Source organism: Scatophagus argus, chromosome 11, assembly GCF_020382885.2.
Source record: "Scatophagus argus isolate fScaArg1 chromosome 11, fScaArg1.pri, whole genome shotgun sequence".
Classification (NCBI taxonomy): domain Eukaryota; kingdom Metazoa; phylum Chordata; class Actinopteri; family Scatophagidae; genus Scatophagus; species Scatophagus argus.
The window spans coordinates 22,862,426-22,998,243 of NC_058503.1; the positions used below are offsets into that span (position 1 = coordinate 22,862,426).

At 45.9% G+C, this 135,818-nt stretch overlaps 12 protein-coding genes and 2 long non-coding RNA genes across 41 annotated transcripts in view; 8 read left to right on the top strand and 6 right to left on the bottom strand.

Annotated features, from left to right (window-relative positions):
• Positions 1-6,827: 6,827 nt before the first annotated feature.
• On the bottom strand, positions 6,828-12,220 carry LOC124067333 (CD276 antigen homolog). Of its 4 annotated transcripts, none has more exons than XM_046404616.1 (5): positions 11,493-12,220; positions 10,416-10,793; positions 8,985-9,284; positions 7,353-8,506; positions 6,828-7,111 (listed from the first exon to the last, which is right to left on the bottom strand). In XM_046404616.1, the coding sequence occupies exons 1-4, from the start codon at positions 11,518-11,520 to the stop codon at positions 8,418-8,420; spliced, it is 795 nt and encodes a 264-aa protein (XP_046260572.1). In that variant the 5' UTR covers positions 11,521-12,220; the 3' UTR covers positions 6,828-7,111; positions 7,353-8,417. The 4 variants fall into 4 exon arrangements, with proteins under 4 accessions (XP_046260572.1, XP_046260571.1, XP_046260569.1 ...); XM_046404615.1 differs by having other exon boundaries at positions 11,487-12,220; XM_046404613.1 differs by having other exon boundaries at positions 11,014-12,219.
• Positions 12,221-13,350: 1,130 nt separating this feature from the next.
• LOC124067347 (T-lymphocyte activation antigen CD80-like) lies at positions 13,351-16,720 on the bottom strand. 5 transcript variants are annotated; one of them, XM_046404638.1, is made up of 6 exons: positions 16,576-16,620; positions 16,368-16,430; positions 15,601-15,957; positions 15,127-15,408; positions 14,806-14,923; positions 13,351-14,450 (listed from the first exon to the last, which is right to left on the bottom strand). In XM_046404638.1, exons 3-6 carry the CDS (start codon positions 15,896-15,898, stop codon positions 14,441-14,443), a joined length of 708 nt encoding a protein of 235 aa, XP_046260594.1. In that variant the 5' UTR covers positions 15,899-15,957; positions 16,368-16,430; positions 16,576-16,620; the 3' UTR covers positions 13,351-14,440. The 5 variants fall into 5 exon arrangements, 4 of the variants coding, with proteins under 4 accessions (XP_046260594.1, XP_046260591.1, XP_046260593.1 ...); XR_006844742.1 differs by lacking the exon at positions 16,368-16,430 and having other exon boundaries at positions 14,628-14,923; positions 16,576-16,720; XM_046404635.1 differs by lacking the exon at positions 16,368-16,430 and having other exon boundaries at positions 16,576-16,720.
• A 677-nt stretch (positions 16,721-17,397) lies between these two features.
• LOC124067348 (T-lymphocyte activation antigen CD80-like) lies at positions 17,398-22,698 on the bottom strand. 2 transcript variants are annotated; one of them, XM_046404641.1, is made up of 6 exons: positions 22,678-22,698; positions 22,456-22,507; positions 21,476-21,832; positions 21,002-21,283; positions 20,690-20,798; positions 17,398-20,334 (listed from the first exon to the last, which is right to left on the bottom strand). In XM_046404641.1, exons 1-6 carry the CDS (start codon positions 22,681-22,683, stop codon positions 20,325-20,327), a joined length of 816 nt encoding a protein of 271 aa, XP_046260597.1. In that variant the 5' UTR covers positions 22,684-22,698; the 3' UTR covers positions 17,398-20,324. The 2 variants fall into 2 exon arrangements, with proteins under 2 accessions (XP_046260597.1, XP_046260598.1); XM_046404642.1 differs by lacking the exons at positions 22,456-22,507; positions 22,678-22,698 and adding an exon at positions 22,248-22,430.
• An 18,390-nt stretch (positions 22,699-41,088) lies between these two features.
• Positions 41,089-61,242, top strand: LOC124067655. 6 transcript variants are annotated; one of them, XM_046405204.1, is made up of 10 exons: positions 41,089-41,174; positions 41,287-41,429; positions 55,584-55,670; positions 55,837-55,960; positions 56,923-56,949; positions 57,854-58,011; positions 58,274-58,431; positions 58,541-58,700; positions 58,881-59,008; positions 59,378-61,242. In XM_046405204.1, exons 3-10 carry the CDS (start codon positions 55,610-55,612, stop codon positions 60,176-60,178), a joined length of 1,617 nt encoding a protein of 538 aa, XP_046261160.1. In that variant the 5' UTR covers positions 41,089-41,174; positions 41,287-41,429; positions 55,584-55,609; the 3' UTR covers positions 60,179-61,242. The 6 variants fall into 6 exon arrangements, with proteins under 6 accessions (XP_046261160.1, XP_046261159.1, XP_046261158.1 ...); XM_046405203.1 differs by lacking the exon at positions 41,089-41,174 and having other exon boundaries at positions 41,259-41,429; XM_046405202.1 differs by lacking the exons at positions 41,089-41,174; positions 41,287-41,429 and adding an exon at positions 54,996-55,101.
• LOC124066819 (uncharacterized protein C21orf62-like) lies at positions 43,494-53,768 on the top strand. Its single transcript, XM_046403590.1, has 2 exons — positions 43,494-43,652; positions 46,726-53,768. Exons 1-2 carry the CDS (start codon positions 43,494-43,496, stop codon positions 47,512-47,514), a joined length of 948 nt encoding a protein of 315 aa, XP_046259546.1. The 3' UTR covers positions 47,515-53,768.
• Positions 61,243-61,364: 122 nt separating the features above from the next.
• LOC124067656 (interferon lambda receptor 1-like) lies at positions 61,365-70,430 on the top strand. Of its 2 annotated transcripts, none has more exons than XM_046405208.1 (8): positions 61,365-61,517; positions 61,960-62,081; positions 62,826-62,955; positions 63,175-63,350; positions 63,825-63,973; positions 64,659-64,809; positions 65,040-65,155; positions 68,503-70,430. In XM_046405208.1, exons 2-8 carry the CDS (start codon positions 62,033-62,035, stop codon positions 69,193-69,195), a joined length of 1,464 nt encoding a protein of 487 aa, XP_046261164.1. In that variant the 5' UTR covers positions 61,365-61,517; positions 61,960-62,032; the 3' UTR covers positions 69,196-70,430. The 2 variants fall into 2 exon arrangements, with proteins under 2 accessions (XP_046261164.1, XP_046261165.1); XM_046405209.1 differs by lacking the exon at positions 61,365-61,517 and adding an exon at positions 61,558-61,734.
• Positions 70,431-70,557: 127 nt separating this feature from the next.
• On the top strand, positions 70,558-77,515 carry LOC124067657 (interferon alpha/beta receptor 2-like). 7 transcript variants are annotated; one of them, XM_046405211.1, is made up of 7 exons: positions 70,558-70,850; positions 71,124-71,256; positions 72,196-72,371; positions 73,127-73,278; positions 75,663-75,873; positions 76,136-76,257; positions 76,799-77,515. In XM_046405211.1, the coding sequence occupies exons 1-7, from the start codon at positions 70,739-70,741 to the stop codon at positions 76,964-76,966; spliced, it is 1,074 nt and encodes a 357-aa protein (XP_046261167.1). In that variant the 5' UTR covers positions 70,558-70,738; the 3' UTR covers positions 76,967-77,515. The 7 variants fall into 7 exon arrangements, with proteins under 7 accessions (XP_046261167.1, XP_046261168.1, XP_046261170.1 ...); XM_046405212.1 differs by having other exon boundaries at positions 70,558-70,847; XM_046405214.1 differs by having other exon boundaries at positions 70,558-70,826.
• Positions 75,000-76,871, bottom strand: LOC124067659. Its single transcript, XR_006844789.1, has 2 exons — positions 76,775-76,871; positions 75,000-76,372 (listed from the first exon to the last, which is right to left on the bottom strand). It is a non-coding gene; the product is annotated as an uncharacterized LOC124067659 (long non-coding RNA).
• A 994-nt stretch (positions 77,516-78,509) lies between the features above and the next one.
• Positions 78,510-84,311, top strand: crfb4 (cytokine receptor family member b4). Its single transcript, XM_046405217.1, has 7 exons — positions 78,510-78,797; positions 79,255-79,378; positions 80,663-80,835; positions 81,652-81,806; positions 82,487-82,634; positions 83,150-83,295; positions 83,438-84,311. The coding sequence occupies exons 1-7, from the start codon at positions 78,740-78,742 to the stop codon at positions 83,621-83,623; spliced, it is 990 nt and encodes a 329-aa protein (XP_046261173.1). The 5' UTR covers positions 78,510-78,739; the 3' UTR covers positions 83,624-84,311.
• Positions 84,312-85,498: 1,187 nt separating this feature from the next.
• Positions 85,499-95,936, top strand: il10rb (interleukin 10 receptor, beta). The gene is made up of 8 exons (XM_046404199.1): positions 85,499-85,707; positions 90,299-90,428; positions 90,815-90,999; positions 91,510-91,670; positions 92,952-93,105; positions 93,262-93,419; positions 93,728-93,873; positions 94,005-95,936. The coding sequence occupies exons 1-8, from the start codon at positions 85,635-85,637 to the stop codon at positions 94,240-94,242; spliced, it is 1,245 nt and encodes a 414-aa protein (XP_046260155.1). The 5' UTR covers positions 85,499-85,634; the 3' UTR covers positions 94,243-95,936.
• Positions 95,937-98,452: 2,516 nt separating this feature from the next.
• LOC124066979 lies at positions 98,453-103,485 on the top strand. Of its 3 annotated transcripts, none has more exons than XM_046403921.1 (7): positions 98,453-98,646; positions 99,502-99,613; positions 99,778-99,947; positions 100,791-100,936; positions 101,500-101,644; positions 101,792-101,940; positions 102,378-103,485. In XM_046403921.1, exons 1-7 carry the CDS (start codon positions 98,607-98,609, stop codon positions 102,465-102,467), a joined length of 852 nt encoding a protein of 283 aa, XP_046259877.1. In that variant the 5' UTR covers positions 98,453-98,606; the 3' UTR covers positions 102,468-103,485. The 3 variants fall into 3 exon arrangements, with proteins under 3 accessions (XP_046259877.1, XP_046259880.1, XP_046259878.1); XM_046403924.1 differs by having other exon boundaries at positions 101,795-101,940; XM_046403922.1 differs by having other exon boundaries at positions 101,503-101,644.
• Positions 99,169-110,604, bottom strand: LOC124066980 (transmembrane protein 50B). Of its 4 annotated transcripts, XM_046403929.1 has the most exons (8): positions 110,461-110,604; positions 108,985-109,201; positions 108,005-108,117; positions 107,423-107,490; positions 107,229-107,321; positions 106,643-106,700; positions 105,051-105,123; positions 99,169-99,722 (listed from the first exon to the last, which is right to left on the bottom strand). In XM_046403929.1, the coding sequence occupies exons 2-7, from the start codon at positions 109,081-109,083 to the stop codon at positions 105,078-105,080; spliced, it is 477 nt and encodes a 158-aa protein (XP_046259885.1). In that variant the 5' UTR covers positions 109,084-109,201; positions 110,461-110,604; the 3' UTR covers positions 99,169-99,722; positions 105,051-105,077. The 4 variants fall into 4 exon arrangements, with proteins under 4 accessions (XP_046259885.1, XP_046259881.1, XP_046259882.1 ...); XM_046403925.1 differs by lacking the exon at positions 99,169-99,722 and having other exon boundaries at positions 103,765-105,123; XM_046403926.1 differs by lacking the exon at positions 99,169-99,722 and having other exon boundaries at positions 103,765-105,123; positions 110,425-110,570.
• A 125-nt stretch (positions 110,605-110,729) lies between these two features.
• On the top strand, positions 110,730-113,077 carry LOC124066981. Of its 3 annotated transcripts, none has more exons than XR_006844678.1 (4): positions 110,730-110,744; positions 111,239-111,481; positions 112,287-112,379; positions 112,605-113,077. It is a non-coding gene; the product is annotated as an uncharacterized LOC124066981 (long non-coding RNA). The 3 variants fall into 3 exon arrangements; XR_006844677.1 differs by lacking the exon at positions 110,730-110,744 and adding an exon at positions 110,901-110,915; XR_006844676.1 differs by lacking the exon at positions 110,730-110,744 and having other exon boundaries at positions 111,234-111,481.
• A 21,816-nt stretch (positions 113,078-134,893) lies between these two features.
• The window catches only part of LOC124066968 (ribosomal RNA processing protein 1 homolog B-like), a 9,321-nt gene continuing 8,396 nt past the window's right edge, over positions 134,894-135,818 (bottom strand). Inside the window, exons 15-16 of the mRNA XM_046403898.1 lie at positions 135,742-135,808; positions 134,894-135,267 (exon numbers count right to left, since the gene is read on the bottom strand). Coding sequence (XP_046259854.1) covers positions 135,050-135,267; positions 135,742-135,808 — 285 coding nt within the window. The 3' untranslated portion in view covers positions 134,894-135,049. The remainder of the gene's footprint in view (positions 135,268-135,741; positions 135,809-135,818) is intronic.

Below are 135,818 nucleotides of genomic sequence, written 5' to 3' on the forward strand. Positions count from 1 at the left end.
TATGGATCTTTTTCAGCATGCAAATTGAATTTCACTCAACCTTGTAGCCTCGAGAGCAGCTTGAGCAGCTTCTAAAACAAATGTACTTTAAGTACCAAAAGTAAAGGTACTTCTTCTGCAGAATGACATATTTCAGAATAAAATACATTATGTTGTTGTATTATAATTATTGATGCTTTCATGTGTTCATCACTTGCTGAAGCTGGTGAAGGTGGGGTAACTACCTCACATAGTTTTATCCTAAATGATAATATTACATCAGTTATCAGCTGATTATATTTTGTGCCAATAAATTTGCAAAGGTGCAGTAAAAAGTACAACACTGTCTCTGAACTGTTTAGAGTAGCCAAAAACCCAAGTGATATTTAATAGCATGAGTGATTAATTAGGAAAATAATCAGCAGATTAACCTCTGATTAAAATACCTGTCAGCTGCAGCCCCTCCCTCCTCCGTCTGCCTGTCTGTCTGTATTTGAGTGTGAGACAGCTCCCTCAGCTCTCACAGCTCCGTGTAGAGATACTCTCTCACCTCCTCAGCCTCGGCACACAAACCCCTCGAGCGGCGAGCGACGGTTTTGTTTGTCCCGAGCCGAGACTAAAGACTTCCCCGCCGAAGGAGTTTTTCCCTCCCTCTCGCTTTGTTAGGCTCGAGGTGAGAGTTCATCTGCAAAAGAAAGAGGGTCAGATGCATCGATTTGGCCTTGTGACACAGGCCCGGGTGAGGAGAGGGGGTGGGGGTCTGCGAAACGGGGGAGGCAGGGTCAGCTTTTTAGCTGGAGAATGACCTCTTTAGTCACTGTTGCAGTTTCAGACTGACTCTGGTGGTGTTTACTCGAGCGGTGGGGGCTGAGGGTATCGGCTTACCCGAGAGCTCGACTGGGAGCTAAGCAGGCTTCCTATTCAGCCACACTGTCAGTCAGTATCTTCCTCCATTCACACAGAGGTCACCGGCCTGATCCCAGTGCTGGTCCTGTGGACCCGGTCTCTCGCCCGGGTTTGTTAATGTGCCAACCTGGCTGTCCCGGGATCCCTTTGAGTCCTTTAAGAGAGCGAGTAGTTTAAAGGATCGTTCTGTGTCATTAGTCTTATTTGGGTATTTAAGGATTGTAGCTGTTTGTGCACAAAAAGACGCCTGAAGGACAAACTCTGAATATAAAAAACATGTAGTGTTAAAAATGTGAAGCAGTTTCTGTGTTTCTTATGGTTGATTTCATCAGGAAACAAGCGAGCAAACAAAGATGTCGCAGGCCTCTCGATGGGCCCAGCCAGGTGCATCATGGTCCTGTACCTGCCTCTGTACCTGTGCAGATTATAAACACAGGATACTCATACTAAGACAAGCTAATACTAAACAACTCCCACAGTTTGTTTGGGTCCGGCCTAAATGAAGACATTAAATATAAATTTTTGTTTGTTTGTTTTGTGCCTTACACATTTGAGTCAATAATAATAAGATTATGCTGATTTTCTGTGTTTGGTTTCTGGTGTTTTTGAGCCTTCAGTGGTTGTCCCAGGTGTGAGGACGCACCGCTGAGTGAACGTCTGAGAGCGTCTGGTTGGTTGTTATCTTCCATGTTTTCATCATCCTCATCTTTAAAGCTTTACTTTACAGGTCAGAGTCATCTGAATAAAATACACATAAAACATGTAAACATGTATCCTAAAATACCATATCAGTCACAAGAACCAAAACAGAACTTCACTACATTTTACTGATAGTTCTTGTAGTACTTGTATGTAATTTTCTTGTACTGGAGTATATTTACATTGTGGTACCGTTGACTTAAGTAAACTCACTGCTGTATGTGTGTGTGCATGTTGTTGTTCCACATATGGTGACACACACACACACACACAGCTGGCTGCGCTCTGATGTGGAACACATACGTTTTGCATTTAATCTGATTGCTGAGTGTGTGTCAGTGCGACCACGAATCAAAGACTGAGGCTTAGACTGGGACATAAAGGGTGACCCTGGCACTGTGAAACACAACCTGACAGGACAACTGGGAGCGTGTATTAGCACAGTGTGTGTGTGTGTGTGTGTGTGTGTGCGAGCTGGACTCCTTCCCCTGAGCTTCTGCTCACTGCAGGACGCCGCTCTTCATACGGCGGCCTTATCTGAGCTACAGTCCCACACAAACAACACGCCTGGCGACTGAACTGCTCATAACTTCAGAGCCGCTTCAAGCCGAGTGGGAAAGTCCGAGCTCAGGACTTCTCATCAGCTCCCCCACACAAACACCAGCAAACCTGCATGATGAAGGCGGTGGGAGGGATCACCTGGTGAAGGCTGCCCCCCAGTGGACAAATGAGTTTCACTGTCAAACGTTACGTCTCATTCAGAATGAAACGCTTCTGAACAACAAGTTCCACTGAAAAATCAAATGCAAACTTCATATGGACTTTTTGTATTTTTAGTTTTGACTTCATATATTTTTCAATTTTTTAACCTTCTCTTTGCCCCCTCAAACTCCTCATCTCAAAAAGAAACTGAAAACTGGTGACACTGAAAAAATACCGACGGCGTAAAAAAGCACAGAAATGAAAAAAACTCCCAGAAGATTGTCAGTGAAAAACCCATCAAAATACAAAATAAAATTAAATAGTTTTTAATTACCTTTAACTTTTAATTAACTTTAACTTTTTCTAATACAAGTCCTTCAGTGCAAACATTTCCTTTATTTAAATCAGCTTTTGTTTTCAACGCCAAAATTTAATTTCAGGCCCCAACTGTGACCCTTTTAAAATGAAGAAAACCTGTGAGTATAAAATAAAATAAAAGACAGCATCAATATCAAAACTTCATCCTACATATTAACAACAAAAACATTAGAAAACAGGAAAGAGTAAAAAGTGAAAATGTAATGAAGAGCACAGCAGTACAACCTGCTCTGACAAACACAATCCTCAGTGCATTTGATTTGCTGTGAGGTTGGATTCTTCTGGAAGATTGTTGGTTTCCTGATGCAAATGAGCTCAGACTGATTTTCACGTGTCAAACTAAAGGTTAAATACCTTACTGAGCATCTTAAGTAAACACAAATTTTCTTCTTCTGTCTTGTTCTATCCTAAACTCAGCGGCAGGCGAATCATCTCATATTTCACTGAAGAAAATGTCAAAGAAAAAGGTTTGTTTTGTGGTATTTCTTTAGCCTCGGAGCTTTCTGAGACTCCTGTCATGCTTGTCTGTTTGGTTGTTTGTTCATAACATTTTGATGCAAGTCGCCAACTTCTTCAGCTGTTTAGGAGAATGTTGCACCTTGTAGTTTTATGGCTTTTGTTGTTATTTAACTCTAAAGAAGCCGAATCAAACCAAGTGGCCAAGAAAACTAAAGGATGAATAAAAGAATGAATGAAATTTAAGGTGAAGAAGCTGCACAGAACAAACAATTTGAAGCTCTCAGTTTTGATCTGAAATATCATCTGCGTTAACAGATTCTGCAACAAAGCAAACTATGGTGTGATTAAACACCTTTCAGAAAGACAAACGGGTGAACGAGCCTGAAAACCACAACCCGCAACGTCATCACGAAGCATCATGAAAGCAGCTCGTGTCATGTGTCCCAGATGATGACGGCTGGCGGGAATCACCCAACGCAGACTGTTTTCAGAGGAAGGCGCTCAGTTCCCCAACACTCTGAGAGGCCTTTCAAAGCCCTGCAGTGTCTCTCTGAAAGCCAGTCAGTATCAAGGGAAAAAAATCAGGGCTCATTTCCTGACAAGGGACGGTAGACAACTTCCTCAAATGTTTTCAGTAATTTTCTGTTGTATGCTGACACAAATAGAGGAACAGAAACTTCTTCTGAAGGTCTGCAGGAACTAACACTGAACATAATGACGTCAATGTCTTTCTGCTTCGTTCCACGGTCTCCTGTGATATCAGTCGGGCTCCACGTTCATGTCAGACGACAAGATTCCTGACAACACACGCGCCTGATGATGCAGTCGCTGTACGTGTTTGAGTTTCAGGAAATTAAAGCATGAGGCCTTGGTTTTTGGCAAGACACTCAGCAGACATTCATCACTGAGGTCTTTACACATCATGGAAGCAGAAAACCCTCTGTGGTGGAGGGGATTTCTGCAACACCTCGACCACGTCACTGGATTTCACCGTCTGCCCGTCAAACAGCATCCTCGCGCTCTGCAGAACAAGAGGGCTTTTGTTTTGTCCTCCCGACCGTTTGGAGGCAGCTCCAGGCTCAGTTTGTGGACCAACAGGAGCACAGCTGCTGGCCCCCTGATCAAAGCAGGCCGAGGCCTGAGCACTGTCAGACCCAGGGTTCAGCAGCACCATTCTGTTTGGGATTATCACACCTGTGGTTCAGGGATTAATCCCAGCAGAGACATGGGAACCAGGGACAAGGGGGCTCCAAAGGTCCTCTGTTGGAAGGGAGGAGGAGTTTGCCCCCATGAGCCCAAGGTTCAAGTGTGGGCAAATGGGTTGGAAAGGTAGGAAGCGGGTCCTGAGGGGGCTCTCTTCTCTTCTGCCCAGTCATAGCTGCTGTTATGTGACGTTTCTGCAGCTGAACTCACACAGATTGTGTGTTCGGGCAAAAAGGATGTCGCTGTGGTTTAGCAGAAACTAGATGGGGGTCTCTGCTGCAGCCTGACGGCGCAGTTTACACACTGCCTACAACAGCAGGAGGTTTACCACGAGGGCAAACCGAAAACCAAAACACACTTTCTTGTGTCTGCCTAAAATCCACATTTTTAGTTAGGCTCATGCTTCTCAGGTGGCCAGATCACATATTCACCCATCATCATTACCAAGACGTTGTCCTGGTCCGTCTTACTGCTGTACCTCGCTAGGACAGCAACATTAACTTTGGCGAGTCGTGATGAGACAGCTGCTGTCTCAATAAATAAAAATGTTACTGACTGACCAGGAAGGCCTTTAATAATTCTTCATTTGCAGTGTGTGTGTGAGACCCTCACAGTGTCAGATATCTGTGCTAAATCTGCTTTCTTTCTCTTACTGACCATGCAGAAAATCCCCTCCTTGTTTGTGCAGCTAATTCGAAAGGTATTTTCCCCAGTCGGTTCCTCCTCAGCCAGTTTGTCTAACAGCTTATTGTCTCCAGCCTGCCTTACTTTTAAAAAGCTCAACAGTTTGTCCTTCACTATTCTTTGAGACTTGTTGTTCTCCTGTAAATAATATGGCAGACACCAATGTGAACATACATAGGAAAATTCACATTCCAATCTGTGTTTTAATAATTTTGTGAAAATATTTTTTAAATCATAGTACGGATGCTAAAGAGGAACCACCTCAGCTGGAATATCAAAATGCACACTTGAGAACTCTGCAGAGTTCAGAAATGCTTTAGTGCAGCATGTTTTACAGCACAGTCTGAATCATAGCTTGTAACAGCAGTTTGTTGTATCAGAAATAAAAACTAAAACCAACAGAAGTTAACCAACATCGCACATAAGCCATAACAAAAAACAAACAAACAAAAAAAGCATTTCTTCAACTAACTACACTGAACTAAAACAATGAAAAAAAACTATAAAAAAATAAAATAAATAAGAATCAAAGGTTATATTGGTTATATTAAGTATTTATATTTATTTACAATAAGTTTTAAAACTCAGTCAAGTTGTGTGTTTTGCTGGCAAGTAGCAATCGGAAGCTAAAGTAGCAGTGAGCTCATTGCTGGTGTGAAATGTGACAGATGAGCTGTTCCTGTTACTGTAGCTTTTTCCTTCATTATCTATTGTCAAAACAATACAACACAGTACTGGTTTCAGTTTAATGTGATTCAAGCTTAATGTGCTGAATAGTGTTAGGCTCCCATGGGTTCCCATGTTGGACCCTACTGTTACTAATGTTGCTATGATAATCACCATAGCACCTTCGATATGCCTAATTGTCATTATCATTACCTACAGTTCCAATACTTCTGGTATTGTTACTGCTGCTATGCATCTCTGTTTGTGTGCTCCTTCTCTCATGCTCCACCCTCCTCTATGTCTCTCTCTCTGTCTCTCTCTCTCAACCCAACCGGTCAAGGCAGATGGCCGCCCATCTAAACCCGGGGTCTGCTCCTTGGTTTGTGCCTTTAAAAGGCAGTTTTTCCTCTCCATTGTCACTAAGTGCTTGCTCAAGGGGGAATTTTGGGTTCTCTGTATTACAATATTTGATTAAAGAGTTTGGTGTAGACCTGCTCTAACTGGAAAGCGTCATGAGATAACTTTTGTTGAGAATTGGCGCTATATAAGTAAACTGAACTGAACTGAGCATCTTTGGAAGAGAAATCTCTATTGCAACACCTTGAAATGCAGCTTATGAAAAGCAGGTCCTGTTTTTAGTTGGAGGAGAGTTTCTGCCTCAAGTGGAGGAGCTTAAGTATCTCGGGGTCTTGTTCACGAGTGAGGGAAGATGGAAGTGTGAGTTTGACAGGCAGATCGGTGCAGCGACAGCAGCAATGTGGTCGTTGTATCATCCGTCATGGTGAAGAGAGAGCTGAGCCATGAGGTGAAGGTCTCAATTTACCAGTCAATCTACGTTCCTACCCTCACCTATGGTCATGAACTTTGGGTCATGCCCGAAAGAACGAGATCTCGGATACAAGCAGCTGAAATGAGCTTTCTTCGCAGGGTGGCGGGGCGCTCCCTTAGGGATAGGGTGAGGAGCTCTGTCACCCGGGAAGAGCTTGGAGTAGAGCCACTGCTCCTCCACATCGAGAGGAGTCAGTAGAGGTGGCTCGGGCATCTGTTTCGGATGGCCCCCTGAACCGCTTCCTGGGGAGGTGTTCCATGCCTCCCCCCCGAGGAAGACCCAGGACACGCTGGAGGGACTGTGTCACTCGCTTGGCCTGGGAACGCCTTGGAGTCCACCCAGAAGAGCTGGAGGAAGGGGGGGAGAGGGTAGTCTGGGTATCCCTGCTCAAACTGCTGCCCCCGCGACCCAGTTCGGGATGAAGCGGAAGAAGATGGATGGATGGATGGTCCTGTATTTAATTTGGTGTCAGTGCTTGTGTCCACGTGAAGTACCTGCCTCTGGTCTCCTCAAGGGGCGGGATAGCGGCGAATCTCTCGTGGCACAAAAACAGGAAATGACTTCAAGTGCGCCATCCAGAAACATCTCTGTACCTTCCTTGTGTACCTGGAATCACATAAGCAACACTCAGTTGAATTTCATTGTTTAACAAGAAAATTAATTGTCCAAAAAGAGATGCAGTGAAACAATGAACTTGGCTTTGAATTTAATGTAAGATAATGTAAATGAATCCTTTACTGGTCTCACAGTGGGGAAATTTACATTGTCACAGCAGCACAACAATAGCAAATAAAGATACAGATAAATAGAATAAAAAAGTAAATAGGAGAATATTTACACTGCTCACTTTATTAACACTGCTGACAGCAGAGCTGGTTGTACAGTCTCACAGCAGAAGATGTTCTCCAGCAGAGAGGACAGCTTGGCTCTCAGCCCTCTCTCTCCCACCACCTGCACTGCATCAAGGTGATGGTGGTGGTCCTGAGGACCGAGCTGGCCTTCTTGATGATTTTGTTCAGTCTCTTCCTGTCTGCAGTTGAGACGCTGTTGCCCCAGCAGACCAGTCCATAAAACAGGGTCAATGCCAACACAGAGTGGATAAAGGTCCTGAGTGGTGCCCCCTGCACTCCTCAGTAGGTACAGTCTGCTCTGGCCCTTCAGTGCATACTTCAGTGATGACTGAAGTATGCAATGTAGAGGGTGAAAAGGAACAGAGCCAGGAGCATGTCAGACACATAACTCTGTGCCCTCACCTAGTGTGGGTGGTTGGTAAGGTAGTCCAGCAGCCATAATGTAAAGTGCTGGTCCACCCCCCGAGTGCTCCAGCTTGTCCCTGAGCAGCACAGGCTGTACGGTGTTGAAAGCACTGGAGAAGTTTCAAAGAACATGATCCTCACAGTCCTCCCAAGCTTGTCCAGGTGAGAGAGGGGCCCTGTGCAGGACGAAGGTGACTACGTCATCCATCCTAATGCCAGGCTGACAGGTGAACTAGAGTGGGTGCATTGATGGGCTCACCAGATGGAGGAGGTGAGTGAGGACCAGCATCTCCAGTGTCTTCATGAGGTGAGATGTCAATGCCACTGGCCTGTAGATGCTGAGGTACTTGGCCAGTTAGTATTCTTATGGCCTGAGATGGTTTTTAGGCCGTCAGTTTCTTGTCAGCTTCTGGGACACACCGGGACTCTCCTGAGGACAGCCCCCTGCCTCATAATAATTATAATCTAATATAATTATAATAATTATAATCCAAGATAATTATTATAAATTACTCAAGCACTTTATCTCCATTATGTCCTATGTAAAGAAAAAGTATTGATATAAATATTATAGGCCAATATGAGCCAACCAATGTATCTGTCATATCCCAACTATGTATTTTAGCACCTAAAAACCTCATATGTCCAGTGACGTGTCACAAGGAAAATGTGACGTACACAAAGACCAGCAGAGCGATGTTCATCAGACCTCCAGCCCAGAAAGGGAAGCTCCTCTCTGCTGCTCCTGTGGGAAAGGAGGCACGAATAGTTTAACAGTTTGCTGTGTTGATTTATCCAGACATCTGAACTTCCTACTTCTGATTTTATGCCTCAGCACAAATTGTTGTTTATTAGGCAACAAAAACACTTTGGTTAAGTTTAGGAAAAGTCTTAATCAGCTATGACACAGTGATGAAATGTAATGTAGAGGATTCACTTTGGTTAAGATAAAGGAAAGTCATACTGTTGCTTTTCTGTTCATAAATAATTAATTTGAGAAATACTGACAGCATTTAATCTTTGGGACTTCTGTGCATGAACACAAATTTTCCATATTTAACTCGTGTTGACTGTCAGGAAATAAAATGGCAGTTTGTGTTGATTAAATTTTGTTTTCTAGAGTAAGAAGAAAGAGAAAGTACTGTAAAAAACAGGAAATAATTACATAATGAGTACTGAGCAAACACATACAAGACTCTGGGTCACTTCTTCTATCAACTGACCATTGTTTAAAGTGTAGCGGACCGCCGAAGTCTCATTCAGGGTGGGGTTGTGGACGAAGCAGGTCACAGCTTGATCCTGACCTTTAGTGACGTTCATAGTGCTTCTGCAGCTGTAGAGATGATCCTGATGGTTTTGCACTGCTGTAGTGTGAACGTCCTTCACGTCTACAGAGCGCTGGAAGTCGCTGGCGAGGTGCTGGAGTTTCCATGTCACCAAAGGCTCAGGAAAACCTCCTTGTGCTGTACAGACTGCTGCCTCTCTTTCTTCATTTAGAGCCACACTGACATTCCTGTAAGGAACTGCCAATAAGAGAGTGAAGTCAAGGACATTTTGAGATATACCATTTGCTTCTGTGCTGAGACTTAGATGAGAAGATTGATAACACTCGTGTCTGTCTTCTAGATATGAAGCTACAGCTAGCTTAGCTGAAAGACTGAACCCAGAGGAAGTCAGCTTAGCTTAGCTTTGTCCAAAGCTAACAAATTCTGCCTAACAGAGCCTCTAAAGCTCTAATTAACATTTTATCTTTCAAACAACAAACATAACTATGGTAGGTAACTATGGTAACCAAGTTAAAAGAATGAATTAAAGTCTTAATTAATGATTTCTGGTAAGCATATTTTGTTATTTGCGTTATCTCCTCAGGAAGGTCGTTTAAAAGTCGAAGGGCTCTGACAGCAAAAACCTGGTCAGCTTTAGTCTTTAACCTCGACTTTGGAACGACCAGGAGGGCCACACCCGAGGATCTCAGGCTGTGGGCTGGCTCATAGGGGGTCAGCAACTCTGCTATACAGCTTGGAGCCAGACCCAGGTGTGCTTTGAAAGGGATCAGTAAAATCTTAAAATCAATTCTAAAACACACTGTTGGCCAGAGAGTTGCAGTAGTTTAACCTGGAGAAAATGAAGGTATGGATCACCTTTTCGAGGTCAGACTGAGTGGGCTTAGCCTTGAGTTCATATGCAGTTGGATGAAGCAGGATTGGACAATTCTTTGGACTTGGGGGTCAAAGCTGAGGTTTGAGTCAAGTAAAACACAGAGGTTTGTTTTTGACTGATAGACAGAGGACCGAGGTTGATTGGTGTCTGGAGATGTGGGGGCCTAAACAGCAAGATAAAGAATTTCCCCTCAGGGACAAATAAAGGAATTCTGATTCTTATTCTGAATTTTCTTTTGAATTGATAATGAGTTTGAGTTAATAATGATGCATAGGATATAGACAAAAGTATTGGGGCACATCTCTTTATTATTGAATTCAGGTGTGATATGGGGTTGTTATAACTGCAAAGCTGTCTATGTATTCAGAATGTGATGTCATTAAAGTCCCTGCTGGTGTAAATGATCAGATGTCTCAATACTTTTGTCTATAAACTGTAGCTCATCTCATCTCTCACATTATGCATGTTCAGAAAAGTGAAATCTTCATCCTTACCTCCAACATGTAAAGTAATTTCACAGATTTGTTCGTGGTCATGTATGTATCTTCTCGGTGTTCCGGTATGAAACACCGCCGCGAAAACCTTGAAAACCCTCTGGTCGTCTCGCAGTGTTGGGTTTTTTAACAGCACAGACATGTTTCCTGTTGTCATGTCCTGTCGGAAGGCGGTGACCCGATCTCCATAAAGCTGATCCACGTGCTCCGGCATCTCCTTTCCTTCATTAAAAGAATACAAAACGAGCTGTCTGTCGTCTTGCCAGTAAAAGCGTAGATTCTTCAAGCCAATGGGAGTCCGGCTCATGAGAGTGCAGTTTAGTAATGTTGATTGTCCCACAGAAGTGTTGACATTTTGCACCAATATTGCATCAGCCACTAAACACAACAGAAAACACAGAAGATATTCTCACTGTCTCTCGTCCCACATCATAACCTTCGTGATTCATGCTCATTCAAGATTCGAGCTCCAGCTGTAAAGGTTTTACATATGCCATATAACAACAAGACTACAGCGAATGTCATGTACACACACACACTCAGTGGCTGGAAAAACTGTGTGCTAAAGTGCCATATGAAAAAAAAACAGAAAACATACCTAATAGGTGAGAGTACACCACGAGCATGAAGAACATGGCTGCAAAAACGGAATGTCTGGCTAAAGGCATCGGAGCGGACAAAGCACGTGTGCCAGCTACAAGCTAATGAAGCTCAGAGAAGTGAAAACATCCGACTTCTGTGTCCTCGTCTGACTCGGACAGCACGCAGATTAATTATAAAACTCTAGCGCCAAAGTTTAACTACTGATATTCCATGACTGTCGCTGTATCTGGTTCAAATCCAAAGGGTCAAAGAAGCAGAAGTACAGTTGCGAACAGACATCAACGCACTAAGACGTCACGTAAAGGCGTCACGTAAAGGCGTCACGTGAAGGAGTCACGTAAAGGCGTATCTCAAACAGGATGTGGATGCTGTAAAACAAAAAGCTATTGTTCAACAATATAAAGTGAGTTTTGTTATCGATAGATCAGGCAAAGCAAAGTGTTCCAAAAGCCAAGCGGCAATACTCACACGTACCCACAGATCCACAATATCCAAAAGTCATCCGAAAAACAAAACGAAAACCAAAGAGGCACTGCAGCGTCGCCGTTTAGTGTGCTTTTGATATCTAGAAATGGGCGGTCGGCTTCCCTCTGAACGCACATCCTCTTTGGTGACTTTGCACACGGCTGTCTCACAGCTGCTCATCTCGTGTTTAGTGTGTGTGTGTGTGTGTGTGTTTCTGCCCTGCCTTTATTATCACATTAGTCTGCTCGATTAGCTCTCAGCACATCCTGTAGTGCTTTCTTACTTCTGCTTTTCTTCTGACATTAGCTGCACCTCATAACAAGGAAAGAAGAATCCTTGATGCTGTCTGTTGCTGAGCTTAGATACGTTGCTAAAATATGTTGTTCTCTGCCGCATGTGAGAACTTGATTGAAACCACAGCCTTCGTGTCAATCTGCACGTCACATGTGACTCATATTTATGTGGCAGCTGTGTATAACAGCAGTGGGAAAGTGATGTGGGGAGATGATGGGAAAATTATTATTATTATTTATTATAAGGCAGTTCCTTTTCTGCATAGATGTCTTGCTTCACACAATGGGGAAATGGAATCAACTTGTGTTGTTGCGCATATGTTAGTTAGACCACAGTGTTATAAGAGGTGAAACACTAAAAGCACACAGGAAATGACATAATCTCCTTTTGTTACTTCCCGTATAGAAATCAAATCTCTTACTGTATGTCACAGTTAAAAGAAAAACTGTTAAGTAAAAATAAAAGTAACAGTAAAATTCTGTTGTGAGACACTATGTAGACAAAAATATCCAGACATTCCTCTCTATGGGCCTGTTTCTCAGGGTTTGGGCTCGGCCCCTGACCTCCAGTGAAGGGAAATCTTAATGCTTCAGCACACCAAGACATTTTGGACAATGCTATGCTTCCAACTTTGTGGCAACAGTTTGTTGAAGGCCCTTTTCTATTCCAGCATGACTGTGCCCCAGTGCACAAAGCAAAGCTCCATAAAGACATGGTTGGATGAGTTTGGTGTGGAAGAACTTGACTGGCCCACACAGAGCCCTGACCTCAACCCCATCCAACACCTTTGGGATGAACTGGAACGGAGATTGTGAGCCAGGCCTTTTGGTCCAACATCAGTGTGTGACCTCACAAATGCTCTACTGCATGAATGGGCACAAATTCCCACAGAAACACTCCAACATGTTGTGGAAAGCCTTCACAGAAGAGTGGAAGCTGTTAGAGCTGCAAAGTGTCTGTGTGTTTACAATGAGACGTCATTAAAGTCCCTGCTGGTGTGATGGTCAGGTGGCCCAATACTTTTGTCTATATAGTGTACTTCATTTCTCAGAAAATGTGCAGCCTCCTCAACAGCACTGGACTCCTCGTCGCAGTCCAACTGAGAAAGCTCATTTATGTACAGAGCATGACGGCCAGCTTTCAGGAACATATTTCCTAACAGCAGTTTTCTTCTGCAGCTCTTAACTGTCACTGGTTTCTCTATGGCCACAGGCATTGTGCACATCAACCGTCTCAGTCTGACGTGCTAAGACATGCTTGTCAGAAACACTTACTACCTGTTGCTCATTTACACATGTAGCATTGCAGCCACAGTATCAAGACACCACATGATGCCAGAATACCAGAGTCAAAGTAGAAACGCATGTCAACCCAAACACTCGAACTAAACTGAAACACTGGGTGACCTTATCAAATCAAAGTGAAATTACAGACTGACAACCCGACAAAGAAATCATTTCCAATGCAAAAACTGAAAGCCACACCAGCTTAAACAAATTAGAATTTGATTGTTTGGACGAGCCCTCAGTTTATCTTGAAGGGTCGTGGCAAATAAAGAAAGGGACACCAAAAATGTGCTCAAAATAGAAGATTTTTTTTATTAAAAATAATTTTAAAGATGTATGAGACATAGACGTCACAAAGGACAAAAAAATGCAAACATGCAGGGCTCAGTGCCAAGGACTCTCAGAAGATATCAGACCACATGCAATAACATCGTTCTTCTCTTAACTCTCTTGGCTGAGGTATGCTTGTTCGTCAAGTCAAGTTAAATTCATTTCTGTAGCACCTTGACAACAACATGGAGAGTTTTACAAACAGTAAAGTCGGTCGAGGGTGCAGATCCGATGTGGTGGGGCAGTTTGTTCCACAGACTGCAGCCTGCGACTGAGGGCCAGAGGACCTGAGTGAGCTTGGTCGAGTGTTACGGTTTAAAAGGTCAGATATGTAAGAGGGAGCCAACCTGTGAATAGCTTTAAAAACAAATGATCTCTAAAGCTGACAGGGTGTCAGTGGAGGGAGGCATGCACAGGACCAAACATGCTCACACTTACTGGGAACCAGATAAAAACCTCACAGCGGCTTCACAGCTTCAAATGATAAAAGGGTTTCATTTAGCTAAGGCTCACAGTGAGGACGAAGCTTCCCTCTCAACACGGGATTCGTCTGTTAGTTCTCTCCTCTTAGCTTCACTCTTGTCTTATAAATCTATGTGTTGTGGGGAGCTTTCATTCACAAAAATGCTACCAAAGCATAAAAAGTGAATGTTTCACCACAGAGCTTCAAGTGCTGCTGTCAGAAACCATATAACAGCGATGTTAATGATCCAGCTGCTAGTGATGTGTCGTTAGAGAGAGAAGAGCTGCACAGGCACAGAATTACACAGGAAAAGGTTTAGCATGAAGCTAGATGCTAACAATGTCTTTCTAAAGCAAAGTGGTCCTGTGACAGTCATTGAGCTATGACCCCAAATTCTCTTTCAATGCCTGTTCGCACCACTAAAGAACAAATCTGTTTGACTGAGTGGCTCTTACATGAGGCCCAATGTGTTGATGAGACACAGAGTTCATCATCCGGCTGGCCTGCTTTTTGCTGAGTCTCTCTGTCTTAGATTTGTGGCTAGAGAGACATTCTCCTGATTTTCCTGGTTCTCCATCATCTGATCATTCTGTTCTGTTAAAAAAAGAAAAGAAAAAATCACTTTAGTGCTCACCTGCTACAAAGCCCCAAAAATGTCAAATTTATGCCATCAGTATAATTATTTGATTAATTAAGAGCTGCATGAATGAATCAGATTCTAATTTCTCATTTTATGCTCTCCATTTTATTCTAGATGGTCCAGTTCTCGACCCGGAATTAACAGAAACCACTTCAGTGATGAGGACCGTTCGACATATCATTTGGAGGGGATGATGTAGAGGCTTTACATGGAACCTTTCATGCAGAAGCTGACATGCTGTGTTGAATTTTCTCTCAGGTAAATATGACCCACCACAGAAAAGAAAAATAGAAATTTGAATTCACTTACTTACAACACTTTGTCCTGCAGGAGCACAATAACACAAACACAGAGACACAGACAATGACAAGAAATACAGTCCCTCCAATCCCTGCAGCTATGTGATGATGCCTCTGGTTGTCCTCCTCTGTAAAACAGAAAAATCAAGACAGCAACGAATTATCTGAGACTGTTTTTAACAATTCCAACACTAAAAACTAATTATGCTCCAAACAATGTTTATATTAAGAAAAGGTCCGACTCTGTGGTTTATGAGCATAAATACCTGCAAAACTAAACGGCTGCATGCTAACACACTGATCTTAGCTCAGTCTGATCTGATGCACTCACCATCACTGATTTCTTTCTTAATCATCTGATTGGAGTGAAGGGTGTCGATGTGGCAGGTAACATCTTGTAAGTCCTTCACACTGACGGAGCTTCTGACCGAGTAGGTCCTCTCTGTGGGATCCTGCTGCAGGATCGGCTCAGCGGCATGCAGGCCTTGCTCTGCAGCGCCGGATTTGTTTCGACCTGTCCATGACACTCGAGGCGCAGGGTATCCTCCATGTGCTGTGCAAGTTGCTCTGTTTGCAGTGTTGTTAACTGTCACCTTCAGGTCTTGGTAGGGCGCTGTGACATAAAGAATAACCGTGCCTTTTCACATGTGCGTCTTCTTAGTCCAGGACTAAGGATGGAGCTGGCCTTCATAACTTAACCCCCTTTTCACACACGTTGTTAGCTTAGGGCTAAACTAAGCCCAGAGCCCTTCTGATATGAGAGGTTTTTTACTTTGGTTTGTTATTGATAAGAAGCTGTACTTACCTGAAACTTGTAGTGTGGATTTGCAGCATTTTTCACAAAGACTGATTTTCTTATGCCGATAACTAGCAGAAACCCAGAATGTCTTCTTGTCATCTCCAACATCAACTTGTTCAAGTGTTATTGAAATATTTCCAGAACTAAACTCAGAGCTGGGGACTTGGCATCTGTTCTTATATTCATTGGCTGCTGGCTTTGTTTGCCCGTCGACCCAGTGGTACAACACTTTACTTGTCCTGTGTTCCTGCCAGTAAAACCACGAGATGCGTACCGGATTAACTGGTAGGGAACAGGAGAACATGACAGACCCTCCAAGAGTGGCATTGAGAAGCTGCACTGAGGTGAGACCCAGGATGGGGGCTGGAAAGGAAAACAATCCCATGTTAGTCAGGAAGATGGTCCTCACTGAAATGACCACATGGTGGTGCCAAAGTACAGCGTTTTCCTTTTGGTGATGTGAGCAGCACAAGCGACTTCATGAAGCGACTTCATGAAAACTCTCCTCGACTCTCATCTTTGAAAGAGAAACTGTCCTGGACTCTGGTGGATTCTGTTATTTCTTGTGATATTCTATTGAAAAGTTTGCCATGAAGTTTGTTTGTCTGTCAGCTTTTTTGTTTTTATGACAGCTTTGTTTCACCACAACGATTTTCACTTTGCTTTTCACTCAGAATCATGTCTTTTACCTTATTCTATTTTATAGTAGAATAAAATAGAATAAGGTAAAACAAAATAAAATAAGATCATTAAAATAAAAACTTCACAATTACCTCATCAAACAAATGAGCCACGGAGTGAATGAAGATGCGAGTTCAGAATTATGAGAGGAAGTGCTGTGAACATGCCGGTAATTTCAAAACGACAGAGACGTTACTATGTTAATCATTTCCCATTTGAAGCAGCAAAAGCAGAAATCAAAACTGTACGGCGATATTTCCTATGTGCACATAAGCTGTTTAGAAATCAGTTGGCACTAACCTTGTAAGTAGATGCCCCACACAAGCAGCCTTATGTCTTGCATGTCTTGTCTCTGTGTGGGAAACAAACACAGACCAAGCTGACTGAAGCTCCTCCCTTTACTGTGATGTCTCCTGCACGAACAACTTGGAAAAGACATGTTGACATGTGTTGTTTCCTTCTGCAAACTGTCAGACAAGTGGTTTGCAGAAGGAAAAGTGGAAGTAAGCCTTTTCAAGACCTTCATATGTGCCAATTCTCACAGCAGAAGAACCTGACACAGCACACATTTTGGCCGTCAGCTGTGGGGTTTTGTAGAGCTGATGTGACCACAGTATGGGGAGACTTTTGTGCATAATATCAGCTCAAACATGCACCTTTGGGAACATTTCATCAGACCCACTGAGCTAAAGCTAGTCAAGTCAACTTTGATTTATATTGTGCCAAATCGCAGCTCAGCTGAGTCTCAACATGAAATTCTCTTCGTGACATCAGTCCAGCACTTGATATTGTGGTCACATAAAGCTGCTTTATCTGTAAAGGAGCCACAGCAGGAACACTGGTTAGATTTCATCATCCAGGTGCACTCTGGTATTTAAAGAAACAGCACTGCATAACCAGTGACTGCATCAAAAAGACGATGCTTACGTGAGTTACAGAATAAAACAGGACGCAGTTGACAAGAGAACACGAGCAGACAAGGAAGTGGTCATGTGGTTAGAATGAAGAGGAAAGATTAGGAGCTGATTATGATGATTGTGGTTTTTACTTATTCCAACTAAGTCTGTAACTCATGAGGATACTTCAGTGACAGCAACAAGGAGTGATTCATCCCGTTCACACATAAGTTGCCAATATCATGTCACTTTATTTTGAAAAATCATATCAGACTCTTACACACTGCTCACTATATTAAAACCATGGAACATATACATATATGTGCTATGTATTCTCCTGTGACCTTACGCTAATGTAAAAATTATTCTTCTACACATCATGTTGCCTTCTCGAGCTGAACATTCAAAAGGAACCTTCAGAAAAGGCTCAGCTTCATTGTGAGGACCCTGACTTTGAAGACAAACCTTGTTATTTAACAGACATGTTACATGTAAAGTAAGACCCTCTCAACAAACACTATGCAGTGCTGTTGATGTGTATTTGTTCTGTATGAACACATAGTTTGCAGTTGTTGTGTGATGAGGGAATGATTTACAGTATGAAAGATTTGTGCTGCTCTGTTTTGCTGTTTTGTCATATGCTGTGAGCGACGTTATCGCTTAACGCTGCAGTTTTTCAGGTGATCCTGTTGTCTTCTGTAGTGTTTACTTAGCGTAAGAAGCAGGAGGATATCGTGACTCCAGTGAAGAGCCTGAGAAACATGGCTGATTTGTTTCTGAAAGTCACCTCTCAGTGTTAATATGAGAGTGTATGTAAGGACACACGGCATTTCAAGAGTCCCGTTAACATCATGACTACATTTAACTTCTGCTGTTTTCTTAAATCCCAATAATTCATCCTCAGTCTTACTGTGTGGAAATGAGATGACAAACTAAATCTTGTCACATGCCAGCGCAGGAAGGCGTCTCAGATACGACTGCAGTGCAGCAGGTCTGTTTCTGCACTAGTTATTCAGTAAATACAGGTAGACAAAGTAGAGGACAACAGGAGAAACATGAGCAAACCGTCGTGAGGGATGTCTGGTCCAAAGTGAAAATGTGCAGTATATATAGAAAAGACTGAGCTGAGACAAATGAGAATACTGTTCTATGCCCCCATACTTTCTGAAATGTGAGAGTTTGATCAGCTGCCTAACCACAACACAATGTTTATTACAGCATCTCAAATTAATGTTGTCATACGTGAACCACAACAGCAACAACAGAAGAATGCATCCACAAGCACTTACAAATGAGCTGTGATATATTCAGACTAGACTATTTAAATGAAGTTAATTCCACTGTGTCACTTCAGTGAGCAGGCCGGCTGCAGTCCCATCAGAACCCCCATGCAATATCTTTTAGTTTATCTGTATACCATCTACTATCCATGCTGAATCTTTTCTTACAACCAGGGTCACATTTTTAGTTTAATCTCATCGTGTTTTATTCACCCTTAACTGATTTTGGTGGTGGGACAAAAGTTGTGGTGAGATTTACTGGAAATGTAACACTGTTTCACTTTTGATTTGCAGCTGCAAGTTTTTTAATGCTGAAAACAAGTCACATACTGCATGTCCACAATGTCTTCTTTCTTCTTTCTGGAACTGATGAAATCAGTGGTTTGCTTATCTCACACCGATCAGCCCATACTGACAACAGATGTATACCTTTGGATATGTGTGTGTATGTGTGTGTGTGCGTGTGTGAAAGGGAAGTCGTGGCCACAAACATTTGTGGAGCAGAAAAATAGTGCGATTATTGTAAACCTGCCTTTTACAAGAATGTGCTGAAGGTTAAAACGGCAGTCAGAGGAAACAGCAGTGAGGCTACGGTATGAATTTCCTGCCCATACATCCATATGACCCAATCAGGAGCAGCGCTCGGCTGTTAATCATGATCAAATAACTAATTAAAAACCAAACCTTCCAGATAAAAATAAAGTCCTGAACCTCAGTGTGATAGGAATGACCTAAAATATCAGAAACCATTTTTGGGAAAAGTTTACTTGATTAAACATTCATTTTGAGTTTTTGGTTTGGCCCATGTCCCATCAGCTAACGTGGAGGGGGTCGTGACGTAGACGTCACAAAGGACAAAAAAATGCAAACATGCATGGCTCAGTGCCAAGGACTCTCAGAAGATATCAGACCACATGCAATAACATCGTTCCTCTCTTAACTCTCTTGGCTGAGGTATGCTTGTTCGTCAAGTCAAGTTAAATTCATTTCTGTAGCACCTTGACAACAACATGGAGAGTTTTACAAACAGTAAAGTCGGTCGAGGGTGCAGATCCGATGTGGTGGGGCAGTTTGTTCCACAGACTGCAGCCTGCGACTGAGGGCCAGAGGACCTGAGTGAGCTTGGTCGAGTGTTACGGTTTAAAAGGTCAGATATGTAAGAGGGAGCCAACCTGTGAATAGCTTTAAAAACAAATGATCTCTAAAGCTGACAGGGTGTCAGTGGAGGGAGGCATGCACAGGACCAAACATGCTCACACTTACTGGGAACCAGATAAAAACCTCACAGCGGCTTCACAGCTTCAAATGATAAAAGGGTTTCATTTAGCTAAGGCTCACAGTGAGGACGAAGCTTCCCTCTCAACACGGGATTCGTCTGTTAGTTCTCTCCTCTTAGCTTCACTCTTGTCTTATAAATCTATGTGTTGTGGGGAGCTTTCATTCACAAAAATGCTACCAAAGCATAAAAAAGTGAATGTTTCACCACAGAGCTTCAAGTGCTGCTGTCAGAAACCATATAACAGCGATGTTAATGATCCAGCTGCTAGTGATGTGTCGTTAGAGAGAGAAGAGCTGCACAGGCACAGAATTACACAGGAAAAGGTTTAGCATGAAGCTAGATGCTAACAATGTCTTTCTAAAGCAAAGTGGTCCTGTGACAGTCATTGAGCTATGACCCCAAATTCTCTTTCAATGCCTGTTCGCACCACTAAAGAACAAATCTGTTTGACTGAGTGGCTCTTACATGAGGCCCAATGTGTTGATGAGACACAGAGTTCATCATCCGGCTGGCCTGCTTTTTGCTGAGTCTCTCTGTCTTAGATTTGTGGCTAGAGAGACATTCTCCTGATTTTCCTGGTTCTCCATCATCTGATCATTCTGTTCTGTTAAAAAAAGAAAAGAAAAAATCCCTTTAGTGCTCACCTGCTACAAAGCCCCAAAAATGTCAAATTTATGCCATCAGTATAATTATTTGATTAATTAAGAGCTACATGAATGAATCAGATTCTAATTTCTCATTTTATGCTCTCCATTTTATTCTAGATGGTCCAGTTCTCGACCCGGAATTAACAGAAACCACTTCAGTGATGAGGACCGTTCGACATATCATTTGGAGGGGATGATGTAGAGGCTTTACATGGAACCTTTCATGCAGAAGCTGACATGCTGTGTTGAATTTTCTATCAGGTAAATATGACCCACCACAGAAAAGAAAAATAGAAATTTGAATTCACTTACTTACAACACTTTGTCCTGCAGGAGCACAATAACACAAACACAAACACAAAGACAATGACAAGATATACAGTCGCCAATAATATATAATGATGCCTCTGGTTGTCCTCCTCTGTAAAACAGAAAAATCAAGACAGCAACGAATTATCTGAGACTGTTTTTAACAATTCCAACACTAAAAACTAATTATGCTCCAAACAATGTTTATATTAAGAAAAGGTCCAACTCTGTGGTTTATGAGCATAAATACCTGCAAAACTAAACGGCTGCATGCTAACACACTGATCTTAGCTCAGTCTGATCTGATGCACTCACCATCACTGATTTCTTTCTTAATCATCTGATTGGAGTGAAGGGTGTCGATGTGGCAGGTAACATCTTGTAAGTCCTTCACACTGACGGAGCTTCTGACCGAGTAGGTCCTCTCTGTGGGATCCTGCTGCAGGATCGGCTCAGCGGCATGCAGGCCTTGCTCTGCAGCGCCGGATTTGTTTCGACCTGTCCATGACACTCGAGGCGCAGGGTATCCTCCATGTGCTGTGCAAGTTGCTCTGTTTGCAGTGTTGTTAACTGTCACCTTCAGGTCTTGGTAGGGCGCTGTGACATAAAGAATAACCGTGCCTTTTCACATGTGCGTCTTCTTAGTCCAGGACTAAGGATGGAGCTGGCCTTCATAACTTAACCCCCTTTTCACACACGTTGTTAGCTTAGGGCTAAACTAAGCCCAGAGCCCTTCTGATATGAGAGGTTTTTTACTTTGGTTTGTTATTGATAAGAAGCTGTACTTACCTGAAACTTGTAGTGTGGATTTGCAGCATTTTTCACAAAGACTGATTTTCTTATGCCGATAACTAGCAGAAACCCAGAATGTCTTCTTGTCATCTCCAACATCAACTTGTTCAAGTGTTATTGAAATATTTCCAGAACTAAACTCAGAGCTGGGGACTTGGCATCTGTTCTTATATTCATTGGCTGCTGGCTTTGTTTGCCCGTCGACCCAGTGGTACAACACTTTACTTGTCCCGTCTTCCTGCCAGTAAAACCACGAGATGCGTACCGGATTAACTGGTAGGGAACAGGAGAACATGACAGACCCTCCAAGAGTGGCATTGAGAAGCTGCACTGAGGTGAGACCCAGGATGGGGGCTGGAAAGGAAAACAATCCCATGTTAGTCAAAAAGATGGTCCTCACTGAAATGACCACATGGTGGTGCCAAAGTACAGCGTTTTCCTTTTGGTGATGTGAGCAGCACAAGCGAAGCGACTTCATGAAGCGACTTCATGAAAACTCTCCTCGACTCTCATCTTTGAAAGAGAAACTGTCCTGAACTCTGGTGGATTCTGTTATTTCTTGTGATATTCTATTGAAAAGTTTGCCATGAAGTTTGCTTGTCTGTCAGCTTTTTTGTTTTTATGACAGCTTTGTTTCACCACAATGATTTTCACTTTGCTTTTCACTCAGAATCATGTCTTTTACCTTATTCTATTTTATAGTAGAATAAAATAGAATAAGGTAAAACAAAATAAAATAAGATCATTAAAATAAAAACTTCACAATTACCTCATCAAACAAATGAGCCACGGAGTGAATGAAAATGCGAGTTCAGAATTATGAGAGGAAGTGCTGTGAACATGCCGGTAATTTCAAAACGACAGAGACGTTACTATGTTAATCATTTCCCATTTGAAGCAGCAAAAGCAGAAATCAAAACTGCACGGCGATATTTCCTATGTGCACATAAGCTGTTTAGAAATCAGTTGGCACTAACCTTGTAAGTAGATGCCCCACACAAGCAGCCTTATGTCTTGCATGTCTTGTCTCTGTGTGGGAAACAAACACAGACCAAGCTGACTGAAGCTCCTCCCTTTACTGTGATCGTCTCCTGCACGAACAACTTGGAAAAGACTTCTTGACACGTGTTGTTTCCACAATGCAAACTGTCAGACAAGTGGTTTGCAGAAGGAAAAGTGGAAGTAAGCCTTTTCAAGACCTTCATATGTGCCAATTTCCATCAGTTCTCACAGCAGAAGAACCTGACGCAGCACACATTTTGGCCGTCAGCTGTGGGGTTTTGTAGAGCTGATGTGACCACAGTATGGGGAGACTTTTGTGCATAATATCAGCTCAAACATGCACCTTTGGGAACATTTCATCAGACCCACTGAGCTAAAGCTAGTCAAGTCAACTTTGATTTATATTGTGCCAAATCGCAGCTCAGCTGAGTCTCAACATGAAAATCTCTTCGTGACATCAGTCCAGCACTTGATATTGTGGTCACATAAAGCTGCTTTATCTGTAAAGGAGCCACAGCAGGAACACTGGTTAGATTTCATCATCCAGGTGCACTCTGGTATTTAAAGAAACAGCACTGCATAACCAGTGACTGCATCAAAAAGACGATGCTTACGTGAGTTGCAGAATAAAACAGGACGCAGTTGACAAGAGAACACGAGCAGACAAGGAAGTGGTCATGTGGTTAGAATGAAGAGGAAAGATTAGGAGCTGATTATGATGATTGTGGTTTTTACTTATTCCAACTAAGTCTGTAACTCATGAGGATACTTCAGTGACAGCAACAAGGAGTGATTCATCCCATTCACACATAAGTTGCCAGTATCATGTCACTTTATTTTGAAAAATCATATCAGACTCTTACACACTGCTCACTATATTAAAACCATGGAACATATACATATATGTGCTATGTATTCTCCTGTGACCTTACGCTAATGTAAAAATTATTCTTCTACACATCATGTTGCTTTCTCGAGCTGAACATTCAAAAGGAACCTTCAGAAAAGGCTCAGCTTCATTGTGAGGACCCTGACTTTGAAGACAAACCTTGTTATTTAACAGACATGTTACATGTAAAGTAAGACCCTCTCAACAAACACTATGCAGTGCTGTTGATGTGTATTTGTTCTGTATGAACACATAGTTTGCAGTTGTTGTGTGATGAGGGAATGATTTACAGTATGAAAGATTTGTGCTGCTCTGTTTTGCTGTTTTGTCATATGCTGTGAGCGACGTTATCGCTTAACGCTGCAGTTTTTCAGGTGATCCTGTTGTCTTCTGTAGTGTTTACTTAGCGTAAGAAGCAGGAGGATATCGTGACTCCAGTGAAGAGCCTGAGAAACATGGCTGATTTGTTTCTGAAAGTCACCTCTCAGTTTTAATATGAGAGTGTATGTAAGGACACACGGCATTTCAAGAGTCCCGTTAACATCATGACTACATTTAACTTCTGCTGTTTTCTTAAATCCCAATAATTCATCCTCAGTCTTACTGTGTGGAAATGAGATGACAAACTAAATCTTGTCACATGCCAGCGCAGGAAGGCGTCTCAGATACGACTGCAGTGCAGCAGGTCTGTTTCTGCACTAGTTATTCAGTAAATACAGGTAGACAAAGTAGAGGACAACAGGAGAAACATGAGCAAACCGTCGTGAGGGATGTCTGGTCCAAAGTGAAAATGTGCAGTATATATAGAAAAGACTGAGCTGAGACAAATGAGAATACTGTTCTATGCCCCCATACTTTCTGAAATGTGAGAGTTTGATCAGCTGCCTAACCACAACACAATGTTTATTACAGCATCTCAAATTAATGTTGTCATACGTGAACCACAACAGCAACAACAGAAGAATGCATCCACAAGCACTTACAAATGAGCTGTGATATATTCAGACTAGACTATTTAAATGAAGTTAATTCCACTGTGTCACTTCAGTGAGCAGGCTGGCTGCAGTCCCATCAGAACCCCCATGCAATATCTTTTAGTTTATCTGTATACCATCTACTATCCATGCTGAATCTTTTCTTACAACCAGGGTCACATTTTTAGTTTAATCTCATCGTGTTTTATTCACCCTTAACTGATTTTGGTGGTGGGACAAAAGTTGTGGTGAGATTTACTGGAAATGTAACACTGTTTCACTTTTGATTTGCAGCTGCAAGTTTTTTAATGCTGAAAACAAGTCACATACTGCATGTCCACAATGTCTTCTTTCTTCTTTCTGGAACTGATGAAATCAGTGGTTTGCTTATCTCACACCGATCAGCCCATACTGACAACAGATGTATACCTCTGGATATGTGTGTGTATGTGTGTGTGTGTGCGTGTGTGAAAGGGAAGTCGTGGCCACAAACATTTGTGAGCAGAAAAATAGTGCGATTATTGTAAACCTGCCTTTTACAAGAATGTGCTGAAGGTTAAAACGGCAGTCAGAGGAAACAGCAGTGAGGCTACGGTATGAATTTCCTGCCCATACATCCATATGACCCAATCAGGAGCAGCGCTCGGCTGTTAATCATGATCAAATAACTAATTAAAAACCAAACCTTCCAGATAAAAATAAAGTCTTGAACCTCAGTGTGATAGGAATGACCTAAAATGTCAGAAACCATTTTTGGGAAAAGTTTACTTGATTAAACATGCATTTTGAGTTTTTGGTTTGGCCCATGTCCCATCAGCTAACGTGGAGGGGGCAGAGAAAAAAAAGTGTTTGGCACTGCTTAGTTACAGTTGCTAAGCTGCTATTGGTCAATCATTGTTTTGGGGTGGGAATTCCTGATTGGTCCTTTTTTTTTCTTTCCTACAAAGTGGGTTCTCATTCTATAGGCAAGACATGACATCATCAAAGGATCAAAGGTAAATTCCTTTGATGCACACTTGATCTCTTCATTATAAATAGGACGTAAATTCTGTTCAGTTCAGTTCCGAGTTTTCAGAACACGTTTGCACGTTCGCAGCACAATCACAGCGAATACAAAGCAACAAACAACCGATAGAATGAGTTTTTCAAACGGAGAAGAGAAGATGAATCAGGCCCTTCCACTGACCACAAAGGAGGCTCTTTGCCCACTTGTCCAGATGTTCCTGGACAAGATAACGACAGCACAGTGGATCAAACTGGAATCAGGTTCAGCTGGCAGGGGTATAAAAAACATCATCACAGACATGTGCGTGGATATCATTGATATTGTATCCAGAAACATCGTTAAGGCACTGCAACAAATCCAAGAAGTGTCAGAGGGGAGCGACTTGACACAAAGTCCTCCCAAATCAAGCAAAAGCTCCGATGGATCCCAGAGGAGCATCACCGTAACCGAGCAGCAGGTCCTCGAGTGTCTGGGCGACACCATTTCACAGACTTTGGGTGAGGCGATGGGTGTCACAGAGGACATCTGTTGCCAGAGCTCAGATGAAGTGACACAGCTGGTGGCCAAAGAAGTAGCCGAGCGGGTAAACTCCCAGCTGTCCAACAGCAGCGAAGGCAGCAGCGAGGGAAGCGAGTCGTCCTCCCAGACCTCCACACACAGACTTCAGACCATCGTCAAACACGTGCTGAAGATCATGAGACGCTTTATGGCTAAGGTGACGTGCGGGGGCATCTGTGAAGTGATTCATAGTGAATCTGCATCACAAAATACGGAGGATGTTATTACTCCTCTGGGTGGAGCAGAGAGAGCTTCTTCAAGGGAAAGCATAATCTCTGCTGTTACAGAAACCATCCAGAACATCCTGGAGGAACAGGCGAGTGATCTGAGTGTCATTAACAAAGATGACATCTCAGAAGTCGAATACAAGCAGCTCGTGTCCAGCACCTCCCAGGATACAAGCGAGGCGGCGTCTGAGATTATAAAGGACATAATGGCAATGCTCGAGTCAGAGAGAGAGTCTGAACCAGAGACCAAAACATCCTGCTGGAGAAAGGTGGGAAATAAAATAAAGGTCCTGTTCACTCTTAGATATGCCAAGGAGTCCATTGCTGGACTCATGGTCAACCTGAAGAGGGATTTTAACTGCTGCACAGCTGAAGAATCAACGTCATTGCAGCACATACTTGACGTGGGGGCAGAGCTGGTGCAAGACATGATGCCATCAGTGGAAGAGGAGGAGACAATAAAGGAGAAAGCAGACACCTCCAACAGCCAGAACGAAATCAGTGATCGGCTGGTTGCTATGGTGTACCACCACCTCCGACCAAGACGGCACAAGATGAAGTTTCTTGATGAGATTCGGGTAGAAGTGGACATGTTTATGAAGCTAATGTGGAACTGGATCAACCAGAAGACACGAGAGCAAGAGGCAAAGAGGAGGACAACTCTGAGGATAATCAGGAAACATGTGGCAGATCTTCCAGCAATTACAGAGGGACCCTCAGAAAAGGAAAATGACACAATAACATCTGTGGTCAAACAAACACCAACTTCTACCGCTATCGAAGCTGTCGGTGTTGAAGAAGCTCCTTCTGTCACTGACGTACCAGCTGTCGGTGTTGAAGAAGCTCCTTCTGTCACTGACGTACCAGCTGTCGATATTAAAGAAGCCGCTTCTGTCACTGATGAACCAATTATCATTGATGAAGCTGATGAAGAGCGGGAAAAACTGTGCCATATGATGGTGACAGGGCTGGTTATCCAGATTCTAAAGGATGACTGGATTCATGTGTCTGTAGATGAAACCAACAAAATCATCAGGACACTCAAAGAGATGCTCTTGGCAGAGGTCGCAGGCTCTGACATTACTGTCAAGACAAGTGGCCGTCACATCGTAAAGGTTGCCAAGGCAGTGAAGAAAGACTTGAAAAAGAAGATGGGTGACACAGGCACGCTCCGACTGAACCTGCTGATAGAGAATGAAGATCTTTTCAAAGACATAACCGAGGGACTGAAAAAACATCTGAGACCAAAGAACAAGAGCGGCATTAAAAAGTTCTTGAAGTGCTTTAATTTCACCATGGCTCTGCCATGGATCCTGCTATTGTAAGTCAAAATCGGCCAGACCTTTTTCACAGCAGACATTTTGAAAATTTTCTTCCACTTGGGTGAGTCATTTGCAGGGTGCTGGTATTGTGCATGCTGGCTCCTGCTATGATGAGTTAAAATGTCTGCTGTGAGAAACGTCTATTGAGAGCAGAGGTCCCGCCTCATGTCCAACTGAACACTCTGTGTTGCCAGCCTCATGGGGCTGGTAGCACCGACTGTTCAACATGGACACGATGCAGGACTTCAGGTTTCAGAGGAGCACAGATGCCTCAGAACGCTGTGGCCTCGCAGCATGGAGGTGGCGGATCAATTCCAGGCCTTCACCTTCTTGCTGTGATGAGCACGCATGTGCTCACTGTGTTCCTCTGTGGGGTTTTCTCCGAGTGCTTCGGTTTCTTCCCATCTCTTTAAATTAGGAGAAAAAAAATCAAAGTGAAGCTGCGTCAGATAAGATGGAGGATTTGATTACTCTTCTGGAAGGAGCAGAAGGCATTTCTTCCAAGGAAAGCTTGATCTCTACAGTTATAGCAATCACAGAGGGACCCCCAGGAAAGGAAAATGACACAATAACATGTTTGCAAGGGCGTAGGTTTGGTCTCAGCTCTGGTAGGGACACCCTGACATAAACCCTCTTCCTGAGGAAGAGCACACGGCTATGAAATATTAACAACAAAAGAAGAGAAACGGAAACAAAGACTGGCTGTGAAACTTTACGAACGAAAAATGCTCCCAAGGGAGGAATAAAGGTAATAAATCTAAGAACAAAAAATCACTCCAACTGGAGGAAAAGCTGATCTATAAATACAAAAAACTCTACAACAATAAATCACTCTATGAAGAGGAAAAAACTATGACTAAATCTAACTAGAACTAAACTGAACTATAAATGAATTCATATTTTTGTTATATAAAAATAATAAATATTGGTCAGGATCATTTTGTCCTCCCAAAGTATTGGTTGTGACATGTCCCTATGGTCCATATGCAAACCTACGCCCTCGCATCTTTGGTCAAAGAAACACGATCTTGAAAGAAAAGAAGATTGGCGACACAGGGACGGTCCGACTGAACCTGCTGATAAAAAATGAAGATCTTTTCAAAGACATAACTGAGGGACTGACAAAACACCTGAGACCAAAGAGGAAAAGCAGCATTAAAAGGTTTTTCAGATTTTTTTCTGATAATCACGGTTCAAGGGTGGCACAGTGGTGCGATTGTTAGCGCTGTTGCCTCATAGCAAGTGGGTTCGAATCCCGGTCTGGGCCCTTCTATGTGGAGTTTGCATGTTCTCCCTGTGACTACGTGGGTTTACACCGGGTACTCCGGCTTCCTCCCACAATCTCAAAAACATGCACATTAGGTTAATTGGCTCCTCCACATTGCCCCTAGGTGTGAGTGTGTGCGTGAGCCGTTGTTTGTCCACGTCCAACTGAACACTCTGTGTTGCCAGCCTCATGGGGCTGGTAGCACCGACTGTTCAACATGGACACGATGCAGGACTTCAGGTTTCAGAGGAGCACAGATGCCTCAGAACGCTGTGGCCTCGCAGCATGGAGGTGGCGGATCAATTCCAGGCCTTCACCTTCTTGCTGTGATGAGCACGCATGTGCTCACTGTGTTCCTCTGTGGGGTTTTCTCCGAGTGCTTCGGTTTCTTCCCACTCTTTAAATTAGGAGAAAACAAATCCTAATTCAAATCATGTCCAAAGAAAAAAAAAAACTAAATTCAACAACATATTTTATGATATATATAAAACAAATGTTTTATATATATGTAATTTAGATATATTTTATATATAAAATATATTAAAATGACATTTCTGTTTTAAAATCTGTGGTCTGATTTTCTGCATAGATGTGCATGTAAATCACACTTAGGATGGCTGAAAGATCGGCTTATTCTAGCTGGGATCATCATGATGAGATGTCCTAAATGAACAAATGCTTCATGATGGTGGTCAGTGCTGTGTTGTGTGTCAATATAAAGTTTCAGGAATGAAGTGTTCACGGTATGTTGGCAGCATCAGCAGCAGTAAACTCACACTGTTCGCTCCTTCTGTCCAAGCTCCTGAAGCTCAGAATTCTGACTTCAGAGTTGCTGCATCCCAAACTGAACGTTCTGCCCTGCACACCCAACATGAGCGCTGTCGTTCAACATCCTTTTGTGTGAATAAAGAGGTACAGGTCCAGAGGTACTGCTTAGCACGTACCACATCATTTCCTGAGAGCCTCTTTGCTGGTTGGAGATGTGTCATCTTGGTAGCCAGTGCCAATAATATACTAACTTAATAAATATATGACACCTAAGAAAGTAGAACTGCAGCTGCCCATTAGATGTTTATCTAAGAGGCGTAAACTTGAAAATAGAAATCTCACACAAACACTCTTGATGGGGATTTTCATACACTTTTTTGTGGATTTACCTGTGTGCAACAACTGCACTTGAGGAATCAGGTGGTGTATGATGTAGTCTGATGGAGAAGAGTTTGTACTGCTGATCTTGCACGTCTAGTTGGTGTCTGTTGAGTTTCTCAGAGTTATCCCTCGTGTCGTCCTCTGTGGCGCTCGTTCGTCGTTGCGATGTCCGTTCTCGCGTCGTCCTTTCTCGCGTCGTTCGTCCTCACATCGTTCAGGTTGACAGCTGAATTCCTCTGTTGGCTAAGGGACCTTCCTGCAGTGGCTGGCGTGGACCCACGTTGCTCTCCCAGCGATTTCTGTGGCAGTGTGCGTTGCCAGGAGTATCTGGAATGGCCCTCGCCAGTGTCTGGAGTGCCAATGCTTCCTCCTTAGATCCTTTACCACCGCCCAGTCACCAGGTTGAAATTCATGGAGTGATCTTGAAGGAAGAGCTGATTTCACCTGCTTCTCTCATCTTCACAAGTTGTTCTGGCCTGTCAGCAGGAGTCCATTCCCCTCCGACAAGCCTCACCCTTTTTCAATCTGACTTCTCTGCCGGGGTGGATGAGGTATTTCTGTGACAATCACGTATCCAATGTCCACGTTGGCCGCAGAGGAAACAGACGTCACTCGGAGCTTTGTGGGATCTGGAATGTCTTTCCCAGTTACTGTATTGACCGCGTCCTTTTTTTCTGTGTTCGTGATCTGATTGGTTTTGTTCTCGGACTGTGTTATACATGGTTATTGCTGCCATGTGAAGCTCCTTTTGTGTTGTCTCTTCTCTTGTCTTCTTTTTGGAAAGGAGTTGGTCATAGGCGTGTATGGCATGTCTTCAAAGTTCAGACAGCCGCGCACCATTCCATCCAATGCAGGAACCTTTGACAGCTGAGGCAATGTCCAGTTTTAGTCCACTTAAAAAGCAATTGCAGAGATGAATTTCCCACACGTCTGGAGTGTTGCCTCGTGAGGTACTTGAAGTCCACTGTAGGCGTTGAATATTTCTGTCAGGCGAGTGAGGTATTCGTCAGGATTTTCATCATCCTTTTGTCTGCAAGCGGTGATTTTCTCCATGTTAATTTTTGCAGGGAAAGCTTCACTGAGGGTATTGCAGAGATGACGGACAGCATCTCTATAATGAGCATTAGACTCATCCTCCCAAGTGATGTGTCTGCAACGGAGGTCAGCCTCTGGGAATTTTCCAGCTATTTTGCCAGTCTGTGGGCTTCATTTTGGCGATCAGGAGTCTTTTCAGTTCATTCATGGTGGGTTTAAATTCTCGGCAGAATGTGAGGAATTGCTCAGCAAACATTTTACCTGATGTTGTGGGGTTGGGTAGATGTTGTGAGGCTGCTGTGATGTCAGCATAAGTCCATGGGCGGAAGACCAAAGTTGCATCTTCTGGTCCAGACACTTCAACCATGGGCATGTTGAAGGCTTCATTTTGATTGGGGTGATGCAATGCAGTCTATGTGCAATTGGTGAAGATGGGGTGTTTGCAGAGGTTTGGGTTTGGAAAGGAGCTCCAGGAAAAGCCTCCTCTGAGTTTTCCTGTTTTGAGCTGATGGAGTCTGCTATTCTCCTTTCGTTGGACATTGTGGGGTTGTATGGTGGAGGGACTGGACTTTTTTTTTAAACTGAAGGATCCCCCTATTGGAAATCCAAACTCAGCTGTCCAGACATTCAAATATTTTAGACTTTTATCCCCGTATTTCTTTCTCATAGTATCCACAACTGGTCCCTCCGGAGATCCAACCTCAACGGAACTTTACTCCCCATTCCAAATGTGGAGCTCGTGCACGACCATTCAATACAGATGTCTCTGTAAGGACCACTTTGTTTTCGCTACAAGTGATAAAAAGCTGGTCACTTCGTTTAAGCTACAAATGACGAAAAACTGGTCATTTCGTTTTCGCTACAAGTGAGGAAAAGCTGGTCACTTCGTTTAAGCTACAAATGACGAAAAGCTGGTCATTTCGTTTTAAGCTGCAAGTGAGGAAAAGCAAAAGCTGGTCACTTCGTTTAAGCTACAAATGACGAAAAGCTGGTCATTTCGTTTTAAGCTACAAATGACAAAAAGCAGGTCACTTCGTTTTCGCTACAAATGAAAAAAAGCAGGTCATTTCGTTTTCGCTACAGATAACGAAAAGCTGGTCTTTTTGTTTAAGCTACAAGTGACAAAAAGCAGGTCACTTCGTTTGGGTTACAAGTGACGAAAAGCTGGTCATTTCGTTTTCGCTACAAATAACAAAAAAGCAGGTCACTTCGTTTAAGCTACAAATGAGGAAAAGCTGGTCATTTCGTTTTCGCTACAAATGACAAAAAGCAGGTCACTTCGTGTTAAGATACAAGGGATGAAAAGCTGATCAATTGTGGATAAAATAAGAAATTAAATTAAAATGAAATTTTGCCCAATTAAAACAAAACCCAATACTCTTTTGCTTTTGTTAATGTCAATATTTCAGTGCTCACCAGATGGATTACTCTGGATTGTGTTCATGGAATTCCAGCGGCAATGATCCAGGGCGTTCGCGGTCAGTCCTCCCTTCTCAGCACAGAATTTGAGGTTGGAGGCTGGAAAGCTTTTTCTTACCGTCCCAGACGACTGCTCGAGGAATCCCACTTCTGACATCAAATTGTTGTGGAAATTTTCTCCTGCTGGTGAAGAATGAAATAGAGACTTCTGCCGGCCGACAAGATTTTTATTCCTTTGCAAAGGAAGGTCAATCGTCAGGCAGAGTTACAGTCAGAGTGAGGAAAGACCCCAACCATGGGGAGAACTACATTTTTATAGATAGAGACACACACCCCAGCATATGTTTCACACCTCTTTGTTCTGTTCCCACTATTGTCTGCTTCACCCCAGGATGTTCCTGCCGAGTTGTGTACTCTGTTAAAAAGGTTTGGACTTTAAAGACAGAGGTGAGAGTTCCCGTCTCACTCTAGGATTGGTTGGTTGGTTTTCCTCCTGGCGACCAACCTCCTCGCAGCCGGTGCTTCCCAACATTTCGTTTGGTAGTTCAGATTTCTCTGGCGCGAACATATTCTACCGTCAGGTCCAACGCTGAACTGCGCGTGTGCGCGTCTTTCTTGTTTCTGGGCGTGTTCATTTGTCACGTGCGGAGGAGACGCATCACGTACAAACCAATAGGATGTCCGAATGGCATATGCTATTACTTCTTAGCGGATTGTGTCTGTCTGGATGGTGCTACGGCTTGGGGGCTTTTTTAAAAGGCGAGAATTCCGAAATAGGCCTAAATGAAAGGAAACACGGCTAACGAGACTGTTTTCAAAATGTGATTACCATTTCCGCACTATAAGGCGCACCTTCAATGAATGGCCTATTTTAAAACTGTTTTAATATATAAGGCGCACCGCATTATAAGGCGCATAGGATAGAAGCTAGAGCAGTGGCTCGGGTTGCATTTTGCATCCACTAGATGGAGCTGCGCTAAAGGGAATGTCAACAAAACAGTCAGATAAGTCAGTCAAACTTTATTAATAGAATACAAACCAGCGTTCTGACAACTTCGTTCACTCCCAAAATGAATAAACAGCTGTGGTATTTTTCCCGAGGTAATGTCAGCGACGTAGTATTTTCGCGACACAGTTTATCTTTTAACAACAACAAGGTATAACAGGTAGTGCAACATTTTTATCACGTAGTGGACGGGAACTTTACCTCGATTCAATAAACACGTAAAAGAAACAGTCCGATACCGTTACGGTAACTCAAACGAAAGTGCAATAACAATATAGTAACTCTCGATATAGTGCAAAGTAATAACAATATAACAACCCCGTTCACTCCCAAAATGAATAAACAGCTGTGTTATTTTTCCCGAGGTAATGTCAGCGACGAAGTATTTTCGCAACACAGTTTATCTTTTAACAACAGCAAGGTATAACAGGTAGTGCAACATTTTTATCACGTAGTGGACGGGAACTTTTCCTCGATTCAGTAAACACGTAAAAGAGTCTGATACCGTTACGGTAACTCAGACGTAAGTGCAATAACAATATAGTAACTCTCGAAATAGTGCAAAGCAATAACCATTTAACAATAACTCAACGTTGCTCAAACGTTAATGTCCATATTCACAATATGACCAACCTTGTTCAGTTGTGAACACACAAAAGAAACACGTAAAGCTCACTTTATCGGTTCATTCCTCATCCACGAATCCCTCGAATTCTTCTTCTTCAGTGTCCGAATTGAACAGCTGGGCGAATACGGCATCCAACATGCCCGGCTCCGTCTCGTCAACGTCGTCATTATCCCAGTCAGCGTCGCTGCCGTTGTCTGGTAGTTCAGCGACGATTCCAGCCTTCCTGAAAGCTCGGACCACAGTTGAGACTGATATGTCAGCCCAGGCATTTACGATCCACTGGCAGATAGTGGAGTATGCCGTTCGGCGCTGTCTCCCTGTCTTAGTGAACGTGTGTTCGCCTTCCGTCTAGCTTTAAATGCCCTGTTGACACCAATATCTAGCGGTTGGAGTTCTTTTGTCAATCCACCCGGAATGACGGCAAGCACTGAATTAGTGTGCTTCACTTGTTTTTTGACTCCATCGGTGATATGGGAGCGCATGGAGTCGCAGATCAATAGGGACGGGGCTGTGTGAAAAAAGCCACCCGGTCTCTTGACGTAAATTTCTCTCAGCCACTCACTCATCTCTTCTTCGTCCATCCATCCCTTTGAGTTAGCCTTGATAACGACGTTGGCTGGAAAGTTTTCTTTTGACAAGGTCTTCCTCTTGAAAATAATCATGGGTGGTAGTTTCTGGCCATTAGCCTGGCAAGCGAGAACTACAGTGAAGGACGACTTCTCATTCCCTGTGGTGCGAACATTCACCGTACGTGCTCCCGTTTTATCCACAGTGCGCTTAAATCTGTTACTTCGGCCACGCCCCCTGACTACGGTAGCCACGATTGACCAATATTGATCCATAGATAAGGCGCATCGGATTATAAGGCGCACTGTCGGCTTTTGAGAAAATTTAAGGCTTTTAGGTGCGCCTTATAGTGCGGAAAATACGGTAATTAAAAACCAAACCTTCCAGATAAAAATAAAGTCTTGAACCTCAGTGTGATAGGAATGACCTAAAATGTCAGAAACCATTTTTGGGAAAAGTTTACTTGATTAAACATGCATTTTGAGTTTTTGGTTTGGCCCATGTCCCATCAGCTAATGGGGGGGGGGGGGGCGGAGAAAAAAAAGTGTTTGGCACTGCTTAGTTACTGTTGCTAAGCTGCTATTGGTCAATCATTGTTTTGGGGTGGGAATTCCTGATTGGTCCTTTTTTTTTCTTTCCTACAAAGTGGGTTCTCATTCTATAGGCAAGACATGACATCATCAAAGGATCAAAGGTAAATTCCTTTGATGCACACTTGATCTCTTCATTATAAATAGGACGTAAATTCTGTTCAGTTCAGTTCCGAGTTTTCAGAACACGTTTGCACGTTCGCAGCACAATCACAGCAAATACAAAGCAACAAACAACCCATAGAATGAGTTTTTCAAACGGAGAAGAGAAGATGAATCAGGCCCTTCCACTGACCACAAAGGAGGCTCTTTGCCCGCTTGTCCAGATGTTCCTGGACAAGATAACGACAGCACAGTGGATCAAACTGGAATCAGGTTCAGCTGGCAGGGGTATAAAAAACATCATCACAGACATGTGCGTGGATATCATTGATATTGTATCCAGAAACATCGTTAAGGCACTGCAACAAATCCAAGAAGTGTCAGAGGGGAGCGACTTGACACAAAGTCCTCCCAAATCAAGCAAAAGCTCCGATGGATCCCAGAGGAGCATCACCGTAACCGAGGAGCAGGTCCTCGAGTGTCTGGGCGACACCATTTCACAGACTTTGGGTGAGGCGATGGGTGTCACAGAGGACATCTGTTGCCAGAGCTCAGATGAAGTGACACAGCTGGTGGCCAAAGAAGTAGCCGAGCGGGTAAACTCCCAGCTGTCCAACAGCAGCGAAGGCAGCAGCGAGGGAAGCGAGTCGTCCTCCCAGACCTCCACACACAGACTTCAGACCATCGTCAAACACGTGCTGAAGATCATGAGACGCTTTATGGCTAAGGTGACGTGCGGGGGCATCTGTGAAGTGATTCATAGTGAATCTGCATCACAAAATACGGAGGATGTTATTACTCCTCTGGGTGGAGCAGAGAGAGCTTCTTCAAGGGAAAGCATAATCTCTGCTGTTACAGAAACCATCCAGAACATCCTGGAGGAACAGGCGAGTGATCTGAGTGTCATTAACAAAGATGACATCTCAGAAGTCGAATACAAGCAGCTCGTGTCCAGCACCTCCCAGGATACAAGCGAGGCGGCGTCTGAGATTATAAAGGACATAATGGCAATGCTGGAGTCAGAGAGAGAGTCTGAACCAGAGACCAAAACATCCTGCTGGAGAAAGGTGGGAAATAAAATAAAGGTCCTGTTCACTCTTAGATATGCCAAGGAGTCCATTGCTGGACTCATGGTCAACCTGAAGAGGGATTTTAACTGCTGCACAGCTGAAGAATCAACGTCATTGCAGCACATACTTGACGTGGGGGCAGAGCTGGTGCAAGACATGATGCCATCAGTGGAAGAGGAGGAGACAATAAAGGAGAAAGCAGACACCTCTAACAGCCAGAACGAAATCAGTGATCGGCTGGTTGCTATGGTGTACCACCACCTCCGACCAAGACGGCACAAGATGAAGTTTCTTGATGGGATTCGGGTAGAAGTGGACATGTTTATGAAGCTAATGTGGAACTGGATCAACCAGAAGACACGAGAGCAAGAGGCAAAGAGGAGGACAACTCTGAGGATAATCAGGAAACAGGTGGCAGATCTTCCAGCAATTACAGAGGGACCCTCAGAAAAGGAAAATGACACAATAACATCTGTGGTCAAACAAACACCAACTTCTACCGCTATCGAAGCTGTCGGTGTTGAAGAAGCTCCTTCTGTCACTGATGTACCAGCTGTCGGTGTTGAAGACGCTCCTTCTGTCACTGACGTACCAGCTGTCGGTGTTGAAGAAGCTCCTTCTGTCACTGACGTACCAGCTGTCGGTGTTGAAGAAGCTCCTTCTGTCACTGACGTACCAGCTGTCGATATTAAAGAAGCCGCTTCTGTCACTGATGAACCAATTATCATTGATGAAGCTGATGAAGAGCGGGAAAAACTGTGCCATATGATGGTGACAGGGCTGGTTATCCAGATTCTAAAGGATGACTGGATTCATGTGTCTGTAGATGAAACCAACAAAATCATCAGGACACTCAAAGAGATGCTCTTGGCAGAGGTCGCAGGCTCTGACATTACTGTCAAGACAAGTGGCCGTCACATCGTAAAGGTTGCCAAGGCAGTGAAGAAAGACTTGAAAAAGAAGATGGGTGACACAGGCACGCTCCGACTGAACCTGCTGATAGAGAATGAAGATCTTTTCAAAGACATAACCGAGGGACTGAAAAAACATCTGAGACCAAAGAACAAGAGCGGCATTAAAAAGTTCTTGAAGTGCTTTAATTTCACCATGGCTCTGCCATGGATCCTGCTATTGTAAGTCAAAATCGGCCAGACCTTTTTCACAGCAGACATTTTGAAAATTTTCTTCCACTTGGGTGAGTCATTTGCAGGGTGCTGGTATTGTGCATGCTGGCTCCTGCTATGATGAGTTAAAATGTCTGCTGTGAGAAACGTCTATTGAGAGCAGAGGTCCCGCCTCATGTCCAACTGAACACTCTGTGTTGCCAGCCTCATGGGGCTGGTAGCACCGACTGTTCAACATGGACACGATGCAGGACTTCAGGTTTCAGAGGAGCACAGATGCCTCAGAACGCTGTGGCCTCGCAGCATGGAGGTGGCGGATCAATTCCAGGCCTTCACCTTCTTGCTGTGATGAGCACGCATGTGCTCACTGTGTTCCTCTGTGGGGTTTTCTCCGAGTGCTTCGGTTTCTTCCCATCTCTTTAAATTAGGAGAAAAAAAATCAAAGTGAAGCTGCGTCAGATAAGATGGAGGATTTGATTACTCTTCTGGAAGGAGCAGAAGGCATTTCTTCCAAGGAAAGCTTGATCTCTACAGTTATAGCAATCACAGAGGGACCCCCAGGAAAGGAAAATGACACAATAACATGTTTGCAAGGGCGTAGGTTTGGTCTCAGCTCTGGTAGGGACACCCTGACATAAACCCTCTTCCTGAGGAAGAGCACACGGCTATGAAATATTAACAACAAAAGAAGAGAAACGGAAACAAAGACTGGCTGTGAAACTTTACGAACGAAAAATGCTCCCAAGGGAGGAATAAAGGTAATAAATCTAAGAACAAAAAATCACTCCAACTGGAGGAAAAGCTGATCTATAAATACAAAAAACTCTACAACAATAAATCACTCTATGAAGAGGAAAAAACTATGACTAAATCTAACTAGAACTAAACTGAACTATAAATGAATTCATATTTTTGTTATATAAAAATAATAAATATTGGTCAGGATCATTTTGTCCTCCCAAAGTATTGGTTGTGACATGTCCCTATGGTCCATATGCAAACCTACGCCCTCGCATCTTTGGTCAAAGAAACACGATCTTGAAAGAAAAGAAGATTGGCGACACAGGGACGGTCCGACTGAACCTGCTGATAAAAAATGAAGATCTTTTCAAAGACATAACTGAGGGACTGACAAAACACCTGAGACCAAAGAGGAAAAGCAGCATTAAAAGGTTTTTCAGATTTTTTTCTGATAATCACGGTTCAAGGGTGGCACAGTGGTGCGATTGTTAGCGCTGTTGCCTCATAGCAAGTGGGTTCGAATCCCGGTCTGGGCCCTTCTATGTGGAGTTTGCATGTTCTCCCTGTGACTACGTGGGTTTACACCGGGTACTCCGGCTTCCTCCCACAATCTCAAAAACATGCACATTAGGTTAATTGGCTCCTCCACATTGCCCCTAGGTGTGAGTGTGTGCGTGAGCCGTTGTTTGTCCACGTCCAACTGAACACTCTGTGTTGCCAGCCTCATGGGGCTGGTAGCACCGACTGTTCAACATGGACACGATGCAGGACTTCAGGTTTCAGAGGAGCACAGATGCCTCAGAACGCTGTGGCCTCGCAGCATGGAGGTGGCGGATCAATTCCAGGCCTTCACCTTCTTGCTGTGATGAGCACGCATGTGCTCACTGTGTTCCTCTGTGGGGTTTTCTCCGAGTGCTTCGGTTTCTTCCCACTCTTTAAATTAGGAGAAAACAAATCCTAATTCAAATCATGTCCAAAGAAAAAAAAAAACTAAATTCAACAACATATTTTATGATATATATAAAACAAATGTTTTATATATATGTAATTTAGATATATTTTATATATAAAATATATTAAAATGACATTTCTGTTTTAAAATCTGTGGTCTGATTTTCTGCATAGATGTGCATGTAAATCACACTTAGGATGGCTGAAAGATCGGCTTATTCTAGCTGGGATCATCATGATGAGATGTCCTAAATGAACAAATGCTTCATGATGGTGGTCAGTGCTGTGTTGTGTGTCAATATAAAGTTTCAGGAATGAAGTGTTCACGGTATGTTGGCAGCATCAGCAGCAGTAAACTCACACTGTTCGCTCCTTCTGTCCAAGCTCCTGAAGCTCAGAATTCTGACTTCAGAGTTGCTGCATCCCAAACTGAACGTTCTGCCCTGCACACCCAACATGAGCGCTGTCGTTCAACATCCTTTTGTGTGAATAAAGAGGTACAGGTCCAGAGGTACTGCTTAGCACGTACCACATCATTTCCTGAGAGCCTCTTTGCTGGTTGGAGATGTGTCATCTTGGTAGCCAGTGCCAATAATATACTAACTTAATAAATATATGACACCTAAGAAAGTAGAACTGCAGCTGCCCATTAGATGTTTATCTAAGAGGCGTAAACTTGAAAATAGAAATCTCACACAAACACTCTTGATGGGGATTTTCATACACTTTTTTGTGGATTTACCTGTGTGCAACAACTGCACTTGAGTATTTTATTCTCGTTCCATCTTTTACTTTTTTTTCCACTTCATATATCAGACAGTTGGGGGCTGGGGATCACTGCAGCCAGTCACCGTGAGGTGATCCAGATGTTTTGGCTTCAGTTCTGGGCGGCTCTCATGTCATCCATCTTTATACAGCGAATAGGTGAACTGTACAGACTGATACTAGCCTACGTGTGGGTGCACAAAGATTGACAGAAGAGGAAACGTTTGACTTTTTTTATTCTTTAGATAGCGTTCGATAGGAATATTGACACCATTCTTATGTCTGTATGCTAAATATGAAGTTATCACCAGTGGATGGCTAGCTTAGGCTAGCAGTGTGGAAACTGAGGATACAGCTAGCTTAAGTAGCTGAAACTAACCCACCAGCCTTCATAAAGATCACACAATGTTAAGTTATGTTTGATTGTTTAATTCAAACCAAGTGTACAAACGACAGGTTGTACTTTACAGGAATTTATCTCTTATGTGTCCTCGTTTTCCATATCTAGTGTCTATTTGTAAGCTGTTAGCCTCATGCTAACTCCAGCTTGCTAAAGCAATCACTCTAGGAGAACTTCCTTTGTATTCATGCCTTGTTAGCATTATGCTAAGCACTCAGTAGCTTCTCATCAACAGGTTAGCAGGTAGTCTAATAGAAAGACACAACATCTATTAGAAATAAATATGGAAACAACAGAACGGACAACAGAACCGTTTTATGTGGTGACTGGATATGGAAGGAGGAACCTCACAGTGAAACATTTACATACATAACATTGACTTTTCTCTGTCATATTATTATCTTGTTCTTTACAAGACAAAATTACAAAATTTGTTTCCTGTGAGCTGATTTAATAGTCTATAGTCTCACAAACAGTTAAGCAAATCACCATAAACCACTTGCCAATCGTAAAACCAGGCAATTGTTTGGACCCCGAAGCCTTTGCTAAATTATAATGCATAAGCTGGATTTGATCAGATTTTTTTCCTTCTTTTGCTCTGCTCCCAAACATATAGTGAAACTTTCATTTGGTTTAAGATGAGACGATGATCAGGCCTGGTGTGGCATTTTAAGTTGTGTAATATAATTGTTGGCCACAAGATGGCAGCATGCAAGCATGCACAATCTTTGTATGTGCTGCCTTGGTGAAATAGAGGCGGGGCCCAAAGTAGAGGAGAAGGGGGACTGAGGAGCGAGAGAAACGGGGAAAATAGATGAGAAGAAAGCAGATGAAATGGACAGAGTGTTTGGGCCAGTCAGGCTGTCACATCTGAAGAGAAGTGTACCTGTCCAGTGTCCAGAAAGTGAGACCTCTCTTTGTTGTCCTCTCCCTTTTCCTCCCTCTCCCTGTCTCTCTCTCTCTCTCCCCCCCTTCCACCCATCCTCACAGTCTGTCCCTCCCTCTCCTGTTGTCAGACAGACGGATGAGGTCTTCCAGTCATCCTGGAGACACATGTGGAAGCTGCTGCCGCTGCTCTCGCCTCATGAGGAAGCTGAAGCCATCGTCCTGGAGCCACATGGCGGCAACATGCCACCTTAACCAGCACTGAGCTGTCCAGGTGAGTATGCTACACTCACATGTGCTGCCGCATGGTGGGCTGGTTTCATCACTCGCTTTTCTGCTGCATGTACACAACACATGTGTGCTGCTTAAGTCCTTGCACACATGCTGTCAATGAAGATGTTTGTGCTTTGGCCCCACACTGACATTAACTACCAAGGGCAGCTAAACATTTGGTGTGGGAAGTTCTGTTTCATGTTCTGTTTCTGTAATTAGAATCATATGGAGGCAGAAAACCTGCAGACAGCTGAGTTGTGATGTAATCTGTCAGCCAACGCTGTTAGTCCAAAGTGTGCTTTAAAGGAACAGTTCACCCAGAAATCAAAATTCAGTCAACATCATCTCGTCACGCACATGCCGATGGAAAGTCGGGCCAACTTTCTGGGTCCACGAAACATTTCTGGCGCGGCATTGCAGCATTCTGCTGAACAAATGAAGAATCTGGAGACTTGTTTTTAAACATCTGAAAATAAGCATAAAAGGTCTCCACACAGCTCGCCCAGCGTAATCTAAGTCTTCAGAAGCCTCGACATCCAAAATAGATTAGAAAAGATGTTATTTCACCCTTTTTGAGCTGAAGTCTTCACTGGAGCTGCTAAAAGGGTTATGTAATGTAGTGTAACATGATGGTCCTCCTAAGTTTGACTGGGATCAGAACAACAGTTTCATTTCTGTGATGTGCAGCAGGTTTTTAAGGACTGACGTCATCCTGCTGGCATCACGTTGGAAAACTCTTACGTTTGTCGTTCTGTGTGTTACAGACAGAAGAGAAAAGAAAAGAAAACTCGTCCAAGTGTACGTCTCACTGCACGCGCATTTCAGATGTATTTTGATCAAACAGCAATCTAATCTAAAGTGACATAACCTAAACTAAACTGCGTTCTCACTCAGAAAGACAGATGCAAGATGCTGTCAGAGTCCTGCGTTTCATAGAAATACTGCAGCGTCTCATACCCAAGAGAAAGCTTTGCTCTCGTTCTGTCCAGAGGGGTCTGGAGACCCTGGAGTTTTGTTTCACAGCCTGCTAACTTGATCTACTGTACAGCAGTCAATAAACGCAAGAAAAATGCATCCGGCAGCTGCCACCGTATAGAAAGACTTGTTTACAAGTACATTATTACACAGCACTGAAAGCCGCTCACTGTATGAGCTTTTCGCACTTCCTGTGAGTTCAGTCACAGACTTAACATGCAGATAGTAAAACATCCTGCTGTAGGTTTAACTGTTTAGAAACACTGAACTATGATAGGACCATGTTAGCAAATGTGTGTGTGTCCATTATTCCTCTGTGCCATAGAGCTCACTCACTCACCAATTGTGTATTGATCCGCCACTGAAAATAGTCCTTTACTGACCTCTGCTTTAAATTTCAATTTTGAGTTTAAACTCAATGTAAAATTCCAGCTTGTAACCCACGGTAAAACTGCACACTGTTGTGTGTTAACGGGGAGTTTCAGATATGCTCTGTGTGTGTGTGTGTGTGTGTGTGTGTGTGTGTGTGTGTGTGTGTGCGTACTGTATTTGTGGGCTTTGGAGTGAGCCAGGCTAACTGTTTCCTAAGCTAAGCTAACTGCTGTAGTCAACCGGACACGAGGGTGGTGTTGATCCTCTCGTCTCACTCTTGGGAAGAGAGCACTGAAAGTGTATCACCCAAGTTATTGCCCAGAACAAATAGAACAACACCCACACTATCCTTTTAGTTAAGTTTAAATTAAATTTTAATTTTCACCGTAGACTTCTCACACAGCATACTGAAGCAAGCTCGTCTGTGTGGTGGTGTGGGCAGAGATGGGTGACATCAGGCGGGAGAGAGGGGGACTGAAGTGAGAGAGGAAGGGAGGATCAGGGTGGGTGTCTGTGGTGGAGCATGATGTCAGAGGAATGCATGAGCCTCTCCTTCTAACAAGCTGCAGCCTGACTTCTCTTCCTTCATGCGTCCCTCGCTTTCACAATCGCAGTGAAGATCAGAGGGTTTGTGGGCACGTTTCGTTCTCCACAGAAGTGCATGACGGGAGGGTGAAATCAAAATCAATAACACCACGCTCACGTGAAGCGTCGAGGAATGTGTTTTCAGCGGCTCGGCCTTCCCTCCCAGCATCCGGTCCTGCAGCTGGAGCTGCTCGTTGCAGGGATTACGGAGGTGGAGACGGAGGAAAGGAAAGCAAAAGAGAGGGGGAGGCAGGGGGAAAGAAAGGCCTTGACGGACGAATGGAAAGAGAGAGTGAGTGAGTGAATGACATAATGTGTGGGAGAGCCAGACGCTGGGAACAGCTGGAAACACGATGACTAATATTATTGGTGAGGTCAGACGGTGGAGGATGGAGAAGACGGGCTGTTTGTACGGAGGGCAGCAGCTTCTGTAAACCAACCACGCTGAAGTTTATTTATAGCAGCGCAGTCACGAGGCCAGAAGTTCCACTTTGATGCCCAACTGTATTTTAACTACTCGCTTTTCTCTCCTCTGAGTTACCTTTAAGCCTGTTAAAATCATATCTGTCCGCACTGTCTGCCTGCGTCCTGCGTCAGCATGTTCGACTTCCGCTGCGCTCAAGCCGTAAGCGAGATTTAAAAGGCTTAAAGTGAAATACAGTCCACCTCAGGTGTGTTTAAGCTCACATGTCGCGTGAGTGGAATTACAGAAGTTTTTAAATAAATTTTGGCATCCGGTAAAAATAAAATGCAATGGAAATAGAGAAAAGTAAGAACAGACCTGAACATCAGGTGTGTGGAGCAGGGGGGGGGGGGGGGGGGGGGGCAGGAGAGGGGGGAGAGGAGAGACAGGAGAGGGGAGAGAGGAGAGACAGGAGAGGAGGGGGGGGGAGACAGGAGGGAGGGGAGAACAGAGACAGGAGAGGGGAGAGGAGAGACTGGGGGGGAGACAGGAGACAGGAGAGGGGAGAGAGGAGAGACAGGAGAGGGGGGGAGAGGAGAGAGTGGGGGGGGACAGGAGAGGGGAGAGAGGAGAGACAGGAGAGTGGGAGAGAGAGGGGGGGGGGGGGGGACAGGAGACAGGAGAGGGGAGAGAGGAGAGACAGGAGAGGGGGGGAGAGGAGAGAGTGGGGGGGGACAGGAGAGGGGAGAGAGGAGAGACAGGAGAGTGGGAGAGAGAGGGGGGGGGGGCAGGAGGGAGGGTTCTGGATCCAGCAGCGGTACCAGGCCTCAGGGCTGACGAGTCGTGTCATTTTACCACTTACCTGCTGATCAGCTGCTGAGAGGAAAACTGGTAGTGACATCAGGCTAAATGCGTCTTAATGTTCCAGAATTCGTTTTCATACTGTGTGTGTGATGTTGGAGGAAAATGGCCGCCGTGTGGATGTGGTGTATGAATGTGAAATAATTCTCGTTTTGGATGTGTGGCTAAAATTTGGCCCATGACAGACACTTGTCTGTTCTTGTATGTATCTCCCTTTTTAAATTTATGAGTTTCTTTCCTGACAACCTTAAAGAAAATACTGAAATACGCCAACATTTATTAAAGTTAAAAAAAACCCCAACAACACATGTTGACTTGGAAAACACACACATTCTTACTGCACTTATTCATCCTGAGCTTAACACACCCACACACACCTACCGAAAACATTCAGACGCCACGCTGTCTCACTGGCGAATCACTGAAAACCTGACACATTTGGAACTCGTGACAGAACGTCTGCACTTATTTTACAAAGTTAGAGTGCAGGGGGAAACCGTCTGGAAACTATAGGTTTGTTTTTCATGGTTATTCTACACACTTGATGTTTATCTGCTTTTTTAACATCACGTTCTGGGAAAAGTAATTGGAATAAAGTCAGGGAACATTTCTATAAATAATGTCCCATGTGACCAGTAACCAGGCTGCAGAGAAAGGGGAAGTGTTTCCTGGAGAAAACACAGCGCAGAGCCTCCTCCAGCTGAGTTAAGTGTGCAGCCGTCGTGCAAACCTGGATGATTTTCGTGTATGATCCCAGTTCACAGTGCAGTTCACAGTGAGGAGGTGGTCCAGGACGGTGATGCACGGTTAACTGTTAAATCACACTTAAAGTCAGTGTGAATGTGTTTTGTGACGTCTCCTTTCCATACTGTGGAAAGTGTTTTAAAGGCGTTCATACAGTGTGAACGTGCACTCAGGGCTTTCACAGGCTTGATTTTTATTTTTATTAACATTAAATACATTTGTCAAGGAACTAAAATCTATTAAAATGTAAGATATATGAACACCAAGCAGTAAGCTTTGCACTCTACACATCAGACTGTTGTGTTGAACGTGTCTGTGAAAAATGGTACCAAATTCTTTCCACATCATCTTTAAGACAATCGGTCCGACTTCGTCCCACCTGAAAGATGGAAAGTCCCGCCCTCTTTCAGAGGAAGAGAAGAAGAGTGGGGAAAAGTTGACTCTGGAAGTCGAGACTGCTTATTCAGTCCACTTTTTCTGCCACTCCAGAATGAGAAAATAAAGAGGCCAGTGTTTCATTATTCCTGAGCGTTTAATGTGGCGCAGGAGCATTTCTAAGCAGCCGTACGCCATCCGCCGCAGCCCGAGGCCTGGAAGAACCTCTGCCCAGTAAAACTGGAGAGCTCGAAATGAGTGGCTCAATTATGAGAGTGTGTGTGTGTGTGTGTGTGTGTGAGAGAGAGAGAGAGAGAGAGAGAGAGAGAGAGCCAGACCTTGGCTGGAAATAAAGAGCTGAATTGAACTGGCTGCCGGTCTTAAGCTGGCCTGCACATGTTGGTGCAGGTTACTGGAGGGCACAGAGCGAGAAAGAGGCTTTGTGCACTTTGTGCTTTTAGGGAAGCAAAGTGCTGGAGTGAGTCATCGACGGGTGTGATGCTGCTGACTTTGTGTCCAAATTCTCTGCACTGCTGTGACTTTTAGCACCGTCTGAATAGCAGACAGCAAACTTGAATAACAGACACAGTTCTGATCACCAGCTCTGCAGAAACACCACAGAGACTTTCCTGACGTGAAGTCTGATGTATGATGAGATGAGTGAGGACACAAACATACATCAGTGTTCCCAAAGAAGTCCCACTCACTTTGTCTCACGTCACCGTCAGCCACTTCAGTTTAATGTGAAGTATGCTAATCTTAACAAGGCTGCAGTTTATGTTGCTGTGGGTGCAGGTCCAGCCGCAGAAGCTAACAGCTGTTTTATTCTTTTTGGCAGAACAATCAACTAATTTTAAATCAATAAAAGCATGTTAAAAAAAACAATATTTCATTTCCTGCATCACCCTGTTGTTCTCTCCTGATGACCTGCTCGCTGCACGTCATCTCTCATGCTAACTTCACGCCTTCTGTATGTTTACAGCCTCATCCATCGCTCTACGCTCCACCTGGTGAAGATGTAGTCTGTTTGATCTCCCTGGAGATGACTCCAAACACAGTCTCCTCTGCCTCGTTGCCATGGTCACTGTGGTTGATGCTCTTTCTCACCCCCGTCACCCAGACAGGGAGCTCAGCACGCGCATCTGAAACATCTGTGGCGGCCAACACCACGCTGTTGTTTGACAGCGGCCACAACCTGCGGAACTGCAGCTGCTCCACGCCCATCCAGGACTGTAACGAGGCTCTGGCCAACTCGTTGTGCAGATGCCACACTGTTTTGCGCTCCTCTGTGCCCCCTGCTGGGCTCAGGGAGCCTGGACGACTCGCCGTGTGGGTGAAGGAGCTCTGGGTCTTGGAGGAGCTGCTGAACAGAAGCATGGTTGGCCATTTGCGGTTGTCTTTTTGTGGAATAAGACCAATGAACAGTGAGTACCTGGCTCTGCTAGGCCTGCGGACCCTCAGGATCCACAGCGCGGCACCAGAAGCTCCCTACCGCAACCAGGAAATTACGGTCTCCCCCACAGCGGGGGCTGCGGCGGAGATGCAGGCCTTGTCCTTTGACTTGTCCTCCCCCTCCTTCCACGTGACCTTTGTGGATGTCGCCCTGCTGAGCGGGCTCTCTGCCCTGAAGGCGTACACGGTGGTGGGACCACCTGCCCACACCCTGTCCCAGCACTTCCCTCACTTGGCTTTGTCGTCTGCAGCTCCTGGTGACCGCAGTGAGCAGGCTGCACAGCCTCTGAAGAACCTGCTAATCACATTTGTCTACTGACTTGTCACTGAAGGCGGCGCTCGGGTCTACAGTGACAATGATGTGATTATACACAACACAGCTGGATGTTTGGTCTCTTTTGTTGCGAAGGAAAAGTTGCACATCTGACAGTTTCTCTGTGGAGTACGTTAAAGTTTTTCTAATGCTGGCTGCTGTAGCCGTCAGTCTGTCCTACATGTGGCTTTGGACAGCGTCTCCAGAGAGGCTGTCACCCTGATGTCTTCGCTTCAAGGAGATTATTGACTTCGTGTCCTTCCCTGAGAGGAAGTGCGTAAAACTTTGTGCACCGCAGACAGACACAAGCTTTGGCACATTTTGGGTATCAGCATAATGCTGATTTGCTAACCAGAGAGCCGTAAAGACCCTGATCCAGCTGATCCGCTCCACTTCGCGGCGATGCCGGGCCTGATTTTCTGCTGCACGCACAGTTCATGCAGCACCGTGATCACACAGTGTGTTTATGTGTAAATATTATCCCATAGCCTCGTCATGGCTGCAGCACAGGTGATTTAATATGACACTCTTTTTTAAAAAGGTGGAAAGTAGGAACTGGTTCCTTCATAATCACTTAAATCTTTTACTAAAGCTTCATAGGTTTATAGGACTGTCACAAATTAATTCAACCACAGCACTTATCAGTGATGCCCATCCATCAGTGTTCAGAAATCCTTCAGTACAGTGACTCTACTAGAAATGCATTATATGGACAAAAATATTTGGACATCTTTATTAATGAATCCAGGTGTGGTGTGGGGCTGCTCCTCAGGGTTTGGGCTCGGCCCCTGACTCCCAGTGAAGGGACATCTTAATGCTTCAGCATACCAAGACATTTTGGACAATGCTATGCTTCCATGTAATGGTCAGGTGCCCCAATACTTTTGTCCATATAGTGTATATAGGCCCCATTGTAGTCTCTGAAGTTTATATCATGGCTTCCTTTCTTTAATCTTCCTGAAAACCTCATCCTGAAGCAATGCCAATGAGCCACAAATCCTCACATGTAGCTCTTCCTGTCTCAGGTTACGTTCACTCCGCAGGCAGAAGTCACCCGAGTCTGATGCTCATATGTGACTTGTGGCAGTGAGCAGCAGAAATCACCTGGAATCTGATCTTCTTGGTTCTAATGTTGGCCACTCGTATACGTGTTAAAACTGATCCGATTCCTGCTGATGTGACGGCTACGTGACTGCGCCCACACTGAGCGTGCTCACATCGCTGTTACGTCATCGCTCATCACCTGTCACCAGCGGTGGACGAAGCCAAACAGCGGCGAGGGCCCCGGAGATGGACGAGGATAAAGTAGGCAGCCAAACGAGGTCACACAGTTGAATTTCCTCCACTCGTTTCTGGCTGCTCAGCTGCTCGGAGCCCTCAGCCTTGTTGTTGAGGCAGCAGCTTTTCACAAAGTCACAAGTCAAACCCAGGATAATCAGACACTCGGCTTCTCAGAGGCTTTAATGTCGGCTTTGCTAGTTTCCTGCTCTGTTTTAAGTGATTGCTCATAGACTCTTAAATGTGTGTTGAGGGTGAACAGGTCATTAATGTTTGGATTTTTCACTTTTTCCCACATTCCAGTTGGAATTTTGAATAACAAGCCCTCACAGATGAGATAGAAGCTATAAATAAGAACCTTTAGCTGGTGCTTAAAGAGCTACTTAAAGCATCAGTAAATAAACTCCCTAAAACTGGTTCCTAATTACAAAGTGGTGTCCCAGTGTCCCTGACTATTGCTGGAAAAGGATTTACAAGCAAACAGAAAATGGGATGGTGTGTTGACATGACTCATCATTCAAGCTAATGTTGGCACATCTGATTAGAGCTAGTCTGGATTAGAGCTAATGCCTTGGACACATAACTCCCAAAGTCAGTCGTCTGCAGATGTGCCCACAAGCACCACCCTCTGTGTGCCTTTAAGACACTGCAGGTAGCTGGAGGCCACAGAGGCCACATTCGATCCTGTCGCTGTGTGTCCACATCTGGCGTCGAAAACTCCCCGGCGTGATCAGATGACATCCAGCGACTGAACGTGCGATGAGTTGAGCCGTAGCCGTGACCGTCCAGACAGGCTGTGGGCTGATCCGCTGGAACAACATCCTGCTCCCAAAGACGGACGAGATGTTCCAGATCCCAGCTGCGAAGTGGGAGTCGAGTCCAGGTGCTGTCTGACACATCGGGGGAACGGGATACCATGGACAGAAGGGAGGAGGCCTCTGACTGGTCTGTGGCTGCAGTTGCTTCTTTATATTAAAACGTGGAATAAATGAGTGAAGAGACATGACAAATGCAGACGCTGGCACACAAGAAACGAGGACTCGCCAAATGGTTTGATGAGTCTGAAAATGCTGGACCAAAGTCCAGTAATTTGTCACCCATGGTAGCTTGGAACAGACATGACCATAAGTGCAGATCAGATGCCTGAGACTGTTCAGCACAGGAAGCACTTAAATAACCTGGGGTCTAATGGTGGCAGCCTTGGGAAAGTGGCTCACTGGGCCTTGAGGATTTTAGTTTGGTTTTGTTTCTCTGCACTTTGTTTTGCTAACGTGAGTTTTTTATGGTTGTGGTGATTTTCACAGGGCTGGATCATGAACTGGGAACAGCAACACCCACCACATGGCAGTTATTTTGTGGTCATTTGATTAAAGGTGCAGTATGTAGAATTTGGGGGACAGAAAAGGCTTCTTGCCATGTTTCTACAGTAGCCCTGATTGGACAAACCAAACAAAGGTTCCAGAGACGAGGAGGAGGATTCGATTGGTTAACCTAACCACTAGATGCCACACATTGAACCTTTGATATTTCAGTTGCTGTTATGCTTGCATGGTGATTGCTGCACAGAAATGTTCATTTGCTTCATTCGGAGTTGGAAAAACTGGATCGGAGCACATCCGGCTCGACTGGGGTCCCCCAAACGGTTGATCCAGCCCTGGGTTAGTGTCTGAAAAGACGTCTGCTCACTTTAAAACCAGGCCATGTTTGGTGAACATGTGAGTTTACATAATCTGCTCCCCCAACAGCATTTTTGAAGTACAAGTACAACATGTGGCAGGTCTCGTCGAACTTGTAGGAATCCAGTACAGTCTGAGTCAATGAAGTCCTGTGGGGGAAGGAGAAAGCAAATAGGACGAATTCCTGCCTCAGGGATCAATAGAGCATCATAATAAAAACAAGATGTACTGTGGCAGCTGGCGGGAAACAATCCAGAGAATCCAGGGTGCACCACAGCTGGATGATGCGATTGTGTCTTTGAGTGTTGCGCTGCTTTGTCGAGGATATTCAAATAGCGAAAGCCTTCTGCCGTCAGTATTTGAAGGCAAAAAGGACAGAAGAATGTATAAGAAAGCAGAGCGGTGGAGGACGAGGACACAGTAGGCTCACTGTTATGAAGGCTGCAGTCTGCTGCTGCGTTTTTCCAGCTGGCCTCATTGAGTGCAGATGGCCTAATAAAACAAGTTGTTTTGAAACAGGTTAAAATGGGCGCCCGATGAACAAGAGTCCCAGGGCGAGGATCCTCTCTGACCAGCCAACAAATCTCACTGTGTTTGGACCAAAACGCTGTGACGCCTTGAACGAGTTGGACAGTTGTGAGCCCACTCGAAGCCAAGTTGGCCAGGCTCCGTGAGGGACGAGAGGGAAGCGAAAGCGAAATGTTCTCAGAACCGCGACGACACTCGGTCGCTATACAGCTGTTTGTCAGGAGTCGGCCCCAATCTTCAACTTCCTGGATGGTTTGTGTTCTCGTTTCTGGGTGCCGTTCGCAGTCACGTTAAGCAAGTGAGGGGGGAGTTGGAGGACAGTTTGATGACGTTTTTGTTAAAAAGCTGCAGCAGCTCTTCTTCTCTCTCTGGCTCCAGCTCTCATCCTGAGAGAGACTTTTGTTGAAGCTGCTCTCACAAACACAAACCGCAGCCAACACTTCTGTTCCGTGTGTGTGTGTGTGTGAGGACATGGGTGTGTCGTGTGTGTGTGGATGCATTCGCCTCCCTTTGACCGTCTCCTTGGCGACAGGAGGTACGATTGTTGTGTGTACTTCACTTCTGCTCTGATTGCGTGCGAGCAAACGGTTGATTTACTGTCTTGTATCTCTGAATGGACGCAGAGCGCGGCCCCACACTGTACCTCCTGTCAGGTCCGAGTGTGTGGACAACATCTGCAGCCATCTGTAGGCTTTGAGGAACAGGCCTTCATCAGTAGCACAGTGAAGGGACTTTGCTCCGTCTTCAGCTCCTCTTTGGTTTGGTTTGGACTCTTTCTGCCCTGAGACTGTCGGGCAGGGCTGCATCTGGCACTGAAAGCACTTTTCTTTCTTCTTTCTGTCTGTAACACACGGCGTCTTTGCCCAGAAAACACTCACGCCCCTTTAGAGGCTCTTTGTTTGTTGAATGGAAACACATTTCGTTATGCAACCAGGCCTCGTGTAATTTGTGAGTGCCATCTGGTTTAGAGAGCACAGCCTGAGCAGGCAGAGTTAATGCGCTGTGTTTAGATTAAAGGGTTTGTGCTGAAATCTTCTTTCTCGGCGCCTTCCTCACACCTTCTGGTTGCCTTTAAGCCAGCGCTCAGGGCCCGGCACAGGAACGGATGCGGGAGCTCATTCGCCCGAATCGCTGGTGGAAAGTTACCGAGCCTTTTGTGCAGCCAGAAGCACTTTCCTCTCGTCAGTCCCGTCTGGCGAAACGGGGTGATCACACACCTCCGCAGGTCGCCTTTTAATGGTTGTCATCACGCAGTCCTGAAAACGTCTGGAACTTTGCACCACAAAATGGGTGAAAATGAGCTCACTGGGTGTTTGGGGTTTGACGTCACCCTCTGCCTCCCCTCTTCTCCCCTCCTGATCCTCATCACAGCACCTTAAGCATTTGCACCAGAGAGTGTAATTATTCCTGTTATGATTGTGCGTGGCCCTCGGCGAGCTGCGTCTTCACAGCGTTCGACTTGTGTGGCGACTGATGGGTGAATCGTGTGCTGTCGAAGGAACAGATTGTGTATTTGGCGGGTTTGATTTGTATATAATTTGGCTTATTTAAGCAGATTCCTGGAGTTCATTTGTTTATCGTGCGGAGACGACGTGGACCGATTCTTTTGTCCACAGACTTTGTTCCTCTGTGTAGTCTGAGATAATAAAAGAGTTTTCAAAGCAAGTGATCATATTGTGTTTTAGGTTCTTGTTTCTTTCCTCAGTTTGTCTCCACGGTTGCTGCTGCTTGTCCCGTTCAAACAGCATCTTCAGTGTCGTTAGAAACCATAAAACCAGTTTGTTAAGACCTGTGCCTTGTTTTTGCACTCCTGTCCTAAACGGGAAAATGTCGTCTGTATTTTATGGACTGGTTTCTCAGTAACATATAGCCAAAGTCAGGATCTGCCTAACCAAAGTGCTCGTGTTGCCTAAACCTGCCCACAGACAGGAACCAAATCCTGGATTCTGGTGCGACAGTCCTGGACTTTGTATGCCCGACATCCGCCCGCACCACCTCCCTGTGACTCCGGCGTGGCATGTAAACGTCAGCCTAACCACCAGGAGAAAAGCTGGCGCTGAACGTTTCTGCAAAGCAGAGATTATGATGAGACTTTCCCCAGAGCGTAAGGTCCGGTCGGGTTTAGGCAATGAAAGCACTTGGTGATGGGTAGGAAAAGATCACGTTCTGCTTTAAAAGACCTCGTTTTGTTGCTCCAAACCCGTTTGGAAACTCTCCTAGCATCTTGTTGAAAATGTCTTTGGGAGTTTTTGATGGTCCGTGATACCGCGTCGTCTTGCTTCAGGAGCGTGACAGGACGAGAAACGTGACCAGCCGGACCGTTGGCCGAGATTTTAATGTTCCAGTAAAGCACCGTGTAAAAACCAATATCCTGCCCAATAAGTACTTCAAGTACACTTTGCTGGTAATACTTTCAACACGGCATCATCTGTTTCCCATTAGTCTTTGCTGTAGTTGCTTTACACCGCAGGAAGTGTTGCCATTGAGATCTGTGGTCATGAGACACGAGTTGACTGACTGACTGTAGGAGCAACACTTCAGAAGGATGTGAGTTCGTCTTTAATGCTGTTGGCTAAACCTGTCAAAATAACATTTATCAGAAACAACGTGCAGTAAACTCATAGTCATTAGTGAAGAAAGTTCTGTGTATTTATCATCCTGTGAGTAGGATGACATCAACAAGAGCAGCAATGCTCCTTTAAGAGTCGGAGGCTCCATCAGGATTTTATTGCAGCTGTAATAAATGCATAATTTGAATATTAAAAGAGGCACACGTGATTAGATCTGTTTATTTTGAAGGTGTTCAGTGAGTTTAACAGCAGTGTTGCAGTACTGCTGTGGTCCCTGAGGACCAGATCAAGTGTTTAGTTCCAGGGAATTGATTTTCTCACAAACAGCTAACATTATGTGACCACAGGAGAGGCTTTTACGTTTAGCTTTTCTTTCATCGCCCTCTGGTGGCCACTGAGCAAATGACAACGGAACGTATATATATACACACACACACACACACACACAGTGTAGGCTTTTATGCCCAACGGGGGCATTACATAGACTGACTTTCATTTCCTGCAGACTTACTCAAAACAAAACCATACTTGCCTAACCCCAACCCCAACCCTTGTGAATTTCCCCACTGTGGGGCAATAAAGGAAATCTTATCTTATCTTAACCCTGACCTCAAACTCAACCTAACCCGGGTCAGCTTGACTCATATTTTATTATCCAAAAGAAGTCTGAAAATAATAATTAAAAAATATCCCAATAAGCATTGTTGATATTTAATTACTAACTTCATTACTATCTATTCTAAGTGCACTCACACAGGAAGTTAAGTGACTGCCTTCAAAATAATAGCTGCAGGGAAAGCAGGTGAGGGGCGAATATTTCTGAATATTATTGTGCACAATAGATTTTTCGCTTACATTTTTCTGCTTTGACAAACATCAATTTGAAGAAAATCGTTATGAGACGCCCGAGCTGATGGACTTTAGCCAAACCAATACATTCATTTTTAACGAAAGAGAAGAGTCTTTTCTCAAAGGTTACGCTGTGTTATTATGATTGACTAAACAAATCCCGTCCTGTGTGAAGAAGCTCCACATTCACCAGCTGCAAAAGGAAACACTCTGATAGAACATTACGTATAATCCAGTTGTAAATAGGTCTGCAGTGGGCCACTCTGCACAATCAGTACTTTTATCTATTTATTTTGATGCTTATATTTTTTGTGTTTTGGTGAATTTCCCCACTGTGGGAGACAATAAAGGAAATCTTATCTTATCTTTTAAAATCTTACCTTACCCAAGTATAATTTTGTGAGTAGCCTTTTTTACTCTGCAGTATTGCTACCTCTCTCAGGAAAGGATAAGAGTACTTCTTCAACCACTGACTATACAGTTAGATGTAAGTGAAATATTTCAATGAAGTACGTTGAATTCGTAAGCAAGTACAGCACTTGCGTAAATGTACTCAGTTACAGTCCATGGCTGGACGTTTATTTTGAAAGTGACACCGGAAGCACAGTGTCTGTGACGTTGGAGCAGACGGACTTTGTGTTGGCTCCGGAGGGCAAACGACTGAGACTGCGAGCTGCTGAACGAATGTGTCGGTAAGTCTGTAGGTCCGTCGGTTGTCGTGTGTCAGTTAAAGCGTCTAAGAGCGCTCTTATGTCGTCAGTGTCACTCGTGTAATGTAAGCTGACTGACATGCAACTACAGACGGCTGGGTTATCACTGACATGAGCGACAAGCAGACCGCGCGGACAGAAAAACGCTGACAGTTGTGTTTCGGGTCAGTTGTGTAAGCTAACGTCGGAGTAAACGAGTGAAGTTCTTCATTACTCCGTCAGAGTATCTTAACACGGTGAACAGTCAGTCCGGGACTGGCACGGGTTCGCGTACTAATGCTCACACGAGTCTGATTTAATTAATCCAGACTCATATGTGAGCTCGAACAGAAGGTGTTTTTTGGGCTTTAAAACCTGGCATTTCGTGAGCCCTGAACGTATCACAGTGTTGTTGTATACACATCAGACAGAGCTGGTTGATCTGTGAAGGTGACTCACTCCGGACGCTTTACGTGCGCTTTCAGGCGGTGACGATGCGGCGCGACCGAGGATGAGGACCACGCGCGGCCTGCTGCCTCCTGCGCTCTGTGTGATGCTGCTGCTCGACTCTGGTGAGTATCCTGAGGTCCCGCAGACGAGGTCAGGGTCTGCAGGCGGTTTGTTGGTGACACCTGTCCTCAGTACGCCCTAATAAGACCGTCAGAGGTGCCAGGTGTGTCTGTGTACTTTGTGCTTGTCCAGCTCAGACCTCATCTCGTGTCTGTGAACGTCACACAGTGCTCACTCTTCTTCCCGCTCCGGTCAACGTTCACGTCGACTCCGTCAACTTCCACCACGTCCTGCGTTGGGATCCGGGGCCCGGCACCCCGAGGGGGACGCAGTACCAGGTGTACAAAGTCAGGTGAGTTTCCCTGTGTGTCCTCCTCCTCCTGTCCCCCGCAGCCTGCGGACATCTCCGCCACCTGCACACAGGTGTGTGGAGGAGCGCGAGCCTCAGCGTGAAAAAACGTTTCGTTAATCGATAACTAAATGACGCATGAACGACTACAAGTTTGTTCATTTATTCAGAAATAAATAGACTAACTCACAAAGGATTAATATTTTTTAAAATATAATTCCTCTTTTTATTTGCTGTTAAAATAAAAAAAAAAAATCACAATTATTATAAATTATTATTTGAAATTACATTCAAGCTAATAATTTAGTAATTTACTCTATTTAGAAAATAACTTATAAACAAAAGTATTACTGTCTATTTTTATTGCATAATTAGCTATTAAATAAAGAAATTCTTTATTGATATTTCAGTGGTGCCTTTGGGTCTCTGTAGTTCCCCCTGTCAGTCTTCCCCAGGAAAATTAACACTATTCTTATGATTATGATTATTATTTTTCTTTGCATTTTAAGAGCTAAAAGTTTATGCAGTTCACTGAAGTTATATTTATTTAGTTTTGTTTTTTTGAGAGTCCTGATGTTAACCTTCATTTTCCTGCTTTGTATTTCTTTACGTTATCACAGCTTGTTCTCTGGCAGATCAGCTCTGAGACGTCACTCGTTTGACGTGTTTGGAAACTTCTGGATTTAGTCTGAAATTGTGGTCTTTAGGTTTTGTCGAGTTTGTTAGTTTGCAGGAGGGTTAGATGTTTGAAAAGGAAATAAGTGACGGAAAGTCGGGCCGAGCGACACTTCAGTTTGGCTCGTTACTCTTGAAGTATGAGCAGTGGAAAATTGTTCTTTTTCTGGATTTCCTGCTTCATTTTTCAGAGTAAAAGACCGCCTGGTATTTAATTTCCCTTTTCTTTTTTTTTTTCCTGTGCCTTCACGTGTCCTCCGACTCGGGCTGCCGACGCCCGGACAACACAGAAGAAGTCGTCTGTTCACATCAATGAGGTGAGCGATGGATGAGCAGGAGTTTCTGCACGTTAACAGGAAGTGTTCACCTGTATGCGCACCTGAGGGCTCACGTGGAGCGAGCAAAGGCGGGTGGTTTGTTAGGCCACAGCTCGAGTGCGGTTTGCCGTGCTCGGTTCCCTTTGCCCCCTTCACGTCGTCTTCCTCCGAAACGATTTAAACCACCCTCGGGGGAGGGGCGAATGGTGGCACAATAACAGGAAACGAGAGTAAAGCGAGATGAGGAACAAAGTTCCCCAGCTGGACGCTGTGGTTCCTGACCAGCACCTGAAGCACCGAGGCTGTCGGCCCGCCCGCAGCCCGTGAAGCACGCGCTGGCTTCCTGCTCATCCCGCCACGCGCTGATGATCGACCAGCTGCCTTTTCAGCTCTGTGAATCACAGGGGCCTCTTTTCCTGTTAGAAGCTCTTATGTTTTCACACATCGATCAGAAAAGTCTCCGCTGTTGGCTTCAGCGCTCGTGCTGCTGCGGCGAGGACGGCGAGACTCGAGGCTCTCCTGCTGCCTGCACGTCCAGAGCTCAGCATTTCATTTGATCCCACCGAATGTAAACAGGAAGTGTGGACGGGGCTCACGTTTGATGTGAACTTCACAGAGTCGCGGTCTGTGTGGCAGGTTTTTAGATATCCTCTCATACGGATCGGGAGGCGTGTTGGTAGCGTCAGCGGGGGACCTTTTCCTGTCCCTGACGCCGGGGCCGGTTCACGGCGGAGTTGGTTCCCAGCCGGCTGTGTGTGTGTGTGTGTTTTACTTTAGGTGGTGTTGCTGTTGGTAATTAAGCTGTAATCAGCGCTCTCAGGTGGATCAGGTTTGATCCTCCTGTCGTCCTGAGAGCACCGCAAGCAGGAAACAAAATGTTTGAGGTCAGTTTGTCTTTGTGCAGGCGGACAGACAGACACAGATGGAAATCAGACTTAACGACGACGTCAGTCCAGCTGAAGCTTAAAAGTCCCAGAATGATGGTCATCCTGGCTGTCCAGGCGTCCTACAATCAAACCCTGTCCAACGACTCCAGAATCCAGTTCACTCCTTACGAACACAGTAGGTGAACACGAGGGTCCTGTGAGCTGAGTGCGTGTTGCCTTAGTAACGAGCGGCGTGCTGTGTGGATGGGACATTCATCAACAGTTTCTTTCTGTTCACGTTCTCAGTTCCCGAAAAGGTCTGAAGGTCTGTTTCGTGTCTTTGTGTTTAGCTAGTTAGCGGGTGCTAACAAGACAGACGGCCTGCCACCCTTTTTAGACGGCGACGTTTTGCCTGAAGCAGAAATTTCAACAGATTGTGTTGTTTTTTTGTGCCACAGCCAAAATCGGTCCTCCAGAACTGTCGCTGGCCGGATGCGGGACCTGCCTCCGAATCAACGTGTCGCTGCCGCAGCCTGACAGGGGCTCAGGGGTCGATGATATCCACATGTTCTACCGTCCCACGTACAGAGTGTCTGTGAGGAAACACGAAGGGCAGGTAAAGGAAAAGGTTGTGTTTTCACCTGCGGCGCCCACCTCCTCCTCAGAGGTGCTGGCCTGATGCCATACCTGTCGTCTGTGTTCATTTCTACCTGTTGGACCCGCAGGAGTTCACCTACAACACCGAGAACAAGAGTTTCACCATAACCAACCTGGAGCGCGGGACTGAGTACTGCATCAAGGTGCACACGATGATTCGTCTGAACGCCAACACCGAACCATCGGACTGGAAGTGCGACTTCACAAGCGCAGCGCCCGTGAACACAGGTGAGCTCACCTGTCGGAGTCAGTATGGGGATGGTGTTCATGATTATCAGGAAGACGCTGAAATGAGATTTGAAGATCACAGGCTCAGTATTTGAATGTGACCACTGACCAGATGAGGAACTAACACGTCCAGTGTGTGTGTGTGTGTGTGTGTGTGTGTGTGTTTCGGTGTGTCCTCAGGTCCTGTGGTCATTGCAGTTGCTGTTGTGCAGATTTTTGTTATCGGGTGTCTGGTGGCTTCCATGTTTGTGCTCTGCTACACGGGACTCATCTGTAAACTGAAGGCAACTCTACCCACAGCACTAATGGTAAGAAACTTCTCTGTTCTGTCTGTCTGCCTGCCTGTCTGTCTGTCTGCCTGTCTATCTGTCTGTCAATCATGTGACATTACGTGTTCTGCCTGTAGTGCTTCCTTGTAAAATAAATCAAAACAAGGAAGTGACTGAATGTGATTCCCGCTCTGTGTTCACGGACCTCACTCACTCCCTCACTTCCTCCCTCCTTCACTCCCTCACTCCTTCCCTCACTCCCTCACTTCCTCCCTTCCTCACTCACTCATCCTCCCTCAGTCCTCAGCATCGTTTGATTTGTGCATGTGGATGAGACACAGAAATGTGTCTTTGTGTCTTTGTGGCGTCGCCCAGCTGTTCTCTGACTCAGCCTTTTCTGCTGTGCAGGCGGTGCTGAGCCACCGAGGCTGCAGCCTGTCCCTGGAGAGGACGACGCCTGACCACATCTCCGTTAGCCCAGGGAGAGGGCCGAGGCACGGCAGCACCACGACGCTGCGACCTGCCAGCAGGGGCTCCAGCTCGGAGGAGGAGGATGAGGAGGAGGATGAAGAGGAGGGAGGGCTAAAACTCTACATGGACAGAGCCACAGACCTTTCCTCAGGTCAAACTTCAAGTGGGGACGTGGACAGAACGCCAGCGGCCGCGTCACACGGGGCTGGGAGTTTGACAGTGAAGGCGGAGCTACCAGAGGCCGACGTCGCACATCAGGGGTTTGACGAAGAGGCGGCCAAAGATGAAGGAGCAGAGGTTTCTTTCATCCCTGAGGAGGCTCACAGTGCCCAGGGATGTGCCACAGGTGAGGAGGAAGAGGAGGAAGAGGAGGCGTGCGACAGCTCAGGCAACGTCAATCTGCTCTCGGTCACCCTCGGAGCGCTGGCTGTAAGTGAGGAAGAGGAGCAGGACACCAGAGCCTTTCTGACAGACTTCTCAAAGCCGCCTGACCTGCAGCCTCTGCTGCCCACAGACTCGCCGAGTTCGAGCCACACGGACTCACAAACCGAGTCAGACGATCAGACTGCTGCTGCACTGCTGCCGCCTGAGGACTCGACCAGGACGGGATCTGAAGACTCTTTGTCTGTCTGCCTGAAAGCCTGCGATGGTGAGACGCAGCCGGGAGACGAGGAGGAGGAGGAGGAGGAGGAGGAGGAGGAGGAGGAGAAATTCTCCGGTTACATGCGACACACATGATGTGCTGCTCTGATGTCTGCTACTGTTTGGTAAATTCATTTCTTCCTGGCAGGTCGATGTCTTTTCGTTTAAAGACAGATGAGCGGGCAGATGATGAACTTCCACTGCACCTCCTGCACTTTGACCGTTTCCGAAGCAGCTAAATGGAATTCAGCCTTCATGTTATTTGTTGTCAAAGCTCACCTTAAGACTTGACACGACACAACACGACCACCAGGACCCCGACGAGTCCTGCTGGCGCCACGTTTCTGAGTACGTCTTCCCAGAAACGTTGGATTGTCTTTCTTGGTTAGTGTGTGATGTTGATGCACACCTGTGGAAACAGGTGTCACTACTCACCGATGGAGAAAATTATATTGTAAAGTTGCGGTTTGTTTGTGCTGCTTTGGGACAAAACTGTAAAATATGAGGATTTATTTTTGTATAATAACTACAAAATATACAAATTAGTTTTCGTATTTAGTAAACACTGTCTAGGCAATTACGACATATCAAAATGTTATCAAAATACTAAGTCGCCATTTTTTACATAAGTTGTTTTTGTATTGTGACATGGTGCAAACGGGCTTCCGTACTTTACTGAACAGTGAGGTTGTCAGTAATAACAGAAAAATGAATTGGAGCTGCTCCGCCTCGCGCTCCTTTACTGCCACTCGGTCACGTGATTTCCTATCAACAGACCTCCTGAGGTGCTGCCTTCACAGACTGCCCGACAAATTCCTGTTTCTGCTGCCGATGTGAAAGCCCCTAACATTCCGCTACATTCCGTTTTGGTAGCGTTTTATATGTGTTACCCGAAATCTAAAAACATGACTTTCAAGTGTCAAACACGGGTCAGTCTCACCGGGAGCTGACAGCTGGAGAATGCATGCTATTCATTAGGATATATTTTTATTTGTTATTGAGAGAGTTTTAACTTGTATGCACACAACACTTCTATATATATATTTTTTTTTACATTTTTGTCGAATCTGTAATACTGTATTATCTCTATTCGGCTTTGTTGTTCTTGATTTTACCTTTTCGTCTTCCGTGTATGCTAATAAAGTTTATTCAGACTCTGATTTTGTATTGTGTGTTTCATCTGTTGGATATTTAGAAGTTAGGGTTTTTAGTTTTGTTTTGTTTCGTTTGATCTGCAGTCCGGTATTGTTTGTCATTTCAAAGCATCCAGTCAAAGTGCCCGCGGCCACATCGCTCTGTCAGTTTGGGAGTGCGTTTTAACTGGAGTTCCGTGAAGGCAACAGCAGGAGTTCGTAAGACGAGTCCACACTGTGAGACTGTCGGTCTGTGGACGTCTCCAGCGGAAGGACTAACGTGGAAACTCTTCTCCGGACAGGTATCCTTTATTTTTCATCTCGTAGCTTCTGACTTCTAGAAGCTTCGACTCGCTAGTCCGACTAGTTTCACGCTGACAACATCAATGCTAATATCCGTTAGCTCGGTTAGCTCGCGTTTGGATTTACGGCGTCCCGAGAGACCAGTACTGTTTATTTGTGGGCAGACGATGCTAAGAGAGCGTTACCTGTCTGTACAGGTTCACGGCACTTTGACTCGTACTTTCTGTCTGATTACAGCGGCGTTAAACTGTTTGTTGTGATGTTTCCAAGCTAACTAAACCGGCACACAAAGCGAAGGAAGCCCGATTTGTTCTCGCTTTGTACTCGCTTAGCGGTCTCGTACAGCTTTCACACACTCCAGGTTATCAGTCATTTGTTGTAATAAGAAAGTGTGATGCCCAGTTTTGAGCGGTGGACGTGCTACATGTGGCTCCTTCATAGGGAAAGTGAAAGCAGAGTCTGGAGAGGTGTGGTGCCGGGGACTTCAGGGTCTCATGGACGTGTTGTGGACGTCATGACGGCTCTCATCTGGACGCTCGTGTGGCTGCTTCAGGTCCTGCCAGGTGAGTGCACAGCCAAGGTGAGCTCTAAAGCGGATACGCGAGGTGTTTGGCTCGAGGCCCAACTTAAGTGAACGATCGTGTCTCTCTCATTTGCTCTCTATTAACTGTAGTTACAAAAAGAACCGCTGAAGTCCAAAAGCAGAACCAGCCGTGTTTTTCTTTATTCCCACAAGTCTTGGCGCCTACATTACCCAAAATGCAAGTGGACTCCAGCTGTTCAGTGTTCAGGTGGAGGTTTGGGTTTGCTATGCTGGCAGCATCTGGTGCAACCTGAAGCTGAGAAATCCACTCCACACCCCAGGATTGTTTGTTTGCATTTTAAAACCTGGAGTCTTTGTGTCCGATGTATTGTATTGGACGTATGTTTACGCCAAATTTTGTTCTTTGACGAGGTCTGCTTGCATCATGATAATCTTATATTATCAGTGCGTCTCAGGGGCTCGAAACGGCCTCAAAGTGAGAATAGTGTTATTTATTGCAGTTATTCCAGGGGCTGTATATTATCTAACAAAACTAACCACATGTAAGAAGGAGAAATGCTCCTGCTGAAGGTTAATATTGAGTCAAATAACTCGAGGTGAGCAGTTAAAAATCAGAATCAGAATCAGAATTCCTTTATTTATCCCTGAAGGGAAATTCTTGTTCTGACAGACATTGCACATGCAGTATTCCCGACCAAGAAACAGGTCTGACTGACGTGCTGATCAAATTGAAATCTTCATGTCCTGTTTGTTTGGATTCCAGCTGTGAGTCAACTCCCCAAGCCTGTCAACTTGTCCCTGTTCTCAAGAAATTTCCATCACATGCTGACGTGGGCACCTGGTCCAGGATCACCCACGGGAGTCTACTACCGTGTCGAGGTCGCCGAGTCGAGGTGGGTTTCATCTGTGTGTGTGTGACGACACGTTGAAGTGAAACAAAAGTTTACTGCACACGTCATACACCACGCAGGCACGATGAAGCGGATCAACCGAACGCCACAGATCCACATCAGATCGGTTTCTGTTCGGGGTCAGGTGTAACGCTACGACAGATTCTGCTCCACTTCCTGCACATGTTTTGTTGAATATTGTTTTCCTCCTCTCTGCCCCAGCCAGGATAAGTTTGCGGCAGTCACCGGCTGCGAGCGTGTTCGGCACCCCCTGGTTTGCAACCTGACGCAGGCCTTCTCCGACAAGATGGCTTCCTACTTTACCCAGGTTACAGCACAGCTGGACACACAGACGTCACCATCAGCCAGCTGCCCCTCATTCGAACCCAGCAGAGACAGTAAGTGGCTCTGACCTGAAGCCAGAAGATAATGGAGACCTTTAGGGACGGCTGCTCCTCAGAGCCTCTTCTTCCTCTGCTCCCTCTTCTCCTGGGTTGTACTTCAGTTTATTCTCTTACTTCTGCAAAATGCACCAGTAGTTCCACTCAGACCTGCTGAGGTGTTGGTTCTGCTGCCTCTCTGGACTGCTGGTTTAAGGGCCAAGCGGCAGAGACAGCAGCACGCGATCTGGCGTGTAAGCCCCCTCAAGCCTCTGTGGCGGCAACAGGCCTGTGTATTACATTAACACACCTCAGCACGTTGTGATGCTGGAAGCGAAGGAGATGCCACCCTTTAGTCTCATTTTAGAAAACTTAACCATATGCATAGAGAAGTTTGATTGTGCCCCCAAAAAATCAAAGCGAGCCATAACAACAATGTAAGTTACTATTTTAAAAGAAATCAAGTACATTTTCTGTCTTGCCGCCTCCCAGCTGAACTGGACCTGCCGCTGCTGACCATGACGCCCTGTGGCAAACATTTGTGTGTGGACCTTCAGCCTCCCATGGAGCACCTGAGGAACTTCTATGAGATTATTGAGTACAAGCTCAGGATCAAGTACGGCGATGTGGAAAGAGAGCAGGTACTGTACTGTACTGGACCCAGAATCCCCATGATGCATACAGAGGCTCATCCAGCTGTGATTTGAACTTGGGTTGTTCCGAGCAACTGACCCCCCTGACCTCTAAACAGGAAGTTTAAACCGGTCGACTGGTCTAAAATGAAGGGAAAAAATCTGAGGAAACACAATTTAATGTTTAATTTAATGATCAATACTGTGTTTAACATACGAGCCACATTCTTCAATGACATCTTAGACACAGCGGTTAACCAGCGTTGTTTACACGTTAACGTTCTTAAGAATCCATACCTTTTGTGCACAAATCTCCATACAGCCAAACATTTCACCTGCACAACGACACAGCGTTAGCCTAGCTTAGCATCACCAAACCTTTTGTCCTTTCTCCTCCACCCAGCCAGACCTGTCCCCCCCAGTGAAGGTTGCTACCTGTACTGTAGGTGAGCTAGAGTTCAAAGGTGACCCCTGCTGGACAGTGTGGTGTCCTACACACACAGAGCTCTACAAATAAACATTAACGGAACAGTAAGAATTAGTTTGATAACCGACTGCACGTCCTGAGTGTTTGGAGCAGGTGTGAAATGATGTGTTGCACCTGTTGCATAAATTAGCCGCGTGGAGACGAACCTTCTGTGTTTGCTGGCTTGTGCTAATTAAGCTACTGTCTGTCTGTGTGGCTTTCTTTAAGAGCACCAAGTCCCTGACAAGGCTGGTTTTCCAGGATCTGAGCCCCGGCAGGCGGTACTGTGTCTCAGTCTGCTTCTCAGACAGTGTGCTGATCAGGAAGTCCAACTACAGCCAACCTGTGTGTGCCTTCACCCTGGGCGGCTATAACAAAGGTACACGTCGCTCTGCTGCTGTTTCTTCCACTCTGAGGATCAATGAGTCGAAAAACCATTTGTCTGTCTGTCTGTCTGTCGTCTGTCTGTCCAAACACCCAGCTGGTGATTGTTCAAAATGTGTTTATTTATTTATTTATTTCCCTGTCATCCGTGTGGTGCGACCAGTAAAAATGTTTCGCCACATTGGAGCTGAGAGTGAATAATGTGAGCGGCTGTCCTCTCTGCAGACGCTCTCATCTCGGCCCTGCTGTCTGTGCTGGTGATGTTCGTCTTGGTCGTCGTGGCCCTGCTGGTCGCTGCTGGTTACGTCTGCCTGACAGGGAGACAGCCGCCCTGGGTCCTGGTATGTTGTACTTTCATTGAACTGTAGCGCTCAGAGCAGGAGGTGATAGCAGCAGCTCTTGGAAGGTGACTCGGGCCGACCCCTCGAATTGTTTAATTCACTTTTTGGTTTGTTTTAATTGTCTCTTTACGGAAAATGAGATAGTCAGCAGTCGTTATGGGAACGTGACACAGGTCTCGCAGTGATCCGTGTCACTGCACTCGTCGCAGAGTTAAAAAGAAAACCGAGGGCGAATTCGACAGCGACGAATCCAGGAACGCTTGGACCGATCGAACATATCGACAGCTCCGATCGTGATCTGAGCAACACGTGGGACATTAAGTCACATTCATTCTGATTCCGTCTATCGATTATCGATTATGTCTCCTTCGTTGCAACAGTGACGTTGTTTGATAAAGTGCCGTTCAAACTCCCTCTCCGCTCAACAGTCCGTTTCCTTGCGTTTCTTTATTTTGCTTGGCTGAAGACTTTTCAGTCTTTTGCCTGCGCTCGCATCAAACCTGAGCTGAACACGTGGGCGGACGAAGTGAGTTTGTGAAGCCGAGTCGTTACAGAAATGTGATGTGGAAGCGTGAAGCCTGACTTCATCACCGTGAAGGAGGCGACTGTTAAAACTTCCAGTTTGTGACTTTCTAGCCAGACGACTGAACGATTCTGCTAGAAGAACAAACGCTCAGAGCTTTTAATGTGTTTCTGCACATGTCTGGAGATGATCTTTATGAAAACAGAGCCAGCAGACTCGTGTCCAGTTCTGTAGGAACAAGATCTGAGTCTCAGCCGCCTGGGAAAACATGAAATATTCCTCCACAGTCACTAAGAATTTCTGTGGTTTTACGTGTCATCTCACATCACGTGGTATTTGACACTTTGAAGAGTCATCTGTGGTGTGACGTGTTGTGGCAAAATGACTGATGAATGAATGACAAAGAATGAGAATTAAAATCAGATCTGTGCTGTTGTTGTTATTCAGAGCAGATCCACTTCTCTGGTGGCTTAATATGTACAATAAAACAGTTTTATGTGTGGTTTGCAGACGAGCTGCTCACACTTCACTTTTTCTGAGTAAAGAAACAGGAAAGAACAACAGGCGGAAACACACACACACACACACACACATGAGTGCAGCTCTTAATGGCTGTGGTTGATCTGCGGTGGAAGAAGAAAAGAGGCAAACGCAGGCAGCTGCCGGGCGACAGGCTCAGCACAAACGCCTTTCAGAATTCACCGACTACAATTCAGAGTTTGAGAGACTGGAGTGAAATGTTGAAGCAGTATTAGCCAGAACGTGTGCTGTGCTGTCATCCATCGGCACATCGTGGACTGGAAAACAGTCACTCCTGAATGTAAGGAAACCGCGTAGGCCGAGCCTTATGAGTCAGCGGCAGACTCGAGCTAAAGCTAAAGCTTTCTAGAGATGGTGGGATTCCCCACAGCGAGTAAACGCCTCACACACAAACACTAAGCAGCTCTGTCAGCTCAGGCTGCTGAAAACACTCGTTCGACTGTTGGTTTGGGGGTCAGGTCGGCTGTTGTGCTTGATTAGCTTATGTTTTTGCTTGTTGGCTCCCACAGCAGGTCGAGTGAACGTTAAAAAACAAAACCCAACCTGCACGTCTCTCCTCCAGAGTGTGTGGAGTCCAAAAGTCGAAATGAATCGAGAAGAGAAAGAAGTGAGCGTTTCCAAAGCTCACAACTTGTTTTTGTGTCAGGAAATATTCAGCTTCAGGGAGACACTCGGTCCTGTGTTAACAGCTCTATTCATGAGAGGCAGCTGAGTTCACAACACGCGACATCAGCTCATTTGATCCCATGATTCACGTCCTATAAAAACACTGGAGAGCTTCTGCAAGGTAACACCAGGTTTACCAGGTTTACCAGGTGTACCAGGTGTACCAGGTGTACCAGGTGTACGGAACTCGACAGCACGTCTTCGTGGTTCCAAATATTTGCGGAGGAACCCAGAAAGATTTGGAAATGTACTCTATTACTGGAAATCTGAGAAGCGTTTAAAGATGATTTCGGAGACTGATGACGATCAATAACAATAATCCCAACTGCTTTTAAAAGAATCTGAATGACTGAACGTGTGAGGGACAGAAAGGGGAAGGCTGACATTTCTGAAAATGAGCCGTGTTCAGTTTATTGCTGTTCCACGTGTGGGCGTCGGTTACAGTTAAACTTTTATTATTAGTGGTGTTTGTCTCACGCGAGGGGGATTTGAACACTTCTTTTTCTGCAAAAAGATGTGGTTTCGTGTTCAGTTATTAATTGTCTCCAGCGAGACGCAGCGGGGCTTTCCCCTCGAGCAGGACTCGTATGTGGCCGATAAATGAAATGTTAAATAGGGAGGGCACTTGAGGCTTATGGTTGCTCACCAACTGTTTGTTTTCCGAACCGAGCGCTTCCTTTCATGTGATTCAGCAGCATTTCCACTGCTGGCAAACGTGCTGTTGCTTTGCACGCTGAAGGCACGCGGCTTCGTGTATCGAAGCCCGACGAGTCGAGGTCGGCCTGTGAGCGATGAGCATCCAGTCGGCCGAAGTGCCTTTGACTGGTGCCTGCGATCGTGGGCCCGGCTGAGCTTCCTGTAGTGGATCCAGACTACACCTGATCCAAAGCACTGCAAACATTAGCGCTGAAAGGGCGGGTTGAGCCCTCGATTAGTGAATTAACCCACACGTTGAGGGTCAGGGTTAAGTAATATCTGAAATAAGAACACAAACATTTGTAGTTTCTACCTTTTTGTAAAGCAGCTGTTTCGTACAAGCACAATGGAGGCAAATTACAGTGGAGCTTGTGATGGAAATTTGTCTTCGACAGATTAATCCTCAGAGACGCGACCATAAACACATCTGATTGATCATACAGCATAATGATAAGAATTCCGTGTCTAAAATTCATCAGATCTTCGTTTTAGATTTTCTTATTTGTGCACTTATCCCAGACGTTTCCTGTAGTGTTCAGACTCTGAGAAATCTGTGGTTTTATTCAGGTAGTGCGTTTCATTTCCTGTTGCTGTACCTTCCACAGAGTTTCAGGTTCCAGCTTCACGAATATGAGAATCTGAGAACGTGTCACTCTGCGCTCTGGGAGGCTGCTGTGCGTCATTATTTTATATTTTATGGATTTTTATCAAGTGAGGATAGTTAGCTTGTTAGATGCAGTTCTGAAGCTGGTGTCCGTAAAATCCATGAGTTAGACTGAAATCACATTGTGCTTAAACACCTTCGCACTACGAAACTAAAAAGTCTTGCGTTTCCTGTCAGAGTCTAGAGAACATCCTCTCACTAACATTCACTGAGTGTTTTTGTGCTGATTTTTAACAACATCTTCCTCATCTCTCTCAGACGTCCATCTTTCATGCAGACAGCGCTCTGGTCCTTGTCCCTCAGAGCACGTCCTTCACCTCCCTCCTCTATGTTGAATCAACACTGCCCTCTACAGGCGAGAACGGGAGCAACCAGAAGCCGTCAGACGAGAGCGATGCCGAGAGTGAGAGCAGCGAGAGTGAAGGTGACTATCAGCTGCGCCTGGCCGCTGACCTCCTCTCTTCCTGCTCTCCGTCTTTGTTGCCTTTGTCGGCTCCTGTGCCTCTCGAGCCGGAGCCCGACACGAACTCAGATCCAACATCAGACTCGGTCGGCCCTCATCCTGTCGCCGAGACCCGATCCGGTGGTGCACTGAGCGACGTTAGGAACACACAACCACATCCTCCTGCTGGCGGTTTGCCCGATAAAAAGGAGGAGGAGGAGGAGTTGAGTAAGGAGGAGAAGGTGGGAGACAGAGGCAGCCAGGGTGTGGACCTCCTCACGTTAACCTTTGGCAGGGAGGAGGAGGAGGTGGAGGAGGAGGAGGTGGTGGTGGAAGAGAAATCACAGGTTGAGCCCTCAGCTCCAGCAGGCGCTGCTCCAGTCCTGTCCTCACAAACGTGGGACATGGAGGAAGCTGCTTCGGAAACAGTTTCCTGTTCTGAGGACGAGGACGAGGACTCTGGATATATCGGCCGTCCATGCACACGAGATCTGAAGAACTTGTTATAGAAGTCTTTTTGATGATTTAATGATGTGTTGAAATCCAGACGGACTCACAGTACAGTTTTAGGTCATGAAGTTTGTTCTTCCAGCTAAAGTCGTAGCTTTAGGAGTGTGGAAGCGCATCATAGTGTGATAAAACAACCTTTCTGTGGTTCGTTATAATGAGAAACCTGCAGTCACACTGAGAAGGTCTCTCTTCCTCACCACTCACACGATGCCTTTGTTCTGGTCATGTTGCTCTCCAGCTTTCCAGCTTTCCTCGCAATGTATTTTGCACAAACAAAAAGACATTTCCGGTCTCCTGCGTGCTTCGTCGTCCTCCGGTCAGGTTGATCCCACCGTGACTGCACCAAGATGAAGTTTGAGTTTGCTCCTGTCCACAGAGGAACACAAACGCACCACAAACACACCACAGACTGATGTGGACACGAGCCGTCCTGCGGACTTTTAGGGCATTGTGGCAATGTGGTTGGAGATTGTTGTCTGATTTGACATCACGTGGAGCGACAGATGCAGCGACATTAAAGCAACTGAATATGTACTGAATATCACTGATGTGAAAGGAAAAATACTATTTTGCACAAACTGTCCTCACGATGAGTACTGTACTGTACTGTACTGTTTTTACTGTCCTTGATTTATTAATCAGCAGCTTTTTGATGTTGTGCTGGACTTTGTCAGTTCAGTCCAGAATCTGAACTCCGTGAAAGTATTTTTATTTGCAGCTAGGGGTGGGGGGACAAAAAACTGATACTTGAGGTTTTAGTCTCGATGTTCTCTGGTCACATCGCGGCCCTCGGGTGGACTCCTGAGGTGCCTCGAGGTTCCTCCTCCAGTCACAGACCTCGTTGTAAAAGCTGTTCTGTGTTTGTTTCTGCAATTTTTCACTTTCTCACATGAGTGTGAGAAATGTCATGTAAAACACAAGTTTGGGTGATCTAACATCATGTATGATTCAGCAGCTGAGAGCCTGAGGATCCTGTCAGACATGTGACTGAGTGGGTGGAGCTTTCACAGAGCCGTGTCTTTATGTTCCCATGTGCGCCATTGACATGTCACTCAGCCAAGCCCCAAACACCAAAGCAACACGTGTGTTATGACAGGCTGCACACAACTTTATTTCAACAGTACAATTCAATTCCGTGTTTGTGACATTTTTGTATTTTCAAATTCACTGCATTCACATTCCTGTAAGTCAGTATTCAGCCATTTCACAACCAATAAAGTTACATGTTTCGTCATGGTTAGCCTTTTGCCTCCTCACAGAAACACAAACTCCTCAGACAAAAGTTAGCCAAGACAGAAACATCAACGCAGTCACAGCAGCTGAAACTCACTCAGAGGAGAAATGAGACAAAGCGTGACGACTCCAGTCCGTCCACTGCTTCAGCTCTCGCAGCTCAGTGCAGGATTTGCAGGGTAAAATGCATAGGGAGGGACTTCTGGGGAAACAGAAACTCTGAACATAATAAGAGATGTGTCCCAGCCCCCAGCTCCCTCCCATCCCTGTCTATATGTTGTGTGCTCAAACCCAACAACAAGCCTCCTCATGAGACGTGAGACTGCGAGCCACAGCACAGTCCATGGAGGGAAGATGGGCTTGTGGACGGTGCTTGTCCTGCTGACTGCACAGCTGGGTAATGCTCCCATGGACGGAGGTGGTGAATATGAGACCTATTGTTCAGCTTTATGAGTGTTTGTGTGTGTTTTTAATCAGCTCTCTGTCTCTTGGTTTGGACACGTTTGGACTGAGAGATTTGTGGCAGAGTGTGTGTGTGTGTGTGTGTGTGTGCGCATGCTGAGCTCAGCAGTTCTGTTCCGCTTGGCTGCACAGGAAACGTTTCTGTGTGTTTGTAGATTTTGGCTCTTCAATGTGATGCAGAGATGTAAGAATGTGAGAGTTAAATGTCCTCATTCTGTCCTGTCCTCTGCAGTGGTGTCTGTTTCCCTCCCCGCACCCACCAACGTCTCCATCACTTCCTTCAACATGGAGCACACACTCAGCTTCCTGCCGGGCCCCGAGACCCCGTCCAGCGCCCGCTTTGCTGTCGAGATCCTCCAGTTCAGGTATTCAGTCGAGGGCTCGAGCAGAGAGGACAGGCGAAGGGTCGGACTCACGACTTCCTGTCTGCTCTTTAGACCTACTGGGCCAGCAGAGAGCAGGGTTTGAATTTTGGGAGATGATTGCCAGGAAATTTCTCAGAGGGAACGAAGTGATTTCTTCAGGTTGTTGCTTTTGTCCAACCAACAGTCCAAAACCCAAAGACGCTTTAAGCTTGACCCGCCGCAGTTTGGTGACACTCCAAAGGCCTTTGCTTGAGCTGGCTTTCATTTCATTTAGACGAGTTACCACAGGAGGTCATCCTGCGCCTGATTTGACGGACACACCTCAGCCTCACACTCCATCATGGGGGGGCTGAGCTTTGTAGAGCTTTGTAATCGTTGGTGCTAATATGGTGACATGTGAGCGCTAAGTTGACCAGCAGGTGAAACTCTAATGAAAACGGCAGGCAGCGGGTCAGAGACCACATACCTGTCCATCTGCAGGGACGAGGGCTACCGTAGCAACGCACCAGCTGCAGGCACACCTGGATAGGAAGTCTTAGCTGCCGTCACATCACGTGTTTTCAAATCCGACCCAAAGAGAAGCGGGCAGGCCTGGCCATCCTAACTCAGGAAATCCATTGGGATGGTTCTTTGACAGCAACACTTCTGTCCTAAGATAACGGTCCTGATCCTAACACTGTGTACTCGTAGTAAAAGTACGCAGTTCACATCCTGTTTGTTCAGCAGGTCATTTGTGTTTCATTTTTGTTTCACCTCTCTGCGCCGAGCACTTTCCTTTTTGAGTAACTGAAACAATTCGTAACACGTGTGAGTTCCTTGCATCAGGATGACGCGAGCACTCAGTTGCCTTCTTACTCAGCTGTAATGGGATGTAATCTGTGATGCGGAAACCAGCCTGTCCCCTCCCCCCCTCACTCTGTGTTTTCTGTCTCTTTGGAGGAGGAACTCGTGGCAGCAGGTGGCTGGTTGTTTGGAGCTGACGGCCGGACAGACGTGCAGTCTCACCCAAGCGTTTAATGAAACGTTTGATGAGTACGAGGCCCGCGTCCAGGCCTTCACACCCAACCAGACGTCCAAATGGACCGCGTCCAAGCGGTTCCAACCTCTGGCAGACAGTGAGAGACCCACGACACACTCAGTCATACTCACTTCTCAGCGCTCTTCACACGGGCTTTAACTCATTAACTCAGGCTACAGTAATCCTGCTTAAACAAGTAAACATTAGATTTAAATATTCTGAAATAAAAGTGAAACCAGTGGTAATCAGCTTTCATGCGACTGTGTGTTGAGGATCCTCCCAGCATGCACTGGGGCTTGACAAGATCCACTGATGCTGTTTCTCCAAAAATTATGACAGTGACTGTAGGCCAATGTGAGGAGATTTAAAGGGGCAGTTCACCCCAAAAGAAAACCCTTGTCTAACCTGTAGAGCACTTTATCCATCCAGATAGTTTTATCAGCTGTAGAGACGTCTGCCTCCTCCTGAACATAATGAACCACATGACACTTCACTTGTGGCGCTCAAAGTGACAAAATACATGTGAGAAACCCCAGAAATCATGACCAGGTTTCTCCAGATCATCCACAGGGCTTGTTGTGAGCGGTTTCATGCAGGAACTATTTTATTTCTGTGCCGTCATGCAGAAGTAGAAACGAGAAGATAAATAACTAAGCTGGCTAACGTTACAGCTCAGCAGAGGGGGACATCATTAATGTTGGCGTCCCGCCCTGTCACGAGCACGAGCCTCACGTCCATCCGTAGATTCACGTTTCCTTCTGCGCTGTGAGACGACGTAATGCTCAGCATCTCCACAGTGATGATTCCTCCTGTGATGAGCCTCCTCTGAATCGGGTTTTTGTCTCCCTGCAGCTGTGTTGGGACCTCCTGATCTGAGCGTGTCCGGCTGTGGGAACTGTTTGCTCCTGAAGTTCAAAGCTCCTACAACAAAGGGACTCCAGCAGCTGAGGGACCACCATGTAGACCTGGTCATCCAAGTGAAAAGGACCAGGGATGGTGTACAGGTATGTGCCGTCACACTCACTCATCAGGTGTTGTCTGGGATGTGATCACTCCAAACAGGCTGTTGTAGTGCAGTACGAAACCAGAATCACCACCTCGCTTTGTGCGCCTCCTCACAGCAGTCAGGTGAGTCAGGCCACTCGTGTCCTACCTGTGGTGACTGACAGAGAGCTTCAGCGCCTGAGGCTCAGTATCGTCCAGTCAGCACAGTTTCAAGGCGGACACCCGAGTTAGAGTCACCAGTTCAATATGTGACCACAATCTGCCCCTCGGTTCCTGAGTTCTGCTGCTGAGTGATGGACAGACAACATTATGATGTCACAGCGAAGCTGACCTTTAACCTTTCGGACAGCGGCGTCATGGGTTGAAAGTGTCACGGTGACCTTTGACCTCCAAATTCTGACAAGTTGATCTTTGAATCCAACTGGACGTTTGTGCCTTTGCATGTTTTTGCATGCAGAGATTTTTCTGAGATGCTGTCGCCACAGGAAGTGAGCGTTTTATCTTGAGGTGGTATCAGTCTGCTCACAGAGAGTCAAGAGTTTCTCATGTGTCTTTGTTACTGAAAGGTGTGCAATGGGAGCTTTGTAACAGAACAGCCAGCTGATTTCCCGCTCTCCCTGTGCCCTCGAGACAAATCCCCCGAATCTTAACTGACACGCTGGATATTTTAGTTTTATTTTTCGATTCATTTAGATCAGACCTGGGCATCCCGGTCCGGCCGCGGTATGTCAGTCATTAACGCAAATGAACAAGTATTTATGCTGTGCATGCAATACAACTGTGTTGCTTTTATTTTGAAAAGCCTGGCGGTTTCATTATTTTCGTGTGGACGCACGTATCTGTGTCTGTCGGCAGCCCAGCCCTGATTTAGATCCATGGTTTAAAGGCACAGTTTGTAGTTTCTGGATAAAAATCCGTACTTTGTGATGTGGTGAAGCAGCGCGGGATCATGGGAGTCGTCTTCGTTGTTGCTGACGTGTGACCTTAGTGCACAGTCCAACAAACAAACAACATAAACTCACAAAATGTCGAGAAAGGAGATGTTTTTACACCGATTTTCCTTAAAAATAATAAATAAATAAGACCTGCACCCGAATGTTTGTAGATTGTAAGTAAGCTTGGCTGCTGTGGTTTGAAGCAGGGCTGGTGTTGTGTTTGGTCTGGTGTAATCAGAAAGGTCGTTGACGGAGATTCAGAGCTATTTGTTCTGTTTGATCCCCGTTTATCGCCCCAGCATCGCTTCCTCTTAAGGTAACACTTTGCACGTTTCCTTCAGTACGTTTTATTGTGGATTGCGTGTGTTTAGATGATATGAAACTCAGAGCAGTGCGGAATACCGAGAAATCGAGACAGCAAAGCCGCAGAGCAGCTTTGTGTCATGACAGGCCAGTCGGTTTTATCTCTGCCTCACTCAGCCGCCGGGTTCCCTCAGATGGCTGATGTTTTTCAGAGTTGTGCGGCTTAACCCACGTCTTCCTCTCGTACATTCATGTTCAAGGAAAACACCTGACATAATGAGAAGAAATTAATCTTCACATCTGAAATTTCAATCTCCCCCACCCCACATTTCTGCATGCAGTTACAGTGTATGAAGGCGATAAGAGCTGATCAGACCAGAGAGGGCAGAAAACGACACTATCTGAATGAACTTCCTGTTCACCCTGAAGCTTCAAAACACGAACAAAAAAATCTCCACAATAAAGCAGTTCTAAGTGCGACATTCAGGAAACACTGGGAGCCTTTTTATTTTCTTCATCTAGCAGGTTTACGGAGAAGATTCAGTGGAGAGCGTTTGACACGTCAGAGATTCGGCCTGTTTCCTGCCGTATGAAGCAAACACCTGGTGTTTGGCAGCTGTTTCTTGGAAAAAAAAAAAAAGCAACTACAGAACTCTGACACAGGAAGTGAAACGCATCAGCTTCACTTCAGTAACTGCAACAATAACTTCTGTGGAATCACGAGAGACTGTGAGTTACGGCGAGCAGGGACAGCTGAACAAAGAAATACACAAGCACCGCCTACAGAAACCACCACTTTAAGGCAAATCTGGGTGTAAAAAGAGGATGATAGAAACAAGGGGAAGCCACGGCTGCCTGCCGCAGTGATGGAGAGATTAAACTGTTAGGTTTGTGCAGGCTGGCTAACGAGGAGCACGAGAGGTGGGACCCAAATGCAGACGCCAGGGGCAGAGCTGCCAATGATTTAATGAGCTGGGGATTGTGTCGCCTACTCTCACAAACAAACGTTATTTTAAACAATGCACAGAATCAGTGGAGATCAGTGGAAAGAATGACTGGGGTAACGATTTGCTGCAGCACCACATCCTGCTTCACGGGTCACGTGTTCCTGGCCTTTAGCAGCTGATTTGTCTATTGTGTTGCAGTTCACGCTGAGTCAGCCTTACAAAGAGGAGGTCACGATCACGTACCTGCAGCCAGGTGTGGAGTACTGTGTGAGCGTCTCCCTGAAAACACTGTTCAACTTCAAGTCTGTGACCGGCGAAGCTCACTGCGCCTTCACCAGCCCTCCTCAGCCCACAGACTCACGTACGTCACACCTGTTGCACTCTGACACCGCAAACCAAACACTCACAGGTGATCCACACGTGCAGTCTGTCTGTCTGTCTCTCCTCTTTTCTACAATCAGCTTGAGTCTATTCATTCTGAGGACAAAGCAGAGCCATTAACGCACTCACATTCATTAACTCTGATGTAGTGTAATAACACAGAAAGCGAGCAGTGGAAACGTCCAGGAGATCAGCTTTGTTCAGTTTATATCAGGGGACTTCAGAAGTTTATATTCCAAACAGGAAAAGTGTAGGAATCTGATTGGTGTTTCTGTCTTCCTGTTTCACAGTGTATGTGGTCTACAGCCTGCTGGCTGTGTTCAGCGTGCTGGGCTGTCTCCTCGGCGGACTGGTCGTCTACAGCACTCGGCCGAGCTTCAGATTAGTGCGACCGTGGCTGTCCAGAAGACGCGTAAGAGATCCAGCTGCGTGTGCTGGGACATCCAGAATCAATGGTTCATGTTCACCTTTGCACTTGTAGTCCTTTGTTATTCAGATGCTGATCGGCTTGTTTAATTAGTTGGTTTCTGAAATAAATGGTGAGATCACATTTTGATTATCAGAAACCAGATGAGGGTATCAAGGTATTGATCAAGTGATTAATAGATTAATCTTAAGCAGAATATTTATCAGAAAGAAAAAGTTTTAATAATACATTTAAGTTTTGGACACAGCCGTGCTTTGAGCTAAATGCTAACATGCTCACAGTGCTGATGTTTAGCGGACTAGGATTTGAATATTTCCTCTAGCAGTGGCTGATGGGAATGAAGTTGTCATCCTGTGGCTAATTTCAATACATCCAAATGTGGATTAATCCTCCACTGGGAATATTCAGCAGTAATCACTCCTACATAATTTCATTCAATTTAAATGGACTGAATGGGACTTCCAAGTGTGTGTACATGTTATCAGCAGCTCGAGGGCCTCACTGTCTTCGTATGTCCTGTCTCCAGTCGTACTTGTTCCTCGGAGGCCAGAGTCCTGAAAGAGCACCGCCTGAACGCTCGGGTCAGATCTCAACCACGCAGCTCCATGAAGGGGACTCAGCTGAGTGTCTTCTGCCTGCTCACAGACCTGCTGAAGCGCTGAGCATCAGTTCTGACGAGGGACAGGATGGATAGGCAGTGAAACCACATGTTGGAGAAGGACGCGATGGAGGCTGGCGGACCAGACTTTGCTGACGGCTTTGAAAAGAAGTGGAGTTGTGGGTAATGTCAGTGGTTTAGTTTCAGGGTGAGATGATTCTGAAAATAGGAATAATTCTGTTTATGTCAATATTTCTAACTTTCTCTGACTTTCTAGATTAGTTTGAGGTGGTTGAATTTGTTGTATATGTTAAACTCAGAGTGAAAGTCTTATAGCAATAACTGTAAAACTTTTGTATAGTTGGTGCATTATTACATTAATACTGTTTATTTTGTTTTTGTAAAGCGTCCATCCTTTTACGAAATGATACTGTCTATAACTACTGTTGTTGCTATCCACATGTATGTGCTAAATTTAAACACTGGAAAGTTTTTCAACAACTATTATTGTCGTTACAGTCCTTTCATGATAATTTTCCAGGAAACAAACTTGTTAGTTCATCTTCTCTTATTAACATCTACTTTGGATCAACCCATTGTTATTGTAAATTCATAAATGATAGATAAACCTCCTTTTCCTCTTTGGGTTCTGTCAGTACGCAGATCTTTTATTTAAAGTACTAAAAATAGTCTGGGACAAGTAACAGTCCTGCACTGAAAATGTAAAATGCAGTAAAATGTTCACTGTGATTGTTAATAACAACTAAATATTACCTAAGGTGCCCCTCTGACTGGGCTGATAGCCAATCATAGTTTAGTATAGTAGAGTGCTACTTGGGGCAGACCTCAGATCAGTTCCTGGAGACGTCCCTGGTATTTCAGATGGCTTTTAGTGCTTGTTAGTTAGCTTGAAGTATATCGCTTTTACTTACCATGAAAAGGAAAAATGCTATCATCCTACGACAGAAGCTATTCTTAAACTCACCTGTGTGTCCGACACTATCTCAGACCATCCTGTATATGTGTTCAGAGTGCGCATGAGACTGGCTGTATCCTCGACAACTGCCATCTCATTTTGTCACTAGCTAGCCTGCTATAATGGATAAGAAAAGATGGGCTTTGAATTTTAACTTTGAAGGGTTAAACGTATAATTTAAAGGAAATTTAAAGCTGGCAAGCTAACATCAGTATTAACTTAGAACTTCAGTTGGCAAACAAGAGCTTCTACAACCAGCTAACAGTGATGTTAGCTTCTTCAGCAGGCTTACAACAGTGTTAGCTTCTCCAACAGGCTAACACCATTAGCTTAGACTTTCAATTGTAGCAAGTGTTAATGCTGTTCCCCTCCTTTATTATCGTTGTCCCACAGACCAAAAAAAAGGCCGTGCTGCCAATTTTGGTGGTTAATTTGAATTTAATACAGGGCTCATGCCATCTTAAATGAAGTTTCCTAACTTAGGAAATTCTTCAGTTAGGCTAATTCTGTAATAGCGACATTTTTCACCTTCACGTGAGACAGGATTTTTTGACTTTGGTCCCTGGTGGCCTTTTTGTTGGGTTTTCGGCCCCTGCCCTCGCAGCGCACGAGTCCGCCACTGTCCGCACGTTCGCGCACTTAATACTCGCCACCACGACACAGTCTGTTCAGGCGACGACTGAACGCGAGTGGTGGTTTTATACGTGTGCGTATCACAGGTTGATTCCTTGAAGCACCAGACGTTTCTGTGTAGGAACAGGTTTCGTTACCGCGGACTTCCCCGCCCCGTCTTACTGACGGCTACCAGGAAACACAGCGTTGAAAAGTGAAAGACCTGCGCGCGCACACACCCCGTTCAGCTGGACTACGATACACACGGCTTTTCGGATAAGATGTCGCCTGTTGTTTGTGCCTTTATCCTCACCTTTTCTTCACTGTGTGGACCCACAGGTAACATCTGTTTTTATCCTCGTTAAAGTCTGAACTGAGAGTGTCCAGGGTGTGTGCCAGGGACCCGTCTGGTCCTCAGGAGGAACTGGCTCACCTTTCAGAACAGCCGCGACAGCCACAAACTCTAAAGTATTAGCGTGTTTCGGTCTAACAGTATTTCTCCCTACATCGGGAGGAGTTTACTGAAGGATACTTTTGCCATCTGTCAGTTTGATTTACGTTCAGTGAACCTGAAAGTTTCTTTGCGGGCCAGATGATCATTTGGTGGACCGGATCGACTGTTATTATAGCTCGTAAAATCTGACACCCTGACGATAAGAACAGCGCCTGGCGTTAATATGTAACAGATAACACTGGGGTCAGATTTGACGTTGCTTTTACATTTACTGTCCTCTTCAGTCCTGACTTTGCCTGTGATGACTTTGTGTCCCGTTTTGTTTGGGTCCGGACTGAGCAGTGGTATCGGGAGTCCTCAGCCCCCCCAGAAATGTCACCCTGACCTCCCACAACCTGGACCTGGTGCTGAGGTGGGATCCACCCGAAGGCGCAGCCGCAAACGTGGTCTACACTGCTCAATACAAGTGAGTGAACGCTGATCTGAGCACAGTAAACCGTGTCCGGGGCCACTCAGAGCCGGTCCACGGGGCTGGTTTCATTAGGAGAAAGGACAGATGCAGTTCGGCATGTGTAGCTTCTCATTTTGTGATCTGACGTGTGCTTAGCGTGGTGTGGCGGGCTGCTGTGGGTTTAACAGCCAGATGTTATCAGGGGCGTCATTTAACTAACCGCCAAACCTGCCAGACGGGCGTGCAGTCACTGCAGAGCTGAGCTGCAACGCTGTGAGACAACAACAGCACGAGCGTGGGGCCTGTCAAACACAAGGACCTCCTCTTCTGGGAAAGAGACTGGCTCGTGTTAATGAGTGGACACACACACACATCACACACACATCACACACACTGTTCACAAAACCGGAGAACAATGAGCTCAGTGTTCCTCTTCATCCTTTAGTACATGGTCATATAGATTGAAGAAGTACCACAGCGTAGAAATACTCTCTTAGAAGTAAAGCACATGCATATAAATTTTTACTTACTATCACTCGGTTTCTTGTTTTAAGCTGATGTAGGCCAGTATTGTATTACTGCTTTCCACTTATTGATGCATCCGTGTGTTTAAACAGTGAAGCAGGTGAACACCTTCAGTTTATCTGCTGCTGAATTTCCCCTCATAGATCAATAAAGTTTGATCACATTATTAAACTGACAAGTTAACTAAAATAAATGTAGTGGAGTAGCGTACCTCTGGATACCACTGAGGTACACTGCTTGAGTAAGTGTACTACCGGTAGGTTACTTTCCACCACTGTGTTCCATCACCACTGACTGAATGTAAATTTGTGTACTACTGTGTTTAAGTACAATTTTGAGGTATTTTGTAATTTCCCAGCCTGGGATCAATAAAGTATATCTGCCTATCTATCTACCTTTTACTACAATAAGTGTAGTTACTTGTTACTTTGCATCAGAGACAAAGTAAAACACTTTTAAATTCACTCATTTTAAATTAAAAAACACTGTGTCTGATAATTGGAAAAATGCGGAGGATCAGCCAAGCAGTACAGTACTGCTAGTACTACTGTTCAGTATATATAATTTACTTTTCCTTGTGCTATTAATATGTAAGTACATTTCTTAGGACTTTTGCTGAAGTACTGTTTGAGTGATTTTCATGTTTACTAAAGTAATACTTTAACTTAAGTATGACTTGTGGGGACTTTTTGCTCCGCTGGTCACCACGAGCACACCTGGAACTGAAGCCTGTGCGGTCACACCTGTAATGGCAGTGCTGTGTTTTATGTGCAGGTCGATATTGCTCCACAGAGACGGCTGTGTGAACACCTCCGCACTTGAATGTGACTTCACCGACAACGCCACCTTCAGTGAGTACGGGAAGTACTGGGGCGTTGTGCGGGCGCAGCTGGGCGCTGAGAGCTCCGCCTGGGTGGAGAGCAATCCTCTCCGCTTGGACACCGATAGTGAGTAGAAGCTCTGTGTGTTTTAATGCCTTTTTGCTGGAAAACACTGCACACGTGAACAGCACAGCCATGTTTGTCTGTCTCGAATGGAGTTTTGGCATTTAAATTAGTGCATCACTAAACTGATTCTGACAGGCTGAATCGTCATTAGCTTTGGTTTTCCTTTATCAAAGCTCAGGGTTGTTTGGGTTCGGTCTCACTGCACTGATTTCAGCAGGGAGATTCTGTCGAACCCTCTGGACGTTACCAGCTCATCGCCCAACAGCAGACAGACATGTTTAGAGTCCAGCTGGTGAACGTGGTGGAGAGTTTAGCAGCTGTAGAGACAGATGTTTCCCTCAGGGGGTGGTGGAGACCAAAGACGGAGCTAAAAGGAGAGGGAACGTTGTACGAACATGTTAGCCGTAACAACTTTTGACTGCAACAATTAGTAGGCTAAAGAAATGATAATAATAAAAATAATTTAAAAAACACAGATAAATGCTGCTTTAAAGGAACAGTTTGCCAAAAATGAAAAGTCAGTTATTATCTGCTCAGCCACATGCCAACACAAAACATTTCTGGAGTTTCACAGCCAGAGAGCTTTGCATCATTGGCCAAAACAACTCAACAACTGAGCTGAAATTTTCACTGCGGCCGCTAAAGAAAAATAAACATGGAAGTGGTTGGAGGTCTCACAGAGGTGGTTTGAATAACCGATAAACCCGTTACATATCACTACATCATTGTCAAATCAAGTCAAACACAGCTTAGCGTGTGGAGGTTCTTAGCTTTGTTAGCTCCCTCATCACGTTTTCCCACTCTCCTCTTCCTCAGCCATCATCGGTTCACCGAATGTCACACTCATCTCCAGTGGGGATTCTATTGAAGTCAGCATTAAAGATCCAGTGTTCAGGTTCTCAGCACTCAGGAATGTTTACAGCTCCCCCACCTACAAGATCACCTACTGGAAGGAAGGCCAGAAGGAAAAGGTGGGACAGACTGGTTGTTTGTAGATGACACATGTTGACTTGGACTGAAAATGGTCAAGTAGCCAAAGTTCATTAATGTCTTGAAATTAATTAATTTGTTTGTTAAGCTAGAAATAAACAGACCAACTTACAAAGGACTTTTATATTCTTACGGGGGAAAAAAAGGGGAATTATAAAAAGAAGTTCTGAGCACAAATGTTGATTGCCGGTAGCTTTCTGGCAGATAGTAAAATAATCCTGAACCACCAGGCTCAGGATTAGTGGAGAGTCCGCCAAACCAACTGAGCCACAGCCAACACAAACTATTTGTCATCAGTTAAAAAGTGTTAACAAATTTATCAAATCCAGTTTTTATCATACAGATAACTATTAATTAGTAGAAGGCTTTCATACCATTTCTGTGACTCAGTAACTGTAAATATCTTCCCCACAGAGCAGCAGTTTTTATTGCCGTGACGCTGTGCCAGTATTGTCCTCGTTTCAGCTTTTGTTTTCAGCCCTTACTGTGATTTAATTTTGACCAGATGGATTTTCAGACATTTGAAATCAGACGTTTACATCAGTGTTGTGGTGGGGGATGAGATTTCAGCAGCTTATCTGTGACCGTTTCCCTCTCGTTTCTCTGCGGCGTCCTGTAGCTGCTGCAGGCCACACCCCTCATCACGTCTCTCTTCCCGTAGGCCAGAAACATCAGCGACATAGAGCAAAACCGCCTGAAGCTGCCTGAGCTGAACGTCTGGACCAATTACTGCGTCCAAGTCCAAATCAACACGAGGAACCCCAAACCCAGCTTGCCCAGCAGAATTGTCTGCGAGAGCACCACCATAAGTAAGCCACTCCTTTGTCTTCATTTGTAGCAGTGACGCTTTCACCACCATCTGAAAGAATTACATCTGCAAGGAGACATTTGAATCTGCGAATTAAATCAACCATATTCTTATAATTCCAACAAAAAATGGACGTGAACACACACTTATCAGTGTGCTCAGACCAAACACTGTGGTGCAGAGTTGTTGCACGAATGCACGAACATTTGCAGTATACACACAGTCAAGACTTTTGTGAGAAGAACTGCTGGATGGATTTCCATTAAGTGAGGTCCAGACATTCATGTTCCCCCTCCTCTACCTTTCTGCACAACACCACAGTGAGGCTGGAACTAATGAGGCTGAGGCTGACGTTGTTTAAAAGCTTGTCTGACAGACTGTTGCTGTTTCTCTGGCTGGTGTTGGGTTTTGCAGTGACTGATTCAGGTCTAAATGCTCCAGGAAGAGTCAACAGACTGCAGTAAACTGGCAACGTTCTGATGAACTTCTGCTGTTTTTGTCCTGCTCGCTGTGCAGAGGAAGAGGCTCCGTGGGTGGCGGCGGTGGTGGCGTTCGTTGTCATGGCTGCGGCCGTGGCTCTGGTGGTGGTTGCTGTGGTGTATCATAAAAGTATATCCAACTTCCTCTGCCCTAAAGACGCTCTGCCTTCGCATTTTAAAGAGGTGTGTGTTTGTAATTGATAATTCACCTTCAGGACCTGTCAAGTCAAACAGCAACATGTGATGTGTCAACTTCTTTTTGATGCTTAGCCAGGTGCTAATGTGACTCAAACCTCAATCAGTTTGCCTCCTTCCTGCCCTTCAGGACCTGCTGGAGCGACCCAACTCGTCCATGTACATAGCCATGTGGAACTCGCACCCGCCTAAGGAGATCTACCATCTGGTGAGCATCGTGGCATACAACAATACCGTGGAGGAAGGGCGCCCTCTGGAGGCAGCAGCAGGGAGCAGCTGCAGTACACAGCAGGACGTCACAGTGGGGACGAAGTAGGGGAGAGGAGGAAGAGCACAGAATGAGGAAGAGCCCATCTGCGGGCTGTGGGGACTCTGGGAAACGGTGAAGCAATCAGTTCTCACTTAGCTTCAGAGCTGTAGAGCAGCGCATCCTGCAGCACTCCCATGTTGCTCCACCGAGCAGGTGTGGCTGTGAAGTGGTCTACAGCAGGGCCACAGAGACGTGTAGGTACACGACTCATACCTCATCCAAGTTGTTTGTGTGCTGAACCGTCCTACTGTTGCTTGCAGCTTTACCACATATTGTACACAACTGGAGGGCCGTGACAGAGCTGCCCTGTCACGGCCCTCACACCCCCACTGCCCGCAGTGAAGTATTTATACTGCCATGGTGCTACAAGGTTTACTTTGTATGATTCCGGATGCACAGTCTGCCATCGAATGCACACTTTTTGTGAGGCATACAGAGTTTTGATTGCCTCGCTGTGGAAACATGAAGGGGTTTTTTTCTGATGAAATGAACTTCAGTTGTGACAGTTCAGAGAAGCTCGGCGTGAAAGCGTGTTTGTCACAGGGCTGAGCAGGCAAACCAGACAGTGTCAGGATCTCGACACGTGTCTGTCTGCCTTTGGTTTGATTCTACATGTATGTGTTGTATATTTATTGTATATATTAACTTGAAGTGTTTACATTAAGATTCTTAAAATTTAAAGAAGACAAACTAAGACTACAAGAGGTTTGTGTTCATTTTACCTTCACAAGAAATAAAGTCCACCTGACCCATAAACACTTACCATTAAAGCTGAACAGATAGTGTTGGTGGTAACTCAGAACGTGATTACTGTAATTGTATGATTCACTGCTGCGGGACTTTTTCCAATCACACACTCTAGTTAGCGTCTTCCAAAGCCTGTGTTGTCTCGGTGTTAGGAGAGCGTCTGCGTGGTCTCTGGAGGACCCGACACGGAAGGACTCGTCAGCATCAGCTGTGCTTATTCCCATTTCCTTCAGCACCGAGAGGCCGAGCAGGTGCTCATACACAGGTGTATACAGACCTGCAGGTATGTGTGCACAAGTGTGTGCTGCACAGCTGCATATATATAGTAAGTATACTGTATATGACGCATGTATGTAGTAGAACATGTGTTGTTACCTCCTTATGTTAATGGGCGCCCACATTAGGGAACATTTTACTCGTGTACATATACTCTGTATATAAATACACAATTATCGATGATAATCAAAAACAATCACACCAAAACAATCTTAATTAACCGTCATCACGTCGCCTGTAAACCAGCAGCTCCGTCACGGTGATCAGTTCAGCAATAAGACCGGAACAGTGATTATTGTGCTTTCAAATTAAAAGCGCTCCTGCTCGTGGCCTTTACATAAGGAAATGCGATCTGTCAGTGGTTGATGTCACGTGGTTTGGCGTTAAAACACTACAGCAGTTAATCATACTTGATAAAGTGTGTTAACTGTGCTTTGCGTGTTGGATCGTTATCACTTTAAATTTTAACAAACGATTTAACCATTCTCCTCCTGCATTCAGAAGTAGTTTAAATGAATAAACCGTGTACACCCTCGTTTTATTATGTAATTTAATATATAAACACACAATGAATTGTTAACTATTTCACCTTTTAGAGGCATATAAAGGCCAAGACGACAGGTCAGATCATGTGGCACTGTTTCTATAAGGGGAACTGAGATAAAAAGAGTGACGGGATTCGCTGCATTTTGCTGCTTATATGATATTTTAATTTATGTGATAACGGTGACGTGATAAAACTCTGTCTTTGATTTGCGCTTATACAATCACATGAGCTCATCTCAAGTTCAACACTTGAGTCCTCTGTGGCTTTTTGGTTTGACTTGGACATTATTTTGAAAGTTCAACCGGAACTCCACATACACTTTCCACTCGCACTTGCAGTGGTTGTCTCGCGGCGCTGCCTCGGCGGAGCAAAGCGGAGAGTCGAGCGGAGGTCGCCCGTGCTGAGCAGAGACGATGAACTTCTGAAGTGCCACCATTAACCCGAAATATGTCAGCATCAGCCATGACGACCACCGCTTTTCGCGCGGGCCTTCTCTTCTGCTGCCTCCATAACGTCGTCGGTAAGTTTTGTCCGCTAGCCGTTAGCTTGCTAACGTTCGGCGTGTGTTGTTGGACTGGCGGGTAATGTTAGCGATTGTTATCCGTTTTTGACATGATGTGAGTTTGTCTTAAGGGTGTACCAGCTGTATGTACATCCAGCTGAAGTATTGGCCCAATGTTACATCTCCCCGACACCGCCCCGCGTTACGTTTGTGGCGTATTAACGTGATGTCTTTAATTGATGAAGTCAAGCACCGGACGCGTTTGTTACTGTAAGCTAGCTGTTGTAACTGCTACATGTCAGCCCACCTCATGTTTCCACTCCAAAAAACCCCACCGGTGTTTTGACGATCGGTTTTAGTCTCGTACAAGAGGACAGCCAGCGGAGCGAATCATTTACGGAAATCAGCCGCACTGTGAAAATACTCCGCTCCAAGTCCTGCGTTCAAAAGGTCACTACCCAGTGATAGCGCACCGAAAGCAAAAGTACTCCTGGGACAGTGAAGTGTTGTCCTGTCATTGTGTTTCTGTTTTATCAGATGTGTTGGGATTGATGTTCCTGCTGTACCAAAGTGTCATTTTAATTTGATGTTCGAGCTCCTTTCTGTGCTGTTGGCTTCTGTCATCCACACTCGGTAAGGTCATCGTGTCTTTGTAGCCAGACGTGGTTTTCGTGTGATGATTCATTTTCCAGCCGATCCCAGAGGCCTCTTAAAGACTTAGTTCATGTGAGGAGGGAGGAGAAGTTTCTCAACACGTCAAGGAACTCATGCATTTCACAGCACAGGAAAAAAACGTGAAACGTAACTAAAATCTCCATACAAATGTGGTGGAGTGAAAGCTCCTGACCTCTCACATGTTGTGGACTGCAAGTATAAAGTTGTACCAAATACTCAAATGAAGTACAAGTGCTTAGAATTTCGACTGAAGTACACAATCAACTACATTCCACAATTTGTTGTGATCTTGTTGTGGTTTTATCAGAAGTACACCTACCAGTCCACACATGGTTATAATTATTAGTGGTTAGATTTACTAACAGACCAAAGAAGAAGTAGCTGCTGATAACAAGTCTGACACACGCACACACACACACACACACACACACACACAAAAACACACAAAACATTCCGGGGCAAAACTCCCCTCGGAGAAACAGAAAGTACTCGCTGTGTGCTGTGAGTCTGCACTTCCTGTTGGATTACATGGATTTCAGAGTTTCAACATTTGGGATTAGTTCAGGCGATATGAGCGTTGAGCAGCACAGTTCACCACATCACCGTCTCTTCGACACAAGCGTGCAGAGGAAGTGTGTACACCCAAGACTGCCAAGTAAACAGTTTCAGTGTGCAGCCGAGCTCTTCCTGACCTTGGAGTGAAATAATCTGTGTTTGTGTTTAAAGAGGATCTGTTGAGGTTCGGCGGAAGGGAGTCATCCTCACTTTGTGACTTTCTTCCTCCTCTTCTCCTGATTAAAAATCGGACTGTTTTGAATAAAGGCAGACAGAACACCTTGCTGGTCACAGAATACAGCATGTGAGCTGTTTAAAGGATGTTGAGTTTAAGTTACTGTGCTGGTCTGATGATAAGGCGAAATGTCCATCTGGTCGTTCACATTTGGCATCAGATGCACCACCCTGAAACGGGCGTGTACAGAGAGTGTTGCGTTATGAGATGTTTATAGTCACGTTGTTGCTAGGCTAACCCGAGTCTAGTTGCAGTTTAGGCAGCCATAAACTAGCCTGCAGGAGTTTCTGAAGGCTGAAAGCAAAACGAGTCTGAAGTATCACCTGACGTCTTAAAGAAGCTCCGTTGCCAGCTATTTTGATAATTCATCAATCACTTTAGTCATTTTTCAAGCAAAAATGTCAAACATTTGCTGGTTTGTCAGTTTCTTTAATGCAGATATGTTATAAATATGTATATAACTGTAGGAACAAAACAGTCTTTGTGATGAGCTATACTAATGTGGAATTTATGTTCTGCTTTCAAGGTTTTACTTCATGTTTCACTTTTAAGACAGAAGAGGCTTTAAGGACGAGGCCTCTGGAAGTGTTTGTCTGGTAACCGGTCTGATAGAAAGGGTCCAGACTGGTTGCTGTTTGACGTCTGTCCTGCTGGACTGAGACACAAGCCATCCGACAGAGCTGTTAAAGTCACGCGCATCAGATTCATCGTTTCGCTTTTCCATTTGACTGGGTTTGTGTCTCGCTGTGTGAATCATTGAAGTAGTTTCACTCGTGCTGTGCCACCCCTGGAGAGCCTGAGCCGTCGCTCGGTGCTGTGGACCTTGTACCTGCGGGGGCGGGTTGCTCTCTCAGCCACCGCTGTGTTTAACGTCTGTGATTTTTGATTTAAACATTGTTGCTTTGCCATAGTTTTTTCATTCATAAAGATCAACAGATGGTAGATTCTTCTTCCCAAACAAATCAACAGAGCATCTGAAAAGGAAAATAAGGCCAACACGTGAGAGTTACCTGCCGTGCCGGTCAGCTGGTTGTTTTCAGGTATGCGGGATGAATGCCGGAGGTGCGGCTGAGGTGTGGAATGACGTGTGTGATGGAAATTTGCTCTGTGGATAAAAGCAAGTGGTTTGAGTTTCACAGAAAAGAGGAATTACACAAGAAAAGGAGTGAGAAACACTGATTCAGTCCACAGGCAGCCCAACAAACAACAGACACACAACCATGCACAACCCCACACAGGAAGCACCGGGCAGAGCCGCCATCCTGCCTTTAGCTACCTGCGTTTGTCCCCCAAACGTTTCCTGTTTTGGTTCAGTCACGCGGGAGGTCGAAACAGCTTTCATCTCTTTCGCACAGTTTTCCCCTTTTCTTTCTGAGCCCGCAGGTGTTGCCGAGTGCTGCTCCGTCCACAGGTGTTTTCACCCCTGAAGGCCAAAACGAGTTCAGTGATTCTCTGTTTCTTTGGTTTGTTCCTCTTTAAGGCTGCCACAGATTTAGCCTGGACTTTCCAGAGTCCCGTCAGACATTACACAAAACAGAATGATGAAAGCACTTGTTTTGTTCTCCTTTCGGTGTTATTAATATTGGTGACACTCGTGAGCTCTTCTCTGTTTCATCTGTTTCTGAGTCTTAAGGGATTCATGTCAACGTATTGTTTCCAAATGTTTCTCTAAAAACAAACAAACAAACAAAGCCAGCAGCTCACGATTATTAACTCAGCAGTTATATTTATATTGTAAGTCACTGCTGTAACACTTTAAAGGAACAGTTCACCCCAAAATAAAATTTCGGTGATTATCTCGTCAGCCTCACACTGATGAGAAATCGGATGAAGCATAACATTTCTGCAGCTATTCTGACATTGTATTGTGTGTCCCAGGTGTGTTGTTCCTCTGTGGGCTCTGGTGTTGTTTGTTTTGGCTGAATCCTGCGTGCTCCCATCCTGTTGCCAGAAATACTTCATGGACTGGAGCACGAGATCGACATTAACCTGCTGCTGAAAACAGTCCCCAAAAGCTGCACAATTTCCTCTGGTCTCAGTAACTGTTGCTAAATAGAATAGAATAGAATAGAAAGCTTTTATTGTCATTGTACAGGTACAACGGGATTTCCGCTTTCCCATAAACTGCAGCGAGCAGCTGTTTGGGAAAAGGAAAGCTAATGCGTTATCAGCACAAGAACTGCAACATTTTGACAGTTGTTTTTGTCATGTTATAATAACCGATAGACGCCATCATCTCGCTCTGTGTGAGAACATGCAGAGCGAGTCTGAACGTAGCTCAGCTTCATGGCTGAGACACCAATAGACTGTTAACTCAAAACATTTACTCTTAAACACAAACGGCAAGTCCACTTTAAGAAAAAAATAATATTTATTAAACAAACCGGATCAAGACGGGTGCAGAAAAGGTAAAGTATAGCTCACAAACAGTGAGCACAGCGTAACTGTGCGTTAGGCTAAAGAAAATAAAACAACTGCAAGGTGATATTAGGTGACACGTCATGTTTGTAGTCAAGCTGTGATATGCAAACTTTACATTCCACTTGTGTCTCTGACTGACTGTAAATGAAACACTCAAAATTAAAGAAATATTCTTCAAACCAGCAGACCGAGGCCTTCTACTGCGTTCTTCAGTCTGTCTGTCTCTAGTGGGTTGGACTGATCCAGTATAGTGAAAACAAGGGGGGTGAAACCTGTGAAACCAGGGTGCTCTGAAAACACCCGCGTTAGCACTTGGTACTTTCCTCCTGATGAAATTAACATGGCAAAAAATCGACCAATCAGATTTTTGGTCTAGCCAGAACATAGCGACCAATAAATGGACGAGTCCACTGGGAGATTACAGCCCTCCAGTATTTGGAGCTGATGCACATTTGTGTCCAAATTTAGAATAAGTACAATTTACTCACCCCTTCCAATCCACCACATATTGTATTTTTATAGTCCATAACATAAATGCTATTATATTCTGCTATTATTAGAAACATTTAAAGAATAAGACAAAGAACACTGACACTTTATCCTCACTTCCAGTGATGAATAGCACATGAATCAGTCAAGCCAGTGATTGTTTGTAGCCGTCTGATATCCATTTTTTGGTATTGGTTGATGAAATGCTGCCACGTCGTCATGTGTCTGTTTCAGCGGGAGAACAGCTGGCCACACCCCACAACGTTACCATGGTGACGCTGAACACCAATTACACGCTGAGCTGGGACTGGGACGAGGGCGCCGCAGAGAGTCATGCTGTCACCTTCACCACCCAATACGTGCCGTAAGTCTCACGAACACGCCCATCACACGCGTCGGAGCGTCTGGCGCGGTTTGTCAGGAGGGACGAGCCGACTAGAGGAAGCAGCTCGAAAAGGTGATGATTCGAGCCAGAAGTTGACTTGAAGCCAGACGTTCCTGCACTTGGAGAGCTGAGAGGAACAACATGAAGTGCTGGCAAACTGGAATATAAAAGTTTAAAACTCATGTGTTGTCTTCCTCTTGAACAACATTTCAGTCTGAAAAGGCGCCAGAAACGCTGATTTAAATCGTCCCGTGAATGTTTAAATCAAGAAGGTCTCACTCCAGACTTCCAGGACCTTCTTTTTCGTCAACATGTTCTGTGGTCGTTCTGTGGTGTGCTTGACATGTTTTTCCTCTTTCCATCAGGAGGTTCAAGCTGAAGTTCAAGAGTGTGAACTGGAATGTGGTGTGCAACAACGCTTCACCCAGGTCATGTGACCTGACGCACGTCAACCTGCACTTCAAGGGCATCTATGTGCTTCGTGTCCGAGCAAACCTGAAGAACACACACTCCAACTGGGTGCAGAAGGAGTTCTGCCCTGATAAAGATGGTGAGAGGGAGGGATGAGACGTGGAGGGAGGGCAGACGTTCAGGCCGAAACTGAAAGATGACAGGTTGTGATCTGTGGAGGTCCGTCTGAACGTGGTGGCGGTGGCGGCGGACAGGATGAGGCAGCCGTGCGCCGCACACAGGGACATTTCTGAGCTGAGCTGTTGTCTGTCAGCGTTTCACACATTCACCGTCAGAGACCGACGCTCTGTTTGACGAGCTCGTGTGATGGCATGTGGCAAACGTTCACGGTCGACAGCTTGGCTGAAAAATGTCTCCTGTTGTTGTGCTCTTTGAACACAGCGATTCTCTCTCAGCGTATCAGACGAGCTGCCTTTGATCCCACACTGTGAGGAAACTTGTTTCTCTTCAGGGCTCTGGGGCACAAAGCTGTTCACTTCGGTTTCAGCCCCACTTGCCCTGAATGCGGACCCAGATAATTTAGTTGGTTGAACACATGGTGTCACGTGGAGCTCCAAATCAAGCCTCCGTCTCTCTGTTCTCCTGCCAGCTGACGTGGGTCCTCCGAGCAGAGTGGACCTGGCTCCTGCCGGAGGCCTCCTGGACGTCATCATCAAAGACCCCCTGTCCTCCACCAACACGTCCATGAAGGAGCTGATTCAAGATCTGTACTACCAGATCGTCTACTGGGAAGACTCTCCAGACGCACAGGTGGGGAACTCTGACCGACGGCGGCTCCCTCATCCATCCTCCTCTTTGTGTTTGTATTAGAAGCCGTGTTCACGCTTCACTTTTATCCTCTTTGGTCCTGGAAGACACCTGGTGAGGCTGCAGCAGAGCGCCTGCCTGCTCTCTCTGATGCTGTTGTGTTGGTTTGTTGGTTTTGGCGTTTCCTGTCTGTGTTAGGAGGAGGCTGAATGTCACGCGAGAAAGAGAACCTGATTTCCTGCCAGCTGTGTTTGTGTAGAAGCGTGAAACAGGAGTGTCTTCATGTTAGATGAGGAAGATGCAGGTTGCAACAGAACATCCTGAAATAAACCACAGCTGACGCGATCGTCACATGATTTGGACGAAGGCCACAATACGTACAGTTAAAAAATCAAAACGAAAAAACAAACGTGTGCTTCAAAAGTGCGTGTGCACATTTAACGGATTTAACAGAAATTACGTTTGCTCAGTTTTTTTTTTTCTATCAGTCTGCTGAGTATTTTGTAAGCTGATGAGATTCACTTCCAAATGAAATTCCACGACAGACTGATGAAAAAGCTCTCAAAGGGCACCACTAAACGACCAGCTGGTCATCGGCGCTGCTGCCGGCGCTGCAGCCGGCGCTACACTGTTCTTTACTGTGCATGTAAGAAGAGCTGCTGATGTGCAGAAGCCAATGGCAGAGCTTAATGAACGACTGCTTGATATGTTTGTTTAATTTGACTGACAGAATGAATCTTCTCCCACCAGCGAGCCTAAATGTGAACGACTGCATGTTTTATAAGCATCATTTCACTGGAAATGAAAATGAAACTTTGCTGCTTGTTCTGAAGTCTCTGTAGGGAGCACGTGACATAATGTGATGTGGGCTCACAGTGACAGATATTTGATTCCCAAACACACGACCTGTGAGCCAACGTCGGGTCTCGGCGGCGTCTGACTGGAGACGTTAGTGCGTTCAAACACCAGATAGGGTTTTACTGCCCTCGCGAAGAGGCACCGGAGGGATTTAGAAGAATAGATTTTCAAATAAAGTTTTTCCTGTAAATGTAGAAACAGGAAATCTAATCGCTGACATTTTATTGTCTTCAAAATGCTGTGGTTCATCAGACCATCAGTCATAACACTGAGGGAGTGCAGACTGATTGTGGTCACCACAAAGTGACTCTAATGGACTTCAGTGTGTGTCGGGACACCCCAGCTGGGCCCGTACTCTTACACCGTGTCAGTATGTTGTTTGGGGGTAGAGACATACAGAATGTGAAGCTCTCATTTGCCTTTCAGGCCTCAGGAATTCAGACGCTGAGCAGCCAAGCCAACGTGGTGACGCTGCCGAACCTGAAGGCCTGGACCATGTACTGTGTGAGAGTCCAGTCTGGCACCACCTTCTACAACAAGAGCAGCAGCTTCACCTCACCGCAGTGCAGGCAGACCGAAGGTAGGACAGCTTACACTGACACAGAGACGCCTGACGCGATCAGGATCCCCTCCCAGCTGCTGAAGACTGGGATCTCTGCAGCTCTAACCACTCGGTCTCCATGCTGGGGGTGTGTGTGTATAACAGGCGTGTGTGTGTCTCTGTTTGTTCTCACAGGTGTGACTCCCTGGTGGCTCATCTTCTTGTGCTTCCTGGGTTCTCTGGGGATCTGCTTCATCATCATGCTGGTCGCGATCTGTGGCTTCTATAGCATCTACAAGATGGTGAAGGCAGTGTTCTTCCCTCGCACTCAGCTGCCCCCACACTTTCAGGAGGTGCGAAGCCACAGTTTGCCTTATCTCTGAGCGCAGACAGACAGACAGACGAGCTCGCTTTGGTGCTCGGGAGTCCTGCCAAAATTCCACCCACAGGAGTGTGTTTTTTGCTCCTTGGCAACTGACTTCCACTGCAGTCAGTCAGGAACCAGAATCAGTTGATGAAATTCAAATGAAAAGCCGCTTTACCGTCACTGTTGTGTACATGAGCACATCTCTGAGGCTTCAGCACTGGAATGTTTTCAGCTGATCTTCCCACAGTTTAAACACTGAATTGTGTCTCTCCATCCTCCTCCTCCTTCCTTTAGCTTCTGTGTGACTCCCCTGACTCGGACATCCCTCGCCTCCTCACGTCGGATTCTGAGTCTGAGCTCTTGTGCGATAAGGTGATCATCTGTCCAGAGTCGGTCCTGGAAGTCCACCATGCCCCATCAGGCCTGGAGCCAGACAGCAGGTGGGCTCGTTCTCCGTGTTTCCCGTTCACAAAGTGCACTCAATGAGACATTAGTTGTTACATTTTGGAGCCACCAGATGCTTTTTGTCATGAAGCGAATGAATTAATGTACGTCCCCTTTGTGTCCCCAGTGGCAGACACAGCCGGCAGGACAGCAGCAGCAGCAGAGACTCGGGAGTTTACTCCACAGGGGGCAGCTCGGGGCTGCAGCAGCCCAGCAGCGGCCTCACCTCCGCAGGTCCCGAGACCTCCTCCATCCCCGGTCAGGGCTGCCTGGGTGTGGAGCAGATGAAGATGCAGGACTTGGCTCCAGGGCTCAAGAGCCGACCTGCCGTCGCGGACGAGGGAGTCGTGGACATGTTCATGTGAGGGCTCGGGAAGAGCGTGAAGGGAAGACAGAGGTTTGTGCCTTCCCCCGCCCCGCTGACGAGCAACAGACGCACCAGGAGGTGATCTGCTGAGGTGTCACTCCAATGACGTCTCGCTGCCAATAAGGAAGTGCAGCCGCTGCTGGTTTAAGTTTGCTGCACGTTAGGACTGCAGAGAAGTTGGACGTTTTGACTGTAACTTCTCCAATGAAAAACTGCCTCAGGAGGCTTTGAAGTCAACATAGTACAAATATCAAACTGTTCTCAAAAAATATTAAATAATGGAGTGCAATGGCATCTTTAATTGTTTTATGTATCCGAAATGAATATTTAACACTTTTTAAAAAATTCAAATAATCATTCTGGAAAATTCACAAAATATCTTTGAGTAGATGTGAGGTGTTTTTTATGCAGGACCAATTAACGATGTGAGCAAAGCTCGTTAATACTGAACACAATCAAAAGTGAAAACTAGTGGAGCTTTTGAAATTTTCTTTGTTCAGATCAAAACTTGTCTACTTTTATTCACTTGATTACTGTGAAACATTGTGACCCCGCTGAGGGAGCTCGGAGCCTCAGCTCTGCGTCGAGGTCCTGACAGTCCTGCAGGGACCCCGTTGGTTCGGCTGCACTGTGGGACTCTGACTGCTGCTCGTTATGTGGCCCCTCATCAGTTCGAATGGGGCGGACAAAATAACAGAAACACCTGCAGCAGGCTGGAGCCAGCAGGTGTAGTCTGTCTGCCTGATGGCTGAGGTACTGAGCGGCGTTACTGCAGTAACCGCAGCGTAGCGCAGTACAGGTCGGCAGCGAAGGCGGCGCTGGTCGCTGCGAGGGGAGACGTCTTTGTTGTGTCATTTAACTTTTTGCTGAAACGTCTCATTTCAGAGAATTTAAACTTCAAAACAAGTTGCATCAGGCCTCATGCTGAAATCTTTCTGTGTTTCAACTACGGAAATGAAGTAAACATATTTCTCTTATCGGCAGCCAACATTATGAAAGCTCAGATTTGTTTTTCTCACCAACAATAAGCTTGTGTTAAAGGTTAAAAAAGCTTGTATTGTTTAATCTCCTACAGCCTCTGCCATGTTTGTTTTTCTTTGCTCTTATGACGTTTTATTTGTCTCAAAGACTTTTTCCTCATATGTTTTTTATAATGTTTTATTTTTGTTCATCTTGTGGGCATTTTTATGTTCTTGAGAGAGAAACGTGGTCGTTTGGAAGAGATTGAATTGATGCGCTTGCAGCTCGGCAGTCGACCGCAGGTCTTCCTGCGTCTTCACGCATGTTTTACCTCACGCGTTTATCCACGTCTGCTCTGCTAAGCAGCTTTCATCGCTTCTGTCTGCTTCACAACAACAGACTCGTAAATCATAAATTCTTTGGCGTACGGCGGACATTTAGAGGCGGCGAGTGTTGCGAGGAAACCTTTGGAGCTGGTAGAAAACCAGTCCGGTTTGTGATGAAATTTCCTCAAGCTCGGCTTTCTTTGTTGCCTCAACATTTTGCCTGTCTGTTGTCACGTCTGTTGTCACGTCTGTTGCAACTGTGCATAAACACACAGCTTCGCTATGTGCTGGTCGAGTGTGTGTTGCCAAAGCAGTGATGATGTCAGCGTCTGTCTCACGTCCACCATCTGCTGTGTCCACCCACACGGACAGCCGTATAGTGTAATAAAGCACCTCTTGTGCCAAACCTTGGTGTCAGAATGAGTGATTGTACACACACACACACACACACACACACACACAGATCCTCAGCTCCTGGTCTAAAGAGTCAGGGTACCCGGATTTGTCGTGACGTTTTCTGTAACTCTGGACTTGTCCTGATCTCAGTCTTTGCTTTGCATTTTCGGCTACTTTATACTTCCACTCCATGTATTTTGGAGGCTCACGTTGTGCTTTTTGCTCCACTGTTTTCCTGATTCCGATTCCTGAACCCCTGAAGATCACATCAAAACTACGTGGACGGACAAACAGCAGCACAGAAATAATGAGAGCACCTCCGTGATCTCTTATTTCCTGGTTGTGGTGGAAAGTAACTGACTATAAAAGTCTGATGCCGTGTGCAGACTTTGACCTGACGGATTCTGTCTGTCCCACAATGCATTTAGGCCATCATCTCACCCGCCCAGGTTTATGTCCTTTCAGTCACACATGCCAGGTTTGTCCGCTTTCCATTTCACTTTCCTAATGGCTCCGGAAATGGGAGGAGGTGCCCCCACATGCCAACCACACCAGCCCAGACCAGTTCAGCGAGTCATCATGCCTGCTGCTGATTGTTGAGAAATTATGACACACAGGAAGTGAACCTTTCAGATTCGGGGAAAAAAAACAACACATTCATATGTCAAGGCGTGAAATCATGTGTAGCGAGACAGAATACAGAATGTGTTTCTATTCTCCTGTTCTGGTGTTACGGCAAAGCTGAATGAGTTTGCATATGAGCCGACAAACTAAACGGCTGTACGTGGATGTGTGCTGCTCAGAGGTTTATGGTCCATAACAGTGGACACAGTGGACACAGTGGACAGCAACACCCTCCTGAGCCGACCTCCCTCAGGAAAATGTTGCCCTCTGCTGAGCTGATTTGTTCATGGCCAAAGGTCTGACAGTTCAGCAAAACAGGCTGAAGTAACACCACCCTCATGTCCAGGAAGTGATCTCTGCATCCTGGGAGACGCACACATGAGGCAGGCTGCAGAGGGGTGACTAAAGTGACTAATGTGACTTGACCATCACACTCTGGCATCAACAGTAGCTGTGGTTTTGCAGTGAAAATGTCAATAACTATGGAACAAATGTTAATGTGATTGGCGTAAAAACCACTGACTGTATGGATCATTGCTTTGGCTCGTGTGGGGGCAGCCGTGGCCTAGAGGTTGGAGATGTGGCTTGTGATCAGAAGGTTGCTGGTTCGATTCCCCTACCGGGCAGGCAGGAAGAAATTTGAGTGTGGTGAAGTGATAATGTCCCCACCCCTCATTAGGGGTGGGGACATTATCACATAGCCGGCTGATGTGCCCTTGAGCAAGGCACTTAACCCCCAATATATATGCTCCCCGGGCGCTTGATGCAGCCCACTGCTCCTGTGTGTTTCACTGCATGTTGCATGTGTGTGTGTTACCATCAGTGATGGGTTAAATGCAGAGAAGTCATTTCCCAGTTTGGGATTAATAAAGTAACTTAAAAAATATCTGTGGAGATTCTCAGTCATCCAGGTCATATTCACGCAAAGAGTTAAGGCAAAAGGGGTTAGAAAAGGCGTCTGGACTTTAAAAAAAGAAAAAGAAAAAAGAAAGATTGGCCAAAAGTGACCCAACATCTGGACGCCCCCTGGCGGCTGGCTGCAGTACAGCTCATAAACTGTTCTGAATTTTAAGAACTTTTCAATAACCTCCTCTCCCTCTGACATATATATATTTTTGACATATCTTGTCATTGGAGGGAACTCACTCCAACGAAATTTGTGCTCTGCATTTAACCCACCCAAGTGACGTGCACACATTCATGTCCCATTAATGCGTGTCACTAACTCAGCTTCTTCCCTGGAGTCCTTGTGCTTTCTGGTCTCTCAGGTTCTCATGGATCGTGGTTGGACCTCCTGCTGTGGTCCTGCTCGAAACCTACTGCGATTACTACTGTTTAGTCATAATCTATTTTAATTCTGTTACGACTCTGTACAGCTACTACCATCATTACTGTTACTAATACTGCTATCATAATCACCATAGTACCTCCTGTATACTTCATTGTCATTATCTACAGTTCCAATATGTCTGTATTATTACTGCTGCTGTGCATCCCTCACCCCCACCCTCCTCTCTGTCTCTGTCTGTCTCTGTCTCTGTCTGTCTCTGTCTCTGTCTGTCTCTGTCTGTCTCTGTCTGTCTCTGTCTCTGTCTCTGTCTGTCTCTAACCTTTGTTGTGAATCGGCGCTATATACGATCAAAATCATTGATAGCCCTATTCTATTTTTGTATGAATATTGCTTATGTTAATTTGTGATTTCTACTTTTTCTTGTCTTTTAAATAACAATTCAGCTATTATTTGCTATAAATGATTGATGTTCTTTTCGTTACGGTTAAATTAGGAGATGTGATTTTGGACGGCAAACCTTACCGGAACGAGTTCGTCACTGTAAATGCTGTTTACAAATAAAGTTGCAGTAAAAAAAAAAAAAAAAAAAAAAAAAAAGAGAAGTACCGTGCCCGTGCTATTCCCAAAGCTGAGCAATTGAGGAAGTTCGGCCAGGGACTCGTTCTGTGAGTGTCAGTTGTTACAGACTGTTTAAAGCTGCTATGGGGACAAATCTGGTCCGGGACTCGTCGCACCCCGTCAGATAAGGCAGATAAGGCTGTCACGATGTTTTTAATTGTGGTGTGCATCCAGCTCGTCGTCCAAGGTAATTATTAAACATTAACAGTTGAGGTTTTAGCTACCGTTAGCCTAATGTAGCCGACCAACAGTATGAGGCAACACCCATTACGTGCTCGGTGTGCTAATAGCTAACAGACGGGCCTGCCCATTAGCCTCAAACGAAATTAAGCCAAACTCGATTTAAAAATTCCTGCTTTTAGGGTTTTTTGGTGTCGGGTTGATTTGAATGTGACGTAAAATGTGATCTAATGCTGTGATTGATTCATATTAGGCAGTGTGGTAAAATCGGCACAGACATAATTCATTAAACACATAATTTCAGTAAAATGTGAATCGTGGGATTAAAGCTACTCTTGCTGTGTGTTCAGGCTCGTCATTACGTTTTGCCGTTTGGGCCAGACGTTTTGGGCCATTAATGAACAGCATCAGCGTCTTCAAGTCAGCCAAGGAAAGCAGCTTCAGGTTTTTAAAGGATCTGTTGGAAGACCTTAAATCACTTACACGTCCTGTCTGTCGTTATACATGAAACATGAACGTTACACTCGTGTCAGTTTAAAACTTTAATAATAATAAGCTCTGGTGGTTGTCATGTCTAATTTTAATAAAGCAAATAAAGTGACTTTTTTGTCGTGTCTCAAAAAAGGTTCAACTACAACAAAACTTTGTACACTTTAACAGCCTATTAAGAAGTTTTAGTCGGATGGATGGCTTTAGAAGCTGATGAATTGGATTAAAATGATGCTCAAACAAGAAAATAAACGCATGCAGAAGCATCCAGTTTCTGTAACAGCAGGGACGGTTGAACCGATGCAGGAAATTTGATTTTTGCACGTATTCCTGCATAAAGTGTCAAACATTGTGTTCTCATCTGCTGTCCCAGTCCTGTCTGAGGCGCCACCAGCACCACCTCAGAACGTCCATGTTGACGGGTGGCTGATGACGTGGACTCCAGCTGCCGAGGACAGAGACGTCACCTACACCGTCCAGTACAGGTGAGATGGCCTCCTCCTTAGCTCCTCCTTCTCTGCTGAGAGTGTGTGTGTGTGTGTGTGTGTGTGTGTGTGTGTGTGTGTGTGTGTGTGTGTGTGTGTGTGTGTGTGACGTGTTAGAAGCTGTAAAGAATTCTGCACTGACCCAAACCTCTTGTTGTTTCTAGGATTGCAAGCATAAAATGGACAGATGTGCCGACCTGCCTCAGAATATCTGCCAATCGGTGTGACGTCCATGTAATCAAAGATAAGTCCATGTTTGGCTGCGTGATGCTGCGAGTTCGGGCGGAGAGGCGAGGGCTGAACTCTGTCCGGGTCGAGGCCTGCAGCACTCACGGTAAGAAACCGGCAGGGCTGTTCTCCACCGAGTCAGGCTTTTAAGAGCTGAAATATCAAACGTTTGCTGGTTCCAACTTCTTAAACGTCAGGATTTGTTGCTTTTCTTTTTCTCTCCTGACAGTAAACGAAGAGTGTTTGAATTTTTAACTTGTTATAGGCTTAATGATTGACAGTGACATGACATGTTGATGTGGTTGTGTCACCCGCAAAAGCACTCATCAAAAATCTTGCGGTATTCACAAGGAAACATCGTATTTATTTATGTCAGAGGTCGACTGATTTAATATCCACACACTAAAGCATCTCTGTATTTTCTGTACTGGTTCTGTGTGATGGTTAAGATTTGTGGCTGTGGTTCAGCCCCCCGACAGCTAGGTGGCAGTATTGCAGCCTGTCTCCGGCCTTTTGGCTCTTCTGTTTCAACGTAAAACGGCAGCTGAGACGGGAGGAAGTTAAGCGCATGTTTGGCCTGTGAAACACCGTGTTTTGTGTAGATTTTGCTAACACGTCTGCGACATGCCGGGCCGCCATCATTGTGCCACAGCAGTTAAAATCAAAAGGTGTCACACAGGAAATGACTGATTTCATGACCAGATAACAGTTGCTTTCTATTGAAGGTGGACTGCTGTATTGTACAGTTAGTGCAGTGTGAGTCGGGGTGTTAACCAGCCTCACCACAGTGTGAACCACACAGCGTGACGTGTCACAGGCTTCAGACGCCCACGGCGAGCTGCCAGGACGTCATCACGCTTCTGCAGACTGAACCGAAGCTTCGTGTCTGTGGTCACGTCGCCCATGGAGATCAGTCCTGACTTTGCATGTGTGTGTTGCGCTCTTACAGGTGACTCGTGTATTCCTCAAGTCAGTCTGACTGCACGGCCGGGCTACCTGACCGTACACCTGAGCAGGAACCACCCGCTGGCTAGGGAATACGGAGACCACGCGAGACACCGGGTTCACTACGGCAGGGAGGGAGAGCCGCTGGAGGTGAGACGCGTCCGTCAGCTTCTCGTTTGAGCTTCTTTTAAACCTCCTCTCACGACTTTTGGTTTCTTATCATCTGCGGCGCCTTTTCTCTGTTATTTGATCTTATTCATGTTGTTGTTCTCGCTTCCTTTGCCTTCATGTTCTTCCTGCTTCACTCTCATTTTATCTGCCTGTCTGCTTTTATTTTCCTTCTTGGGTTTGTACTCTGAAACATTGTAAAGGCTTATTCCACATTCTCCCAGTTCATGTCATGGATTTTCTTGAAAAAATGAAAAATTCCTACCTCGCTGATGGCTTATTTTTCACTGGATTGGGTTGAAACACGTTCAAGAAACACGTTGCAGAAAACTGTGATAAAATTAATAAAACGTAAAAGTATAATCATCTCTCACCCAAACAAAGAATCTTTGATTTTCAAAAATCTTCACTCTGTATAGTAATAAAATGATTTGATCACATCTAGAAGTTATTTGGTCCTGCGGTAAAAAAAAAAAAGATGTTATGTGTTGACATGAAGAGTCAACAGGACATGTTGGCCTCACATCACTCTCATGTGTCTCCAGCAGAACTTTAAAGACGGCGTCTCTTCGCTGTCCATCGAGGGGCTGCAGGAGGGACAGCGTTACTGTGTGAAGGTGCAGTTTCTTAACTTCAGCAACCCCACCGGGCTGCCCAGGTGCCCCCAGTGTGAGCTCATCCCCAACTCCAGTAAGACTGCGCTTTTATCACCCGCGCTTCTGTTGCTTGTTTTGGCCGCGGTTGTTTGTGAAGAAACGATAACGCTGCTCTGTTTTGTGGGTTAGGGTAATGGCGGCTCAGTGATTTGTGGTAGGTTAAAAACGGTGTGTTTCCCAGCAGGTCACTCAGGACAAGCTGAGATCATCGTCCCTGTGGTGCTCGTCCTCGTTCTGGTTGTCCTGACTCCTGCGATCGCCTACGTCCTCCTCTTCCACTGTGGGAGGTTCAAACGGTGGCTGCGAAGGACGAGATGCGAGATCCCAGACGTGAGTATCAACGTTAATGAAGATTTGTTTATTTCCTGGAGTCTATTTATCATTTGTTCCATTTCTCAAAGTTCAGAACAAGCATCCAAAGTTCACATGTAATCACTAAACCAGCTGATTGTTTTTGTCGTTTTCCGTTTTTGGATTGTTGGAGTAGAATCAGATTCCTTGACATCAGTTAAAATCACGTCTTTTCGCCCCAGCTGTGTTTCATTGATGGTAATCGTTGCACAGTAACACACTGAGATGACTCCTCACATCACATTACATCACCATCGTGTGTGAGCAGCTGGTCTCAGATCTGCTCAGCTCACATATTGACAAAAAGACAGTCAGAACACCGTGGCTGCCAACACCTGTAAGCAGGTGTGCAGGTGACCCCTGCATGTCATCACTCCCAGTGTGCTCATGCTGACTGTTTCTCTGGTCTCCTCTAGCACTTCCTGGTCGTGACTAGGAACCATGAAGTCCCCAGCTGCCAGCCTGAGGAGCACACTGAGGTCATCTCCTCCGTCACCTTGGCGTAGTTCAGGGGAACTGCACCTCCTCTTCGTGGATGAGCCCTGAGGACTGAACTCTGCGCCCTGCGGCCCCCCCAAACACAGACTCTCGGCTCAGATGGATTCAGGCTCCGGAAAACGAGTCCAAGTGTAAAAACTCGAGTGCTGGGAAGAGAAGCTTTCACTCAGGGAGAGAAAATGGAGACATGGAAAGACCTCTCGAGTTAATGCTGGATTCACGTGGATGCAGGCAGACGGACAGCAGACGGGCTCCCGTTCCCATCGACGAGAGCAGGACGCCAACGCGAGCTGCGGCGGGCAGAGAACGCCAGCAGACCGCAGGAGGGCGGAAGTTAAACTATTTTACGTTGCAAAACATGTGGAAAACAAGCTCATAGTTTAGTGTTTTCAGTCCAACGTGAAGTGAGCGTTTGGGCGGATTTTCACGTGGGTCTGATTTTAAGTTTGCAGCAGAATTTCAAGAGAAATCACAAATTGATTTTATCTCGTACTCTTTAGCCTCCATCACCATAGCGACACAACGCCGTCCGTCTGCCTGAATCCCCGTGAAAGCGGCGTCGTTTTCCCCACGCCTGAGCTGCCGAGACGTTTTCACGCGCTGTCTGAAGCGCACCGTGTCCCGCGGCCTGACGGAGGGACGGTGAGCTGGATAGTCCGTCTCGTGCTGGTTCCTTTGGATGCTACACTTTTTCATTTTTTTTAAATGTGCTGTTTTCTTTAAATCACAACATTTGAGCTTCTGTAAGCATTAATGAACGCGTTCAGCGGCTTTTGACGCGGCCCGAGGTCGAGGCGCCGTCCAACAGGAGACTCCAGTCGCTGAGTCCTGCAGATTTTTTTGAATGGGACAAAAGTTTAATCTGAAACTCTTATGAATCAAGGAAAACACGACATGAAGCTTTCACCTGTGTGTGGACTACACGCCAAAGGTTTGGTGTGTTACTGTTTTGTACTTTCTATGTGCTGATGTCTTGTAATCACGTGGGTCTGAACTGATTAACAATAAATAACGAATGTGAAGACAGTTTTGCGATTGGGGCTCGTAAACGAGAGTTTTGTTTTCCAGACGGTTTGTTCTGTCTGAAGGCTGAGTCCTCGGCGAGGGCTGCGAACCCTCGGACGCGTTTCGGGTTTGTCAATACGAAATGCAGCAAGCGCGACAAACTGAAGCGTACTCACCTGTGCTGCGGCGGGAGGCGGACACGTGCCAGACACGTCTCCAAGCCTGAACTCATACAAGCAAAAGACACGACTTCATTCGCCAGCCAATCGGGTGCAAGCAGTTGCAGACGGTCCAGACTTCTCCAATAAAACACATTTATTTTTCACTTTTAAGCTCTTGACAAGTCGGACAAATGATTAAAAATGTAAACCAGAATCCCACTTTCTCAGGTTTTTACGTCTCATTTTTACTCCATGCAAGTCAAAGCTTCAGGGTACACGAGTATTTCATGACAATAAAAATGATCCGCTGCACGTCAGTGTGCCATGTTTGATACTGTTGCTACAGCAGCTTTTCTGACTGACACCTCAACACAACATTTGCTCCTTACTTAAATAGTTAAAATGGCTACCAAAAATAAAATCCAAAGTATACTGAATACTTACATCTCACTTTACAGAAACGAGCTGAACAAGGACAAAGTACAAGAGGGTGAGACAGACTATTTAAAAAACATGCTTCATCCTGAGGCAGAACGACAGTGACTAATCTGTCAACAGGAAACAGACCCTGGTACGAGTCAGACCCATGAAAAGAAACACTCATCTAAAAGTCATGATAATCCAGTGCATGTGGCCTTTTCTGACATACAAGTATACGACATGAGCAGCTTCAGCACAGGCAGCAGGACAGCAGGAGGGCCTCAGCCTCTGCCTACTACTGCCTACTTGTTCTCCTATCAATAAGTTAGCTCGTCCCAACACAAATGATGATTTCCCTTTCTGGTTCACTGCAGTGAGATTACACTCGACTGAATAAATGAACGCCTTAACGCTCGAGCTGAGTGAACCCGCGTCCTGCTTTCCCTCATTTCAAGTACAGACAGTTTGAAAAGTGTTATCTGGAGAACAGCACAGATACAGTGGGAACGTTTACAAAAGCATTTAAAACGAATACGAACTAAACGAAAATCTTAACTTTCTGTGTGTGCGTGCGGCTGCTTGTCTTGCCGTCTTTGTGTGGACCTTGTTCTGCTTTAAACCAGCACCGAGAGGACGTCTGGGCCGCTCACAACTACTTCAAAAGACTGTTTGTGGTTTATTTTGAACTCATTTTGGCCGAGCGCCGATGCACATATGTAGCCTCATTAATGTCCTGCTACGCTTTTCAAAGTGCACACACACAAAGTAAACTGGTCGACAGTTTGCGTTTGTCGTGTGTGCATCATCAGCCTGACACACTGACAGAAGTGTTCAGGGTCCGGCTGATACACGTGATGTGCTGATATTATTGAACGGCCTCAGTTTTTGGGTTTGGGTTCAGCTTTGTGTTAGTCATTTAGCTGTGATGGTTAAGGTGAGGGGCTTTTCAATGAGGGTCCTCACAAAGATAGAAAGACAAGTGTGTGTGTGTGTGTGTGTGTGAGAGATACAGACAGTAGTAAGACAGACCCTCTAACCCCATAAATCTTCAGTCCGGCCGAACTTGTAGATCAGAGTGCTGCAGAGAGACGGAGAGAGAAAAACACGTCAGGACAAACAGCAAAGCGCTTTAATCACATTTGTCTGAGCCTACAACAATAAATATATTTATTCCCTAAACCTTTAAATGGTGTTTTCATTACGTGAGCCTGGTGTGTCTGGTGGTGAAATCTAAACCAAAACCTGAGCTACGACGGACGCAACAAGCACCAACAAGACACAGAGGATTTCCAGTTAAAATCACTCAAGCCACACCCTTTCCTGGCAGTAACACGCAGCTTCCTGTTAGCGACGGTGTGCTGCTCGTCCTGCCTGTTCTGTCGCCAACTGAGAAACGCATTTCCCGTAAGAACAAGATGTCTGAGGAACCAACTGGACTGTCCTGTTCCCCTGGTGGAGTGAAGCAGAATCGGAGACAGTGAGACCCGCCTGGTGATACCAGCCCCGACACTCTCAGACAAAGTGATGTGTTGTGCAACCCGAAAGTCATGAGAGCTTGAGGAAGAGACGATGAGGATGTAGGAAATTCACTGCGGCTGCTGTTTGGGGAAATGAGATGACTCTGAAGCATACAGACACCCTCTCTATGTTCACGTCCCATCACTGGTGCAGCACTAACTCGTCCTCTCCCCCGGAGCTCTAGTGCTCCATCTTTCCTTAGCACTTCCGGAGCATGTTGCTGGATCCAGAATCTCCTACCCCGCCCTCCTGAGGCCTGGTACTGCTGCTGGATCCTGAGCCCTCTATGGCCCTGCCTACTGCACTGATAGTGCTGCTGGATCCAGAACCCTATCCATGGCCCTGCCCGGATCCTGCTGCTCCTCTCTGCACTGTTCTCTCTATGCTCCCTGTCTCTCCTCTCCCCCTCTCCTGTCTCTCCCCTCTCCTGTCTCTCCCCGCCTCCTGTCTCTCTCCATCTCCCTGTCTCTCCTCTCCCCCTCTCCTGTCTCTCCCCGCCTCCTGTCTCTCTCCATCTCCCTGTCTCTCCTCTCCCCCTCTCCTGTCTCTCCCCCCCTCCTGTCTCTCTCCATCTCCCTGTCTCTCCTCTCCCCCTCTCCTGTCTCTCCCCGCCTCCTGTCTCTCTCCATCTCCCTGTCTCTCCTCTCCACTGTGGCCAAATGCTGACTCAGTGTGGGGTTTTGCCCTGGGACCTGTTTCTCTCTGATTCTCTTCTTTGTTTTGAATGTGTTGTTTACACACCTGTAAAGTGTCTTGAGATAACTCTGTTATGAATTGGCACTTTAAATAAAATTGAATTGAAGCATATAAATCCATTCTCTAAGTGCATCTTGTCTCATCTACTCTTCAGAGGTCCAAACCGAGACCTCCTCAGTCTCCTCAGTGGCGAGCGTGTCGGCCATGTTCTTTCCCCTTCAGCTCACACATCAAAACAATAAACTCTGAACCGACTTCAGCCGTGCGTCAGCGGACCAGAAGTCCTGGCGTCTTTTAAGGTGACACTTGAACAGGAACAAGACAAACAGGAGCCCAAACCCCAGCGGTGAGCTCACAGATTTATTTAAGTCAGTTAAACTCACCTAAAAAAGATGAAGGCGTTCTGAAAGAAGACCGCCAACCCGGGGGCCACTTCTTTGTCTGAACAAGAGGAGGAAAACAGTAACAAGTCAGTTACACACTGCAGAGACATGCTGATGACTCTGAAACTGTCCTGAGACCTGCTGTTCGTGTGTGTGTGTGTGTGTGTGTGTGTGTGTGTGTGTGTGTGTGTTTTGGGGTTTGTTTGTTTTTTTAGCACAGAGAAAGAAAAACTTAACGTATGTATCTGACCCAGACGACTGAGGAAGTTCCTCTTGACTCAGCACCTCTCAGCATGTGATGTGTGATTGTTTTAATGGCGTCTGGGGATCTGGTGTTTACGGCTTCAGTGGTCTAATCGGTTGAAGCAGGTTGCGTTCACAAACACCTGCTGCCTGTCTGCCTGTGTGTTAAACCCTGTGACACACCAACACTGCACTTCCTGACCCTACACAGTTTCAGTTAGAGAACAGGATTAGAGACGGTGTGGACTGTGTGTGAATTCTTGTCTCTGATGTGTCATGACTAAACGTCTGATAGCGATGTGCATCGAAGCGGCGAGCGGGCGGGGGGTGGGGGGGCACTCACTCGGCACCACGTAGCCTCCGAACAGGATCCAGATGGAGGCGATGAGCGAGCCAAACATCATCATGAAGCCGACGAACAGCCAGAGACGAGCTCCTGCGAGGACACACGTGATGACGGCTTTCATTAGCTCGCTCGTTCACTCCGCACACCCTGACAGCCAATCAAATGAGAGCAGAGCAGCAGTGGAAGCTCACCTGTCCTGCCGAGGCAGCCCTCTCCATACGTGTCTCCTCTCACCTGGCCATTAGAAACTGCGTTGATCCTAAGCATAAAGACAGAGTCAGCGGTTAATCTGAGGACTTCCTGTTGATTGTTGTTGCTGTCGTGGTAACCTCGAGAAGGAGGACATGAAGTGAAAGTGCAGCAGTATGGATGCACACTGTGTGTTTCTCAACATAACCAGACAATCCGAACACAAGGCCATTAAAAGGCCAGCGATGCAAAGAACTACAAAAAGGCTCGAGGCTGTGATGACAGCAGGAGAGCGGAAACTAAAACGATGCCTGAATGCAGCGGCCAGCTGTCCCTCCTCTGTGCTGTAAACGGGCTAACAGTCATGATCCTCGTGCTGCGGCGGAGAAAACAAAACCTCCGCAAATGCCTGGGGGGGCTATTGTCCATTTCAGTATCAGTGTGGAGATCTTTAGGGGAGGCTTTCCATCAGAGCATAATTCTGGTATGTGACAACACTGATTGGCTATTGGTCTGCCTCATTTCTAACACTCACTGCATGTGTCAACAGGCTCACAGCAGAGCGTGACGTGTGCGGCACTTACATGAAGAAGGCTATGGTGGAGAAGACGCCACACGTGTGGAAGGCGTGGTTCATCTGCTCCTGCAGTGGATACATCACCGCCGCGTCAATCATGATCCACCAGCCCGTGAAGAACTGCCAAGACACATCACAGTTTACATGCAGCGCAACACGTGACACGCAGGTCAGCTGAGACAAAACGCAGGCAGACGAGCTGAAAGCTTCAGACGCTCACGATGACGTGGAGGAAGAGACGACACAGAGACGACGTCGGGCTGCTCGTCTGATACCATCTGTGGTCGCCTCTGTGGACGTCTCTTTGCTCGTAAACAAAGATGAAAGGTTTGAAAGGATGTTCGTTGGTGAGGAAGCCTAATGAATCTTTTTGTTATTTCAGCCCTCCGTTCACAATTAAACATCTCAGCTTTTCTCAGTGTCCAGAAATGTCAAAATGTGGGATGATGATGATGACGATGATGGCGATGAAGTGTTTACAGGAAAAATGACGCCCATTTTAAAAGTCAACATATGAGCTGATAAACTGGTTTTATGTGAACTTATGATGATGAAATATTTAAAACTTGTCATCACTGAAAGATTTATCTGCAGGTCTGAGGACGTTCAGAAGTTTCCCGGGAAACTCATGTCTGTACTAAAATGACCTTGAAGGCAAACAGGAAACAGATAAAGGAATGATTATCATGCGCCTCTGACTCATTTACAGACTGCAGTTACTGTCAGTTATCTCAGTGCTGGAATGTGAACCTGCAACCTTCATTTGAATGAACTTCACTGATCTAAAGATTAAAGGTTGAAGATGAGGGAGGGACAGTTTCAGAAGCTCTTACTGATCTGTGCTGTTTACCACACATATCACATTTCACCTGGGTTTTCTGAAGCTGGCAGGTCAGATACACAAGTGCATATCTGACCTGCTGACTCGAGCTCAACCCGTCACGTTGACAAGCTGTCCACTCTGCAGTAATCCAGTCTCTCACTCACCAGAACTCCAGCGACAACAGAGGCCACTGCGTTCCTCCTCTCCCCCCAGTCGATGCACTCCCACTCTGGCCAGCGGAAGTTATCCAGAAAGCCAGCCATCTGAGGTCCTGTCGATCCTCCTCTGCACAGGTGAACCTCCTCCGGACTCCCGAGTGTCAACAGCTGCTTCGCCTGCTGCTCTGCTCCTGGCCGGGATCAGCGACTCTGTCAGAGTTACCTGCAGACGATGCACACGTGTCATTAGCATCTTCTCTGCACAATCATGGACTTGATGTGGACCAGCCTCTCAGGAGATGACATGGGCCAAAGTCCTACATGTGCCAGTCTTATGTGGACTGCTGTGCCAGTTTTCAACAAACAATTTGGTCATTTGTTCTTGACTTGCTTATCAACACATTTGGTTCAGGCAGGAAAACTTTCAACATGTGCTTAATTTCCAGTTTGGCCTTCAAAGTCCATCTGGCAAACGTCTCTTAAACAAGTGAAATTACTTAATGACTGGTTGATTTTGACAGACATTTTCCACCAAGAATCCAAACCTCCTAAACATCTCAGTTAAATGAAAAGTATACAGGGGCGTCGAGCATTGAGGAGCAAATGTTATTTGACTGATATCAAAGTTTTTACCAGGCAAATAAGCATAAGGCTGGAACATGTTAGCTGTCGACCGAATGAGCACAGGTTTGCACCAGAGTAACTCCTTCATGTTCATGACATGACATGACAACATGACATCATCACCGCGTTCCTCATCCTGATGTGCCCCCCAGCCAGCAGCTGCCTGCTGATTGCCCATCACACACACACACGTTTTACATATGGACTGAGGTAAACGTCACAAAGTACGAACTGCCGTGATGCACACACGTTTTAGTAAGTATTTTTACAGCGTATCATAAGCAGCAACAGAATGTGGCCTCCTTCCTGTGCCCCCTAAAGCAAATGCTTGTATGTTATCTGTAAATAACATGACGTGTAGTACTCAACATGGGAAGTGAGGAGCTTTTACTACATCATTTGGAGTTGCTGGGGCATGTTTATCTTGTTTGGGGGGAAGGAAGTGCGGTCCCGGATGTGTCAGTTGCACTGATGTTACATATCAGCTTGTGAAACACGAAGAAGTGGAAACAGTTACGTTAACTGCCAGCCGGACAACAGAAACCACACACATCAGAAACTTACATCTACATTTAGCTAGCTCTAACGTCACCACGACTCTTTCCAACTTCAGTCGTCTGGATGGACCGATTTACACACAAGAACACAACACGCCAATCTCTCCCGTTTTCGGTCAAAGCTGTGTTGGTGTCGGGGAGCTAACGGCAGCTAACACGCCGTTAAGTTCGCTCGTCCAGCTGAGGCGGGCTTGTTTACGGCGACAATGTGTGGAGCCAGCTAACGGCTAGCAAACATCGACAATAGCATCGGCAACACACTCACAACCAAACGTGAAATGTTTTCAGTGCAGCTGCCGACCTCGTCAAGTCAAGAGCCCGAGATTGTTTTCAGTTCCCATTGACAAGCATCGTTATCATCTTCATCTTCTTCTTCTTCGTCGTCTTCTTCTTCTTCCTGTTTTTTAACGACTTGTAATATCAGCTTTTAGGTGCATACCGCCACCTCCTGTACCGGAGTATGTACAACAGTATTTCTCTGCCTTCTTGTATTATTCTTATTTCCTCGCCTTTTAATAAAGGAATGTCCTTTATCTGCGTCATATTAAGGGATTTTGCTGCTGTGAGCTGGTGCCCAACAGCTAAGTACAAATTATTTATGATATTTTACTATTTAATTCTGAACAAACTTTTAAATTTACAGCAGATCTTCCCTAATTGACTTCATAGACTGTAAACTGAGAGGAACTACTGCAGTCGGGTCACTCGATTCGTCTCAACTGCTGAAAACCAACAACTTCCACAGTCGTCTCAGCTGTAAAAACTGATAAATAACCTAATCTTTTGTGATAGTGTGTGATGTAAACTCCCATGCAGTAGACCTCTTGAAATGATTATATAAACGATCCATTATTTTGGCACGCAGCTTAAGTTTCCACGGAGAAGCTGGAACTGACTTTTCTCCTTCTTCTTCATTGTTTTCTTGATGCTTTCTGGCAGCTGGAAAACAACACAGTGACGCCACACCATCACCACCTTCTGACTGTCTCTTAAAACTACAGTATTGCTTCAGTTATTGTTTAATTTGCTCCTAAATGTTCAGACTGAAGTCTCATCATATTTTATTTGCTTAACAACAGAGTCTTCATTCCAGCAGCCACCACGTGATTGTGCCGTAAACACTTCCTGTTCGTCTTGACCGAGCTGTTTTGTGACTCAGACTGATTGTCAGACGAAGGCTGAACTTGTCATTGAGGAAGAGCTCGAGTGTCAGTTGACAGCTGAGATCCACCACAGACGCTTAGAAGCAGCTTGACTCACCACAGAGGCTTCAGCCTGAGGAGACAAAAACCAGGGAGAAATGGTGTGACTGATCATCAGCGGTGAGTCGTTGAACCTTAACATGTTGTGCTGTGATTAAACTGTTCGGCTGCTTCCTGGTGTCTCTCAGCCACTTCAGCACAAAACCAGATTCTCTTCATTTCCTGTCATATTCGTGGCTCCGTGTGCCATGAAAAGCAGAGCTGCCGACCCTGTTGGTAAGCGAAACAAAAGCAGGAACATTTGCTCTTGTTGACTGTAAGAGTGACTCAGCAGTTTCCTGTCAGGAAGCTCGTCGCCGTCTCGTCCTGGTCAGACCTCGAGAGTATCATAAATGGAGGTTTTATGACTGATCGTTGATAATTAGTAAATGTAGTAAAGGGTTTGTGAAACGCAAAAGCTGAAAGGACTCAATATTTCAGTGGAAGCTTGGTGTTTGTTTACACGTGCAGTTTGTTTACACTGAAAAACGAGTCACACTCCCGGCTCCTACACTTCCCACAATGCAACTCCACACACTGGAAAAGTTCAACTTAAAAAACAAGTACAAATTGTCCAAAAGGTCTCACTTCCTCCACTGTATCTCACTGAACTGGTGTCTCCCATTAACTGAAAGGAGATGTGCGACTTGTTACTGTTGTTCCTGCCTGCCTGCTAAACAATGCAGACGTTTAATTTGTGGTCTCCACACCCATCATGATACCAGCTGATACCAGGAAGTCGACCGTGGAAACGAGAGTCAGAGGAGTTTGGAGTTTACTGAGAGGACGTGCCAGCAGGAATTCATTTCAGAAGTCACGGCTGAATATTTCTGTATTATTGAACTGCGAATGTGAACGATCTCGTCTCACGTTGTTCCCTCTCCAGCTTGCAGGTATGTGGCGCAGAAGATCCGGGCTGCCGTGAGAGGCGAGCCGCAGCCCGAGAAGCCGAGCGCCACAGCGTGTAGCCAGAGAAAAGGTGGGTCAGGTGCAACTGATTCCAGACCAGCTGCCCTTAAGCTCAGCACAGGGCTTCCTCGGCTCTCGCTCCTCGGTTCTGACTTGTGGTCTGTTCGTGGCGTGTTAACACATAACGTTTGAACGTATTTCTGTTCGTTGTTCCTCAGTGAGGTTAGCTGGGGGTGAACTCAAACCAAATGACACCCGCTGGTCCGTCTCTCATCCAGTCTGTGTTTCTGTGCAGCTCGGAGGGAGGCCGCGATGAGCTCCGAGGAGCCCGTCCTGATTCCCCAGCGGACGGGGGAGGCCGATGTGCCGCGGAGGGAACAGTGTGGATCCTGAAAGTAAGCTGAGAGCTGGAGGGCAGAGTGGAGGCTTTCTAAAGAGGACACCAACACAGAAGCTCTCCTCCAGCCTCCACCAGAGCTGTGAGGCTTCGTCATCTTTCCAAACTACAAATGAAAAATGTTTGGCTTTCAGTTTCCTCCACCAGCTTCCAGCTCTCAGGTTTCTTTCCCACCCGTCGTCCTTCCCGTGAAGACTGCAGTCCGAGTCGGCAGAGAAAATGAAGGCCTGGTCACAAATTCCCCAGCGGAGGAACCGATTAGTCTGGAAAATATTAGAGTCTGCTGATGAAGCTGCTTCCAATCGCACATCATGAGTTCATGCGCATGGTTGTTTACTGTCAAACTTTTCATTAAAAAGAGCTGATTATTATTTGTGTTCTCCGAGTCCCTGTGTTTAACATGTTTCAGAGTGTGACCGACAGATGAGCAGGTAGACAGGTGCAGTCTGCCTGAACATTATCACGCTGTGGTAGCTCAGACTTCACTGCATCCAGGGTCAACAGTTAATCAGTGATTCACAGAGGTGGCAGATGCTGTGTGTTGAATCGTACAGCAGCTTCAGACTGACACGAGACGCCTGATATGACCTGAAAACACTGTAATGTGGAGAGCTGCAGGACGACGAGGGACGGCAGGTACTTCAATGGCTGTGGCCTTGTGGTGGAGCAGGCACCTCCACATGAACAAAGTCTGTCTTTGACCCGGCATGAGCCGAGACTTCAGCAGCTACAGCACATCACATGACCTCGTTATGGAGCCGTGTTCTGAAGTAACCAACACGTGATAAGATCAAATAATCCTTAAAATAAGATAATCCTTGATTAGTCCCATAACTGGGAAATTACAAATACATGCTGCTCTGAATTACAGTTAGTTAACACCCCCAGCTGCTTTCATTACATATCACTGACAATCACTTTTAACCTTGCATGTCTTTAACACCATATAGACAAAACACCTGACCTGAGGTCTGACTGCTACACCAACAGGATTTATGGTCACATGGCATTCAAAGTGCGTGTACGCTGGAGTGCAGTTGGTCCCCCTTTGCAGCTCTAACAGCTTCCACTCTTCTGTGAAGGCTTTCCACAACATGTTGGAGTGTTTCTGTGGGAATTTGTGCCCATTCATGCAGTAGAGCATTTGTGAGGTCACACACTGATGTTGGACCAAAAGGCCTGGCTCACAATCTCCGTTCCAGTTCATCCCAAAGGTGTTGGATGGGGTTGAGGTCAGGGCTCTGTGTGGGCCAGTCAAGTTCTTCCACACCAAACTCATCCAACCATGTCTTTATGGAGCTTTGCTTTGTGCACTGGGGCACAGTCATGCTGGAATAGAAAAGGGCCTTCAACAAACTGTTGCCACAAAGTTGGAAGCATAGCATTGTCCAAAATGTCTTGGTGTGCTGAAGCATTAAGATTTCCCTTCACTGGAAGTCAGGGGCCGAGCCCGAACCCTGAGGAACAGCCCCATGAAGTCTGGATACTTTTGTCTAAGGTTGGTTAAGTTTAGGGCAAAAAGGACCCAAAATGAGTTTCCTCAATTAAAAAGGTTGCAGTGGGACCTGCAGTGCTGTGGTTTGGCTGTGAGCTGCAGAGTTGTCTTCAGTGAGACACTTCATATGCGTCTGCTTCATCAGCAGAATCCTCGTGTCTCATTAATGTTCAGTTCCTGTAGCCGATTTACAATTCACCAATTTCCATTTGAACACATAGACACGTTCTCATCAGAAATTCCCCACGTTCCAGATGGCTGCCTGTTTGTTCTGCCCGTGAATCACCCAAACAGAGACAGATGAGTGAGGACAGCAGCCAAGCACAGAGACGTCATGGAGGAAACCTCCATCTGCTGCTGCTTAGCCAGGAAACACCGACGGGGAGTTTCTGCTGAAGCCTCACGTTCGCTTCATCTCACTTTTACCCTGAAATAAAAGGAGCTTGAACAAGTGTGAAGAATGATTAAAAGCGACCAGTTGAGCAGTGCGTTGGGGAGCTTTAGCATCTCTAGCTAACAGCATATGAAACGGTTACAGCTCAGCTCCAGTGGCCTGCTGTGCTAAACTGGTGTTCAGACATTAATGCATGAGTCCATAATGTCCTGTGTAACATCAGTGATCAGCACTTTGATTGCCCAGTGAAAGCGAGGTGTGTGGGGACCCGGTCTACACCCTGATGGTGTCTTTATTCTGCAGCCACTACGCCGTCAAATCACTTCATGATTTTCATGTTGTCACGCTTGTCTGTTGCCAGTTGAGGTGTGAGTTTGAGAGCAGTGTTTTCACACACTCAGAGTACTCAGTCAAACATCGCTCATGACGCCACGCGCTCCGCCACACGTCGCCATATGTCACCATACGTCACCATACGTCACCATACGTCACCACACGTCTGCTTGCTGCAGCCTACACCATCGCTAACGTAGCTTTGAATGCATCTTTGAGGAGATAAAGCGCTCTGGTGTCCTGCTCAGGGTTTCTTCCTGTTAAAAGGGACTTCTTCCTTGTCTCTGTCTGCTTGCTCGGGGGTTCAGGTTCTGGGTTTCTGTGAGGCACCTAGAGACAAATTTGATTGTAAAAGGTGCTATATGAATAAAATTGAACTGAACTGAATTGAGTGATGTGGCACTACAGATGCAGCAGAACTCATCTCATCAGTGGAGTCGGGGGCCACCACATGCTCATCGCAGCACATAAATAACACATGACAGCACAAAGTTTCTGCTCTTGGACAAACTTGAGACTTGAACTATAAGGTGGCTTTCAGAAGACGTCCACATCGACCTCTTCAGCTATTGGACACCAAACTACAAAATGAGAATCAGAAATCAGAAGAAACTAAATTCAGCCAGCGGCGTCTTTCAAATAAAATCACATTTTGTCGACCATTAAAAGTTCGTGCTTCAGCCGAGACTCGTCTCCTGCTCCTGTCAGCATCTGACTGTGGACGCGAGGACAGCTGAGGAAACGTGAGCCTGTACTGTGTGTCCCATACTGTTCTGACTCTCCCAGTCCGGCTGAGGACGAGGCTCGAGCTGCACGTTCACACGACAGGAAATGAAGACAAAGATGAAACACGTGAGAGTTTTCTGTTACGTGTGGGCTGGTTTTCCTTCAGCTCGCCTCCTGCTTGCGTCTCACACGTCTGCAGTGAGGAAGCCTTTATCAAGCTGGCTGTCTCCGCAGCCTATCAGAGCTCTGAATCAGTGGCTTCACCAGCAGCCTTCAACACGTCACACCAGCAGAACCTCTGCTGTGCTGACAGTCCAGAGGGATTAACACACTGGCCTCACATTGTGTTCTCTGATGAGAGGCCAGGCTGCCACGTGTCCATCAGACACATGTGAGCAGGTTTCACACCTCAGGGGAGGTGCAGTCGGCTGGGTCTAAATAAAGACGCTGGGTAAACCCTCAGGCTGCGTAACAGTACAACTGTGTGGGGGACCAGGGTTTCTGAGGGCTACGGGGGAGTCGGGGGGTCTCAGGCGCACAGCAGCACCTCAGCTTTAGCTTTAATCCAGACATGCAGACAGAAGTTCATATCGAGACACCAGCCTTGTTGAACGTCCCAACAAAACTCTGCATGTCAGACAAACATCAATTCTCATGTTCGGTTGCAGATTTCTTTAGAACTTTGGTTAATTTTGGATGAAAACCTGAGACTGTTTCCCCGCTGACTAACACACAGTAGCCAGATGCCAGGACAGCACGAACTGAACTGCAGCCACGACGCGTCACTGAAACGTGTCAAACAGAGCAGCTCGAGGTCGTCTTTGAACGTCAGAAGCTGCCGTCGAGCCACCTGCTGCGAGGTGTGAAGATGATCCTGTTGGACAAGACCTGGACCTCCAACGGCCTCCTGCAGTCACACACTACTGAGGGTCGCTCGGCGGAGACACGGTGACTAATCCGACACGCTTTGTAATTACTTTAATGTGCGATTCTTGAAGAATAAACGCTTGAATAGACACGGCAGGTTTATGTGATAATGTCTACGTGTTAACAGAATGAACACGCGAGTTTTGTGTGCACGTTTGCATTCATTTCATTTAGTCAGACTACGTTTTTCAGTTTATTCACACTGACTCAACACAGCAGAAACACATTTTATCATTATGTGTATTATCTGCAGGATCTCACCCAGCAGAAAGTTCACTCAGATTTTAATTTTTCAGCAACAATCAAGTTTAATTTATAAGTCAGGTGTTGAGTAAGAAAAACAGCCAACAAATTTCATTAAAGAAAAGACACAAACCAGCCAGTAAAGCCTGAGCTCAGTTAATACTGTCATCACCCGGCCGACCCCCACAGGCTTCACCGACAGCCCCTGGCTGACCCCCATCAGGAGGCCTGCAGGAGGCCTTCGGGGCCCCGTGGGCCACATGAGGACCAGATCTTCTCCAACAGGATCATGTTCACACCTCACAGAAATGAGAGGCTTAATGATGTTCAGTTCAGCCCCAGCTGTTACACTGCAGTGTTTTACTCTTCCAGAACACGTCTTTAATACATGAACAGAAAAACATGTGCACACCATTCATTCATTATTTTCCTTGTACCTATTTTGTTCATTGGTCATCGATTTGATGTCTTAAATGTTCAATCTGCAAAAAGACATAATTTTAGTTTAAAGCATTCAGAAAGCATTTGTGCCGTGTTCTCTTCATTCAGACGAGGTCGTCCTGTTTGAATAAGAATTTATTTTTACCAGTCATCTCTGGTTTGGTGACGTTATTCCTGCTCTACACGCCGATAAAAGCATTTTGATCCTGGATTAAGAAGGAGGAATAACTTGAACGAAGATGAAGAGCAGAACACAAAGCTATAAAAGTGGTCCTGATCAAACCGATGGTTCTTACAGCCAATAGAGAAATGAAATGTGCCTCATTACATTCACATTCACTGAGCAACACCTGCTCGTTGAAGTGAAGCAGCGATGTGTGGCTTCGTGCGAACACACTCCTTCTGTTGGAGCTCACTTTCATTTTGACATGCTGGGCTTGTTGCCATGGACACCGGTGACAGGATGAATTATAATTGAGCAGGTCCAGTTTGACCTGATTACTGAAACCCGTATGAACTGGATGGTTAGTGTCCTGTAAAATACGACGGACCGTGAATCCCAGCAATTCTGGATCTGAATGTCTAATCCTGTGAATACTGGACCCGGTGGACTGTAATCCTCTCTTCCTCTGTCCTCATGACTGTTGCAAACACATGGTTGAAGTAGCAGTGAAGCAGAGGTACAGGAACAAGAACCTGGACACGGTGTTCTCCATGGTGATCACCAGGGAGCCAATCAAGAACCTCTACGCTGCTCCTCTGGTCCACCTCCTCCACAGGTGGACCAGATAATGGAGGCCTGGGCCAAAGGGGCCCCTCTCGGTCCAGGTTTCTGAAGCTGTGATGCACGGCTGCCTGTCGTCCAGGATCAGATGACACAGTGGTGCAATGTGGTTTAGTAAGAACAAAGCAGTTCTCTTTCAAGCTTTATTTTAGTGTTTTCCTACATGCAGCTGCATCACTTCAGATTTCGGGGGGTAAATAAAACAACCAGCAGTTTTTTAGGCTGAGCTGTTTCTATGTTTTGCAGGTTGAACAAATACTGGACCCGAGAGCAGGACTCGGACTGCACTCTAAATGAAGGTTTGAAAAGCTGTGGAGGTTTGGTTTCAGGTGATCGTAAACTGAACAACCAGGTGACGGCTGTTTTTGCTCCTCATCACTGAGGTCAAACTCACACCGCATCCTGGACTGGACAGAGTCTGTGAGGCTCTGCTGCCTCATTACCTCCCCTCCACATTCCTGCCATGTGTGTGTGTGTGTGTGTGTGTGAACAGCAGCACGTTAATTAGCTGCATACGTTTCTCACAGCAGTAACTCTGGGAAACGTTCAGCTTGTTTGTGTGTCGGATGTTATTCAATTCAATTCAATTCAATTCAATTCAATTCAGTTCAGTTTTGGAGGTGGTGTCCGCCTGTCGAACCCAGATTGACAGCTGGTTCCACAGCAGGGGTGCCTGATAGCTAAAGGCTCGTCCTCCCGTTCTACTTTTGTGAATTCTGGGAACTGCAAGTAAACCTGCACTCTGTGATCTGAGTGATCTAGTGGGAATATATGGGACTATTAGATCCAGCAGGTATGATGGGGCGAGTCCATTTAGGGCCTTATATGTAAGTGGGAGAATTTTAAAGTCTATTCTGAATTTTACTGGAAGCCAGTGAAGAGAAGCTAAGATGGGGGAGATATGATCCCTTTAGCTGATTCCTGTCAAAACTGCTGCATTCTGGATCAGCTGCAGGTTATTAATGGAGTAATTTGGACATCCTGATAATAGTGAGTTGCAGTAGTCCAGCCTAGAAGTAACAAAAGCATGAACAAGTTTTTCAGCATCACTCTGAGAGAGGACACTCCTAATCTTAGCGATATTACGGAGGTGAAAGAAGGCGGTCTTAGAGGTCTGTTTAATGTGATGGATGAATGACCTGACTGAAGTTATTATTCAGTCTGAACGGCTTCTGAAAGAGCTGAAAATCAGGCACAATCGAACCGTAATTACTGGTGGGATTAAATCCAAACGTAATCACCACGGACGTGCGGACGTCAGACGACGGACCAGTTTATTAACTCTGAGAGTTTTCATTTCCGCAATGAATCTCAATTGTGGAAAAACGAGACGAATGAAGGCCAAGTTATGAGAGTCTCATTAAGGTGCTGAATTTGTCATTTGATTTTTTTTATTATTATTCTGTCGGGTCAAGGTAATCTGAGAAAGGGCCACACAGGGTCAGGGGTCTGGTTTGATTGAAGCACTTATTTTGGAGGATTTCATCTTTTTTCCTCCTTCATGCTCAGATCTTCTGTTTGGCGTTCAAAGATCCGTAAGCTGCTGAGAAGCTGCCGGTCTGTCGGAGGTCACACCTCCATCATCCTGCTGATGTTCACAGTATCACAGCACTCAGCCGCTCAGGTGAGACCTCACAGACCTCACAGCTGCTGGGTTTGAGTCTTGGACACAAACCGTGAACCTGGTCCTGCGTGAACTGGGACTCTCTGGCCCGGACTGAAGGGCTGAGGAGGTGAACGTGGCTGAAGACGCTCAGTGTTGGGACATGTGTGTTTTTCTGGTGGACCGACTCTTTCAGAGGGTCAACTGAAAACAGACGTGCTCATCGCTTTTCAGTCCCCTGGAAACGTTTCCTGTCTTCATCTGTGCTACTGGCAGCTTTTACCATAACTCACACAGTACCTTAGCTGTGGTGTTCGGGTTACACTGCACCTCGTCCACCTCAAGGCATTTTATGTTCTGCTGCTGCATAATTTCCTCAGGGGTTTTACCGTATCTCAAATACTTCATTGTGATCATGAGCTGCTTTTCCCTCTGAATGTGTTCAGAGAGAGTGAACACATTTTGTTTCTTAGCCTCACTTGTGAAAATGTTCTCAGCTTTCTACTCGAACATGCGTTAAGACTCCATGTTTGATTCATGAAGGGTGCTTGCTGAGGCCGACTCTGTGATCTCCAGATCTGTAATCAGCTTAAACTGACAGCACCTGCCTTGTGGTTTAGTGTAACATCAACTGCTGCCGTCCAGCAGTCTGAAGCTTTCTGTCCATTTGGAGACTCTGAAAACCACCACGAGATGAGGCAGCTGAGGACATCACAGCAAAAAGCAGAAAACGTTTTATTCCTAACATATGATCGAGTTTCCCCAAACGCCTCACAGCCTGCAGTCGGGGAGCTAATGGCTTTTGGTTTTCTCGCTTTCTTTCATACTTGACTAATCCTTCGTTCAGTTCACATTTCAAAAATATATATTTCTACTTATTTTAAGAAAGTGTATTTTTATGGGCCTCTGCAGCGCTGACTGGAGCAGAATGGAACATGAATTATTTATTTATGGACATTATTACCAACACGTTAACATTCAAGCAGCACTTTAATGTTGTAGCAGGTTAAACATTTTAGATTGAGAATCTGCAGCTCTCCCTTCTCACATACCATCAGAGCTGACTTCTCAGACCTGACAAAGCTGAAGACTGGAAAGCTGCTGATGGAGACAAAGAGACACGCACATAAATCACATTAATTTAACTTTTAGACATTAGTTTTCGGTGGTCCTCCACCTCACACCACAACATGGCCACCACAGAGCAGAGAACACAGCAGTGTATGAGACACACTCTCACAGTAACACTCAGTAAACACTGAGCTGAGAAGGTCGTAGGACCAGGACCAGGACCAGGACCAGGACCAGCTCAGAGTCCGGAGGTCGAGCCTCCGATCTTCTGTAAACATAACCACTTGCATGTGGATGCCCAACAGTAATACAGTCATAAAGTTATGCTGTGAACACAGCATGAGAATCAAACCAGTCGAAACTGCAGGTTCCCACAGCGCTGAAGGCACCACAGCACAGCGAGGGCAGGCAGTCAGCAGCAGAGTCAGTTAACGCACCACATGTACACACAGCCACAGCATTACAGCTGCAGAGACACAGTTTCTCTGTCACTGAAACAGTTTATCACATGAAAGTCTCCCAGCCTCGCTTTTAAAGGCAGACTTTTAATGTGAAGGGGCTGCAGAATTTCAGCTTAAAGGGGCAGCCCGTAAAATATGGTCAGAATTCAAAGGTTGCTCCACAAACCGCAGCAGAGCGTCCGCCAGCTCTCACTCTGTAGCTGTTAGCTCCCACTGGCTCAGTTAGCAGCGGGGTCCTCGCCGCGACCTCGGACCACGAGGCTCAGCTCAAGAGGAGCTGAAAGTTCCCGTTTGATTCCCCCGCTGACAGCCGCACTGAGAGCTCGGTGAAAGAACAGCAAACCATCTGTGTGCCTCATCAACAGGCTCCATCAGACAAAACACTTCTGTCTGAGAGGTGGAGCTGGTGTCACCACATCTCATTAACTCCTTCACAGCCAGCGCGTAAACACGGAGGACGAACTCCCGTCCGCTCCAAACTGTTTGTTGTGCTGCTGAAGGAAATGGACACGAATCTGAATTCATGAGGTGAGCACACGTACTTCCGCTCAGTTATTTGAACACCGGTTTTTATGTGAGAATGTGATGAAACTCAGCTCAAATAAATCAGCACCACACATATTCAGACTGCGCCGTGCTGAGCCTTTCAGTCCTGGTAACATCCTGGCTCTGATCACACGGGTTCCACGTCTCTGTTGGGTTAAGTTGTCCCTCAGGTGTCAGGACAGAAATCCTCTGGTGAAAACAACAGCATCAGGCCTGACTGTCATGTTCACTTGACCCTGCAGTGAAGTCTTGGTTCCTGCACAGTGTGGCTGTGGTGGCTTTGGTCGCAGGTCTGCAGACGGTCTCGGTCCCTGCAGGGAAAAGCTGGCCGAGCCCTGGACTCAGTGGGTTATATAAGGATGAAGAAAGTGGGAAATGGCCTTGTTTGACTGGAGGCTGCAGCAGCTTGTTATGGCTCTCGATGGATCGATTCCATTTAGCATCCTCAGCTGGTAGTTTGACACGACCCGAATCGCACCGATCCGACGGAATGCGCCGCTTGTCACTAACTGAATGCTTTCAGTCTCTCTGCCTTGCTACACCTGCTCCTCCACCTTGTTGGGGTCCACCTCCACAGCCGGGGCCACCTGCATGGGCTTGCAGCAGCCGCCGCAGACGTACTTGAGGAAGCAGAGGTAGGCGCTGCCGGACACGATGACCGTGATGATGATGATGATGGTGGCGCCGAAGGCAGGCGACACGGTGTCTTCCAGGACGGACTTGAGGCCCCCCATGCTGATCCCGCCTGACCCCTCCATTAGCAGGCTCTCGTCGGGCTCACCGGTGGCTTGACCTGAGGCAGAGAGACGAGGTCAAAGGTCATTTTGAGGCATATGGGAGGCGAGTGAAATAAAGATGATATTGTGTGACAATGCGACACCGTGCTGATCACTCCTATGAAGGATGCTGATGTGAGTGAACATGATGGAAACCAGAATGAAATGATATTAAGGAAAAATATCCATCACGGCGCTCACAAACAGGCGTGGATGATGTTGTTTCTTCAGAGAACAAACCGATAAAAACACTAAGCTGAGCAAGTCAAGTCGTCAGACCGCGAACAGAAGCAACGATCGATGGATTACGAAACCCTTCAGCTAAACGCTCTGCAGCCTTTTAATTCACTCCAGAAAGACAAACATAAATCCAACATGGCAGCAGGTCTGACTCTTGGTCCGAACGCTGCCTCACATCATCTCAGCAGAGCTTCAGGGTGAAATAATAAGCTAATTTACTTCAAACTGTGAGCAAATCAATATTTCTCAGCTGTACAGGCAATTACTATCTTAGGACCAGGTGTCTGCCGGGCGCCAAATGAGTCACTCGACAACGAAACACTCGAGACCTTTCGCGTTCATCGGCTCCGGAGCTTGGCAAAGTGTGCAGTACTTAAATGCGAAGCCTAACCTTTGGTGATGATTAACCACTGACCTCGTGTCTCGGCTCAGGGATTTCTGCTGCAGAGAATTCATTTCCTGTGCCATCACTGATCTGTTTGGAACATTTCATTTCATGTAACTCATATTTTCCCTCGCAGGATTCACTTCTGTTATTGGCACTTCAGTGGAGAAACAGAATAGTTTATGAAGAGGTTATTTTGGACGGATCCAGAGGGACAGATCAGGGACAGTGTCTTTCCACCGTCTGCGTGGGCGTGATGACCTGAGCGAGACACAAAGCAGGAGACGGCTGTTGGAGACCACTCCAAGCAGCCGACAAGGCAGCCCATTTTAGTGCCTTTGGCGTCTTTGTGGCGCCAAAATGAGGCGTTTCCAGCCACGTCTGGTGGCGACAGAAGCAGGTGTTTCAAAGCAGAACGTATTTCCCTAACCCTAACCAGGTGTTCCTTGTGTCTAACCCGAACCAGACCTTAAACACAGCGTAGTCACCGCAACCTGTTGGAAACGGAAACGTTAACTAGCACCTGTTCTGGTGATTGGCTCGAGCGACGGGTTTGTGCGTGCCGAATGAGGAGAGAGTGTTTCAGGGGGAAAAGGAGGAAGTTGCTCGGGTGCTCAGGTGCTGTGGGAATGCATTACAATCACCCACAATATCGGCTCCACGCCAGCACCGTCCACTGAAACAAACTGCTCAGACCTGCACACCATCAGCTGCTTTCTTCAGGTCTTTCAGACTCGACGTTCAGTTTAATGGGAGCATCACACATAACCTCCGAAGACAAATTCAATCCGCTGCAAACAGCACAGCACAGCACAAGTTTTTATTTGGTCCTGTTGTTAGTGCTCAAACACTCGGGACATTTTGACATGTCACAGCAGGTGTTATTAATCCACTTCAGGCAATGAGACAGACGGGGGGGGGGGGGGGGGGGCTTTACTTCCTGAGAGCCAGAAAACTGAACAACAAGCCAAACAAAGATGTTTTTCACCACATTTTTCTCCCCATCCTCCCACTGAGAAGAAGAAGGTCAGAGCTGAAGCCTGGCTGACAATCAGTGACACACACCTCAAACACTCTGAAACCTCAGCACTTCATGCAGGGCTCCTCTGAGCCAGAAGTCAAATCTGAACACACACACTACACAGTGCACACTCAGCAATAATACATCATCTCTGATTTCAGTGGTGAACGTCCACAAAGATGTGCCTTCTGACTGCACGCTACTTTCAAAGATAAAAAACCCCAAACCCAAACCCAAGACCCTAAATTTATTGGAAGTGTAGTTCAGAAAAAGGCGTCGTTTTCCATATCGATGGTAGGGAACATTAACTCACTGGAGTTAAACAGGTGCATCTTCAGGGTTTTGGGTGAGGTCTGAATGATGAATTACAGCTGGGACCTCCAGCTGGATGCAGTGAAGGGGGTTAATGTGTCCCGACCAAACGTCAGACCGATACCAATAATAATTAATAATAAAAATAAAAAAATGAGAACGCAGCGTGCGTTAAAAGCCTGACGGTCACCGGAGCAGCTCCAGCCTTTGTTATGAAGATGATGTGCTCGCTGTATGTTCACCTGGCTTGTTATCAGTAACAACATGGCAACATGAAGCCACCATCACCTCTGACCTGTTTAGTATGATGAGCACATTTGACAGCGAGGTGCAACACGATGAAATCAGTTAAAATTTGAATTCTCAGCAGGCTCATCCTACAGCCTCCCTCATTAGCCCTGAGCTCCTCCTGGTGCATCAATCTGGGATTAAAGCAGCAGCCATCGCGGAGACTCGGCTCTCCGGCCTCCCTCACAGATTCCTTTTCTTTTTGCTGCGACACGAGCTCATTAAATCTATTCAGGGAAAGAGCTTTTGTTGCTCTGAACTCAAGGCTTATCAGCCGCTGAGCTGGAGAAGCAAAAACACATCAATCAAGCAGCTGCTCAAACCACAAGGGTGTCATTACTTCCACCTGGGACCTCCAATTACACACGGCTGACTCATCCACACACACACACACCACACGCACACACACACACACACACGCACACACACACACGCACTCACACACGCACACACACAGCTGGGAGAGTCGCTGGTTTCATCCATTCTGGATTCTGGTGTCTTCCCTCGTCAGACAGAATTGCTCCACACTGACTTATTTTAAACATGTTAAACTTACATTCAGAACCAAAGCTCTCAATGAATTATTGTAAATTTGACTGCAACTCTCTGCATCCTGCTCCATGAATGTAAATAAAAACTCTGAGCACCTCATTTCACTCTCTGATGACCTCTATGAACATCCCGGTCGCCTGCCAGGACGCCTGCCAGGACAAAGACGGCAGCCGAAAACCAGGGACGACTCGTGGCATCAACACTGGATATTTTTTAATGGGACATCGACATAATTTAAAAAATGGATATTTTTAAACAAGCTGTCTGGACTGTCTTTCAACTGAAAACTGGATAATTTTGATGAGACATCAGGACAATTTCAGATGTTTTTTTGCAAGATAAAAGGTAAATTTCCTGCTGGAACATTTTTTACATGACATGGGGAGAGTTTCCCACCTAAAACCAGACGTTTTTAACACGGTTTTAATGGTGTGACGTGGACGTGGTTAAGCCCAGAAGACAGGGTTGAGCTGCACTGTTGTGTTTCTGTATCAGTAGCTCTCATATACAAGTTTTTACTTTTGTTTCCTTCTGTGCACTTGGAATCACTCATTTCTGATTCATTTATGGGTCACATATTGTAAGGTAACACAATCCATGCAATAAAAAAGAGATTTTCTTTTGTTTGTATGATATCTTGGTAAAAAGACGATGTTTTATTTATGGTCAGTACATAATGACTGACAAAATGTTGCTAGCGTTCACTCTGAGACATGTGTTAAGCGGTCGCCGTCCGTGCATTTTGGATGTGAGGTTAAATGTTGTGCCGCGCCGCTTGTCGGTCATGAGATCAGCGTGAAAACGTAACTGTGAAGTAAACTGCCGTCTTACAGAATAACGATGACGGCCTCGTTGCGTCTCCGGTGTACGCAAAGTGACACATTCAGGCATGCATTGATTAGCACGCCCACACACGAGGCAGGAGAAAATAGCTTGATTGCTTTTCAAAGACGTCGAGTGTGGACAACAACGCATGTAAAAGGAACTGAATTAGCGTCTCTTTATGCAATCATAATGTATTATTCAGCCCAGAAAAGACTATCTTCAGCACATTCCCATATAACGGTAATATAGTTCATTATGTGTGATGGATGAGAGCTCTTCACTCAGAAGTTCTGGTGACTTCTCCACTAGAGATGATGGAGGTTATTGGCATATTTTTAACCAACATGGCCTCATGTCTAAGCTGTAAGAGTTTACTGAGTCCTGGCCTCACAGAATGGACCCAGCGAACGTTTAATGGCTGCTTTCTAGATGTTCGATCACAACGTCCTCTTACAGTACCAAAATAGTTTCAGAATGGAAGGTGAGCAGACGTTATGCAAACAGTCTTATTCAGCTTTTCTTTGCAAGCCCCCAGTGTGCATTCAGCAGCTTTATATGTCTAAAAATAATCAACAGTGACTCACACGGGGTACAAAGTGCCAAAAACTGCAGTTCCTCAAATGGCCACTTGAGGCTGGCTCCAAAAGTGATTCAACCCCAATTGACCCCCATGTTTAAAACTTTGCTGCAGAAATAAACATGTTTGCAGTATGGTACAAAAATGATTGAATGAAAGAATTAATTTAAGAAAACAAAACAAAACAAAACGGTTTTGGTCCCTAATAATCTGGACATTCATGATATCAGTACAGGAGGTGAAGTTTGCCACTTTGAGTTGTCGCTAGCTGCTAGCCGCTAGCCGCAAGTCGCTAGTCGCCTCTCTCTTTGTTGTGTTGGTGCCTTTTAGAGAAATTTTCATGCACATGTTGGACAAGTAATAATTGGACAAGTTTGGTGTCCAATCACTGAGTCTGTCAGTGAGCGTTGACTTCAGTCAGAGGCTGGACTGGTTTCATTAAGGATGTGTGTGCAGTTACAGGTGCCCTGACTGACCAAACTGGACTCTTTATCCATTAAACAGCAGCGATCAGAGTATAAAATCTGTGCAGGAAAGCTCTTTGTCTCTGTGGTCAGCAGCAAATCAGGTCAACAGAAATATTTACTTTTTAGTGATATATTTTTTGTTTTTTTGATGGGAATATATTGTTTGGGAAAGGAATTAACAAAGACCCCAAGGCTAAAGGTTGCCTAACATTAAGCTGGAGAGAAACTAAAGCAAAAACAAATGGAATTACTTCAGTAAAGCTGAAATATAGAAGCTGAGCCACAGCAAAGGCTCACCAAATTTTTACATTTACTGACTGTGTACAATAACTGTTTTTCTCAAGTGAGTCATCTGATTTGGATTTTTTATAAGCCAGAACAAGCTGTCTGTGCAAAGAAGCACTCATAAGCACACAAAGAAGTAAAAATGTCCATACAGCCGTAACACTCGGCAGCAGTGTGTGTCAGTGTGTAAATGGATTTGAAGTCCAATTATGCTCAGCCCACAGGAAGACTAACATAAGAGGAAATATTGATTCCATCACTGCAGTGGTGCCACATCCAGTGAGGATCCGATAAATGTCCCGTGTTCTTCTTCTAAAGGAAGTGTTCCTCGCCTCCTCTCTCATCGAGATCGTTTCTTTGCTCGGGCTCAGAGGAAAACCTGAGCAGAATCCAGAGACGAGGGAAGTCAGGAAGGACCGGGGTACTGCAAATATTCTCTGGTACTACTTTTACTGTGGTGTCAACACAGGACACAGTTGTGATCACGATCCTTCCCATTTTCAAAGCTGGACCCTCCGGTTTCTGGAGTCGGTCCAGTGGAGAGGAAGAATCCACTGCTGTCAGCACTGTGCCATGGATTTCACTTACACACTGAAACGAGTCGTCTGTGCTCGTGACTCATCCTTTCAGGCCTCCTGAATTCTGAATCCTCCTAAATTGTTCTTGAGTGCCGCTGAAGAGCGAATCTCTTCTCACACTTCACTCCTGCCAAACAGCCACAAATGGTTCAGTCTGAAGTGTGTTCAGGACGGAGGCTTTCATCTGCTGGGGAGGCAGATAAGACCGGCCACAGCTGAGGGGCCGAGAGCAGGACGGAGCCACACTGCGTGGCCTTTCTCTTTTCCTTCACTCAGAAATATGTACCGTAGCATTCGACCTAAAGCGTCGTGACTCCACGGACTTGGAGATCACAGTCGACCAAGAAAACAAAAAAAAATTCCATTTTCAGATCAATTTTCCCTCCACTGCTGTTACGTTAGAATGTGTATAAACATCATCTTTGGTGCTGCTTTAATCCATTTCCTGTAACGTTTCCACCTCAGCCAAGTGTGAAAGCTTCATCTACGTGAACACACTCCACCCTCCTCTGGTTAACATTAACAACACTGATGCAGAATGAGTCACACAGCACAGAGATGACAGGTAGTCTTTGCTGTCACACCTGTTTCATATGAATGATTATCATGTTCTGTAGTGGCTGACTGTCTCTCTCTCTCTCTCTCTCTCACGCACACACACACACACACACATATATATATATATATATATATATGTATATATATATATATATATGTATACATGTATATGTATATATACATGTATGTATATATACATATACATACATGTATGTATGTATATGTATATATACACATACACACATATTTTTTTACTTTATCCTGTAACTCTTATTCTAGTGCTGTTTATGTACCCTGCTGTTGAAACACTGCAATTTCATTTGCATTTTCTTTTCTTATCTTATTTATTGATTACTAATGATAAGCTGTTAGTCCTGTAGAGATTTAAAATATCTCCAGAATTACTCAAACTACTGTCAGCTGCAGCTGCTGTTAGCTCAGTTGGTGGTGAAGCTGGCTGGACTCACCTCTTTGAAAGGTGTGACAGTACTGATGTAATCAGTGGATCGAGTGGACGAACTGTTTTAAAACGATTATGTCTAATTGCTGTAAAGTAATGTTTCATGGAGCTTCTTGTTCAACATCATAAAGTTCACTTACTGCACCTCCAGCTGCTGTGTGACATTTTAATCAAGCTGGGGTTTGTCTAATTAGGTGTGTGTGTGCGTGTGTGTGTGTGTGATGAAGCTTTCACCACCTGCCGGGTTGCTTTTTAATTTAATGACGTGTCAATAAGAGCGTCTTGCCAGCAGCAGGGAAACTCGTCCTCCAGCTGCGTCTCACACCTTTAATGACAACAGATTCAACGACAACGCTGAGGTAAAATGTGCATTATTTTGCTTTTTAAATTGCTGCTACAGGTATGAAATCAGAGGATTCGTGCTTCAGGACGTTCGGCCTCAGATAAATAAGATGGGAGGTTTGATGTTTTCACCACAGGGTGCAGCCGTCCACCATCTAAACTAATCACGCCGGCTTTTAAGTTTGCAGCCGCTGCCGCAATTTTGTCTTCGCTGCCCTGAGACATCGAAGGAAAGACGCTGCGTGAAAAGCAATTTGTCCACTCAAACCTCCATTTAGCATTGGATGATTTAGGATTTCATGTAAAAAAAGAAACCTGCACAGCAAGTAAGAGAGGAAGCCTTGTGTGAACCTGTGCCGCTGCTCTCCAGGCCAGTTCAAGCTCGGCTCGGGTTCCCTGCCGTCTTAATCAACATTGTCAGTTACTGCTAGTCTGTTATGGATTACGCTAACCACAGACAAGCAGCCAGCCGGTGTGTGTGTGTGTGTGTGTGTGTGTGTGAGGAGGGCGGGAACACAAAGCGGCCATGTGAGGAGGGGCGGAGACGCTTTTCGGTGAAGCTACACCTTCGTTTCGCTTTTGGTCTTGACAAATTTTAAACAAATGCAAATGAAGTCAGTTAAAAGCTGGCTGAAGGTGTGAGTGTGAGGCGAATGCCTTCAGGGGAGGGCAGTCCCACATTTACACGACATCACAAGCTTCCACATGTCAAACTAATCAACTTGTATCTCATTATTGCGCACTGAAGTGTCTGAGGTTTTCTGGCTTCACTTAAGAAAGCCTGGAAAGTCCTTGACTTCAGAGCTTCAGTTTCCAGGTGCTGCAGTGTGGCCGGAAGCTGCACTAATGGAATTAGTGATCCGAATCGTGACGAATGGAGCCGGAGCTCACTGTGGTGAAATGCATGCCGGCTGCAGTTTCTCGTGCACGATAAGCTTGCAGGTACTGCAGGTACTAAAGCAGCTCTCAGGTAAGTGGAGGAGGAAGATTAGAGGCTGACAGATTAGGAACCAATCACAGCTGCAGTGTTTGATTACTCCTCTCTGCTTTGTGCTGAGCGCCTGTCAGAAGGACGTCAGTCCAGGTGCAGCCGGGTTCACTTACATCCTGCACTGCTCACCTGAGCCTGATCAGTCGTCTACAGGATTTACTGCTGCAGGTACACACACACACACACACACACACAGGTAACAAACTGAGTCGATTACCTGCAGTCTGTTGACTTTCTCACCTTCCTGCGTCTCTCTGGGTGCCACTTAACTACTTTAAACCTGCTGCTTCACAGGACAGCATGAACGACAAGACCTGAGCCAAACAGCTGAACCTGCCCAGCACTGCAGGTTTTCACGTCCCGACGTCCTCTCCCTGTCTGTCTCTCGGCCGGCTGGGACAGGTCAGTGCCGTGGAGACGGGAGAACGTCGAGTGAAAACGACAAGCACAAGCGACGGGCAGGCAGGTGGGCCTCACCTGAGGGAAGTCTGAGCTTTCTGATCAGCCTACTGCAGTCAAACTGATGAGTCAGTGTTTCACATCATCATTTATCAGCTTACTGTGTTTTATATTAATAACCTGAATCTGTGGTGGAGTCAAAAAAAACACCTCTGAAGTTGAAGCACAAAGTAGCAGGAAATGGAAAGTACAGGTGCCTCAAATTGTACACAAGTGCAGTATTTTACAGTTACTGTGGTGGTCATCTCCCAGCCCTGATCCTGGATCAGTGAGGAGCCTTACAGTAGGAGCTGGCCTGTGGGCTGAATGACTCCAGGGTGATCATTTGTGATGTGAGGACCATCTGCGGGGGCATCTGGACAACAGACAGCAGCCCGCAGCTCACCCCGGTGGACATCTGAGTCACAGGGACCCGGATGCGGGCTGTCGAACCCGCGGGTCTGTTGTGGAGGGTTTGTGAACCGCGAGACGGCAACGCACAGCGGATAGATTAACTCGTTCGGGGATACACAGAGCTTTGCATGCATGTAATGATGAGCACAAAGGGCAGGGAGGATGGGTGAGGACCCGATGGGTGAGGACCAGATGGGTGAGGACCCGATGGGTGAGGACCAGATGGGTGAGGACCCGATGGGCGAGGACCCGATGGGTGAGGACCAGATGGGAGCGAGCACAGAAAGTTGATGGCGGCGGCTGGCGGATACTCACAGCGGGCGGCTGGCAGCGCCGCGCAGAGCAGCAGCAGCAGCAGAGCGGACGCACGGCAGAACATCACACCTGCAGAGACACTTCACATGACACGTCCGCAGGGAAGAAGCTCCACATGAGACTCACGGCTCCGGTGTGGACATCACGGCTCATCAGGCTGACCGCATGGGGCGTCACGGACCCGACGAGTTCGCGTTCTCATCCCGCCAAAGCTCGCGGAGGAGCAGCAGCCTGATGGAGCCGCGATAAACCAGCACACAAAGTGAAGTGAACTCCTTACCTCCGTTTCCGGTGTCCTCACGACCCTATCGAGTCTTCCGAGATGAAAGTCAGACAAAAATAAACGGACAGCTTTGACTGCTTTTCATTTAAAACCAGAGCGCGACGTCGAGACGCGCGGCTGCACGCGCTGCTGAGGAGACTGGAGAGTGTGTGTGTGTGTGTGTGTGTGTGTGTGTGTGTGTGTGTGTGTGTGTGTGTGTGTGTGTGAGTGAGTAGGAGGAGGTGTGAAGGAGTCTGACCTCCTCCTGCTTCAACATGTTTTCATCCCTCATTTATTTTCTAATCCGCCTCCTGTCTGCTCCTTCACCCCCTCAGGATAAACGAAAATGATGACAGATGAACTCAAGCTGCTCAGATCTCAAACATCTTGTGCTCTTTATATAACAAAATAAAATCAAAGCCCCCACAAAGTTTGGCTTCAGACTGCAGAGTCCCCTCAGATCGGGTCCTTCCAGCTGAGAAGATCCTCCTTACTTTGACTCTCTCAGCTGAGGGATGCATGCTGGACTTTCTGCAAAGAGCAATCAGGGAGGGAAAGTGAAGAGCAGAGGACCGGAGGTGGTGACGGGGAGGGACGACGTGCACGAAGACGATGGGAGCATCGCTTTCACGCATTTCATTATGTCCTCGTACACCACGGACCACTGAGGTGATGGTCAGGCAGCTCCAAACACAACACACTTCGCTCTCCTCGTGGCCATGTTGTTCTTCACATGGAGCTGAGGGGGACTGCGGCGCCAGCGAAAATCCTCCTCGCGTTTTAAAGCTCAGTTAACTGATGTTTTCGTCCTGGTGACGGTAACACAGAAGAACCCGAGCTCGCCAACCTCATCACATGTGCTGAACGTTAAGAGGTTCTGTTCGCCAGAGGGTCCGACGTGCAGTCTGGACCGCCGAGCTTCTAGACAAAGAAGACGGGGAACAGACGAGAAAGTCTAAACCGGGGGAAGGAGGTCCAGGGCAAACCAGGCCAAGGTCCAACAAACACACCACAACAAAACAAAGAACAAACCACAAGGAAAAGATGCAAGACACAAAGACAAACTGACAGACCGAGGGACAAACACAGACAGGAGACGGGACGCGGACTGCAGGAACGAATCAGCAATCAGGTGGGAAGGTGAGAAAAACACAAAGACAGGAAGTGAATGAAATAAAACAGGAAACAGACCAGCTGGATTCATTTCATTAAGAACTAAAGGAGCTCTGACTCATCCAAATGAAGTCACCAAAGGAGCTTGGACACTCAGGCCGTCCGGTGTCGGACTGTCCTACCGTCTGCACACACTGGAGGGATGATGTCAACATCACAGCGGGGTAACGACAAGGACCACAAGGACCAGGACCCAAATGCAGACCTGCAGTTCAGTGATCTCACTCACAAAATCAAAAGTGCCACTAAGGCCTACAGGAAGCAGAAGCAGGCAAGAGCCAAAAAGCAGGCGAGGCGAACGTGTCCGAATCAAAGTCCAACTAAACAAGGATCCAAAACGTGGGAGAAGCCGCCTTGACTTCCTGCTGAGGCTCACAGGTTTCGGCCTCTCCAGGCTGAGATGGGAAGAGTGGATCTCTGGAAACGTTAAAGCTATGTGTACTCTTGGATTTAAAAATAAAAGGATTCAATACCCAGGTGTTATGTACACTCACAGCTGTGAGCAGGTCTGAAACAAGGTGTCACATTATTATGTAACCTCACAGCTGTAACCACAAGCAGAACCAGGAAACAAGTCGATTCCAGCAAACCTCAAAGCAGTTAGAGATAACACAATGGAAATCAGCACTGATGCTTTTTTGTCTTCTAAAATAAAAATGAAGCACAGCAATCTGTTCACAGAAGATCTGCGCGAGTTGAAGGAAAACGCTGCCAAGTCTCGTCAAAGCTCGTCCACTCAGATGGTGAAGTTCACTGTGCTGCCTTCAGCGTTGCTAAGTAATGTTCAATTACAGTGCAATCATACGCGGTGGGTGAGACTTTTTCCCACAGCCTTAATAAAGCCCCTTCAGTCGAGAAGAAAGGCAGCGCTAAAGGACGTCACCCGCTGAGGACAAATTAAACGCCGAGAAACATGAAGAAAAGGAGGTGGGCGGGAGGAAAGAGCCGAGGGGAAATGACAAAGCAGAGGGATGTCGTATCAGATCAATAACCGCCGTCCATATCTTCAATAAGAAGCAGGCAGTCCTCCCTTTTAGGAGGGATTTACAGGAACACGAGCACCACAGCTAACCTCAGATCCTCCACCCGACTCTCGTTTTGAGAGACGTCTCAGTGGTCCAGAGATTAAAGTCTGGAGATAACGTGAGCGCAGGCTGAAAAGCCCTTCGCCTGCGAGCATCTCGACCGAGCGGTCGCAGATTACCGCCTTTTCATTTCTCCTGCCGCCTTGAAGGACAGCAGGCAGATGACATGAATTTATCAAATCCACTGGAGGTCCGACTGGCTGAAATGCATCCACGACTTTTATAAAGAGCATCTGAATCGGCTGCCACTTCTGGCACCTTCAGCTCCCCAAACAATCAGAGGAACTTAGATGTGGAGGCTGGTTTCACGTGGCATCGAGTCTCCAGGCTTCTGCTCCACCCACTGAAGCACCACTTTACTTCACGGGCGTCTTCAGATCAGCCTGGAGGTTTCAGTAGTTTGCAGTATGGTGGTTGGAGTCAGAGGACGCTGAACCTGTGACTTCTGTCTCACTTCTGTGTGTGTTTTCTGCAGTTATCAGCAGCAACATAACATATTGATCCGACGTCTGCTTTTGGTTCTTTGTTTGTGTGTGTGCGTGTACGGGAAACAAAACTCGTACTAAATGTTTCTAAGAGGCTGACGAGCTGCTTCCTCGTTTCCTGCACTCATCTGAGCTTTAACGCTGATCCGTCGTCGTGGTTGTCCCTCAGAGTACCTGAGGAAACAACAGAAACGTGTGCTCGCCGTCAGGGCGTCTGCTGCGTCGACAGACCGACTCTAACGTACGACGTCACATAACTTTGTCTAGCTGTACTTACAGAGGTACACTTTATGAACATCTGATGGTCTCGACCAGACACAAACAGAAAACTGGATAGAATTGGAAAACCTGGAATGAGTAACTTTATTAAAAGGCGAGTCACTCAAAATGACAAAAAGCAACACTGACATCAGATAAACATGAAAATACTTCTGTGTGCGTCTCCAAAGCAGGATGTTTGGAATCAGTCCATTAAAGAGTTCAGAGAGGCTCAGAAGAAGTCTGCCGCCGCCGGACGTCTTTTCGGCAGACTCTTCGGAGTACTGAGGCTGGTCTTCCTGCTGCCGACGGGGGTCTTCTTGACCTTGGTGGACAGAGGGGTGGCCGGAGACTTCAAGACCCCAGACTTGGGTTTCTGCTTGGGGTCGAAGGGCACTCGGGACGAGCCGTCTGGACTCACCAGCAGGCTGCGATCAGACTTCCTGAACTCTGGAAAAACAGACTCCGCGTCACATTTCCTACAGCGATCGTTTTACGTGGGGTAAGTAAAGGAACAGTTCACCCTAAAATGAACCAGTCATTTAAATTACTGGTGACTAATTTATCAACTGGTCTACTGATGACCGAACTGTTTGCTCTAATGTCGCATCATTACTGGAACTTCACGCTGCGGTCGAGTTCACAGCACGAACACGAGCTCCAGGATCCTTCTGGATGTTTGGACCAAATTCCTCCTCTGACTTTCTGCTGCAGAATAAACTCAACTGCTAAAAGCTGAACTGTTCATCACCGATTTTAACTCAACTAAAACTACTTAAGCTGTTTTTAGAGCAGACGCTCCTGTTTCCTGGGATTCAGAGGTGCCGAGTGTGAATCTACGGCTCACTGTGGATTCACAGTCTGCACCTCGTCCTCCACGTTGTAGCGTGAATTACACTTTCTGTCCATCATGTGAAGTCTTACCAGCCGTCTTATTATTCTTGAGACCGAAGGTCACCTTCTTGGACTCTGATTTGGGAGTTTGACTCTTCTGTGGAATG

What these genes read in the sequence shown, in the direction of transcription:
- LOC124066979 (XM_046403921.1), top strand. Translation starts at nt 98,607, where the DNA reads ATGTTTTTAATTGTGGTGTGCATCCAGCTCGTCGTCCAAG. An exon ending in CATCCAGCTCGTCGTCCAAG is followed by an intron (nt 98,647 to 99,501) that starts GTAATTATTAAA and finishes CTGCTGTCCCAG; the next exon opens with TCCTGTCTGAGGCGCCACCA. An exon ending in ACCTACACCGTCCAGTACAG is followed by an intron (nt 99,614 to 99,777) that starts GTGAGATGGCCT and finishes TGTTGTTTCTAG; the next exon opens with GATTGCAAGCATAAAATGGA.
- LOC124067656 (XM_046405208.1), top strand. Translation starts at nt 62,033, where the DNA reads ATGACGGCTCTCATCTGGACGCTCGTGTGGCTGCTTCAGGTCCTGCCA. An exon ending in ATTCGAACCCAGCAGAGACA is followed by an intron (nt 63,351 to 63,824) that starts GTAAGTGGCTCT and finishes GCCGCCTCCCAG; the next exon opens with CTGAACTGGACCTGCCGCTG. An exon ending in GACAGCCGCCCTGGGTCCTG is followed by an intron (nt 65,156 to 68,502) that starts GTATGTTGTACT and finishes CATCTCTCTCAG; the next exon opens with ACGTCCATCTTTCATGCAGA.
- LOC124067348 (XM_046404641.1), bottom strand. An exon ending in ATCCACACTACAAGTTTCAG is followed by an intron (nt 21,284 to 21,475) that starts GTAAGTACAGCT and finishes TTTATGTCACAG; the next exon opens with CGCCCTACCAAGACCTGAAG. An exon ending in TAAGAAAGAAATCAGTGATG is followed by an intron (nt 20,799 to 21,001) that starts GTGAGTGCATCA and finishes TCTGTTTTACAG; the next exon opens with AGGAGGACAACCAGAGGCAT.
- LOC124067347 (XM_046404635.1), bottom strand. Translation starts at nt 16,714, where the DNA reads ATGTCTTTTCCAAGTTGTTCGTGCAGGAGACATCACAGTAAAGGGAGG. An exon ending in GTGGGGCATCTACTTACAAG is followed by an intron (nt 15,958 to 16,575) that starts GTTAGTGCCAAC and finishes TTTCCTTTCCAG; the next exon opens with CCCCCATCCTGGGTCTCACC. An exon ending in TAAGAAAGAAATCAGTGATG is followed by an intron (nt 14,924 to 15,126) that starts GTGAGTGCATCA and finishes TCTGTTTTACAG; the next exon opens with AGGAGGACAACCAGAGGCAT.
- LOC124066980 (XM_046403929.1), bottom strand. Translation starts at nt 109,083, where the DNA reads ATGGCTGGCTTTCTGGATAACTTCCGCTGGCCAGAGTGGGAGTGCATC. An exon ending in TCCACCATAGCCTTCTTCAT is followed by an intron (nt 107,491 to 108,004) that starts GTAAGTGCCGCA and finishes CTTTATGCTTAG; the next exon opens with GATCAACGCAGTTTCTAATG. An exon ending in AACGCCTTCATCTTTTTTAG is followed by an intron (nt 105,124 to 106,642) that starts GTGAGTTTAACT and finishes GTCTCTCTGCAG; the next exon opens with CACTCTGATCTACAAGTTCG.
- LOC124067333 (XM_046404613.1), bottom strand. Translation starts at nt 11,083, where the DNA reads ATGCCTTTAGCCAGACATTCCGTTTTTGCAGCCATGTTCTTCATGCTC. An exon ending in GGTGTACTCTCACCTATTAG is followed by an intron (nt 10,794 to 11,013) that starts GTATGTTTTCTG and finishes TGTTGTGTTTAG; the next exon opens with TGGCTGATGCAATATTGGTG. An exon ending in AATTACTTTACATGTTGGAG is followed by an intron (nt 9,285 to 10,415) that starts GTAAGGATGAAG and finishes TCTTATTGGCAG; the next exon opens with TTCCTTACAGGAATGTCAGT.
- LOC124066819 (XM_046403590.1), top strand. Translation starts at nt 43,494, where the DNA reads ATGTGTTTTCAGCGGCTCGGCCTTCCCTCCCAGCATCCGGTCCTGCAG. An exon ending in CGGACGAATGGAAAGAGAGA is followed by an intron (nt 43,653 to 46,725) that starts GTGAGTGAGTGA and finishes GTATGTTTACAG; the next exon opens with CCTCATCCATCGCTCTACGC.
- LOC124067657 (XM_046405210.1), top strand. Translation starts at nt 70,985, where the DNA reads ATGCTGAGCTCAGCAGTTCTGTTCCGCTTGGCTGCACAGGAAACGTTT. An exon ending in GTCGAGATCCTCCAGTTCAG is followed by an intron (nt 71,257 to 72,195) that starts GTATTCAGTCGA and finishes GTCTCTTTGGAG; the next exon opens with GAGGAACTCGTGGCAGCAGG. An exon ending in CGTGGCTGTCCAGAAGACGC is followed by an intron (nt 76,258 to 76,798) that starts GTAAGAGATCCA and finishes TCCTGTCTCCAG; the next exon opens with TCGTACTTGTTCCTCGGAGG.
- LOC124067655 (XM_046405204.1), top strand. Translation starts at nt 55,610, where the DNA reads ATGAGGACCACGCGCGGCCTGCTGCCTCCTGCGCTCTGTGTGATGCTG. An exon ending in TACCAGGTGTACAAAGTCAG is followed by an intron (nt 55,961 to 56,922) that starts GTGAGTTTCCCT and finishes CGGACAACACAG; the next exon opens with AAGAAGTCGTCTGTTCACAT. An exon ending in CGCAGCGCCCGTGAACACAG is followed by an intron (nt 58,701 to 58,880) that starts GTGAGCTCACCT and finishes GTGTGTCCTCAG; the next exon opens with GTCCTGTGGTCATTGCAGTT.
- il10rb (XM_046404199.1), top strand. Translation starts at nt 85,635, where the DNA reads ATGTCAGCATCAGCCATGACGACCACCGCTTTTCGCGCGGGCCTTCTC. An exon ending in TTCACCACCCAATACGTGCC is followed by an intron (nt 90,429 to 90,814) that starts GTAAGTCTCACG and finishes TCTTTCCATCAG; the next exon opens with GAGGTTCAAGCTGAAGTTCA. An exon ending in GCAGTGCAGGCAGACCGAAG is followed by an intron (nt 93,106 to 93,261) that starts GTAGGACAGCTT and finishes TTGTTCTCACAG; the next exon opens with GTGTGACTCCCTGGTGGCTC.
- crfb4 (XM_046405217.1), top strand. Translation starts at nt 78,740, where the DNA reads ATGTCGCCTGTTGTTTGTGCCTTTATCCTCACCTTTTCTTCACTGTGT. An exon ending in GTCTACACTGCTCAATACAA is followed by an intron (nt 79,379 to 80,662) that starts GTGAGTGAACGC and finishes TTTTATGTGCAG; the next exon opens with GTCGATATTGCTCCACAGAG. An exon ending in AGGAAGGCCAGAAGGAAAAG is followed by an intron (nt 81,807 to 82,486) that starts GTGGGACAGACT and finishes CTCTTCCCGTAG; the next exon opens with GCCAGAAACATCAGCGACAT.